Raw genomic sequence first — 144,179 nt, 5'->3', positions numbered from 1 at the left:
CTTTGTTTATGTCAATTTTGGAGCATGCCTACCCTGTATTGGATTCGGTTTGTGGTGCGGATAATGATATCAATAAAAAATGCACTCTGTGGTGGCAAGGTTCTTCCTGCAGCGACACGACCGCTTTCCAAATGTAACAACAATGAAAATGAACTCGGTTTTATCTCTATGACTGAATGACAACGCAGGTTACCCTTTCTCAGGCTGTTTTATTGAATTTTCCGTACTCATAATGGAATCTTCTGGTCAGACCATCGGGTGCTGCAATATGTTTTCTCACATTAAGACAATCCGCCTAATTATGGTTAGGCGATACCTTTCCAGCACGGATTTCTTTGAATATCTTTTTCTTTCTTTCGCGAACGATGGCCGCGTTAAATTCCCCACTTGAAGATGTGGTGCACCGCAAGAATGCTTTACGTGGTATACCCCTCCCCCCCCCCCCCGCAGTTATGCTGTAATGGCGCTGCGATTGAAGCATGAATAACTTATAAGAACAAAAAAGACAGGTTTTTAATAGCTAAGTAACATCACTTTTCATCATTGTGTAAAGTTAAACTTTAAAATAAAATTTCAGTGCCCTCTTTGTTATATAAAAATGCATCAAACTTTCTAAAACTCGGCGATTATTTAAAGATGAATCGCCGGAAACTGATGAAAACGCATCGGTAAGGACGACGGTTTTCTGACAGAGCATCTCAACTTAATAATAATATGAATAATAATTCGATATAACAACTATCAACTTCAGGTGCTCTAAAACAACACTACAAGTACTTCATAACAACGCACAGGTAAAAAAGAAAGGCGTTTCCACCAAAGGCGTAATTACATAAGACAAGGTTAACGTTCATGGTATATGTATTTCTACGTGCTAAAATTCGGGCACTAAAGGTAATGCAGCGTTGAATAATTGCACGAAATTGAGGCGAAAGCTTGAAGTGGCCCGTTGCAATGGCTCATACACGCGAAACACGTCGTCGAGTCGAATGGTAAAAAAAAAAAAATATCCTCATCAGTCATCGCTCATACCCCCGTGAGCAAGAAAAGATGCAATGACTCACACTCCCTTAAGGCAGATGCTACAAGCGCACAGCAAATTGAACTGAACAGTGCATACATTCATTGAAATCAGCCATACAAAACACACAGAACAGCATACGTTTCAATGAAGAACAAGCTCAAAACGAGCATACGAACCATCAATAAAGCATTGCATAACCCCCTCAGAAATACGTTACTGCTGAGGATGCTCGCCAAGCGAGAAACGAGGTGCGACGTGCGACGCAGCGGGAGCAAGGCGTTCGATCCCGAGTGCATGCTTTCCCCTGTTGAGCGGATGCAAAGCAAAGTTGAACAGAAACGTCGTTGGCGCGATTCTGACCCCGCTCTACGAGCGCGCGAAGCCGCAGCTAGGCGCCGAAAACGAGCCATTAATGAAAACACTTTGATATTTGTTTGAAAGATAATTCCTAAGGAGTACCAAAAGCGGGCCAGTAATGCCAGAGCTTTCTAACTTGGGAAACAGAATTTGATGGCTGATATTGAGAAAGGCTTTTTTTAAGTAAATGAAGACTGACCCTGCAATTAATCCCTTGTCCATCTGTGTTCTAATCCAGGCAATAAAGCTGATGACTGTGTGTTCTGTTGAAAGACCCGCGCGAAAGCCGAACTGTGACGGAGATAGTATGTTAAATATTGCTTTGTAGCCAGAAATCCGAATTTCAACTAATTTGCAACTTTTTTGCTCAGAAATGGGAGTGCAGAAATTGGTTTAGAATTCTCCACCAATGCGGGGTCGCTCTTCTTCACAATAAGAGTTACTTTGTCTATTTTAGTTGATTGGGAAATATTTCTATGGTAAAATTCAGGCTCACTATATTGCAGACAGCTTCAGCTACGATATATTTGACTGATTAAGTATGCATTGAGTTCATATTGTGCAGGCCAGCTCCTGTATTTTTTTAATGCTTATGGTAGTTAGCAGTTCTTCAGCTGAATAAAACCGTAGGAAGCAAGATTGTGGCTACCTTTCCAGCTGTGGCACTTTAGGACACAAGTTGATTTCTGAAGAGAAAAAATAAAACTTACGAAACACATTACTTATCTCTTCAAGGTTTTGTACGACCTTGTTTTTGATAGTGATAGCTTTAACGATAGTTGTGTTTCGAGTTATGAAGTCATTAATGGCCCTTCATTTCTGTTCAACGTTTCTGTGTGCATCGATTTTGTGTTCAAAATATAGTTTTTTCTCTCTTGCTTCAGAGCACTGCTTAACTGCGCGGAAAGTGTCTCGTAATGCGCTTTAAGTCGTGTTTTAAACCGTCGCTTTTTCATTTTTCGATACAGAATATCTTTCTTGCGCAGTGAATGTAAGAGACCTGTAGATGCCGACGGGCAACGTGGTGCATGTTACTTCTTGATAGAAAATTCATCTTTCGTGCTAGCTTTAATCGCATTTTTAATTTTGAAGGAGAATTCGCGTAACGCTAGTTCGGGATCATAAAAGGACAGAATGTTAGGATAGTTTCTCATCGTGATTGGACAGATTGAATTTCGTCCTGTGTAATGTTCTTTTTTGGGAAGACTACTAGGTAAATAAAGATTAATAAATCTTTGCTAATGATCTGTATCATCGGCTTGTTGAATTCGTGTGTGCGGGAATGTATCGAGATTGGAAAGTATGTTATCGATTAATGATTTAGAATTTTGTATTGAACATCCAGTTGGACCATTAATATATCCTTCAAAGCCGAAACCCACAAAACAGCCGTTGAAGTCTACTTAACGACGGTAATAATTGTCGAATAAGTTAATCGTAAAAACCTAAAATAAATGCATTCTTTTTTATCGCGAAATTTTCTTTAACCTTGCTGATAATCCGTCACAGAATTCTTTAATTGAGGAAGACGGTGAGCGGTAAACCGTGCCAATGATCGTATTTTCTTTCCTGTAATGTGAGGAAAGAAGTTTTCTGATTCGAGCCCCCCCCCCCCCATATGGATTACCATTTCTACAATATTTTAGGGGGCAAAAATGGGATATAATAGGGCTCAGCGAAGTTAGGAGGCCAAAAGAAGCATATACCGTACTAAAAAGCCGGCACGTCCTGTGCTACCGGGGCTTAGCGGAGAGCCGAGAACTAGGAGTCGGATTCCTGATTAATAAGAATATAGCTGGTAACGTACAGGAATTCTATAGCATTAACTACAGGGTGGCTGGTCTTGTTGTGAAACTTAATAAGAGGTACAAAATGAAGGTTGTACAGGTATACGCCCCTACATCCAGTCATGATGACCAGGAAGTCGAAAGCTTCTATGAAGACGTGCAATCGGCGATGGGTAAAGTGAAAACAAAATACACTATACTGATGGGCGACTTCAATGCCAAGGTAGGCAAAAAGCAGGCTGGAGACAAGGCAGTGGAGGAATATGGCATAGGCACTAGGAATAGCACGGGAGAGTTATTAGTAGAGTTTGCGGAGCAGAATAATATGCGGATAATGAATACCTTCTTCCGCAAGCGGGATAGCCGAAAGTGGACGTGGAGGAGCCCGAACGGCGAGACTAGAAATGAAATAGACTTTATACTCTGCGCTAACCCTGACATCATACAAAATGTGGATATGCTCAGCAAGGTGCGCTGCAGTGACCATAGGATGGTAAGAACTCGAATTAGCCTAGACCTGAGGAGGGAACGGAAGAAACTGGTACATAAGGAGGCGATCAATGAGTTAGCGGTAAGAGGGCAAATAGAGGAATTCCAGATCAAGCTACAGAACAGGTATTCGGCTTTAACTAAGGAAGAGGACCTTAGTGTTGAAGCAATGAACGACAATCTTGGGGGCATCATTAAGGAGTGTGCAATGGAAGTCGGTGGTCACTCCGTTAGGCAGGATACCAGTAAACTATCGCAGGACACGAAAGATCTGATCAAGAAATGCCAATGTATGAAAGCCTCTAACCCTACAGCTAGAATAGAACTGGCAGAACTTTCGAAGTTAATCAAGAAGGGTAAGACAGCCGACATAAGGAACTATAATATGGATAGAATTGAACATGCTCTCAGGAACGGAGGAAGCCTAAAAGCAGTGAAGAAGAAACTAGGAATTGGCAAGAATCATATGTATGGGTTAAGAGACAAAGCCGGCAATATCATTACTAATATGAATGGGATCGTTCAAGTGGCTGAGGAGTTCTATAGAGATTTATACAGCACCAGTGGCACCCACGACGATAATGGAAGAGAGAATAGTCTAGAGGAATTCGAAATCCCACAGGTAACGCCGGAAGAAGTAAAGAAAGCCTTGGGAGCTATGCAAAGGGGGAAGGCAGCTGAAGAGGATCAGGTAACAGCAGATTTGTTGAAGGATTGGGGGCAGATTGTTCTAGAGAAACTGGACACACTGTATACGCAATGTCTCATGACCTGGAGCGTACCGAAATCTTGGAAGAACGCTAGCATAATCCGAATCCATAAGAAAGGGGACGCCAAAGACTTGAAGAATTATAGACCGATCAGCTTACTGTCAGTTGCCTACAAACTATTTACTAAGGTAATCGCAAATATAATCAGGAGCACCTTAGACTTCTGTCAAGCAAAGGACCAGGCAGGATTCCGTAAAGGCTACTCCGCAATAGACCGTATTCACACTATCAATCAGGTGATAGAGAAATGTGCGGAATATAACCAACCCCTATATATGGCTTTCATTGATTAGGAGAAAGCGTTTGATTCTGTCGAAACCTCAGCAGCCATGGAGGCATTACGGAATCAGGGTGTAGACGAGCCGTATGTAAAAATACTGAAAGATATCTATAGCGGCTCCAGAGCCACCTAGTCCTCCATAAAGAAAGCAACAAAATCCCAATAAAGAAAGGCGTCAGGCAGAGAGATACCATCTCTCCAATGCTATTCACAACGTGTTTACAGGAGGTATCCAGAGACCTGGATTGGGAAGAATTGGGGATAGAAGTTAATGGAGAATACCTTAGTAACTTGCGATTCACTGATGATATTGCCTTGCTTAGTAACTCAGGGGACCAATTTCAATGCATGCTCACTTACCTGGAGAGGCAAAGCAGAAGAGTGGGTCTAAAAATTAATCTGCAGAAAACTAAAGTAATGTTTAACAGCCTCGGAAGAGAACAGCAATTTACAATAGGTAGCGAGGAACTGGAAGTGGTAAGGGAATACATCTACTTAGGGAAGGAGGTGTCGGCGGATCCTGATCATGAGACGTAAATAATCAGAAGAATAAGAATGTGCTGGGGTGCGTTTGGCAGGCATTCTCAAGTCATGAACAGCAGGTTGCCATTATCGCTCAAGAGAAAAGTGTATAATAGCTGTGTCTTACCAGTACTCACCTACGGGGCAGAAACCTGGAGGCTTACGAAAGGGTTCTACTTAAATTGAGGACGACGCAACGAGCTATGGAAAGAGGAATGATGGGTGTAACGTAAAGGGATAAGGAAAAAGCAGATTGGGTGAGGGAACAAACGCGAGTTAATGACTTCTTAGTTGAAATAAAAAAAAATGAAGGGGGGGGGGCATGTGCACGACATGTAATGAGGAGGGAAGATAACCGATGGTCACTAAGGGTTCGGACTGGATTCCAAGGGAAAGGAAGCGTAGCGGGTGCGGCAGAATGTTAGGTGGGCGGATGAGATGAAGAAGTTTCAGGGATGACATGGCCACAATTGGTACATGACATGGCTTGTTGGAGTAGTATGGGAGAGGCCTTTGCCCCGCAGTGGGCGTAACCAGCCATGCGGGCTATCAGCCTGGTGACAGTATTCTGACAAGTGTTGTAGAAAAGAATACAATGTTTCGTCCCCAGCCGAAAAGCAAGTTTCGGTTACGCAAGTGAGTTTGAAATGATGATCAGTGCTATGTTGCAATACATTAAAATCCTCAAAATGTTTTCTTAAGCTTCGGGCAATAGCAGGAATGGCAGAAGAGAGTTCAGGTGAACCTATTTGATTAGATAACTCTTGTGAAGAGAAATCTTCCATGATGCACTTGTTCAATTGGCATGGATGATCTGCAAATCACCTTCGCAAACGATTGGAAAGACCCTGCCTTCTGATTTTTGCTTAGCTCTAATTACGCACTTTTCGGTGCGCAGGTAACTTCACCCCTTTTTTTTTGTTTTGCTCCAGTGCCATAGCAAACAGGTTGTTGCTTGATGTCGTCAAGTGTTCGTTGACATATATTGCTGTGTCCGTACTGCCAGAGAAACCAAGGCTCCCTTTTGTTTCGCGCTTTTCCCATGAAGGCTGTTCGTTTAGCACGAAAGCTAAAGCGCAGGACAAGGCTTCTCTTTCCAGCATGTCGCGTAGGAACACGGCGAACAATATCTGTCCCCTCCAGTTTCACATAACTACCATGCCTGCCTCCAATTTTTTTTTATTATTTGGAAGCAGCCTTCGCCTTGAGTTTGACGGACGCCTCTAATCTAGAGGTTGTTCAGACGGGCATACTGGTCCCATTCCTGTACTTGACGAGAAAGTAGCTCATTTTTCTTTGGTAGTTATTTGTTTTTGGTGACAAGGGTGGTATGGAGCTGATTTGATGTCATCGAATAAATTGATGATGACAGGCATGCCCTTTTTGAGGCTGTAAAGCTCTTTCTGTGGCGTTTTAAAAATGTGTTTTATTTTCTACCGTCAGTTCTTTCTTTTTCGAATAAGTAATAGCTATCAGCTCTTTAGTTATTTTTTTATTTTTGATTCAAATGTACTGCTCAAAGTTTCTATGTTATTTGCAAGGGAACCAACCGTTGGAGCCTTACAGCACAAGTGATCGGTAGACGAGCAGGAATTATACAAAGAGTCAAATAGTACTTGAATGTAGAAGCAGTCGTTGCCAGGAGCAGGGTGCTGTATCAGATCGCCCGCGCAGTAATGGTTCGTAGATTTGCGCCTCGGTGGGTTATAGGGAAAGTTCATTCACAGGCGTCGCTGCAGCTGGTCCTCAGGGCGCAGGCGAACACGACAACGTCATTTGCGCTTGCGCCATACTCGCATGTAGCACATGTATGTGCATAAGCTTCGTGTTTGTGGCTTGAAACGGCGTTCTTACCCACTGTATATTTTCAACTAAACAGTGTTACAAGTGCGACAATTCTGAATAATTCTAGATCTGCGCAAATATAATTGCCTCCGGCGTTGAGAAAATACAATCGCTTTGAACTTGAGGCCAGTAGGGATAAATAAAACGATAGAGCCACACGAACGTCTGAACCAACAAGCTAGAAGATGAGATACGCTCATGTGCAATTCCCATTCCCATTCCCACGGTAATTTAACCATCGTGGCCCGAGTGTTGATACTCGTACTTGCCATAGGAAACTCGGTGGCACGAAAAACAAATTCTTTAACCAATTCGTCATCCGAACAGACGCCGTCCCCGGATCACTGGGCCACCAATGCGCTAACGTCAGTAGCTCGATCACTGTGCGATTTGCTGATGAGAAAAGCTAAGGACCTCAGTTCCGCTACCACATGGGGAACTTTTCTCATTGCAGGTGTCGGACCTCCCGTCTGGCAGCGAGTTCGTGCTGGTGGTTTACGCAGCCAACGGAAAGGGTCGCAGTCCTCCAGTGCTGCTCACGGCGGCCACGCTCCCGGCTGCGGCCGAAAGTCTTCTGCACCAAGGACCTGGTGAGACACCGGATGCACGATTCCCCATTGCACGGCGTTCACAGTATTCATTCAGGAATCGCCGTTGCACTGTGTTAATACCGTTCGTTCGTTCATTACACTTCAATTTCATTCTACGTCCGGGTGCTTACTCAGGGCTAGGGTGCATGTTCAGCTGCTTAACAGAAAGGCCGGTTCGATTCGTCGCCACGATGGTTACTTTTGATAGGGGCGAACGCGAACGCTCTGATGCACTTCCATTTGAGAGGATAAGAAAGGGCCCCTCACTAGAGGTGTAAGGAATAAAAAAACAGGAAATGTAGCAAAAACGTTTTCCTTCTACTCATTTTTTCGTTCCTAGGTCGTAAAAGAAGCAAAACAAAAGTGCGTGTTTGTCAAGGACAGTAAAGTGCATTGCTGGGCCAGCATCAACGCACGCATTCTTTGAATCAGCGCGGAATATGACGGAAACACGATAGGGACAGACACAGAACCAACGCTGTCTAACAAATGAAGCAACTTAAGAACAAGAGTGAGAGAGAAATGGAATAGTAGGAGGTTAGGCAATGCAGTTTACTAAATTTCTTCTATGTAATAAACAAGGCACACATTGAAGATGTCATCTGCGTGCGCATTCTATTGAGTCATGCAAAATATCACCAAGGATTTGTTTCTCGATCTAACAGAGATACACTATACCTCTGCAGTATAATTTCGCTGATTGAATCAACATATATGGTATCGCTCTTCTGTTCGGGAAGTTGCCGCAAGACATGTCGAGAAAAAAAGGAAAGTCAAATAGAAGCTTCCAGCTCTGCAATGTGCGGGAACTATAGCAGTGTCTGTGCAAATTTATTGTGGCTACGAAAATTTTACGTCAGGAGATTGGAACAATATCATGTTGGAATAGTTTTACCTTATATTGCTCTAGTTCGTATCGACGTGGTGGCGCGCATGTCACTACATAGGTCTTTCTTCTTTTTACGATATCCACTGACTCTACGTGGCGCCAACGGATCATTGAAGAGCCGCACGCACCCTTTGGAACGTACCTGTTGCTGCCAGTGGCACAATCCTCTGGATCAGCTCACGCTAACAGTCATATGCAGGACGAAAAACTGGGTTTACTCGAACCTCTTTGATTTACTCAGACAAGAATGCTTTCTTTTAAAGAAATTAGCATGAGAGCTCACATCCCTATTCCACCTAGCCCGGCATTGTCGACGTTGTTATGAAAAGTTGTCAAGTGCGACGCATCGCTAACGTTATGGATAGCACGGAGGACGACTGTACAGGAGCATGCAGCTGAACCGACGCTGTGCGGCAACGACAGTCGTCGTGTTAATGACTAGATGGACACTAAGTGCGTGATGCGCTCGCTGAAAAAAAAAAAAATGCCAAAGCAGGCCAATGTTGGCTATTTTGTTACTTAGTATCGCAAGAGTAACGCACGGCCTGCAAAAGTAAATTCGAACAGCCTCACCTTGTGTGTGTTCTACCACTTGTGAAGAAAAAAAAATGATATGCTTCTTTTACATCAGTTCATACGGTACACAATATGAGGACGTGACCTTGCTTTTCCGTTGCTATAATCAAAGCATCACATTTATGATATCTTGTCAAAAAGAAATTCTATTATAGCAAGAAAAGCATTGTCAGTGTAGCCTCCATCCTCCAGGGCTCTTGTACAGGCTTAAAGAAAGAAAAGGAAAACGCCAATCAGATATAAACTCGATTTTTTCAAAACATTGAAGAACGACAACTTAACGATACCTTTATTTACTAGTTTTGATGGACTGATTTGCAATGCAACGAGGGCTTATTAGCACGTGGCTCGTATGCCCAGCATGCCCGGTCATAATGTAAAAACATTATCACATTGAGAAAGCGAATGCTTCCATCAATAGGCATCTCATGCCTTACATCGCGTGGCGCTAAGCCCCTCTGGAAAGTAATATGTTCAAGCAACCACACATCTCTGTGTAGGGTTGATTTAAAAACACGTCGCTGAGAAACGGTACCAAACAACGATTAATGCACACTCCTTGTTTTTGCACATTTAGCCTACCCTCCCACTCCGTAGCAGCTTTCAATCGGCGAAAGATTAATATTGGAAAAAGCTTTTGTGCGAAATTCATGTCGTGCTTCGAAGGCCAACCCAATGACATTTACCGACACATCCTTCAACATTTGCCAAGAGCCCAGTGGGAACCAGTAATATAAGTCGTTCACACCAACTTAGAACTATTTTAATATAACGTTATCGTGGAGATTCAGAAAAGCTAATTCTATTTCTTCTGTGAGTGAATGGCATGTGTTGAAGAATGGAGTGGTTGGTTTGGCGACGTTAGCTTTATTAGCACAGCCAAAATTTCGAATGATAGCTTTTCCAGCTGCTGTGGTCGTACTCATGCTTTCTTTTTTATCTGGAGAGCTGGCGTGTTGATCATAATTTGACCTGACCTCTTACACCTGACCACGCAATCGAATAAAAGATACACCTGGGCTTCTCACAACTACTTTCTCAGCACATAGCTGCTACAATTAAGCGCTGAATGATACCAGGATCAAACATGTCTACATTAAAAGAAATGCTTGACAAATAGATAATAGTTTTTGCAGGTAGTTTGGCAGATGAAGAAAACAGTGTTAACTTGCTAACTCACTGAAGAAAATAAAAAAAGCACGAGGTTGTTTACACTGCGAGACAGCTGAGATTTATACTGCCGCCAACGCACTACTTCACTTACCGTACAGGTTGACAGAAGCATTGTTTTTGTTACCGGGTGCATGCACACGTATGCTATGTGCTCAATGTGGTTCCACTGCCATCAAAAAAAGCTCTTGGCAGGTTGCCTTGCTACCATTCTGCCCTTATAGCACATGAGCCTCTTTGCGTAGCTTCTGCAAATGTTGTCATTGTGACAGAATGTGCTATTAGCATCTCCGTATTCACAATACACACAAGTAAAAAAATATGGACAATAGGGACAGGAGTATGCATTGGTGTTAGCATTCGCGTGCATCTTTGATCATAAACGCATCAACTGATCATAAACAATCTCGTTTTTTTTTCTTTTCACAGATGCCTCGTGGCAGATCAAGTTCAGCCCCGTGCTGGCAGTGCTTATGGCACTGGTGCTGGGCTTCGCGCTACTCGCCTTCGTGGTGGTGGCTGCCGTGCGCCTTTGGAGCAGGCACAGCTTCCACAAAGACGCTAACGGTGAAAAAGCCGCAGCCTCCTTTTCCTTCTTTCTGTTTATTAGCACAGATACCGCCACAGTTTTGGGTATGAAGGTCAAGCTGAAATCCGCCAGTGCTGCATTTCTACGCACATTTTTTTATTTCATTTTATTTCAAATACTGTTGGCCGTCTCGGCCGTAACAGGGTGGGTACAGCAAATTTGCACATAGCGTAAAAATTGTAAACACCTTACAAACGTAAATAGCACATGAAGCAATGAATGTTGGAAATACAATGCAAAGAAATAACCAAATACATATACAATCTTCTGGCTAAGAAATACATGTAACATTGTGACTGTGAAATAGGAAACTGCATAAAAGAAAGACTACTGTATGTACTTCTAGAATAGTGTGACACCGTTTGCACGACACTACTAAAAATCAATTTCATAAATGGTTTTTAACGCGTTCCTCATAGATTTTAATGCTGCTCGACGGCAAAACAGACGCCGGTAAACTGTTCCATTCCTTAATTGTTCGAAGAAAAAATGAATAAGCGTACATGTCCAGATATGCTTTTGAAATTAAGAATATGCAATGATTGCTTGACTTGACGTTTCTAGCCTGCCTGGGCGCAAGATAGCAAGAGCAAGAAAGTGCAGAGACCCTCTGGCCTAAGTAACGCCTGATATGTAAGGACATAACTAAAGTGCTCCGAGTGCCAACGTCAAGCTGCTGATTCGGCGCTTCCCCGGGATAATCACACGTCTAGCGCATCGTGTGATATGACGTCGTCGCGGAGTGCTTCCAGCGTATGCATTTGAAGCAAGCTGTTGGCAATGGCTCGCGTTCCAATCGTTCTCACAAAACTTGAACTTCAGTGGCAATAGCGGCCGTTGTAGACAACCAGGGGTGCGCTTACATAAAGGCCGGGGCGTTCGTTAACGAGCTTCGGATGGAATTTTGAGGACATACGACTACGAACTATGCCACTATGTCGCCAGCGGTCTCCGTTGGGTACGTAAAATCTGGAACTATTGGGACGCAGTAACATCGAGCTTCCAGAGTTTAGGTACCCAGAAGTTCCGACAGCGTAGTAGTAGTGAAAACTTTATTGAAAATGTCCGGCGATTTGGGCGGTGTGGGGCCATAAGCACCCCAGCCTAGGTGACGGCCTCGAGTCCTTGGACTCGGGCGGCTTCCTCGGCGTGTCGGACGGCCCACAGTTGATCGGCGAGGTCGTGGCTGAGCAGGGCCGCCTCCCAACGCGCCCCTCGGTTCGAGACTGCCATTTCTATCCCGTTCGTCGGGAACTCCGGCTGCTGGCTACCGGCGCATGCCCACAGCATGTGCTGCAGCGTCGCTCTGGCTCCGCACGCTTTACAGTCGCCGGACGGATAAATGTCGGGGTAGCAGAGCCGATAGCGTAAGTAACATTTTATTCTTGCTCATTCTCTCTTTTGTCGATTCGATGCTTCGATCGTCTCAACGTTTTATTTTAATCTTACGGCTTAAATGAGGAACAATAAAATACAGTAGATGTCATCTCACGATGGACTGTCGACGGTAATTCAATTGCAATCGACTACATATAAGTCCCGTTCGTATAAAAAAGTCACCGCCCAAGCACTCCGTACAGATGGTTAGCCAGCGAAGCTGAACCGTGCGGCGCCATTGTTTATCATCGGGTTAATCCCGACGGTTTATTAAACGACGGCTTGGTAGGCTGCCGTACCCTCGCTGCGCATTTGCTGCTTGCTCTCGGCTGCACGGGCCTGTTCTTGTGCCGAGCTGTAGCATCGGCACAGCGTAGACGAGCTCGTTCCCGGTTCTGCACGCGGAGTAGCTGATGGAAAGCTGCCTGCTCCTCAGGAGTGCATATGACGCGTGGCCTACCTATTTCAGAGCCGGAGAGCAACGACGTCTCTACTGGCGCAGCCAATCACGCGCCTCTCTATCTTTTTTTTTCGCGCATGTGCATGGGCCTGCTCGGGAGGAGTTTTTGACGTACAGGCGACGGACGGACGGACGAATCGGCTAGCCATATACAGCTTCGCTGTAATACGCGTAGTGTGTATTCTGAGACTTCCGTTGCGCATACTCAGATATCATCCAACTTAGCTCACTGGTCAAGGTCTCCCAGGGCATGGATGCATGACGAAGAAGGAATGATATCGATCGCACGGCAAAGGCGCAAGTCGGCGACTGAATGGCGACAATGAGAAGTTGATTTTCAAGTTACAATGGTATAACGACGACAGCGTGACTGCGAAAACATGAGGGCAACGAGATAAGAACGAATATAAGATAAGAAGAACGATAAGAACGAACGAACACGACCACAACGTCAAGGCAACGGATGCATGATAGCATCTGTGTGGCGATGACTCAATCACGACGATGGCATGACAACCGTGGCATAATCATGATTTAGTGACAAAAGCATGATTACGATAGAATAACGCACAAAGAATGACGTCGATGGATCGTCTGAGGTGGTATGACGACGACGGCATGAAGACATTGGGATGACTTTATTGAAATGATAACGATGGTGAAACGCCAGGTTGACGACGACGGCATGGCGAGAGTCATATGTCCAAGTTACATTGATGCCGACGGAACTACCGAGAAGCCGTCGTGACGATGTCATTACAACGGAATGAGGACGGAAGGATGACCACGGGTATATGAATATAATGCCTGGCATGATAATTACTGTATCACGAAGCGTTATGACGTCGATGGCGTGACGACGACATCCTGGCGAGAGTTGGTTGAAGAAGCTTGATGTGACAATGATTTATGACCATAATGGCATTACGATGGTGGTCTGACAATGGTAGCGCGATAGCGATCGTCTGAAGATGACAGCATAACAAGGGTGGTATAGTGACAATAGAATCATGACAGCATGATTGCAATGTAATGGCGATGAAATATTGACGTGAATGAAACGACGAAATTGGTATGGCTTCCACCGCATGACGACAATGCGTTGGCGTTACTGAAGTCATGACAATGATAAACTGACATCGTGACGACGATGGCATGATGACGACTGTGTGACGACGATGGCGTCATGAGAATGGCGTGGCGAGAGCCCGATGACATAGCTAGAATGACGAGAGTGCAACGACCACGCTGACCTCACGGCCCCGAACACACAAGTAGTAGTCCATGCTATTATACAGTTAGGACCACTGGATTGGAGTAGATGGCGTGGTGACAACAGCATCACGAGTTAAATCACGAAGCTGAAATGACGAACATTGAGCGACCACCACAGCATCGCTATGGCGGTGTGCCAAAGAATGCATGGCGACGGTATGGCGATAATGATGCGGCAATGACGGCATGACGAGTGTCGGATTAAGAAGCTGGAATGACGGCGACGTAGCGACCATGACTGCATCAAGACCACAATGTCATTCTTGGTGGCCCAGGCTGGGAGCGTAGCAGGGTTTCAGTACGGGCTAGTTGATATTCCATTGCAAACGTCGCTTACAGCGCGTACATAGAGTTTATGTACGCGCTACGTACGTGCTGTAAGTTATGGGAGCGTAGATAAGAACAGGCTCAAGGAGTCCCGACTATTTTTAGTTCACAGCAAAATTTTTAAATGACGTGAGAAATTCCCTTTTTAAAAAGGAGTCAACATTCGTTTTGCGAGGCAGCACGGATTTCTTGAAAAATATTTGAAAGGCGGAAGCGTCTTTTTTAACGATTTGAAGATTCTACAAATTCGAAGGCCTCTCACTCTAAAATTAACGCATTGTAACCTGCAAAATTTTGTTCAGTCAATCTACACCATTAGTACTATTGCCTAAGGGGAAGCAAGATTTAGGTCGCCAAAACTATGTTCTTGAAAATTTGCTAAACTTTGGCTTTTCAGCAAATTCATTTGTCTGAGCCCGAAGTCATGGTTTATTTTGCTTTATTTCAGCTGAGAGGATGAAGCTGAAAAATATTTGTGACAAATTTTCAAACGGTTTATTGTATACTCAATATAGAAGTATGCGACCAGACTGCGTCTTTATTTCGCTATAAAATCCTAAACATGCTAAAACTAAAAATAGCGAAAATTGGAACCGTTTTGTAAACGTTTAAAAAATATTCATAGCTGATCTTTATGAAAATTTTATAAAATACCCACCCAGGAGTGGTAAATGTATTACTGCAAAAACATGTATTATTTTTCTTCAGGTCAGAAAATTGAGCCTACCTGAAGAGGAATGTACGGTCATTAAAGCTATGTGTGTGGTTCAAATAATAAAGTAAAAATCACACTAATGCGTTAAGGCGTGCAATGGGTCAATTTTAAAGGGTTATTACACCTTCGAATTTGTGAAATCGGCAATTCATTAAAACGTTCTTTTACACTTTCAGTGAAACAAGAATACTTTTCCAGAAATCCGTGATAAGTTTCGCAAAAAGAAGGTTGATACCTTTCTACAGAGGCATTTTACCACCTCAAAAATATTTCGCTGAAATATAAAAGGATGCGGGACTACCGCTAGTCTGTCCGCTAGCCTGCAGCTAGCTATTACACGACTTGGGCGACTGGGCCGGGGTACGGCGGCCTGACCAGAGTAAGATCACGAAGGTGGAATGAAGAAAATGGAGCGAGCATGCGGGCATGAATACCGGGAGACATACTTATATTGGCCCTAACAAGTAGGCAACTTTGTCCATTCGGTCGGCGGAAGAGGCTAGATGTATATATAAAGACAGACAGACAGACAGACAGACAGACAGACAGACAGACAGACAGACAGACAGACAGATAGATAGATAGATAGATAGATAGATAGATAGATAGATAGATAGAGATAGATAGATAGATAGATAGATAGATAGATAGATAGATAGATAGATAGATAGATAGATAGATAGATAGATAGATAGGCTCAAAACAACTGATGTATGCAAATAATGATAGGGCGGTTAATAATTATGGGCACAACTTTAGGTTGAATTGGTAATCGGTCACTTCCTTCTGAAAGCATACATTAATCGTAGAAACGCAGCACGGGCGATAGAGTGTCACCGAAAGAGCCAACCGCACAATGCTAACACTGGCCATTTGGTCGTGGCCATGCACTGTAAATTAGAACAGTCCCTTATGCTTCACCACGGCATTCTGTGAACTGACGCTCGCGCGGCACAATACTGGTACTTACTTTTCCCCAGAGATTGAATGTCATGGCTCGAAAAATTCACAACACACAGGCAGATTTGTCTATTTGAAATAAATTGGAAATATTGACATCTATTGCATCACAGGCTTCTTTTCCAATGATGCTTAAACATTCCATATGGGGAAAATAAAACAGCATAGAGACACATACTCAGTGCTAAAAATTGATGAAAAAAGTTTGATGGTCATCATTCATTGATTCTGCGAAAGACTCGGTTTCGTGTCGCATTTAATTTTACTATAATCAGTCACCATCACTTAATCTACATATAAACAATAGTAACATTACAACATCTTTGTGAAGCAGAACATCAGAGCTCAATAAACAGCTTATTCAATGAATAAATGAGTCATTCAAGCAGTCAGTCAATGAATGAATACATAAATAGGACTATTCAGTAAATAAATAAGTCAGTCAATCAATCAGTATTTGTCACCAAGCGTTTAAAACGGTGAAAGTTGGATGACTGCCGTGTTGCGCGAAGGGCCTCACATAAATATTATAAACAACGCCAAAAAGGGCTATAAAAAGTTGGAGACATCGCTGCTTTCGCAAAAAAGTAATATAGGACGTATCATTATTTCAAGCTGAGTGCAAGAATAAAAACACTATGGAATAACGGCCCTAATAAAGAAGATTTTAAATTAATTTCGTGAGGAGGTATACGGACTGTTCTCATTCGGTTCTAAATTAATAAATGATTTCTTCCTTGTTATGTATTTTGGTAGTGAGCTCCACAGTTTAAAAGCGCTATATAATAGTAAAATTTTCTGTAGTTTGTTTGAATAGCTGGGGCTTCAAATTTCATTCATATGAACTCCCTGAGCTGTTTTAAGATCCCGTCTGAGCTAGGCGCACTTAAGGCGTTTAATCAAAAAACGTCACACGTCCTTCCGGGCAGAGCACGTATGATTTTGCCTTTTCGCATTAGATACGCGACAGTAAGTAGTTAATGAATGATTTCGCACGCAAGATGTGGCCTACATGTTAACGGTGTGCTCAAAGACTGTGTACTCTGTACACAAAAACTGAATAAAATCGGATTAGTTAACTAACTCTCTTGGTGACACCATCGTATTCGGAACCAGAACCAGAACCGGAACCAGAACTGTGGCGATTGTTACGTAGGTGATCCGTGCCCCGGAGGTATGAATGTAGGTGCGGTTTGGCTTGCAGGGAGCAAGATGCCCAGTCCGGATGAAAGGTAAGAGTCTCTGAGGTACAAAAGCATTACTGCACCAGCTCGAGGTAAGGCGTTCATGAATTGAGCATTTTCTCTGCACTAGGTCCTGGATTCCTCCCGCACCTGATGTGGTTGACAGGATACAGGTTTCGCCAAAAAATGAAACCACGGAAATGGACAGTAAGTGCGGCCGAAGGCTTTATTTCTTCCTCTATACAACGAGATAATTAAAGAAATTTAAATACTCGCACGGGAATCACAAGTAATCAACCTTGGCGCGTTGTTAACGGTCCCTGTGCCTTAACGGCAACAACCGGAACAATTTGATCCGATTTAGCCGATTCGGTCTAATGCAAAGGCGACTGCTATATCATTGCGATATCAAATATGTGGAGACTCCAGGTGCATTTCTGCTGTCGCCGTGAGGTTCCGTATGACGTCCAAGGGCGATAAAATTGTCGCCGTGCACCGTATGCTCTACGTGCGCGTAAAAGCGCGCGAAGGTGAGCCGGCGATCGCGCATCAATCTCGCGCTCGCAAGGGAGGAAAGCGCGGAGCAAATCGCGTCGTCTTCCGTCGCGGGCAAGACTCCGGGGGCCAGGTAGGGAGGGGGGCGCATTCTACTTCGGGCGACCTGCGCCGCTGTATGTGGACAGCCATCTGCGATGGGGACAGAGTCCGCCGTGCGCTGTGTCTCCGCGGTTTCATTCACGTTGATGCGAGACGGTCAATTCGCTCGCTGCTGCTACCATACTTCCTCGCAGCAGCGTTTTGACAGCGAGTTTCCGCGGTCATCGAGTCAGATGTGTTCATGTTAGCTTGTGCGCGCGTGACACTAAGCTTACTAATTTAGCTAATATGCCGCCTGTATTTAAAAGTTTATACGGCCGATAAAATCAATTTCCTTACTTGGTGTACCTGTCCACTAATTTGCTATCGCAATTCATGCTTCGCCTTCCCGGGAGAAACTACGACTTTTTTTTTTCAATTTCGACGAGGCCACTGACATATTAACTGGCTTAAAAACAATGCAACCCATACATCACGTATCCGCCAAAGGGACGCACATTATTTCAAAATAAGGGCATTTTCTAGGGGAGGAATACTGGAAGAGAAAATGCAGATATATAAAGGCCGAGAATAGAACTACTGGTCTGTGGTCTATAATAGAAAAAAGCAGAAATAATCTAGAAAGTAAATTGCTGAAACCGAAAGGATGCCCTATATTTGCGCTGGTGATTTTAGTTTTTCAATACCTTTTCTTTCTGGCATTTAAAATTGAACAATACGATTATAAGCAACGCCATAGTGGGGGACTCCACAATAATTTTGACCACTTCGGTTTCCATAACGTGACCCCAACGCATGGTACACGGGCGCTTTTGCATTTGGCCGCCATCGTAATGCGTCCGCAGCGACGCGCGATTTGATGCTGCGGCCTCGGCCTTAGGTGCGTAACGCCGAAGCCACCACGCCACCAAGGCGCGTCTAATTCTTTCTACCCAGTACGTTTCAGGTCGTGCGGAATATGTGCATAAAGCTTGCATTGAGTCGTCCAGAACTCATAACTTCGTCAACAAGTGTAAACCACGTACATCGAAAAAAATAGGGCGACTGTCCTTCCCTCCAAGCGGCTTAAATTCAAGACTATGAGTTTTCTACGAGTGCAGTAACTGCAGTGTTTTAAGTGTTCTTGTACACTATGTATCTATTACTATATCATGGGATCGATTTCTTTTGATCTCATACTGTTTAATGCATGAACAATGTTTTCTTACTAATTTACCGTATTATTATAGCCGCTAATATTGCGTTAAATGGAACCGCATTGCTTTGTAATTCTTGTATCTCTTACCACTCCACTCCGCAACGTCTTCTTGGTGCCGAGAGTTGGTGTCGGGAGCTCAACAAGAGATCGTGGAATCGAATGCTGACCGTGGCAGCCGCATTTTGATGAGGTCGAAATACAAAAAACAGCCGTGTGCACTGGGTGCACGTTAAAGAACTCCAGGTGGCCAAATTTTTCATTTCATTTCATTTATTTCATTTATGAAAGTGATCCAGAACAGCTTTCCATCTTTGAAACAGCTTTGAAATTAATCCAGAGTGCCCAACTACGGCGTGCCTCATAAGGAGGTAGGGGTTTTGGCACATAAAATCCCTGAATTCATATTTTTTGGTCCTCGGAGCAAATAAACATATGAATAAAATATGATTCATGATTACTTTTTACCCACCGTGGTTGCTCAGTGGCTATGGTGTTGGGCTGCTGAGCACGAGGTGGCGGGATCAAATCGCGGCCACGGCGGACGCATTTCGACGGGGGCGAAATGCGAAAACACCCGTGTACTTAGATTTAGGTGCACGTTAAAGAACCCCAGGTGGTCGAAATTTCCGGAGTCTCACGCTACGGCGTGTCCCATAATCAGAAAGTGATTTTGGCGCGTAAAAACCCATAATTTATTTTATGATTGCTTTTTCGCGTCGGAGTCAAGCGAAAACGAGCGCATATAGAAGCATTCAGCAGCGGCTGGCATTGAGTGAACTGAAGTTCTTTATTTTTTATTAGACGCATTTACATCATCGCATTGCTTCTGGTGCATCGCATCGCTTCTGTCGTGTGTATGTAAACGGCAATAACGCGCTACGAAGTGAACGCCGCGCTTACGTTGCTTTGCGTCGCGAACGGTAGCTGTTACGTCGAGAGGAATCTTATTCACCGGATTCAGAACCCACCAGGACGAGAGATCTGACAGACCTCGATAGAACAAATGCATAGGTTATGATATATCAACAAACACTTGTACGACGACGAATAGCATCTCATCTTTTGCGAAGCGTGCCTGTTGACGCTAGTATTCTTTGGCTCTTTCGTTTATTATGGTGCAGAGTACAGAGTAAATAACAGGTCGCGAAATGCGTCTTTGTTTGTTGTTTGTCTTTATGTGGTTCATTTTAAAACTCAATAATCGCCCTCAACGCGATTTTGTATAAATGAGTTTCTCACTTGACCTACGAGTTTTGCGTTTTGCTATTACGTGTTCTCGTGAAATATTTTGCTCGATTTAGTGTGCTTGTGTCTAAAGAGAGACCGTTCTTTGTTCTAATCAGTGGTTAAAACAAAAAAGTATCCCGCACTTCGCGCTTCCAAACAGCACGAAACCGCGATTTCTTCTCTGTTTTCCTTTTGAGAAGAGACACCGGAAATTTCCTCTACTGCCGTTAGACAGGAAACGAGTAAGCTATCGCAGGAAACGAAAGATCTGATCAAGAAACGCCAATGTATGAAAGCCTCTAACCCTACAGCTAGAATAGAACTGGCAGAACTTTCTAAGTTAATCAACAAGCGTAAGACAGCGGACATAAGAAACTATAATATGGATAGAATTGAACAGGCTCTCAGGAACGGAGGAAGCCTAAAACCAGTGAAGAAGAAACTAGGAATAGGCAAGAATCAGATGTGTGCCAAGAGACAAAGCCGGCAATATCGTTACTAATATGGATGAGATAGCTCAAGTGGCTGAGGAGTTCTATGGAGATTTATACAGTACCAGTGGCACCCACGACGATAGTGGAAGAGAGAATAGCCTAGAGGAATTCGAAATCCCACAGGTAACGCCAGAAGAAGTAAAGAAAGCCTTAGGAGCTATGCAAAGAGGGAAGGCAGCTGGGGAGGATCAGGTAACAGCAGATTTGTTGAAGGATGGTGGTCAGATTGTTCTAGAGAAACTGGCCGCCCTGTATACGCAATGCCTCATAACCTCAAGCGTACCGGAATCTTGGAAGAACGCTAACATAATCCTAATCCATAAGAAAGGGGACGCCAAAGACTTGAAAAATTATAGACCGATCAGCTTACTGTCCGTTGCCTACAAAGTATTTACTAAGGTAATCGCAAATAGAATCAGGAACACCTTAGACTTCTGTCAACCAAAGGACCAGGCAGGATTCCGTAAAGGCTACTCAACAATAGACCATATTCACACTATCAATCAAGTGATAGAGAAATGTGCAGAATATAACCAACCCTTATATATAGCTTTCATTTTGATTCAGTCGAAACCTCAGCAGTCATGGAGGCATTACGGAATCAGGGTGTAGATGAGCCATATGTAAAGATACTGGAAGATATCTATAGCGGCTCCACAGCCACCGTAGTCCTCCACAAAGAAAGCAACAAAATCCCTATAAAGAAAGGCGTCAGACAGGGAGATACGATATCTCCAATGCTATTCACAGCATGTTTACAGGAGGTATTCAGAGGCCTGGAGCGGGAAGAATTGGGGATAAAAGTTGATGGAGAATACCTTAGCAACTTGCGATTCGCTGATGATATTGCCTTGCTTAGTAACTCAGGAGACCAATTGCAATGCATGCTGACTGACCTGGAGAGGCAAAGCAGAAGGGTGGGTCTGAAAATTAATCTGCAGAAAACTAAAGTATTGTTTAACAGTCTCGGAAGAGAACAGCAGTTTACGATAGGTATTGAAGCACTGGAAGTGGTAAGGGAATAGATCTACTTAGGGCAGGTAGTGACCACGGATCCGGATCATGAGACTGAAATAACCAGAAGAATAAGAATGGGCTGGGGTGCGTTTGGCAGGCATTCTCAAATCATGAACAGCAGGTTGCCACTATCCCTCAAAAGGAAAGTGTATAACAGCTGTGTGTTACCAGTACTCACATATGGGGCAGAAACCTGGAGGCTTACGAAAAGGGTTCTGCTGAAATTGAGGACGACGCAACGAGCTATGGAAAGAAGAATGATGGGTGTAACGTTAAGGGATAAGAAAAGAGCAGATTGGGTGAGGCAACAAATGCGGGTAAACGACATCTTAGTTGAAATCAAGAAAAAGAAATGGGCATGGGCCGGACATGTAATGAGGAGGAAAGATAACCGATGGTCACTAAGGGTTACGGCCTGGATTCCAAGGGAAGGGATGCGTAGCAGGGGGCGGCAGAAAGTTAGGTGGGCGGATGACATTAAGACGTTTGCAGGGACAACATGGCCACAATTAGTACATGACCGGGGTAGTTGGAGAAGTATGGGAGAGGCCTTTGCCCTGCAGTGGGCGTAACTAGGCTGATGATGATGAAGATGACTGGAAATATACCCGCCAAATTAAAGATATATATATATATATATATATATATATATATATATATATATATATATATATATATATATATATATATATATATATATATAGCCGGCACACGAAGTGCCCTTTTGTTTGTCTATGCTTTCCAGAAAAGGCTAGCGTCCACTGTTCCGGTGTCTGGAACTTGTGTCTCCTGCCAACGTAATAATCTGCAGAAGGATCGTCGCCTTTTACCTTGCAATCGTTCCAGATCAGATATCACATGAGCAAGGCTGTCTGTTCAATGAGTTCTCTTCATCAAGGGGCATTTCATTATTCAAATTTTTTTAGGCCAAATAGATTGCTGGTAGCACCATCAGCCGTGGCAACTTATATCGCTAACCCAAGTAGCTGCTTTTTAAAGCAAGACTAACGGGAAAAGCACCTTTAGTTGTATTGCTTAATAACGGTTCTACAATGACAGGAGCCAGCAAGAAAATACGCAGTAAAAATAAACGGTTTGCAATGCCACTTTGATTTTAAATATACCACACAGGGTCGCCGTCATGGCAATAATGCTGATGGCACCTATTCGAGCCTATTTATCGGTTCGCCTTTCAATATGGACTACATTACGTTCTGAAGGGACCACAAATTGAACCTAAAGAGTTTTAAGGGCATGGGCTGCCCCACAATGGTCTAAACACGAAACAGTATGATTTTAAACGCACGACGTCATGCTGACGTATCGGCAATGTATTTCTGGCACCAAATACACACAAAAAAATAAAAGGTTGCTTCCTCCATTTTTGTTCATTTTCGTAATGAACCTGTTACCGCTAAACTAACAAAAATATAGCTTGCAAAGAACCTAGTTGCTATGGCTATGCACTGCAAAGCTTGAGGACGGAAGTTTGGTCCCGGCGGCGGAGTCTGCATTTCGGGGGGCGGGGGGGGGGGGGGGGGGGCAAGACGCTGCTAAGCACAGTTGAAAGAACCCCACGTGCTCAATATTTGTTCGGAGTCCCTGGAACACTAAGGTGTCTCTCATAATCACCTCGCGCTTTTGGCAAGTAGAATCTCACAATTTTATTTAGGTTTTCAGTATGACCACTTTGGCAATTACAACACAGTGGATGATATAACAAAGTTTTGTTTTTGAAGTAGGACTCTGTGGCCTTTGATGGGGTTATGGTTACGGAAAACAGGGCTATTTAACCAATCCGTTTCTGCGTTATTTCCAAACTTTTGTGGTTGTTTTCTTTTGTACAAGTTACGATAAATTGCTTAACAGACGCATAACAGCAAGCAGAATTTAAAACGACAGAGAGCTGAGCTAGTTGGTAAGAATTCATAATGCAAAGAAGGGGTAAGGCGTGCAGACACGGATAAAAGAGAAGTGGACTTTAAGGATTTAAAACCTGGTTGTTGCGAAATATTTCGTTGGTTTCAGTTGTTCCCAGAGACCGAATATTTCATTTTCGAATACGAATAGCTAGTGAATGACATGTGATTCGTATTCGAAACTTCGAATACAAGCCCACCACTAGTGTTGACACATCTTCCGTATTGGTGAGTGTAAGCATGGCCACTCGTAAACGGTATCCAGTATGCCACATTAGTTCGGCGTCTCCCAGATCTTCGTTTAATTCCACAGCCCCGCTTATTTCCTTGCCGGGGTAACTCAGCACTATTTCGCACTGTTTGGCCTGGGCTATTAGGGGCGCTGTGCGCTACACCAATGCCAAAGCAGCTTGCAACGTTCTTCGAACTATGCGAGAAACGGTGAACGCATATAATGTCAAAGCATGGAACTTCCGCATACTGGCTTCGTACCTGCTTGTTTTTCTTGCGCCTTTTAATTCGCTTGCTCACTTTTGCAGCAGATGCGCTTAGGTTCTTTTGATGGAAGCCAGCCACAGTCAACCTTTCAGTTTTTGGCATGGTGTATCGGCACGATTTAAGCACTACCGTATTAAGAGACGGTGCAACAGTGCCATTTTTCTACTGTCTTTAAGTGACCGCATCTATAATTCAAAAGATGCTTAGCCGACTTCGATCTATAAATGTAGCATACGCAAATTGTAGAATTGTTCGATTTGGACTGGCTGGTTTACGGTTTTTGCAGAAACAGCGCATACTGTAACGTCTTGTTCTTTTCAGCTGTTTCTGCTCAACGCCAGCATATGTTATCCCTCCGTAACCGCAGAGTCAAGCCAGGAATATTTATTTTGCTTTTTTCTAGGCACGTGATGACTTCAGTTAGCTTCTATAGCTTTCAATGATCTCCTTGCTCAAAGCTTCTCACGCAGCTAATCTCCAGACAAAAATTAAAGATATTGTCGAAGACGCCTTCACGCGCTGGTTCCTCTCGCGTCCCACCTGCAGCGTTCGTGTCGGCCAAGGGGCTTTGCATGGCGACGCTAGACCAGGACCAGAGCGTCATCAACACCTTCATGCAGCGGTGATCTACGACCGGGCCGCGTTGCGAGCGCCCCACTCTCTCACCTGTACAGCAGTGGTGCTCGCGACCGGCTGCATTCCTCGTGCAAAAGCATGCCGTCATCGCAAGGCAATGTTCACACTGGTAAGAGGAAAGACATTGCCAAGTTGTACTCACGTTATTTAAAAAGAAAATGAATACAGACAGTGGCAGCTGCTTTTCTGTCATTTTTTAAAATTTTTGGACACTTACAACACTGACTCACCGATAAAAAAACGAGATGTTAACAGAAATAATGAAACAGCTAATAGAACATTCGCGGTGTTTACAGCCTAGCCGCGCGCGTCACAGTTTGCATGAAGTCGCAAGTTTGTATACAAATGCGACTTCCATAAATGAGTTAGTGCAAGGTTGACGCAAACGTGCGGAGCTGTCGAGCCGTCTTAATCATCGTAACCTTAAGTATTCAATAGCATACTTAGAAAGTTGGCTGTGCTAAGGCTAGCTAATTTTTCTTCATGTCGAACCTTTCTTTGTGTAAGATGCAGAAGCGTTTTTAGTAAGGCAAGGGCTGTATAACGTAAAACTATTCCCAAATGTTCTTATTCCAATCTCCTGGCGTCAAATTTCCGTAACTGCCGACGCAAGCATCGGGCGGTCTCCCGCAGGGTTGTCTGAGCCGACCAATTAAACGCTCTCCTCGTTCTTAGGAGGTCACTTTTGTTTGCTCCAAAACGAATAACATTCCCTACGTTGAGCGGCTTGTCGTATATAATTGGCTGACAAGAGGCGAGGAACACGCTCAAGTGGAGAGGGATTGAATGGGTCCGAGCCACTGCACTGAAAATCGATAGCCGGACGAAGAGGATGGTGCCGCCGTCTGTGATTGGTCCGCTTTCCCTTATTTAACTCGCGGTGGATGGTCTAATATCGCGGCGGCATGCAACGGAAGCTTAAAAATGACGCTAAAATGTATCCTCAGCAGAATTGACAGAACGAGGTCGTAAACGTGCCGAAAGTGCTCGAAAACGTTACGCGGCCACGGAAAAGGTTTTAATGTACACTAATAAACCCATGCTTTCCGGTAGGTGCGAGTAGCCAGTTCCTGGGCGATAGGCGGCAGCCATCATTTATTCCTTTCGCAACGGGGCAGCCTGCGGCTATTCAGAAGAAAACTCAGTTTTGTTCGGCATATTAATGCATCTTTAACGCGTACACACCACTTTGACGCGGTGAGTTTTTGTAGTTTTGTGACCTTGCGTGACAGGTAGGTAACGTGGGCGCAGCCCGAAGACTTTTGACCAATAGACGACGGCTAATGGCGATGAGGCGTCGAATCAGAAAGAACTATTTTTCTTTTGTTCGGTCAAATCACGCATAATCCGTGTGTACACGTTATATCAGATGGGGAGCTACCGTGGTTTTCGTGACGTCGCGTGACAGACAGGTGAAGTGGGGGGTTCCACAAAAGCTTTTGACCAATCACGTAGGGCTGATTGCAGAATTGGAATAAAAAAGTTTGGAATAGTTTTACGTTATAGCGCCCCAAGATCTGCTGATGACAGGTTAGCGATAACCAAGGTTACCCTGAACTTTGCGAGAGAAAGCGGAAGATTAGTCATGAATAAACAGGCCTGTCTATTAGATAGCGCCGAATTGGGGGTGGTGCTTGCAAGCGAATACGAGGCTCTAGAACAAGAAAAGTTCGAGGGTGCTTTCGCTTCGCCTTTAAGAGTGGAACGCGGTGGCATTCAAAGATCCCCGACTAGTTTTCACGCCTCCCGGCAACCGCAGCTCATGTAACAGCAATGTTTGCAGGGAAACGCTGGAGGCAAACGCTATGTAAGAAGGCCGAGGTTCCATCGTACCATCGGGCCCGTGATGTATTATTTCTTCTCTTTTTAAGCGTCAGCCTTCCGGCAGGATAGCAACGAAACCCAGCAGCACCCAGTAGCCACTTTAAATAACGTTCTTGATGATTCGCAATGAAATATTAGCACTAAAAACGGGGTAATGCCACCGGCAATTTCGATGATACATGGGAAGGGATGTAGGGGGAATTAGCTACTGAATTGTACAGGGCATAAAATCACAACGTATTTTTTGTCATACTTAACTTCAAATAAAACAAGAACAGCGCGAATTTCGGTATGTAGCTAAATGCTAGTTTATTAAAGGGATTAAAACGTGGATTAAGTTGCAGGAGCAAAAGAATCTATCTCACAGTGTGTGGTGGCGAGGAAGCGTGCCACTCTTTATACTCACTCAATGGCATTTTAATACTATTTTGCCAATAACATTAAATATGCAAACATAATTTCAATCCACAATATTCAAGGCGCTTAATGTATCAGAAATGGAAGGCCCGCAAACTTTCTTGGCGTATTGTGAAAAAAAAATAATTTACTAATATATGTAGAATCACGAGGGCCACTTGACTTCTATGAATTCAGCAATAACATGGCTTTAAGAATAAATTTCTAATGACGAGTCGCTGTTCGTCATCACTCAGGTAATTGGAAATATCGGTAATATAAATAACCAATAATTCCTGCGAAGATGATGAAAACGCATTCAATTCTGTGAGTGATACCACCAGGGATGGCGTCATTGTGATGTTATTGAGTAGAAGATGACTCGCCTGTGCTAATGACACTGGTGCGTATTTTTTCGGGCTATCTAAGAGGTGTTTGCCGTGCCCCCCTAAAAAGACACAGCTTCATATGAGCTAAAGGTTCGGAAAAGGTGAAATACCAATCCGGTGTGCATTCCCATGTCGTCCTCCCTTACCATCGAATTCCTAAACGCTACTTTCATACACATCTAGTGACGCCACACAATTGAGAGCTCTAGTCTGGGAAAAGAATTTAGAAAAAGGGAAAGAAATACATGGATCTACATAAAAGTCAGACATTGAAATTGAACTACTGCAACGTGTTTGTTGTTGAAGACTCCTTTTAGTTCACTCTGACAATAACTTAGCCTTGTAGCTTACATACAGTGACCTTGACAAAGGGGTTTCTATCATGTAACGGGAACCATTTACCAACACTTGGGAAATGCGGTCAGGTGGTCTGCATTCAGTTTATGCTTTGCTGCTTTCGCAAGAAAAATTGAGCTGAAGAGAGTCAAAGAAGACTTCGCCGAAAATGGCTATCCCGACCAACTTATAACGACGGAAGAAAGGCGTGCTGCTCAATGGCATACTTCACCGCCGCCCCTTCCACTTTGACAGTGAAAGAGAAAGGGGGATGCAAGCGCCCCCACTGGTTCCTCCTGTAAATCGCCTATGGCATTGCCCGTAAAGAATGGCGCCAGTGAACTATATCAATTTATTATTGCGAGCTCTATTATTGTTTTCTTCTTTGTAATCGTCTGTGAAGACCTAAGACAAGGGACACGCACTGTAAATAAAATTGTTGATGACTTTCTTTTGAGCGATCACGTTCCTGAAGGTTGTAAGGTATAATGCGGTGAATAATGTAGACCTCCCTTGAACAACTTTGGCAGTTTAATAGTGTATCATGGAGCTTGCATATATGACATAGGCATATAACATACATACAATACGTAGTGGCGATCGTATAGATAAATATATACGGAACATCACAGTGACGCCGGCGGCAAAACTTTGCTTGGCGCGTCCTTATATTTGTTATAACAATAAAATAGGGACAAATACTAAGCTAATAAATATGTGCTACTCGTGTAAATCAATTAAAACATTGCAATGTAGATTTCATCATATTATTGGGATAAAGATCCAGTCCTTATTTTCACGTTGTCTGTCATTCAATATTCATGCAACATTAGTTGCCTTATCGCGTTCTATATGCTTAGTTTATTTGCCTGTTGCTGTGTGAACCAGAAAAAACTCATTTGTATGCCGGAATGCTGAACCTTGTTTCATTTTCCTTCAATTTAGTGCTTCTTGCTCTTGCATCCAGAAGTTTTAGCTTTATATTGTTGGCTATTTGCCGGTTGGATTCGAGTCGGTAGTTCAAGTGTGCCAAAAAATTAGCTCATTTCGGATGTATCGACGGAGCGAAAGCGTCGCACCATTAGCGTCGCCAGAAAAATAAAGTTTTCTCGCTTTCTTTGCAGCCTCATTTCGTCGCGGGAATGTCTCAACAATTGTGGTGCTGTTTTTAGTGTATGAGACCACGTGTGACTGCGTGTGAGGACGTTCGCAAGGTGCAAGAGATGAAGACGGCGCTACAAAAAACGTCATCGTGGACTCACGCGCGCGGTGTGACACGCAGGAACACAAACACTCTTGGAGGTCACTCGAGATTTGGGAACGCTCACCTCGTGCAAGTTTCGTGTCGACTTGCTAGCCGGCTTGGCTCCGTGGACGGTGTCTTGGAACACTGAATGCAGTACTTTGGAGTGTTTCGGTTGTGTAGCGACCGTGCCCTCGCACCGACCGGGGCGAATTGTTTCACGCGTCATCGCTCTGTCGTAACCGCGAAGGATGTGATCTCCCACAAGTGGCCGTAAGTTCTGTGCTTCGGGGAACTTGCAGCTGCCTAGTCAAGTGTTAGTCGAATTAAAGTACCGACAGAAAAAAAATACGCCTGGGCGCTTCTGCGATGCTGCGAAAGTTTTTTGATTATGACATTGAAATTTTGGATCTATCAGGGACGTCTTTGTTTTCCGAGCTTTCTCAGGTCTTCCTGATTCTTCTCGATAGTTTTCTGAAAATTCCATAGATTAATTGGAAGCTCCTTGGATTCTGTGAAATAACAGTAATTGTTTCTGGGATGTCTTTAATGGATTCGCAAAGAATAGGTACTCGTAAGGTCTGACCTGAACCACTCGATTGCTCACATTTATAATGTAGTTCATCGAAACGTGTATTAAACTGTTGAATGGCACATGAGCCGTGTGTTGACAACAATTTGAATTGGCTTGTGGAAAATGCCCTATGTGCTTTATTTATAACGTGTGTAAGCATCTCGATTAGTTTGATTCTGGGGACATAATTTGTGTTGTTTCGTAAATTTCTTCAAGCGAATATTCTCGATCAAAGTGAGCTCTTCGAGCTTTATGATGTAATGGAATGACATTTACACTTCCATAACATGAGGCAAAAAAGAAGAGAAAGTGGCAGAACACGTCATCAAAAATTTTCTGTATCGTACAGGTAAGTTTTCTTTTTGTCTGTGTGATGTGTAAATTTCTGTCGTAGAGATTGAATGAACATGCTTTGAAATGTTCCGGCACTTTTTAATATCAGGCTGCTCGCGTTCCCGCGATGCAAGTATTGTCCATTTTCGAAGTTCCGTGTGTAGTGTTGCGCAGTTAGTGCTCGAAGTGGTGCTTTCTGAGTTGTTGTCGGTTGTTTTGTTGATGTTTGAACTCTCGTTTCAATAAAAGCAGCAGGCTCCTTGAAACAAGCCACGGCATAGGCCACGTGTTTGCAGTAACAGAAAGCATCTAACTAGCGTTTTGCGAAGGCTACAAGCCTGTTAATTTACGAAAGTCTGTTCGTTATGCTCACAGAGGTTGTTTGGCTGGCTACACAAGTAATGGAACATTGACGTGCGCACGTGCGGCAATAACACGGTGACTAAGCGATTTTTTAGCCTCTTTGCAACGTAGCACGATGTCTAGTAAAATAATTCAAGGGGCCTGCTTAAGATGCATTTTTCATTGAATGGAAATTCCACGCTGAAATATTGCGGTCATTGGCCAGTTGAATCAAGAATAACAATTAACGGCTTCAGTTGTGCGATGGCTCTATTTCGATCAGTTGCCGTTTGAATTCCACTGCAAAAGATGACTAAGATATATAGCAGTGTAAATAATGTGAATAAAAGGATCATGAAAACCCGAACACTGTGTGCGATATCAGTGGCGTCCAAAAGCTAGAGGCACCGCAATTCCTGCTGAAGTCTCGCGTTAGGGGCGGGTGCAGAAATGGCATAAATGTTTTCATTATTGCTGTAATGTAATTTAAAATTATCACTGCCAGGCGATACAGCTGACAACAAGTGCATATACTTTAAATCGTCAGCACGTGCAACTACGCCCATAAAACGAACTATCGAGGCGATAGCTGCACCAGTAAAAGCCTCGGGGGTATGGGAAACTCATTATAGAGGCAGCATTAAGAGGAAGCTTTAGCTCGCGCCCAACTACGACGCGGCCTATTCAAATACATGTAAAACGCAAAAACGCTTTTGTGAGATAACCCCTGGACCGATTTTATGGTATTTATTGAATTTCAGAGAGAAAGTTAAATTCTAGTGACTGTTAGAAGCGTAATTTCGACTTAGGCCCTCAATTTTACTAAAATTTCCAAAAATATGAAAGTTCGAATAAAATAAAAGCATGAAGTTTATACAGTAATAGCTCTGCTTTAAGAACAGATATCGCAGTTCTGTACACGGCATTCATTAGATCATTCAAAGCGGACAAATTCAATATGCCATTGTATATCTTACGTCAATTTGTTACGTTATGTACAAGGGTTCTGCAAAAACTGTACTTTCGTATTACTAAACTTTTTGTTTAGATTCAAGTCTAACTTATCAATTTTGTCCGCTTTAGATGTACTATTAGATGCAGTTTACAGAATTGTGATATCATTTGTCATTGCTGTGTTACAGAGTTATAAACGTGATAAATTCGTTACCTGAAAATTTTCGATTTTTGGAATTTTTTGCTAAAACATTGACGACCTAAATCAAAAATTCGAAACAAAGAGTCACTATATTTTAGCTTTTTCTTTTAGATACAATGAACATCGTCAAATTTGGTGCTGTGGTTTCCGAAAAAAACGAATTCTCCTTTTACATATATTCGGATAGGATCACCCGAGCTAAAGCTTCCTCTTAAGTTCAGAAAATAAATTTGCTCTTGGTACGGGCACACACACAAAAAAGCAGCTCAAAAGCTTCAGTTATTGGCCGAGGAAATAAGCAGGAATTCCGTGTATTTGTTGCCGATGGTTCACAAGTAAAGATAACGTAGAATACGGGACAACAAATGTGCAACCCTGTTTTCATAATCAGTGCGACTTTCTTTTTTCTGTTCAGATGTTAGGCGCACGTACATTTTAATTAAAGATGACTGAACTAAACTTCGAAAGAGCATACTGGGCCATGATATACAACTGAACTTTAGAAAAATTATTTATTGTTCAATTTACTATACGCACTGAGCAAGAACGGCAGATTGGGCGAGTTGAAGGTTTTCCATGTTGTTTTAACACAGCGCTAAGAACGTACACCGGACAGCAAAAGCGAGGATTAGACACACACGGCACTGTTGGCCTGCTCTCTGTTCTCTCTAGCCTCTCTTCTGTTATCCTGTGTATGTTTGTGCGCTGCTTTTAAACAGTATGTCTATATGCAGTTCTCTTGTAGGTGTCTTTTTTTTTTAACCCGCCCAAAAATCATAGTCTTCCTATAAGACACTAGGCCGAACAGCTGAACGTGACCCATATGTCTAACGTATGACCGATTACTTCATGTTTTTTTTTTTTTGAGCTGTTCTTGCTCAAGCCGCCCACATTTGATTTTTGCGTGTATATATCATTCCGAGCATTTACCTTCCTTCACAAGCGGCCAATTCTGAGCGGACGCTTACTATCTGCTCGGCGTCTTGTCAGTCCGAAACAATAGTTCCCAGGACGCCGTCCTTGAATGCAACCCGCCTGGCCAAGGTCGGAGCACCGGCAACGGCCGATCGAAAAGCATGGCGACGCATTAATCAAAACCGACAACAGAACCCAGTAGCGGGAGTCAGCCCGCGGTAATTCACTTAGGACCGAAAGCATTTACCTCTGCCGCAAGAGACAAGCACGTGAATGGGAGCTCATATCCCCCCGGGCTCAGTGCACGCGCAGCGATGTCACTAATCAAGGATCGCTTATTCAGGGCACGGCGGGCAGCGTGACGCCGCTAGTTTCTCTGGTGTGTCGGTAATGAAACGGTGTACGGACAACAAGCGCATCGTCTTCGCCCCGGGCTCGCCGGCAGTTGCAACATGGCCCTTTTTTGGACAGCAGTGCTATGCGCGCTCCTGCAAGTGCACGCTTCTCAGGTGAGTGTGCCGAGTTTTGCGCTTACAAGGCTGCAATTGGGGCGAGTTGGTTTTATATTGTGCAGTAAAAAGTGCGCCTTTTTCTTGATTTTTTTTTTGCGAACTGGCCCAGACAGTGTAGACCTTGAAAGGGACACGCAGCACACAGAGGGCGTATGCTATGTGCTGCAAGACAGCAGGAATAATTTCCATAAACAATCCTCTGCAATTTTTTTCTGCCGAATAATTATGACTGCAATATTTACGCGTACCTATCAAGAATTACTTTCGGGAAGCTTAGGCTCGCTTTTCTCATTTGTTGTCGTTCAGACAAAGCTCGCTAAAAGAAGTGTGTTGACTGCGCAGAGCCTGTCCTTTATCTTGTGCTTGGTTTCACGTAGGCTGAACAGATACATGCGTCAAAAAAGTATCGCAGCCACGTCTGAAAGAATAGCATTGGCTTTCTAGATCTCCCCCACAAAAAGTCCTGCTGTCCGCAAGATCATAGTTCACAAGAATTTTCTGAAGTTCTAAACGGCTAATGAAAGAGGTTATGGAAGCAAATTTGACAGCTTATTTTGATTGCATTTCCCATCGATCTTTCTAACAGAAAAGCATCTGATGTTTCCGAGACAACTATGAGTGGATGCTTTGAGCGTGCTCTGGCGAGTCTTCTATTCTACGTTTATTTAAATTTAAGAGCAAGTAGTTAAATGTTAACCGCACGCGTGCACACATTACTGTTTTCTTTTCTGTCACCCTAGAAACCACTGCACTAGTGAAGGTTGCGTGGGTTACAGGTCGCATAAGTGCCGCCGAAACAAATGTACAATTCGTGCTTTCTAGTGAATTGTTAGAAAAATATGCAGGAGTTCCTTAAAGCTAGCTCAAGTTTGTGGAATCTACGCGAAGTCTTGTTGTTGCGGTTCCACGTAGTTCAGATGGAGGAAGAAGTCGAAGAGAAGGATAAAGGCGGTGCATACCTGTGGGTTGGAAAGTTTGCGCGTTTCAAAGGACTGTGTGGCATTATTTGCAAGCACACAAAATTTCGCTGCTTCACCTCTTCTTGTCAGCGGAATAGATTCCTGCATGTTCTCTTCTGATCAGGTCAAGCAGCTTCATCGGTATGTCTGTTCCACGTTGCGCCAAAGTGGCTTTGAACTATTCAACCTTGACCTGCTCGATTACATGAAAGGAGAGATGTCGATTGACAGTCCCACGGTAAACGAAACTGAAGTAACGTGCCAAGCGACTCACTTTTGACGACGATGCTTTTCAGCCGAATTTATAGCAGTCTCACATAATCTCTATCTGCAGCCCGGCTCACTTCGTTTTTTTTTACCGTAGGTATGCCGATGTTATTTATCAAATTCCATCGGCGTAATTGGTTATTACCTTACGCCTTCTACGCAGACGCATCGCCGCTGTGCTACCAATCGCCTAGACAGTTTCACGACGGTTCATAAGGCCGATGACGTTATTTATGGGGCATTAACGATAGTTTAATCAGCACCGACATCCTAGACAAATATCAATGTCCACGATGATTAAATCGGTGGCAAAACCCGCACCACCAAACGTGAAGATTTCCGTGTTAGCGCTCCATGCAACATGGCTCATCGATGCGGTTTCTTGCATTACGTAAATCTCTCCGCATGCAAATATGTGCGCGTTCCTTGCTGCTACTCTCTGTGGCACGCCACCAACAAATGAGAAGAGCACGTGTTCGACGATTACGCGAGCATGGACGACACGTCAGGGGCGATCCAACGTACGCGGGCTAGCTCTCCCCTATAGCCAAGTTCCCAGCTGCCGTGTTGTATACGGGACATGAGGGGCCACCGTATGAAAAAAAAAACATACTCGCATAAGCGACTCCTCCAGTTTTGGAACGGTGGCCCGGTTCCCTGCTCCATAAAACCTTGACGCAGTTAGATGCATAGTTCTCTTCCGTCTGCTGGGTATTCGCATTTGTTCACTGGTCATTACTTTTTTCTGCTGCGTCTCAAATTGGCTGACATTTCTCGTGTGTCGTGCTCAAATAGATGGACGGACGCACAGATCGCGGAGCTGCAGGTAACTTCAGAAGGGGAAGGGGTGCGGCCACGTCAGCTTTGCGGCGTGGTCCTGGGCCTCTATTCAGCCAACTCGACCTCGCTGTCCATGTGGAGCTCGTCGGCCAATGCCTATGTGTTTCTCAAGTTGCCGTCAATTGACTTCGTTTGTCAAAAAACCGCAATCTCATCAAGCAGCCCAAGTTACTGTCACGGAAAGCGATCTCACTGAGAAGACATTGAAAGAGCCGAGGGCCGTCAATACAGAGAGATGTGGGTGCTTCTGTGGAATATTTGAGCCGCTAAACGTTTGCCTCCTCTCTCTGGAACAGTGATATCAATTTCTGCCAGCTGTGTTTGTCCTTTCCACTTGGTCCTCCGTGAACGAAAGCGTATGTGTAGTCGTGCTCTCTCGCCATGAAGGCGGGATCCACGCGTCTTGTACTATCAAATTGTCGGCTGGTGAGGTCATTGGTTTTCCTTGGTACCGGTATCTGCGGATGATAGACGGTATTTAGGCGGTAATATCGGTGTACCTGAGTTCGCCCTGAGAGCATGTAAGGTGCTTTCATCCCCATGTAGCTGTGCGATTTAATGCCTACCATACAAATGTAAACGAATGCGTATTTGTAACTTCAATTTTACAATATTTACGAGCAAGCAGTTCTCGCCGATTAAAACAAAAGATAGTGCGAGTCCGCTTTGATGACTTAGTGTGGCGCCCCAGTAGCGCAAGCTAGCGACCACGTTTTAGAACGTCTGTCGGCGTGAGCAAACGAGCCCTTGAAGTGACGCCAGACTTCGAAACACGAACCCAGAATCAGATCCCTAACAGGGCCTCCGAATTCCGCTACAGCCAAATGAAGATTTGCCTGGCTTTTGTGCTTTTCGCGTGGCACAAGAACATTGCCGGGCTAACTTATGGAATTGGTGAAGGGACCTTTCTGCAAATTAATCATGGCCATTCAGTTTTCAAGTTGTTTGTGTGCATAAATGCGATTCGGTCGTGCTCGGTCGGAAAGCGGAAATCATTTCACGTGCGGCAGCCGGAGCCTCCCATGTGTACAGCTGCGGCCACTGCTAGCGGGAACACGGGAGCCCGTGGCATGCTCAGCGGAGCGCGCCACGACCGGTCCCTCGTAAAGTCTTGCGACGCAACCGCAATCAGATTGATTGCAGAAAAGCCCGGTGGGTAGTCGTCCACTAAGGCGGGTTGTCTGGTGCGAGTCGCCAGTGGTGCAGCTCTGCGGAGCGCTGCCGCCGGTTCCCGTGCTCCCGTTGGCAGCGGCCTTGCCTGTACATCGCATGAAACGAGTGTAGCATCAAGAAAAATCATGAGCCATTCCACTCTGTGAAGGTGGATGACCAGCGAATCTGTTTACCACACGACGCAGAGGTGACCCATAGTTTTGAACAAAGGTACACACTCAGTTAGTCTTAATCGGTGGCCATCGTAACTACATCTGCGCGCACATTTATATACATGTGCGTGAACGACTGTATATATATATATATATATATATATATATATATATATATATATATATATATATATATATATATATATATATATAAACGAGAAGAAACGTGGGTCCCGATTTTTATTAGTCATATCATAAGAAGCCAACTAAGACTGACACCTAGGACAGGAGGAAAGAACTTTATTGGGACGGGAAGCCCGTGAGCCTCCGCCCTTTCGTGAGCCCTCTGGACGGCCCGGAGCTGGGTCTGGTGGTCGTTGCTTCGTAGGGCTTCCATCCAGTATTCTTCTTTGCTGAACACGGTGCCGCTTAACGCGGAGCATTGCCAAAGCACGTGCGATAGCGAGCAGTACGATTCGCCGCAATCCGGACATTGCGGCTCTACGTCCGGTGAATAAAGGCTCATTCTGCCTCTCGAGGGGAACGACCTTGTTTGCAGCATTCTGAATATAGATGACTGTGGTCTAGTAAGTTTAGCGTGGAGGAGCGGGAAGGTCCTCCTCGACAGCTGATAATGCGTTGTTATTTCGTTGAAGTTGAGCAGTGTGTCTCGGTGCTCCCCTCCCTCCCCACCACTTCGCTCGCCACGATCGCCGCGGTGCGTGAGTCCTCGCGCGCGTCCGTGTGCCAGCTCGTTGGCGTTGGGAAAGTCGGGGTGCACGTCGGCCCCCATGTGGGCTGGAAACCATTTGAGGATGTGATGACCCGCGGCTCCCTCACTGCCGAGGACGGCCGCCGCTTTCCGCGATATCGAGCCCGAGGCGAATGCTCTGTCCGCCGATCGCGAAACTGTGTATACGTAAGGACGTTCGGGGTCCCTCATTGCCATGGCTATTGCCACCTGTTCGGCCACCTCGGACGTTATCCCCTTGACCGATGCTGCGTTAATGATCGTACCATCCCAGCGTATCGAGAGGGCCGCGTACCGGTCGTTGCGCCCGTACTGGGCCGCGTCTACAAATGCCGCCAGTCCTGGACAGCTGGCGGTCGATTTCAGCAGTGCTCGGGCCCTCGCCTTTCGGCGCCCCTCGTTGAATTGCGGGCGGACGTTTCTCGGAAGCGGCTCTACCTTGAAAGTGCCCCTGACCACCGCGCTGAGCGCGACGCTGCGTGTGTTGCACTCTGCCTCTGCATTTATCCCTGCTTCTTCTAGGATGCGTCTGCCGGCCCTGGTGGTCGACAGCCGCACGACCTGTGCCTTGGTCTGTGCTTCGATTATTTCTGCTAGCGAATTGTGGACCCCTAGCCGATCGAGCCGCTCCGTGCTTGTACTGATCGGAAGACCTAGCACCCTCTTGATGCTCTTGCGCATCAGTGTGTCTATCTTAGCCGCGTCTCTCTTGGTCCATTTTAGCGCCGAGGCTACGTAATTTACGTGACTCATGAGGAAGGCGTGGTAAAGTCTGATGACATTGCTCTTGCTGAGCCCTCCCCTGCGGTTGGTCACCCTGAGGATCAGCCGGAGCATGTTCTCCGTTTTGGACGTGAGTCTCATGACCGTTTGCGTGTTACCGCCTTTAGCCTCAAATAGCAGCCCCAGGATTCTTATAGTGTCCACTCTGGGGATCGGCTGGCCATCACTCGTGTGTAATTTCATTGGTATTTGATCCATCGGCGTCAAATTCCTAATGCCTTGTTTCGAGGGCCTGTAGAGAAACAGTTCTGATTTGCTGGGTGACAGACGGAGTCCCGTTTCCTTCAGGTACTCTTCCGTTGTGTCCAACGCCTCTTGAAGAGCCCGCTCGACTTCTGCGTCGGACCCTCCCGGGCACCACACCATAATATCGTCTGCGTACAGGGCGTGATTGACGTTGGTCACTCTCGTCAGCCTGTCCGAGAGCCCTTTCAATGCTAGATTGAATAATAGCGGGGAGAGCACCGCCCCATAGGAAGGAGCCTATGTAAGAGTGGAATTTCCGGCCGAGCCCCATCACTGAGATCGTTTCCATTAGAAATCTGTGTTTCACCGTGTCGAACGCTTTCGTTAGGTCCAGGGCCAGTATGCCCCTGGTGTCTCTGGTTATGCCGTCGATTATGTGCTTTTTGAGTTGTAACATTACGTCCTGTGTGGAGAGGCCCGGTCTGAAGCCCACCATGTTATGTGGGAAGAGGCCCTCTCTCTCTATGTACCGCGAAACTCGATTATGTATGGCATGTTCCGCCGTCTTGCCTACGCACGAGGTCAGCGATATTGGCCGCATGTTCTCCGCCGCAAGGGGTTTACCGGCTTTCGGTATTAGTATGACCGAGGCCTCTTTCCAGACCTCTGGTACTTGTCCCGTTTCCCACGCTCTGTTGATTTCTTCGGTGAGCTTCTCGACCGACTTTCCGTCTAGGTTTCTTAACAGTTTATTCGAGACCCCGTCAGGGCCCGTCGCGGAGCGTCCGTTGAGGCCTTGTAAGGCATCCCAAATTTCCGATTCCGTGAAGGGCGCGTCTAGTTCTTCGACCTCTGTGCCGGCGCATTGTGGATAGTCGCTATCGCCTGACGGGCCCAGTGGCAGATACGTCTGCGCCAGCTCCTTTAGGAACTCGCTCTCCGTTTTGCCCTGCTCCTTTTATTTGTGTAAAATCCTATCAATTGCCAATCTCTAATTGCCTTTGGATTGCTTGTAGTCTGACAGTTTCTTAAGTAGGTTGCATTTGCGTCCGGTTCTCATTTGTCCGTCTACCGACGCGCACACCTCGTTCCACTGTTGCTTGGAAAGCTCGATCGAGTGCGCTTCGATTTCCCGGTTTAGTGCCGCTACTTTCTTTCGCAGTCTGCGATTTAGTCTTTGCGTTTTCCACCTGGCCGTGATGGAATTTTTTGCCTCTAATAGGTGTGCCAATCTCGCGTCCATCCTTTCCACGTTTAGTTCAGTTTGGACAACCCTCGTCGCGGTGCAAACGTCCTCTTTGAGCCTTCTAAAAAGGCTGTCTAGGTCCGCATATTCGCTTTTGTCTTCCTTCCTTATTTTGCGGAAGGCGTCCCAGTCGGTGACCTTAAATTCTCTCGGTGGTGTTGCCTTGACGGGGATCGTCATCGCCAGTATGCAGTGGTCGCTGCCGAGGTTCTCGTGCAGGTTGCGCCACTTGGCCCCTCGCACGTTCTTGACGAAGGTCAGGTCGGGCGTCGTGTCCCGCGCCACCGACGTGCCTAGTCGAGTCGGATAGCGGGGGTTGGTCACCAGCTCTAGCGAGCACATAGTGACTGCCTCCAATAGCCGTTCTCCCTTAGGCATTGGCCTTGCATAACCCCAGGCTCCGTGGGGCGCGTTAAAATCTCCTGCCACTATTAGCGGGGCCCCCCTGGCCATTGAGGCCGCCTTCGTTATTATCGACGTGAACGATTGTCTGCGGTCAGACGGCGGGCTGTACACGTTCACTACGAATACGCTGTTTTTCAGCCAACTGTTCGGTATGATTTCGATCGCGGTTACCTCCGCTTTCGCGTTGCCTAATTTGAAATCTCGTTCCTGGAAAGAGCATTTGTTCGCGACGAGCGTTGCCACTCCGCGCTTACACTGTTCGAATTTCGACGAGGCGATCCGGTAGCCGGGCAAGGTCGCCTCGCTACCCAAAGTTTCTTGTAAGATTATGACGTGCGGTTTGTCCGCCTGTGAGGCAACGAACTGTAGCAGCGGAGCCTTGCGCTTTTTGATACTAGCGCAATTCCACTGCCACACGACCAGCTCTCTAGTTGGGTTGTTCGCCATGATTGATACCTTGGATTTGTTGAGCACCTGCAGGCGCCATGTGTGCTTCGATGCGCGTCACGCTTGCCGCGAGCGCTACTATGCTTTCCGCTAGTTGCTGGACCATTAGCTGCAAAGAGCTAACCGACTGCTTAATTCCCAATAGGATGCTGCTGGACTCGTGTTCCGCCAGGTTTCCCTCCTCCGTCAGGGGAGGGGCCCTGCGTTTGACCGAGCGAACCGACTGCTCCCCTTGCGGGGTAGGTGTACTTTGCGCCACCTGCTGCTGCTGTTGTTCGGCTAGCTGAGAAGTGGAACCTTGTTTCCGAAACGATTCGAAATCCGCCCTCATTTTCTTAATCTCCTCTTTGAGGCGCGCGTTTTCTTCCGCTAGCTGAGCTATTCTAGGGTCTTCCTTGGTATGCTTTGGCAATGCTACCTGCGTTACCTTTGATTGTGATTTCGGTTGCGCCTTTGGCCTGACCCGGTCCTACCCAGGTCGGCCCCTCTTGAATGCGCACTTGGGAGCGGGAGCGCCGCCTGGAGAGCGAACGGCCTCTCGATCGGCTGCGCTGTCGTAGTGTCGGCGTTGTCGAACGTCCCCGTCTGGGGGCGCTTGCCACGCTGGAATCGCGTGATCTACCTTCCACCTGTTGCGGCTGGCTTTGCAGCCGCGATTTCTTGGCATTTCTGCGTCGGCGCCTCCTGCGCCGCACGACGGAAGGGATTTGGTATCGTTGCTTGCACTTGTTGTCCGCCGTCCGGTGTTGGCCCCCGCAGAGGGCGCACTTGGGCGAGCACTGGTGGTCTTCAGCCGGGTCGTTGACTCTGCAGCCGCGGCACCTCTTCTTGTAAGGATTTGGACACATGTCGACTCTGTGGCCCAAGTCACCACACCCGTAGCACACGTCGTTTTGCTGCTTGTATAGCGTGCAGCGTATTAGGCTTACGCCACACATGATATAGTTCGGCACTTTCATGTCGTCGAAGAGCACTACCACCGTCGAGGTGTTTTTGATCCGCTTGGCTTCCAAGGCCTTGGGATTTCTTTGGTTCACGATCATGGCCTGAAGCTGGGCCTCGTTGATTTTGGGGTCCACTCCTCTGATGACCCCCTTGCACGCGTTGTCCGGCGCCGCAATGTATGCGGCCACATTGTATGCGCCTTCTCTTAGGTGAAGCTTGTGAATTCCGGCGTATGCGTTGGCGTTCTTCTCAGTCGGCGTGGACACGACGAGAATGTTCTGGGTTGCGTTCGGACAAACGATGTCTTCCTCGGTCTCGTTCGGCGGGAGTGAGGCCGCCATTGCTAGCACTTGCGCCAGGCGAATCTGACTCACTTTGTTCACGTCGAGGCCGTCTCTCGGCCTCACTATGATGCGAATGTGGTCCCTCGGTAGCCGGGGGAGCCTCGATGCGGCGACGAGGCGCTTGATCGCGCTCTGCGGGCCAGCCGTGCGGCGGGCGCCCTTCGTCTCTGCTCGTCCCTCGTTGCCTCGGTCCGGAACGGTCGGTCCCGGTTTGGCCTTCTTGTTTCTGCCCATAGCCGTCGTCCAGCCTGGGCGATTCGCTTCTTCTTGGGACATGTCCTCTCCCTCGACGACGGTCTCCATAGCGGCCATCCTGCCGCGCACACGTACGAGCGAGGCCTGGGCCTGCTCGCTCCTGGCCCCGGCGATAGGCCTAGTCGGGTAGGGCTAGCTGAGCCGCAGCGTGGTCTGAACTAAAAAGTCTCGGAAATTGAAAAGAGTTCACTGACCGGAAGAAAAATCGGACATCGGCGTGTTCCTTAGAAGAAAGTGCGTCGAATAGTGCACCTAGGACAACATAGGGGAAATTACTTGTGCTTAATAAATAAAATAAAGAAACCATACATTAACGGAAATCAAAGTGGGTGAAAAAACAACCTGCCGCAGGTTGGGAATGATCCCACAGTGGAAGGGGAAACGGCACCGCGGTAGCTCAATTGGTAGACCATCGCATGCGAAATGCGAAGGTTGCGGGATCATTCCTCACCTGCGGCAAGTTGTTTTTTCATCTACTTTCAGTTCCATTACTTTATCGTTTATTTATTTCATTTATTAAGCACAAGTAATTTTCCCTATGTTGTCTTGGTGTAGGTGTTTGTTGGCTTCTTATGCTATATATATATATATATATATATATATATATATATATATATATATATATATATATATATATATATATATATATATATATATATATATATATATGTATATATATATACGCGATGAAATCAGAGAACACAAGGTTCGGCGACAACAGACAGCCGAGTAGAAGCATCGATAACTCTCTAGAAACTTCGGATACATGCAGGCGCGTCCCGCGCTGTGCGCTTACATTTCAGGCGGCGAAACGTGGTCGCCCGATAACGATAAGTACACGTGTCAAAATATATATATATAGACTGCGTTGCGAGAGGAATTTGTTTATTTATTTATTGCAATAGCCTCATGGCCAGAGGGCATTACAGAGGGGAGTGGGCACATTTGATAAAGTGAAGAAAGAAAGAGCAGTAAATCTGTATAAAACTAGAAATCAAATGAAAGCGTTACCTCAATACATTAAAAGAAATTACCAATATATAGAGCACAGTACAAGGTGAAAGAAACACCGCTGAGCGTACAAAGCATAAAGCTACCTTATCAACAGACAGAAAACAAAAGAACTGATGCTCTCTACAGTAATAGATGCCTACAAAACAAACTTTGGCGGCATCAAAAAAGGGGAAAATATGGGCTAAGCAAGAATAAAAAGGATGTGAATGCTACAATTTCTTATGTTTACCGCAACAGCAGGTTAGTTAAAGCAGCTTTCAACTTAGAATTATCAGTTGTTTTTACGACAGATCGAGAAAGGGGATTCAAACTTGCTGACGTACTGAGGATGACTGAATTGAAGAAATGGTTAATGAGGCATGAAGGAACACCAACCTTATGACGGTGGTCGACGCGAGCTGAAATGTAACGGATGTTTCTCGATTTATTCTCAAGAATGGGGCTGTCATAATATATCTTATGCAACTAGTAAAAGCGGAATATTTTCCTACGTTGTGATAGCAATGGTAACGATATGCTTGCTTTCATAGTACTGATGCTGAAATTACGGTGATAATTAGGAAGAATACAGCGAGCCGCTCGGTTCTGGGCAGGTTCAAGCTAACAGATGAGCGTCTTTTCACTAGAGTCCCAGACAGATGCAGCATATTGAAGTTTAGCACGAACTAACCATTTACAAAGAAATAGTTTTGCGGAACTAAAGAAAGATAAAAACTGTGGCGTATGTAGCCCAGCGTGCGATTAGTGTTGTTGGTTATATGGTCTACATGCATCTTCCAAGAAATATTCATCTACAAAGATGAGAAATTGCGTCTTTTGCAACTGCAAATTGTAGTGGGGTATGAATCATTCTTTGATGATAGTTTTTGTTGACGCAGAACAAAAATACATGGAAACCCAGCCATAAACAGAGAGAGAAAACAAGGAAAGACAGGTAGGTCAACCAGAAGAGCATACGGTTTGCTACCCTACAGTGGAGGTGGCGGAAAGGGAAAATGTAAGAGGAAAACAGGGAGAGAGTAAGCACTGAGTGCGTGTGGGAGGGACACTATACACAGAGACACTATAAACTGTCTCTTAAGCCGGTGCACTTCAAGTATTGCACTAGTGCACGAATCGCTTTTCGGACCATTGACGGGTGTGGCCATGGTCCGAGTATCTTTGACTTGGTGAACGGGCTCGAGTCCAGTCGGTGTAAAGTTGCCCGCAGAGAGAGGCGTTAGACATCGAAGGGAGGGCAGGTACACAATAGGTGATCGATAGTTTCCTCGCACCCACAGGAGTTGCACATCGGGCTCTCGGCCATTCCCAAACGATAGGAGTTCGCGTTCGTGAACGTCACTCCCAGCCACAAGCGGCACAACAAGGTTCTTTCGCCGCGGGAAGGGCGAGATGGCAGTCCTAGCCGTAGCGTGGGGTCCAATTTATGTAAATGGCAATTGAAGGCACTTGAACTTCAGAGATCTTGGGACTTCTTGCGTGCAAGTAGGCGAAGTTTTTTGGCAGCGTCCGACCGCGCCAAAGTTGTTGGACGCGTCTGCGTATCTTCGAGGGCAGACCGAGCAGCCTTGTCGGCTAGGTTGTTGCCGGCGATGCCACAGTGAACAGGAATCCGTTGAAATATAATGTAGTGCCCTCTTTTCAGAGCATGGTGTTGCACTTCCCTGATGTCAGATATCATCTGCTCGTAAGTTCTGTGATGTAATGCAGACTTCATACTGTGAAGAACTGTCTTAGAATCACAAAATACGACCCACTTCTAAGGTCGGTCGACCCACTTCTAAGGTAAGGTCGAACCATCGGTATATACATGAATGTGGTCATGATGCGTCTGGTGCGGTAATAGAATCGTAAGTTGCTTCAGAGACGGCGATGATGATCGGACTTTTTTTTAATTCCAGGAATAGCAAAATTCATTTGATGCTGTCGCAGGCACCACAGGGGAGATGAAGGCTTCGCCGCCGGTGTAAAAGATATCGGTATGCACTCTTGATGAGCGCTAATCATTCGTGAAAAGTCGCTTAATGTCTCTCGGCTGGTAGGGAGGCCAAATGTTGGTCGGGGATCCTTCACAGAAGGCGAATATGCGCTCTGAGAGAGTCGACAGCTACATGTGTCTGGATTATATGGTCTCCCGCCATGGCAATTGTTGCTGCTGTTGAGGTGCACCGAGGCGACTCTAAACACATGCGTAGGGCTTGACCTTGCACGCTCTCCAAAGCGCGAAAGTTCGTCTTGCATGCATTTCACAAGACTCGTAGACTGTAACGTAGGAGACCGAGAAACAATACCCTATACAGCTGCATCATAGAATAGACTGGTGTACCCCAGTTTTTCCCGCAGAGAAATTTGAAGACCTGAGCAATGGCAACTAACTTCTTCAGATAGACGCAGTGAGGGCTCCCCGAGAGGCTGCGGTCAATGAGGACGCCCAGAAAGCGATGCGTCTTAACATAGTATACAGCTTGACCATTGATTAAAACAGGATACAATGACATTTATTTGTGCGGGAAACCAACCAATGCGCACTTTTCAGTAGACACACTGAGGCCTTGTTCTCGGGCATAAGACGCCGTCATCGTTGCCGCCCGCTGAAGCCTGGTTCGTACCAGAGGGCGAGTCACCGCAGAGGCCCAGATGCAAATGTAGGCGTATATTGAGATATGAACTGTCGGCGGTAAGTACTCCGCTAGTTCTACCAGGACGAGGTTGAACATAGTAGGGCTCAACACTCCATCCTGCGGCACACTACGGCAGATGTAATGGTCTGAAGTTGGGCCGTCTTCTGTCTGTAAGAAAAAGCACCTCTCAGTCAAATAGTCCCGAATTCATTGATACATCCGGCCACCAACTCCAATAACCTCAAGTGAGTTCAGTATGGCCTCATGGGCGATGTTGACCTATGCTTCTTTCATATCTAGAAAAAGTGCCACTGATACAAGCTAGTTTATTAAAATTCCAATACAACTTGACTTCTCAGTGCAATACAAAAGGAAACATTTCACGGCAGAACACCATAGTAGTTACAGAAAATTTCACGACAGTATTCGCAGCGTTTAGGCACTGCTATGTTAAATTGCACGAGGGCTTCTCACTTTGTACATTATAATATACACTAGTGATATAACGTACGGCTATTTTGTAGTACGTCTACATTACTAATGTTAGACAGTTTACTATTTCCCGAGACCAAGAGACGATAGTTGATCTGAGATAAGAACGCTGTCTGATAGCTCGTTAATTTTACTGATATAAGACGGTATGCGCTCAACTTTGCTTGTATGCCAACGCACTTGGCTAAAAAAGCCATAACGATTTTAGTACTGCAATTTTGGAACTTTATCATGGGTTCGAGTATAAAAATGAGCCCTGACACACATCGCAGAGCGCAGCATCTTTTTTTTAACTTAACAAACAGCTCGGTGCGATTGAGACAGTGAGCATGAAACTAAGATGATGGAAAAGGTAATGAGAGGCTTTTGCCATGGACATACAAAATACTCTTCTGTTTGCAACTGATATTTGTTATATAATTAACATGCGAAGTAAACAACAAGGGCTCTAGAGTTCTTTGAGCGACCGCTGAGGTGACATCTTCACTGCTAGAAACCTGCTTTCGTATATCTGCAGACTAGCAACGAAATTCAACGAAATTTCAGGTTAGTTTTCTGGAGAAGCAGAGCGATTCCGCAAGTGCCATGTAATTCGAAACATTCCAGCAGTGTTATGCGGTTTATGTCGACAAATGTTTTGAATAATGTAGAAGTACATCAATACAGATTTCGTTGTTTTTCAAGGCCTCTAGAAATATTATTGAGATGAACATTCTTTGCTGACTTCAGTCGTTTTGAAGCTACCTATTGTTCTACCTATCCGGGCCACTCACGCCTACCGAGTGGTACTAGTTGTCTACCAGCTTAGGCCACTATTGGTATGGGGTCATGGTCGTTGTGCTCATGCTGTAGTTTCATCGTCTTCATTCCATTGTCTAGATTTGACTGTCGTCATGCCGTCGATGTCACGCCTACTCAGGGCCCAAATTGTCTAATACCTTGGGGCACATGTTCTAGCTCGCGGTGTGATCCCGTCACGGTCGTTGCATCGTCGTCATTCCTCTTTCGCCATCTGACTCGTCATGCCGTCATCGTCTCACTGTCGTCGTCATACAGTCGTGTCATGCATTCGCTGCCAGACCGCCGTTTCATCGTTGCCGCTTCAGCATCCTCATCAGCGATTCGTCATATCATCTTCGTGACGCCATCTTCTTCGTGAAACCTTCGCGAAACAGTATTCGTTACGTCATTTTCGTGATAGCTCGTTGTCATGCCATTTTCCTCCTACCGTGGACGTGCAATCGTGTTCATTGTGTCATCGTCATACAGTCGCTGTTATGCGCTCGTAGTCATACCGTTATTGCGATGACTTCGTAGTCGCTCTATTGTCACATAAATTTGACATTCAACTCTCGTCAAGCCGTTGTCGGCCCGCCACTGTCATTTTCATGCCGTCGTCGTCATACCGCCTTCGTCGTTCGATCGACTTCAGCCCTTTTTCGTCGTGCTATCGTAATCAATCTGTTTTCATTAAATTTGCGATTATGCAGCCTTTGTAATGTCATCGTCGTCACTGCGTCGATGTCAGAGGGTCGCTATTATGGATTCGTTGTCGTACTGTCGTCGTCATGCCATAGGGGTAGTGAAATCGCCATCATCCAGATTCATCGCCCATCTTCATCATACAGGCTTCGCAATACAGTCTTCCTTACGTCATTGCCCTAATGCACTCGTCGACGTCTCACTGTCTTCATACCGTCGTCATATCATCGTCATACAGTTGTCTTTATGAATTCGTCGTAATACTGTCATCGTGATGTCATCGCGGTCGGTCCACCGTTGAAATTATTATTTCGACGGCCTATTTTCGTCATGCCATCGTCGTCACGTTATAGTTGTTACACAGTCATCATTGCTCCAGTAGATGAAGGGAAAAATCATATGCGTAGCCCTGACCAAATAGGATACAAACACGCAGTGGTGTCATACGTCCACAAACTTTCCCGCATCTTGAAGAAAGCCGCTAGAATGTTTGGTGTGCCAGCTGTTTTCTCGGTGCCACGCAAGTTGGCTGGACTGTGTCCGTGCATAAGCAGCATTGATAAAGAGTCAGGATGCCAGGGAAAGCACAGTAGACCGTACGTGAAATCTTCGAAGGGCGTTATGCGGAAGATATCGCTGAAATGTGGGAAATCCTACGTGAGACAAATGAGGAGATCTCATACCGTTTTTTGTTTGTTGAGTTATTGTGCTAGTTCAAATTTATATATACGATGGCCTTCAACAAATATTATACGTCATTACCGGGGAGAATGGTGTATGATAAAGCAATCAGCTGACTATATTGCGCATCTGTAGACTGCCCTTACGATAATTTTTACTAGATTGGTCGTGCAGCAAGCAGTGTTTTAAATTTTCAATTGATAATTTATTTATAAGTGTTCAATTTATAGAAAATTCTGTAGCTTGTTCGTCTAGCTTCGTGTATGCATGTGTATATGTATGTATGTATGTATGTATGTATGTATGTATGTATGTATGTATGTATGTATGTATGTATGTATGTTTATTGTGAAATTTAAGATCGTCTGAGGATGAAGTAAGCTTACTGAACACTCCTGCTTCTTTTTTTTTATAATTCGTAAGGATTCACTGCGAAACTATGGCTCCCGACTATTGTTGCTGGTTCGTGAATTTTTTTCCCGGACAATACTCAAAATAAGCGGATTTGAACACAGAAATGAAGGCCTCATACGCGCTGTTTGCCCATTAAAAATGAAAGCCGTTTCCTAGTTTCTTTTTGAAGGCACGTGTAAAAGGTATCTAAAGTTGCGGACGTGATATTCTGCACCGTTCTTGCAACAATGATTTGAGGGTGCGTCAGTTTATCTTCACCTTTCACAGAATGTAGCTGAACTGGTAAAATTGTCGCTGAAATCACAGTAAAAGACACTGGCTATTATGTTATGAGATAAAACATATTTATTACAAATATAATAGCAATTAAAAATCCAGATCAGCGGCTCTGCATGATTCATAACGCGCCTTTGTTCCTCTGTGTTTAGATTACCGACCAACTTCTTCGTTGCTGGTCCAGGCTCCTTCGGCACCGCGTAGGAGTACTGCTGCGGCGGGTCGTCGTCATTGTCGCTAGACGACGCGGACGGGTCGTACGCATAATTATGCCTGTATCATGTGTGGTCGTTCAGCAGGCCGCTCATTAAAGGCCTAATCTCCGCTCATGCCATCATTTCTCATTAGAACATACCATTGTGCGTGAGGAAACGCAGGGAAAACATAACAGCGCACAAGCCGGTCAGTTCGCCCAGTCGCTACTAAAGGTATATATATATGTAACATCAGATCCGCTGGTTTGCAGTCGAAAGCGCGTTGTGTGTTACCCAGTGGCTGCTCCCAGAGCGTAAAAAATAAGGGCACGTGCTCAAACATAACCCAAATAATGACTTTATACAAGAGCATGAGCATACAAGAGTATGTTATGTTCCTTTTTTCTTCCTTTCTTTTCTTTTTCTTTTAATGTATTTTCCTTCCTTTTATCACTGTACGGAAACCCTCCTAAAAAAAAATTATATATCCTCAATTATGTGTGGCCACACATGTGCAGGTCATAAATACCAGGTTCTCTCTAGCCGAGTGCCATCCATGCGGTATAACCGAGGTCAGATTGGTCCACCTTGACTGATCAAATAGGGCACCACTGTAGGTTAAATGAGGCGTACAACTCCTGCGGGACCCGCCGTGGTTGCTCAGTGGTCATGGTGTTAGACTGCTGAGCACGAGGTCGCGGGATCGGACCCCGGCCACGGCGGCCGCATTTCGATGGGAGCGAAATGCGAAAACACCCGTGTACTTAGAATTAGGTGCACGTTAAAGAACCCCAGGTGGTCGAAATTTTCGGAGTCCTCCACTACGGCGTGCATAATCAGAAAGTGGTTTTGTCACGCAAAACACCATAATTCAATTTTTAATTTAACTCCTGCGGGGACGGTAGAGTATCCGTCTCCAGTGCAAGAGGACCGTGATACAAATCCCGGTGCCGCGCAATTCTCCACCGGGAAATACAAAAAAAAAACCGTGTGTTGAGAAAATTGCACAAACAGGCCTGGAGTGCGGCCTGATCCCGGTGACCAGAACCGGTAACGCACTCTCTCACCAGAGCAGGATTGGCCACCCTGGTGCAGTACTTGGCCACAACCTCCTATATGAATACAACAATCAAACCCCGGCCCTCAGTCACCAGCAGCCGCGAAGCAACTGACCACGGCGGCGGTCAGATCTGTAACGCTGCAGAGGGTGCTAAGAATACCTGGCTCCGGACAGGCCGCCATTGGAATCTGAACCTGGCAACGTTTAACGTTAGAACGCTATCTAGTGAGGCGAGTCTAGCAGTGTTATTGGAGGAATTAGAGGGTAGTAAATGGGATATAATAGGGCTCAGTGAGGTTAGGAGGACAAAAGAAGCATATACAGTGCTAAAAAGCGGGCATGTACTGTGTTACAGGGGCTTAGCGGAGAGACGAGAACTAGGAGTCGGATTCCTGATTAATAAGGAAATAGCTGGGAACATACAGGAATTCTATAGCATTAACGAGAGGGTGGCAGGTCTTGTTGTGAAACTTAATAAGAGGTACAAATTGAAGGTGGTACAAGTCTATGCCCCTACATGCAGTCATGATGACCAGGAAGTCGAAAGCTTTTATGAAGACGTGGAATCGGCGATGGGTAAAGTCAAAACAAAATACACTATACTGATGGGCGACTTCAATGCCAGGGTAGGCAAGAAGCAGGCTGGAGACAAGTCAGTGGGGGAATATGGCATAGGCTCTAGGAATAGCAGAGGAGAATTATTAGTAGAGTTTGCAGAACAGAATAATATGCGGATAATGAACACCTTTTTCCGCAAGCGGGTTAGTCGAAAGTGGACGTGGAGGAGCCCGAATGGTGAGACTAGAAATGAAATCGACTTCATTCTCTGCGCGAACCCTGGCATCATACAAGATGTAGACGTACTCGGCAAGGTACGCTGCAGTGACCATAGGATGGTAAGAACTCGAATTAGCCTAGACTTGAGGAGGGAACGGAAGAAACTGGTACACAAGAAGCCAATCAATGAGTTAGCGGTAGGAGGGAAACTAGAGGAATTCCGGATCAAGCTACAGAACAGGTATTCGGCTTTAACTCAGGAAGAGGACCTTAGTGTTGAAGCAATGAACGACTATCTCATGGGAACCATTAAGGAGTGCGCAATAGAAGTCGGTGGTAACTCCGTTAGACAGGAAACCAGTAAGCTATCGCAGGAGACGAAAGATCTGATCAAGAAACGCCAATGTATGAAAGCCTCTAACCCTACAGCTAGAATAGAACTGGCAGAACTTTCTAAGTTAATCAACAAGCGTAAGACAGCGGACATCAGGAACTATAATATGGATAGAATTGAACAGGCTCTCAGGAACGGAGGAAGCCTAAAAACAGTGAAGAAGAAACTAGGAATAGGCAAGAATCAGATGTGTGCGTTAAGAGACAAAGCCGGCAATATCGTTACTAATATGGATGAGATAGTTCAAGTGGCTGAGGAGTTCTATAGAGATTTATATAGTACCAGTGGCACCCACGACGATAGTGGAAGAGAGAATAGCCTAGAGGAATTCGAAATCCCACAGGTAACGCCAGAAGAAGTAAAGAAAGCCTTAGGAGATATGCACAGGGGGAAGGCAGCTGGGGAGGATCAGGTAACAGCAGATTTGTTGAAGGATGGTGGTCAGATTGTTCTAGAGAAACTGGCCACCCTGTATACGCAATGCCTCATAACCTCGAGCGTACCGGAATCTTGGAAGACCGCTAACATAATCCTAATCCATAAGAAAGGGGACGCCAAAGACTTGAAAAATTATAGACCGATCAGCTTACTGTCCGTTGCCTACAAAGTATTTACTAAGGTAATCGCAAATAGAATCAGGAACACCTTAGACTTCTGTCAACCAAAGGACCAGGCAGAATTCCGTAAAGGCTACTCAACAATAGACCATATTCACACTATCAATCAAGTGATAGAGAAATGTGCAGAATATAACCAACCGTTATATATAGCTTTCATTGATTACGAGAGAGCGTTTGATTCAGTCGAAACCTCAGCAGTCATAGAGGCATTACGGAATCAGGGTGTAGATGAGCCATATGTAAAGATACTGGAAGATATCTATAGCGGCTCCACAGCCACCGTAGTCCTCCACAAAGAAAGCAACAAAATCCCTATAAAGAAAGGCGTCAGACAGGGAGATACGATATCTCCAATGCTATTCACAGCATGTTTACAGGAGGTATTCAGAGGCCTGGAAGAGGAAGAATTGGGGATAAAAGTTGATGGAGAATACCTTAGCAACTTGCGATTCGCTGATGATATTGCCTTGCTTAGTAACTCAGGAGACCAATTGCAATGCATGCTCACTGACCTGGAGAGGCAAAGCAGAAGGGTGGGTCTGAAAATTAATCTGCAGAAAACTAAAGTAATGTTTAACAGGCTCGGAAGAGAACAGCAGTTTACGATAGGTAGCGAAGCACTGGAAGGGGTAAGGGACTACATCTACTTAGGGCAGGTAGTGACCACGGATCCGGATCATGAGACTGAAATAACCAGAAGAATAAGAATGGGCTGGGGTGCGTTTGGCAGGCATTCTCAAATCATGAACAGCAGGATGCCACTATCCCTCAAAAGGAAAGTGTATAACAGCTGTGTGTTACCAGTACTCACATATGGGGCAGAAACCTGGAGACTTACGAAAAGGGTTCTGCTGAAATTGAGGACGACGCAACGAGCTATGGAAAGAAGAATGATGGGTGTGACATTAAGGGATAAGAAAAGAGCAGATTGGGTGAGGCAACAAACGCGGGTAAACGACATCTTAGTTGAAATCAAGAAAAAGAAATGGGCATGGGCCGGACATGTAATGAGGAGGGAAGATAACCGATGGTCACTAAGGGTTACGGACTGGATTCCAAGGGAAGGGATGCGTAGCAGGGGGCGGCAGAAAGTTAGGTGGGCGGATGACATTAAGACGTTTGCAGGGACAACATGGCCACAATTAGTACATGACCGGGGTAGTTGGAGAAGTATGGGAGAGGCCTTTGCCCTGCAGTGGGCGTAACTAGGCTGATGATGATGATGATGATGATGATGATGATGATGATGATGATGATGATGATGATGATGATGATGATACAAGAGCAATCGTATCTTAGCAATGCGGTTGCGGTGCTTTCTAAATATTCTTGGATTTTAATTCTGTATCCATTTAAGCGCGCTCCGAACTTTTTTCTGACCGTCCATAAACATTTTACGAACGTTAAACTAAATAGACAGTTTTGGTATAGCGCTTACAACGAAATGCAAACATATTACGCACGTAAAGACATAGCGTCGACCTGACTACGCGTGCTCCGAACTTCATAGGGATTGCCGGGTTTACGTGCGCTATAATAACGTACATCATTCGGCGAGTTTAACGTTCGTGACCTTTACGGACGCTAAGAAATAGTCCTGTCGAACCCATGGCTCCCGCTTCAGCTTGAATTCGAATGATGGCTACGCTCTCACTCGCGTCGATCACCAGCAACTATATAAATGAGCTTTTGCTTTCTCTAAACTCACCTGAAATGTTAAGTTATCAACGCATCTCATATCAGAGATCGTTCGCCGATTCCGGATTCCGTAGGCCTAACGAGACGCGTCCGCATAGCAACAACAGGGAATGGCTCCTTTACTAGAGGGCAGCCGCGTCTCTCGTTTTCCCATTGTATCGGCGGTCGATTTAGCTCTGCATAGATGCCGTACGGCGGCGCTAGTTGCCATTTCAACTAACGGTGGTGAGGGCGTCAATAGCGCTGATACGTGGGGGCGTCTGCTAACGAGTGTTCGCGCGGGCCACCGAGACAGATGTGGTGATCTCAGAAATCGCAGCAGGCGATCTAGGTTGCCGGCATGCGCCATAGGCGGCCTTCGTTGCTTTTTCTCGTAGACAAGAAAAGGGAGAGGGCTCGGATCCGTGTTCGTCGGACCACGCGACAGGCATCTATAGTAAAGGAGGCAGTGCAACACGATCATTGCTAATGAATTGTCTTAAATACGTTCGGCACGAGGCACCAGACGATGCCCTACTTTTTAACGCCTTCTTTGCGTTTGCCTTCTCATAAGGTAAACTAAAAGTCTGAAAGGGTCGCTCATCGTAGCGTACCGCAACGTTGGTTACGGCTAACGTACGTAAGGCGATAACCGCTATTCTAAATCTGCCTAATATCGTATTGACACGTGTACTTATCTTTATCGGGCGATCACGTTTCGCCGCCTAACAAATGTTATCCCACAGCGCGGGACGCCCCTGCATGTATCGAAGTTTATGGAATGTTGTCGATGCTTCTATCCGCTGTCTGTTGTCGCGGAACCTTATGTTATCTGATCTCATCGCCTGACGCGAATGGTGTAGAACTTTGTGGAAGGCACGCGGGTCCCAACGGTTAGTCTGGAACATTCGACGACTACTGTATAAAAGTCGACGCGCTTGACCCGCTGATCAGATTTTCGACGATCGCCGAGCGTGTTCGCCGCTATCGTTGTGCTATAAATGTAGCCTGTTTCGTGGGCACAGGTTCGCCCAATAAAAGTTAGTTTTGTCGTTCACAGTATTGCTACTGTGTTATTCAACGTCACCACCACGTGACAGTATGTTATCAGAGCGCACGTAAGCCACAGAAAGCCAAGAACGTTCGGAGCAAACGCAGTGAGGACTACGCTATTAGTTTACGTACGTAATGCGATTTCCTTTAGTTGCAAACACTATTATAAAAGTACCTACTAAGAGCATTGGTAAACGTATCGACGCTCTATTTTTGAGGATAAACTAGTAAGGTAAGACTCTCACATAATTGGCCCCGGTGCCGTGACGCTGACGGGACGTGGTGTTTCACGGCTTTGTAATCAGGCTTTTCTGTCTTCACTATCAACCCAAGGTGCGCACATGATAGGCATAAAGTGGAACGCTCGAACCGCGAACTTGCGTCGAGACCCCCAGGCAGCAAGCTGGTTTGGCAGTTTCGCTTTCATGTATAGATTTGTGCTGCCCAATTCCACTACAGTAAAAAAGAAAAAAAAAATGTGGTGAAAATTCTTTTCGATTCTTGCTTTGTTGTTTCGTTGTTCTCTTTCTTTCTTGCTTTTTTTGTGGCTCTGGCACATCTTTCCTTCCTTTTCGCTCGTTCATCTGCTCGGTGTCTTCATCGTGCATTTCAGTTACATCACCGGTGATGACCTTCTCCAAGAATTTATCGCTGTCATGTGAAAATTATCAATCACTGCAGTATTCGTTTCCTCGCAGCTTTGCCTCAGGCGTCAGCAGCTTCGTCCGCACCTTGCCGGACACTTTCTTCATGTTCGAAATTTCAGTCAAAATCGGATGAACGGAGGCATTTTGCAACATTTGATAAATTTCCTCACTATTCTTGCCGACTTTCAGAAGGAATTTGGTATCGGTCGCGTTTCCCGTCTGTTCATCGATCTCCAGTTCGACAGGCTAAAGATTGGTTGCACAAAAAAAAGATTGACTCGCCATCCCAGCCTTGCGAAGCTGGTTGTCCAGCGAAGCTGTTGAAAACGAACACTACAACTGCTGAAGGGGTATGCAATACTTTATGCTTGCAGTAATGGTAGTATTGGTATTTTAGAGTAATGGTGGGAATGGGAGTAATGATAATTCGACAACACGCCACCACCCATAGCGGTGCTGCAACAGCATGGAAATAAGTTGCTAGTAGATCTGGTTAGTTTATATACGAAAGGCTAGAGACGTCGCTCCCCACGTCGCAAGCTGTCGTCGCCGCAGCAGCTGGCACAAAAGTAATTTTTACTGGGAAACGCGTGCGGTGAACGCTACGGAATTGGCATTGTTATCAGGAGTTTCATATAATCTGTTATGTGGTTTGGACGCTTGTTTTGAGCTTGTTTTTGAAGTGTACACGCTGTTCTGTATGTTGCATGCGCGATTCGAAAGAATCTAGGCACTGTTCCCTTCACTCTGCCGGGTGCTTGTAACCTCTGCCTTGCTGGGGTACGATCGGTTGCACTTATGCTTACTTACTAGGTTATGAGCCATTGATGAATCACTGCTTGTAGCGACTGCCGTAAGTTGGTATGAGCCATTACTCTGCCCGGCATGGATGCCGGGATCAGCCCACCATGGTTTTCAGTCGCCGTTACGCCTCGAAGAAATCGGGGAATCCTACCCATAGAAAGCATGGCTGTAAAATGTACACGCATAAACTTCTACCACGTCATACCGAAAAATTATCATAACCGGCTCGTACCAACCAGGTTCTTTGGAGCCGAGAGAGTAGGTCCGCTTCTGCCTCTGCCCTATCTCACAGCATGAGCCGTGAGATAGCCGTTTCGGTTGGCGACGTTGTCCGCCGCCGCCAGGTGGCCGTCGCAGCCATCGCCAGGCTCTTACGCAGTATGGCAGATTGGCCAAGAAATAGTTTGATTGTTTTGAAGAGGAAGAAGAAGATAAATGAGATGTAGGCCTCTAAGAAATGGTATGGTATGGTATGATGAACTTTATTTAATGTCCTGAAGATCAACACTTCGGTTGACGCAGGCGGCTCCCACGTCGCGACAGTAAGGTTTAACCTTACCGCTGTATCCTGGGCCTTCTTGACGGCCAACACTCGATCGAAAAGAACTCCACTGTGTAGGAGTCGCCGCCACCAGTCTCTCTCCTTGTCACAGTCTGTGAAAGCCACAGGACACTGCCAAAGCACGTGATCCAGAGTAATGATGCCATTACACGTCTCGCAATTGATTGGTATCTCTCTTTCAGGATATATCTTGTGTATAAAGTTTGGACTTGGATAAGTTCTTGTTTGCAACAATGTCAGAGTCACCGCTTGAGCTCTATTGGGCTTATCGTGTGGCACTAGGAATGCCCTTCTGTTCATGTAGTAATGCCTCGTGATTTCATTATATATAAGTAATTGGTCCCTGTTCTCCTCCTGTATATTATTAAGGTCCTGGTCGCGTAGTGCACGGATAGTAAGTCCTCGTGCAGCTGCGTTAGCCATCTCGTTTAAATTCTTCCGAGATGGATCGACAGACCCCATGTGCGCAGGAAACCAACGGATTTCGATCTCTTGGCTGTCCAACTCACCGATCAGCTGGGCAGCCCTTTCGGTTACAAAGCCATTGGTAAAGTGTCTAATAACCATCTTAGAGTCGCTGTAAATCTTCGTCCACTTATTATTCCTTAAAGCCAACGCTATCGCTATTTGTTCCGCGGCTGTCGTGTCTTTAGTGATGATTGTAATAGCATCCCGAGTGAGACCATCTGCATCTACTACTACTGCCTTAAAGTCTTTCTTTCCTCTGACCCACGCAGCATCTACAAAAGCCGCATGTTCTCTGTCGTGTTCTATCTCTTGCAGGAGAGCTGTGGCCCTTGCCTTTCGTCTTTCGAGGTTGTGCACCGGGTGCATATTTCTGGGGAAAGGAGTCGTCTTGATTATCTCTCTTATGCTATCTTTTAGTTCTACTGTGCCTTCACCTGAAATTTACGATTCGGTTGGGCACCACCCTACCTCTTCTAGTATTGCTCTACCTGGTCTTGTTCCAGAGAGCCTCTCTCTGTGGGCAATTTACTGAGCTTCAATTATCTCGGCTATTGTGTTGTGGAGCCCCAGTTTCATTAATTTGTTATCCGACGTGTTAATAGGCAACCTCACTGTTGTTTTGACTAGCCTTTTAAGTAATCTATTCAACTTGTTTAGCTCTGCCTGTGTCCAACTGAGTATCCCAGCTACATATAAGACGTAACACAAGGCGAAAGCGTGGACCAGTCTCATGGTGCTCTCCTCTCCCAGCCCTCTGTGTCTGTTAGTGATTCTCCTTAGCAGTCTTATTACCTCCACAGATTTGCTTGTAATGTGTCGTATTGTTCTTCCGTTTGCCCCGTTTGCCTCCAGGAATAACCCTAAGACTCCAATGGATTCTACTTGCTTAATAGATTCGCCTGCCGTCGTGGTTAGTACTAACCTGGGTTTTTCCTCTGGATTTTATCCCCTCGGTTTTCTACCCCTTCTTCTTTTCTGGAGTACATGGAGTTCAGACTTATTAGCACAGCATTTGAGTCCCATGTCTTCTAAAATAGGCTCTACCTCATAAATGCTCTTCTGAAGTCTGCTTTCCGCATGTCCCATGCTTCCTTCAGTGGTCCATATAGTCACATCGTCTGCATAAATGGTAAAGTGAATGCCTTCTATCCCTTTTAATCCCTTTGCCACTTTTGACATGGCCAGGTTGAAAAGCATAGGTGACAAGACCGACCCTTCTGGCGGCCCTCTGTCACCGAGATCCATCTTCTTTGATTTAATATCCCCGAATCTAAGGTGAGCTGAACGATTGCCAAGAAAGGTTTTGACCACTTCATAGAGTTTTCTCCCGAATACCCGTTCGGAAATCACTTCAAGTATTGCTCTATGCTTAATTCTGTCAAAAGCTTTTTCGACATCCAACCCCAAGAGAGCTCGAGTGTTTTTTGGTTTAGCTAATAGCAGTTGATGCTTGATTAACAACATTGCACCTTGTGTGCACAAGCCTGATCTGAAACCAATCAGATTGTACGGTAGGATGTCATTGTCCTCCACATATTTCGTTAACCCGTTCAATATGACATGGTCCATTGTCTTCCCTAGACATGATGTTAACAAAATTGGCCTCAGATTATCCAAGTTGAGTTGCTTGCCCGGCTTTGGCACTAAGACAGTACTGGGCCGTCCTCCATCCTTCTGGATATACCCCATCTTTCCATAGTTCATTAATGTATGTGGTGAGATATTCTATTGGTTCGTCGTCCAAATTCTTAAGCTATCTGTTAGAGAAGCCATCCGGGCCAGCTGCCGACCTACTATTCAGATCATACAGTGCCGTGCGTACCTCACTTTCGGTGAATTCCTGATCCATATATTTGCATTCTACCCCTAAGTAATTGGGATAACTCACATCCTGATCCTCTTTCCTGAGAGGCAAGTATTTAGGAGCCAATCGCTCCCTTATGCTTTCTGCGCTTGCAGTCTGACTTTGCTGGTGTACCAGTTTCGCCACTGCAGTACATCTATTCGATTTAGTGCCTTTTTCGTTGAGCAGCTACCTGAGCAGACTCCAATTGCCTCCACGTTTTATACTTCCGTCTACACATTTACACACCTCATCCCATTTTTGTTTCTGCAAATATCGTGCGTGTTCCTCTATGTTCTTATTGAGCTCAGCAATTCGTTTCCTAAGTCTCCTGTTTAAGCGTTGTGATTTCCATCTTTGTAAAATCGATTGCTTGGCTTCGATCAAATCCGCGAATCTACTATCAATTTGTTCGACCTCTTCCTCTGTCTCTATAGCCTTAGTTGCTGCATTCAAGTCGTCCCTTAGCCGAGCCACCCACTCTTGTAGTCTGATGCGCCCCTTTCTATCTGTGTCTGGTCTGTCATTTCTGATTTTTCTAAAGTGATCCCAGTATATGTAAGTGAAATGCTTTACCTCCGCCCCCGTCGTTTCCACCATTATGTGTAGTATATAATGGTCGCTTCCTAGGTCCGTACCAGAGTTAATCAAGTCTGCCCTGGGTAAGTTATAAGTGAAGGATAAGTCCGGGGTAGTGTCCCTACACGTGGAACTGCCACACCTGGTAGGAAAGGCTGGCTCCGTGATAAGAGAAAGGCCTAAATCCGTGGCGAGATACCAGATTCCTTCCCCTTTCTTACTACTCCAGCGGTAACCCCAAGATTGGTGTAGGGCATTGAAGTCCTCTCCTATTATGAGTGGCGCAGTTCTGGCTACCCTCATGGCCTTATTAAAATTGCTCTGAAGTTCTGCCTCATCTCTCTGGGAGTGCTATATACGTTGAGGCAGAACAAGCTTTGCGCTTTACCTCTGTGCCTTTTTAGGACCATTTCTATCAGTATGTATTCAATTTTATTTACTCGCCCCTGATTTTAGATCGTGCTCTATTTAGGGAATTTTCTTGTCAATTAGGGTGGCAATTCATCTGCCTGGTTATTTGCCTTTGCAGACCGAGTTTAAGCCGGACAGCCCGATCTCCTCCGCTAGAGTTTCCCGCAGCATTATTAATTTCGGCCTATTGTCAACCGTTTTGATTATCTCTGCTAGTGACGCCCTTTTTTGCTGAAATCCTCTACAGTTACACTGCCGCAGGCTAAGTCTATTTTTGTTATCAATTATTATTGTCGTTGCCCCCTGACTTGCTACCCCCTGTCACTGTTCGCTTGACTGTACCACCTACCGCTCCTGGGGGTGTTCTAGCGCTTTCGGCTTCCGAGGGCATATATTCTTCATCCTCTCCTTGGGCCTCTAGCTTTTTCAACCTTTCTCGGCTATTAACTTCCACTTCCATGTTTTATCCACCTTAAGGTTAACGCTGTCTACCGTGTCCTTTAGGTCCTTGATCGCATTCCTAATCTCCTCCAGAACCGAGCACATCGATTCTGCCTCCGGAACTACAGCTCTCTTTTTGGCCACCGGTGTGTCTTCTTCTTCCTGGCTGTTACTTCTACACACCGGCTTACCTATTGCCACACTGCCGCTTTCTCTCCTCAACCCTTTCTTCATTTCCTGTATCTGCTGCTTAAGTTCTTCATTTGCTTTCTTTAGTGATATAACCTCTCTGATCAGCTGTTCTACTCTGGCCTCATTGCTTTGTTCCTGCGAGGCTAGCGCACCTGTGACTTTCACAGTACCTTTGACATTCTCGGCCCAGGTCGCTCCTGGCTCCTTTTTCTTGTTTGTCTTCAGCTCCTGCTCCTCGAAGCGCACCTGCGCCTCCCGAGACCTGGAACGGTTTCTTCCCCTGGATGTTGAGCGCTGTCTTGATCTTGATGTGCTTCTCGAGCGTGAGCGCCTTCCGGCGCCTGGAAGGGTTTCCTTTGTCGGTTGGGCCGATTCCATTTGGGTCTCCGCTTTGGAGCGTTGTCTTCTTCTTACTACATATGGTATTTGGTACCGCTGCTCGCAAGCCCTGTCGCCTGTGGGGTGATCTTCACCGAAGAACTTGCATCTGGGAGAGCAGATATGAGCCTCCCCTGGGTCTTGCATACCACATCTCCTGCACTGCACAACATCAGGTGTTGGACAGACGTCTGATCTGTGTCCGATTCTTCCACATGCGTAACATACGTCAAATTGCTTTCTGTACAGATAGCACCTCACCAGGTTTGACCCATATTTGATGTAGTTGGGCACCCTGAATCCGTCGAAAAGCACAATAACCGAGCCCGCAGCTTTGATACGTTGTGTAGCCGTTGGGTTGTATTCATGCACAATCTTTTTCGTGATCACACTCTGACTGTCATTGAGGTTCACTATTCTAATAACCCCCTTGCACGTAGAGTGGGGGGCTGTTTCATAAGCGCTCACTTGATATTCTGCCTCCATGATCGTAATGGACTCGATTCTCACATACCTTTCAGCACGAGAGGAGTCCGGTGTACTAACCACCACGATATTCTGTGTGAAGTTGGGGCAGACAAAGTCTTCCTTCTCTTGCTCTGCTGTAAGTCCGGCTGCCTCGACGATCGCTTCTCCAATAGCTGTGCTGACCTTGTTCAGGTTGAGGCCTCCCCGAGGACTAACGATGATTTTCCTGTGCTCCTGCGGCAGTCGCGGCATTCTTGACGCCTTCACAATCCGGCGCTTCAGCTTGTCTGCCCCGGCAGCACCTTTGTTGGCGATCTCCTTTTCTTGTGATTCTTGGATCAAGTTGGCGGCTCCACCAGCTAGCTCCCCAGGTCTTTTTCGCAGATCGCGATCTTCGGTTGGTGACCACCTGCCAACCCATTCTTTCCTCGCCGTCTTCCGTCTCCGAGGAGAGTTCGTCGTACATGCGTATATCGGCCGTGACGACTTGTCGGGCTCGCTAGACTTACGTGGCGTTAGGCCTAGCGTGGCGCCCACGTGCGATGCACAGAAAAGAGGCTATAGAAGTCCAAAAAATGCTGGCCCACCTTGTCCAAAGGTATCCACCGATTCGGGTTAACCTCACGAATCCAATGATGAGCTTCAATGCGTGGTCCTGCCAAAAGTGCCTGCAGAATCATTCAAAAAGACGGAACCGATGCGGGGCACGTCCGCTTTCTTCTGCTTCTTCTTCTTCCTCCGCCTGTAAGAAATGCTAGAAATAATAACCGGTAGATCCTAAGCCCTGTGGGAACCAATGTTATGCGAAGCAGTGTGCGGGGAGCTTACCAAGTTAACGAAACGACCCTGAGAGCACCAAGACACAGGCGACTGTTTCATGACCTACATGACACACATATTATGATATTCATGTCACGACCAATTGTTTATGTTCGTCATACACACTTGCCATACTATGCCAATTTTGTACATACCGAATTAACGAAACTACCATGAGAGCACGAAAACGTAGGCGGCTGTTTCAGGACCTACATGACACACATGCCATGCTATTCATGTCATGACCAATCATTTACGTTCGTCATACACACTTGTCATGCTATGACAATTTTGGTACGTAGCAAGTTAACAAAACGACCATGAGAGCACCAAGACGTGGGCGGCTGTATCATGACCTACATGCCACGCATGTCAAGACCCATCATTTATGTTTGTCGTACAGTCTTGTCATACTATGCCAATTTTGGAACATCCCAAGTTAACGAAACGACCATGAGAGCACCAAGACCTCGGTGGCTGTTTCATGACTTACATGACACAAATGTCGAGATATTCATGTCATGACCAACTATTTATGTTCCTCATACTATGCAAATTCTTGTACCTACCAATTTAAGGAAACGACCACGAGAGCACCAAAACATAGGCAAGAGTGTTTGCCATACACTCTGTCATAGTAAGCAAATTTTGGCACATAGCAAGTTACCGAAACGATCATGAGAGCACCAAGACGCAGTCGGCTAGGTAGATACTGTCGATATGGCAAACGGTATTCAAGAAATGCTTCGCATATAATTACATGTATGGCATAGATGATTAAATCAAAGAGGCTAGGTGACTGTTTGTCACAGCTCCGTTTCAAAGGTGATGCCAATGGGCCAACATCATGATTAGCATCCTATAGTGCCACTTCTCACGCAAAATGATATGCGCACCGCGTAGCGCCGATGCGCTCACCCTTCGAGGTGCAGTTGTATATTATTATACCAAGTGGCAGCTGCATAGGTAGTACGAGGTAGTTTTTGTTTACCAACAAGTATGTGGCTTTCACTCACTATGGGGGATTGGCCAAGAAGTTCATGGATTGTCTTGAGGATGAAAATAATTCGCAATTGCGCCCGAAAGGCGAAGCCCCGATTGCGATAGAAAATTAGTAGGTAGCTGTACAAAATTACGATAGTAGTTTTATCGGCCGTATAAGGTTGTAAGCATTCGCTTACTAATTGAGTTAACAGTGATAGAATGTGTAAGCGTGACTCAATGAGAACGTCGAAAGAAACAGACACACGGACACAGCACTGTCTTTCTGTGTCTGCTTCTTTCTACGTCCTTGTTCAGTCGCGCTTACACATTCTATCATGCATTCAAACCAACTAGCCCGTCAACGTGCCTTAACTAAATTAACCAGCACGGTGTCACGCGCGCTCAAGTAAACATGATCACACATCGCTCAATGACAGCGAACCTCTCTATGAAAGCGATGGAGTTAGGAATCGCGGCAGCAGCCGCGAGCCAATTCACCTCCGTGCATCCGTCCCTTACACGCGTACGAAACGTCGAAAGCACAGTGCATACGAAGCTACCCGTACTACGCGCAATCTGCAAGCACCGCAGATCGTTTTCAAGATGAGGCCCACACGGGCGCGCAGTTTAGCCAAGTCACAGACCGCTTTTAATACACACGAGTGCCGGCAACGCGGCTCTACGCTGTGCGCCAAAGGCGTCTACTACGGCATCCGTGATGCGCGTGAGCAGCGCCGTTGCAAACGCCGCGGTTGTGTCCACTGCGTTCGGAGCGGCGGGCAAGGAGGACATAGAGGCACAGTAGCAGCCGCGGCAGAAGAATGCCCCTCCTCCCTCGCCCCACCGCCATGCCTTGAGCGTCACAGAAAAGAGCACGCATCCGGGCCGCGTTGCTTGGTCGCGCGCGTGAGATTGAACCGCGTTTGCCGGCTCACCCTCACAAGCTATCACTCAAGCAGAACATCATGGCGACAGGGACGGCGACGACAAAAATGTGCCTGGGGTGTCTATATAATTGCTATCGCAATAAAGAGAAATTAAGGATATGTATACAAAAATGCTAGAAGGAAAAAGGCGTATTGTACGCCTGAATACATCAAGCAGACTAGGTGACTGTTTGCCGAAGCCTTGTTTTACAGTGCATCCCAATAAATCATCATCACCAGCCGCATCATCAGCATCGAATCGTGCCACTTGTCACGTGATGTGACGTGCACGCCGCGTAGCGTCGATGCGTGCAGATTATGTATTACAGTTGCGTTGCACTTCACCAGGTATCTCGACATGTAGCAGTTGCACGTTGCATGTAGCTGGACCTGGTTAACTCAAGCAGGGTGGTGACAGTTTGTCAGCGTCCGCCATCAAAGGAGATATCAATAAATCATGATCGTCATCAGCAGCATCGTATCGTGCCACGAGTCAAGGGACATGACATGCTGGCCGAATTGTCCCGATACCTGTGTTTACACTTCAGCAGAGTTTGTGGCGCCTCCTCCCAAGGTACGAACCGCTGCGGAATAAGAGAATCGTCGAGCTAAGCGTGCGGCTGCAACCGTGCAACGTCGGGCTCAGCAGGCCGTTGTGCAGCGATTAGTACAAGCTGTAGCTTGCTATCGACGCCAAGCTGACAGCTAAAACTGTTCTCGCGAAAACGACGCAAGGAGACTTCGCCACGAAGTGCGTGCTGCCGGAAATGGAGCTCCTGTAGAGCCGCTTGTCCAGCTTACGCTGTGACTGTGCTTGGTGTGCGGCGCAGGCCTGTGACTTTTTGCTTACATAGCTAGAACTTTTGGGACAAACCTTTTATATGTGACTGAAGTGCTGTGGTGGATTGAGAAGGCATGCCTGCAAAAATGATATGTCCGATCCACGTGACCGCTGCCCTGCGCCTTTAATTTGTAGCCGACCTGTCACTTCTCATGGATGCATGTTGGCTCAAGCACTCAAATTCATCTAATTGCTTACATCAATTATATTTTTCAATGGATCCTTCACAGTGCGTCGCATACTTGTTCATAAAAAGTATCTACAGGTATTTCTTTTATGAAGTAAGACTTTTATCTAAATGCACATAATTGCTATTAATCTTTTTCGTAAAGCTTCCATTTGCAGTCAAAATCATGACCTTTCAAACTCACGACAATGTTCAAGTTCCTTGTTTTTTGTTTCTTAATTTCCTGCCTTTTTTACCTTGCTGCCGCTGCTGCCATCAAGTGTCTTTTTTCCCTTTTTCAGTCTTTCTTTTCTCACTCACTACATAAACTTTCGAGATCGGATTCGTACATCGATCCGCATCACGTAACAGTAAAAATAAACTGTCTTTCAATCAATTACATTCATGAGGCAACCTAGAATAATGTAATCTGGCGGCAAGGATCAAAGAAGAATGTAGCTAAAGAAATCCCGGAACAGCCCCATCTCAAGAAAAATGCCGTTACAGTGGTTACTATGACGACGATGCGTTGCAACCGCCGAAACGCATCATCTATGAAGCCTGTATGCAGAAGAGATGCTCTTTAAGTCATTATCACCGCGACAGTGAAGCCCCTGCTTGGTGATTTTGTGAAATATCTATAAAGACAAGATTGCCTGAATATTTATGATGTGGGTTCGACTCCGCCCACCACCGTATAAAAAAAAAGGTTGCGTTTGGCATATTTAAGGTACTTTACGCACTTTTCGGCCACTGACTGTCTATGTCTCTAATCGTTCTCGCGCCAACCTGGGTCATAGGTAAGTTCCTGGTCGGAGTGGCAGCACGTCGGACTGCTATGCAGAGGAAACAGGACTGAAAACTAACCGCCTGAACAAATTTACTCACAGGGGTGTAGCTATATGCCGATCTTGAACACCTGTTGAGCGCCTTCATGAGTCACTAGGGATTCGGCACTGCATGTGACACTGGGTATGTACGCAGCTGTTCAGTGAACTGGCCGCTGGGAATTTGCCAGCGGGTGTATGCCGCTCTTTAACGTCTTTGACAGCAGCTTGGGTAACGAGGTATGTGTGCCACTGGGAATATGCTGCTCTACAATGACGCAAAAGATCCCTCAAATTTTTCCGACGCTGAGCGGAATTGAATCCACGCCACAAGGGTTCCTCAAGGGCAGCAAGCCGATGCATTAGCAGGCTGCGCCGCAAATACATTAGGTGTGCGCCACTTTCCACAGATGCCTTTCGAGCCAACATTTTAGCGAGCTTCGCCGTTAATGTACTGCATAGGTTCCGCTCTTCAATGAAGCTCTCGCCAACTTGAGTCACTGGTTATATGCCACTCTGTGTGCAGAAAGCGAGGCAACACGTCTCAGCGTTCGCCAGACAGCGCGCCACGCTTCTCGTCTCGCAGGCCATGCGTGGACTTAGCGGTAGCGCTATCAGATGGCGCAGCGTGTCCAGGAAGAAAGGCGAGAGTGGCGCCGGTGGCCGCATGTCACGTTTAGCAATGTTCGCACGCACGTACGCGCCATGCATTTTGTAGCTTATGCGCATGCCTCGTGGCTGTTCCGATAGATGGCGCCGAGTGTCTTTAAGCAAGCGAGAAACAGAACTCCCGTCGTAGTACAGGCCTCAAACATAACTTGTTTCGATGGGAACAATACGTTGTTGGGCTATATTAATTCGATGCTAACACGTTGCTGTCGATAGTCATTGTGAGATGGACTCCACTGATGTTTTTAATTAAATGCCCATAGGGTATTCGTATGCTACAAATACATATCCGCAGGCGACGGTGACCACGGTGGTACCTTCAGCGCGGTGGGCCGTCTCAGAGCACCGGCGCGGCCGTGCCTTGCTACAAGGCGCAGACACCGTTGACGGTATCGAGAGTGTGACGTGGTGCTTCGCCGCTTGCCTCAAGGTGCCCACGTGTCGCGCCTTCAACTACGGCAAGGCGGGCTGTCAGATGCTGCAGCAGGAGCTCTGCCACCAGGCAGGACTCAAGCTCACCGCGGAGCCCCGTCTTAACTACTACGACTTGCACGAGCGTGCACTGGACGAGGTGAGACGCCCACGACGCTTCATTAAATATATATAGTTACAATTTATTTATTTATTTATTTGTATTATGATTAGCTCGCGGCAAAAAAGTATACCGGTCAGCAGTTCGCGTTTTTTTAAGCATTGTTATAGCAGAGACTATCCTTTGGCTAGACTACTGAAAACATGCCGCAGGTATTGTGCGTTTATTCACATATGTCAGAGTTCATTTCCTGTATATTGTGTATACGCAGATAAATAGTTTTGATGATTAACCGGCTTTTACGCACGCCTCCTCGTTTTTAGTTTCCCTGTTTGCTTTTCTATCTCACATTGTTCAGTCTACTGCATTTCTCTTGTCTTGTACAATTTTTCTCGCGAATTACTGTTTAAGTGCGTGACTACGAAGCCTCCAAAGCTGTTCCTGAGCACTATAATGAACATTTCACTGATTGATCGATTCTTGTTATTAGTATTGTGTTCGCATATACAAAAGAGTCATCTAAAGAGAAAGTGAGGTAGTTGGCAACTGTTACCAGGAGGGGCACAATGTCTGCTGGCTCTAGAAGCGAATAAGCTCGCATAAAACGAATAGAAAGTGAGGAACAGCAGACAGTAAGGGGGAGCGGCATCGAGATTGAGGGAGCAGAAGAACAGACTAAAAAAATCATAAGCCATTACACTCTAGGAAGGTGGATGACCAGCGAAGATGTTTAGCGCGTTAGACAGAGGTGACACATCATTTTCAACAAAGGCACGAACATATTTATTGTCCTGATCTGCGGTCATCATGAAGGTATAGGTACGCACACACATTCCCTTGTCACCTTTGTTACTAAATATGTCCGCCACTTCAGCCAATTGCTCATACCGCCTTAAGTAATGGCTCATAGCCCCGTAAACACGGCCTCCTCATTACGACGACAGAAGAGTGTGTGTGTGTGATAACTTTATTTAGAATCCGGCGATTGGGAGGCCCGGGCCTGGGGCCGCCTAGATGGCCACTGGGAGCTGCTGCTCCCGTGCGGCTTCCTCGGCTCGCTGGACGGCCCAAAGTTGGTCTTGGAGTTCTGAGCTGAGCAGCACGGCCGACCACCGCGCCCGTAGATTTTCTGGGGAGACTGCCATTTTATTTTGGTATATTTCACATCCCCACAACATGTGTTGAAGGGTGGCTCTAACAGACTTGCATAGCTTGCACATATCGCTCTCGTATATATCGGTGGAATGATGGGCGGCAACGAAACCAGCTATAGAAAAAGACGACGTCGAAAGGGTAAGCATTGGCATGAGCACGTTCGCGCGATTGCACTGAGGAGCGCCAAGAAGCCAGCTGTGGAAGAAGATGGCGACGCTCGAAACATTTTTGGTGATGATAGTTTTACAGCGAAGCTGTATACTTCTATCGTCCAAGGAAGTGCAATGCCGGGCCAACCTGCGACGGAGGTGAAGCAGGCGTTAAGCACTCCCCAAACGTGGACGGATCCCGAAGCTAGTGCAATGCCGCGCCGATCCGCAGTGGAGGTGAAGCAGGCGTTAAGCACTCCCCATTCGTGGGCCCATCCCGAAGATAGCGCAATCCCGAACCGAGCCGCGGCGGAAGTACAGTTAGCCATTAAGGGGCCCACATTAAACAGCTTCATTGGTCATCCTTCTTCACAGAGTGGAAGGGCACTGAGATATTTTTTTGTTCAACGGAGCCAGCTGGGGAAGATTGAACTTATCCACTTTGACCTCTTGACGCCGAAGACGCTTCGTGCCATTCTCTGACTCACGGCATCGTTCGACGGTTCTCACTAGTCGCTTACGTGCCGTGTGGCGGGCACCCTCGTCGGCCGCCGCATTAGTGTCCGCACGCTACCGAATATCACACTTTCTTCTCTGCTCCTTAGTTCCTCTTCCTACGCATGCTTCGCTGCAGCCATGACGACGAGCGGCCCAGCCATTGCAACGACAGAACGAAACTGAGATCAGTTACCTCGTTCACCTATAGAGCCGTTACGTCAGCCGCACTCGAAAGAGCCATTAGTGATTATTATTGTTCTATATACAACGAAGCCAGCTGATGAAGAAGACAGCGAGAACAGACTAGCGAGCAGTGGCACGAGCGCATTCGCACGATTGTGCCGAGGGGTGCCAACGAAGAAGACGACGACGCTTGAGCCATCGCTGCTGATGATAAATTCTGCTCTCAGACGCCACGAAACCTCGAACCTGAGCCCTCCCTCCACCCCCCCCCCCCCATATACAACTTCGCTGTAGAAAGAAAAAAAGTGGTCAAGAACATGCGGGAGGCAGCATAAAAAGGTAGTCGCTGTGGCCACGGTTTATTTGGGCCAGCCAGCCCTAGTGCCGTGGCATCTCGGGAGCGGCAGGTACCGTGGCCGCTCAGGTCGAGCACACTAGTGTGTTCTCTTCTCGCGCTACATGCATGTGAGCTGTCTTCTTCTCCAGCTCTGGGGACGATAGTAGCGGTGCTACAGAGCCACCCTTTTAGCGCGATTGAAATATGCGCAAAAGGCTCGCGCATAGAAAAAAGAGCGACCGCAAGCCTATAATCATGCGTCGCAGTTCGTAGCGACCGTTAAGAAGTCGAGGAAAAATGCGTGTTGGGGCAGTGGACACTACTGATTAGGTGTATTTGCGGGTTCGTGGCGCGTGCCGTGAGTTGAGGACGTTGAGGGGAACAACGTATCTTAGAAGAATTTGTTGTTGGGCGAGGGAAACAACGTCGCAGACGGTGTCGTCGAACAACGTGCGACTGTGGCAGTGGCGGAGAATTGCGAATGTCTATTTGCATTGTAGCCCTTGCTGATTCATGCAGCGTCACCATTTCAGGTGCTGGTATGGCTGTGTAGCGCGGCGTATTGTGACGACCACTAAAGCTTTGGTCTTGAGATGGCGTGGTCAATCGGGCTGCTGCTCATTCGGTGCGTAATTTGGCAGGACTTTCGTCAAAGGGGCTACAAAGCAGATGCTGTCGTCATTGTAGTGTCGGATTCACATAATCAAACAGAGATGTACCAAGCAGCACCCGCAGCGTGAGTTGTGAACAAGGCGCAGCCACTGCCATGCCGTAATGCGAAATCACCACCTGCTGCAGGTTCTAGTAGATGCCCGGGCCTGGTAGAAATCGGAGCTTCGAGAGAAGAACGTCTTTCAGCTCGCGACTTGCGTGGATATAGAACAAGTGTTGGTAGCTCACGTTGTTCACGTAGTAGTGATTCTCGAGCTGAAAGAAACCAGATGGCAAAGCCGCTCCTGCAATACTTTGGTAGGCCATGCTTTAGTGGAAAGTATGTGTACAGAACATCGCAAGGCTCACCTACTGCTACTTGCGGCGAAATCTCGAATACCGATAGCGTCAGGATTGCTGTAGTAGCTGAAAGCATTGCGAAGAGTGAGGCGCCCGGAACAGAAAGCAGATAACTTGAGGGAACGGACAAGGAAGGATAACGGCTGGCCGAAGAGTAACCGAAAGCGCTTGCGTTTGGCTCAGTAAATTATCTGGAAGGAGTCGTCGCGCGGCTGCCTTTTTTCATTCAATTTCCCTATAAACCCATTAGGGAATTACATAGGAGTGATCAGTGATACATACAATAAACGTATTATACCAGATAATGCATATTAAAATTAAAAAAGGACACAAGTGGAAAAACAAAGAAGAAAAAAATAGCACTACAACGGCACATCCTAATCGTTGAAGACACCTACAGCCATTAAAATGGATTTTACACGAAATGAAGCTTCCTTGGTTACTTGATACAAGGAAAATGCCTGCTAAAATTGCATGTTTCTATTCTTTTCAGTGTGTAGGAATGTATGTTTTCCCTCCTGCTTTTGCCAAGCATTGGCCTGCAGTATTTTGAAGTAAATAAATAAATAAAATGGGTACACATATCAGCAGATACTACATGTAACAATGAAAGAACACAACCAGAAAAGGTTTCATGCAGTACAAGAAACTCGGTGCTAACCTAAAACAAAGCCATTTGCAAATAAACATCAAGATATGGCGAGGAAAAAAAATAAAATAAGAAAAAGGGCACGAGAGCACACAGATCTGCAGAACGAATGACCAAGAGATGCCTACGGGGTGTATACGCTAACATAGTGTTTTCGTCTAGCTAGAAAATCAGCATGGTATAGAGCGGATACGATTTTATTTGGTAACGTAATTCCATAATATGGTTATGGGGAGAAATACAGAAAAGCAGATTATTGACACTGTGTGCAAGGAGACCAAAAATGGTGCAGCCACAACATAGATGGCGGGCGATGATGATGATGATGATTATCATGATGACGACGACGACGACGACGACGATATGGTGGCCTCATATTATGGCTCATACCCACACTGGGGAATTGACCAAGAAGACCTCATTTCGTGTTTCGCCCCCCCTCCCCCCGTCCTTTCCGCTCTGCACTTCAACATCTACGTCTGCAGCGCAATTGGCTCATAACATTACCCTCCGGCAGCGAAAGCATCAACTCGGTGCAGGGGAACAAAGCTGCATGAAAGAACTAGCACACAAAGTATTAAGGGGTGTCCGGGGCATGATAGGGGTTGAGACGGACAATGTGGACAATGTCCGTTCGGGCATGAGCAGGTGATGAAGAAGGCAGCATTGGAGCGATTTCATAAGTGACATATGCAAAATTGGCGTGACTCTTGGCGAATGCCTGTGTGTGGGTATGCGTGAAACATATCAAAGTCGTCGTCGTCGTCATCTTCAAGTGACATCGGTCGTTTGGCGGCGCACGCGATGCCCGGATTGGTGTACTGAAAAAGTAGTTTTTCAAATAGTCCGACAGGTCGTGCTAGGAACGCAGGAGGACGAGCGGTCTGTGGACAAAGTGGGCGGTCCTGGGGTGGCTATTGTAGCGATACTGCTGGTGGATGTGTGACTCGGAAAATCGAGTGCGAACAACTTGACATGCATGGTTGGCACGAACATATTCATTGGGTTGGCACCCAGAAGAAGGCATCAGGGTGCCCATGGGTTATGTAGGGCTGCGACCGAAAAAACGGCGAATAACCAGCTGTCTGATGCCTGGAAGGGTTGTACGCGAATGCCACAAAGGGTGATGTAGGGTCGCAATCCTTGTGGTCTTCAGGCACATACATCGCCAACATGTCGGCAAGTTTTCGGTTGAGGTGTTCTGTTTAACCATTCGTCTGTGGTTGGTAGGTCGTACTCATTTTATGTTGCGTCGCTATGGATTTGAGATTGTCATCAACCACCTTTGACAGCAACTGCCTGCCCCGGTTTTTATCAGTTGCTGAGGAGCCCCGTACTGCGGTATTTGGTTATGCAGCAAGAAGTCTGCAACATCGGCGGCACAGCTAGTGGGAAGTGCATGCGTAATGACAAACCGCGTCACATAATCTGTTGCAAAGACGACCCACTTGTTTTCAGAGGCGGATAAGGAAAACGACCAAGTAAACTGAAGGCGACGAGGTGAAATGGCTCGTACAGAATGTCCAGAAGCTGCAGATAGCTTGCAAGCGACAGTGTCGACCTTTTCCGGTGCTGGCGAAGTTCACACGAGCCAATGTAACGGCGCACGGAGCGGGACATCCAAGTCCAATAGAAACGGCGGCGTGCGCGGTCGTATGCCTGTGACACACCAAGATGGCCCGCCGTTGGTGTATTGTGCATCTGAGCCAGGAGAGTGCAACGGAGGTGAGTCGGGACGACAAGCAACGGGTCAGGACCGGCAAACAGTAAACTTCGACTGTATAACCTGTGATTTTAGAGTACAAGAAGGCGAAGAGAAGATCGGGAGCGTGGGAGGGTAAATTCTCGATCATCTTGCGTAGAGCCATATCAAGGCGGTGTTCGGCAGCGATGTTGAAGAGTTGAACGATGGAAAGAACACGAGGGTTGGAGTCGCTCACGGCAGTGTCCGGTGGATCTACGGGGTATCTGGAGAGGTAGTCGGCGTCGTGGTGCAAGCGGCCAGATTTGTAAACGACGGTATATGAATACTTTTCAAGTCGCAATGCCCAACGGTCAATGCAACCAGTGGGATTTTTCAGAGAGGACAGACAGTAGAGAGCATGGTGATAAGTAATTATGGCGAAGGTATCAGCGCAAACGTAAGGGCAAAATGAGGCGACGGCCCAAACAAGAGCGAGACACTCACTCTCTTATCCAATAGTTTCGCTCAGAAGGAGAAACAAGGCGACTGGCATAAGCAACATCGCAGTCCTGACCATGCTGGCGTTGGGCACGAACTGCGCCGATGCCGTGGCCACTGACGTCGCTACGGATTTCCGTAGCCTCAGATTCGTCAACCTGAGCCAACACCGGTAGTGGTGCTAGTAGTACAATCAAATGTGAGAACGCGGCCTCTTGTTCAGAACCTCAGTCACGTCGTTCTTATTGGTGGCTAGGAGTCGTGCTATTTCTGCAAAAACTTTCAAAAACCGCCCAGCATAAGAATAAAGGCGAAAGAAGGAACGGATGGCCTAAGCAGAACGTGGTCTCGCAAAGTTGGTAACTGCACTAACTTTGGCAGCGTCAGGCCGTATACATGTAGCAATGACAAGATGACCAAGTGCAGTGGTCTCTCGGCGGCCGAAGCGGCATTTGGCCGAGTTGAGTTGAATACCTGCATTGCGAAGGACGTGCAGAAAAGCCTAGAGTCCATGTAGATGACGGGAAACGTAGGCTACATAGTGACGACGTCATCGAGATAGCACAGACAACTGGACCACTTGGAACCTCGAATAAGGGGTCCATCATTGGTTTGAACGTTGCTGGGTCATTGCACATGACAAATGGCATAACTTTACACTGGTAGAACCCATCCGGTGTTATAAAGACGGTCTTCTCCCTTGGCCAGTAGCCTGATCAAATGTCTATAGAAGAAAAGTACTGTGCGCCATGCAGAGAGTCGATGGCTTCGTCAATCCGCAGCAAAGGGTACACGTCTTTTTCAGTAGTGTCGTTTAGATGCTGATAGTCGCCGCAGAAGCGCCAGGTGTTGTCTTTTCGCAGCGAAGTTGTATATGGCTAGCCGATTCATCCGTCCCTCTATCCGTCTGTCGGTCGCCTACACGCCAAAAACTGCTTCGGTGCAACCCCATGAGCATGCGCGAAAAAAGAAGAGGATCAGGGCCCCTGATTACCCGATCAGATGTGCCAGTACTGACATCGTTGCTCTCCGTCGCGGCGGAGCGCGCCACAACAGTTTCTCTCCAGCTTCGAAATGGGTAGGCCACGCGTAGCTTTTGACAAGCAGCGCCGCGAGGAGAAGCACGACCAAGTTTGTCTACGCCGTGCCGATGCTGCAGCCCGGCCCCGCGAACTGTCTCGTGCAGCTGAACACAAGGAGCAACAGCGTACCGAGGATCCCGCAGCCTACCACGCCGTCGTTTTATGAATCGTCGGGATTGACCCAGTGATAAAAACAGGGCCGTGCGTTTCAGCTTCGCTGGTTAGCCAGCGAAGCTGAAAAAACACCGCCCAGTACAGAGTGCTTGGACGGTGATTTTGCTTTTTTTTTTCACAAGCACCACAGGGGACGCCCAAGGTCTCGTAGATGCTTCGATGTTGACCTTGGTAAGCATTTCCTCGACGTCTGTTTGGATTACGCGGCGTTCAGTCGCATACACTAGGTAAGGACGCCTATGGCTGGGGCAATCCCAGTGTCAATGTGATGTGTCACAACTGTTGTCTGGCTCAGATGGGGTGAACGAAAATCGGAAACATCGCTGTAAGCGGTTAGCAAGCGACAACGATCGTCAGAGTGAGTATCCAAAAGGTCTGGGGAAATCTTTGCGTAAAAACTGGCGTCAAATAAAGTGATAGTGTGGGCTTACAGAAGAGTGTGGAACATAATTAATAGGGGTCAGAGGGTCGTGCGCATATAAAGGTGCGATGCTGCCCAGGGTAATACCTTCGGGAAGCAGTTGTGGTGTACGTCCAAAGTTAAGAATGGAAATGTATGCCTGGTTTTCAGAAGCAGTCTCAACAGTGTGAGGGAGGGGTACGCGCCTTGTCGAAAGAGCGTCGAGGGAAGGAGAGATCACGTAGCACAGAAAGAAGTTCCAAATGTAGAAAGCAAGAATTGTAGTCGATGAGGACAGAATGGGTACTCAAATAGCCATAGCCGAGAATGAATTCATGAGGACACTGGTGCAGAACGGCGAATAGAACTAAGGTGGTCGGGTAGCTAGCCAAGTTCACAGGCGCAGCACACATGCCAACGACGCTAGATGTATCGCTGTCGGCAACATGCACTACACGCGGTGCCGCAGGCGTCAGAACCTCGCGGAGACGACGAGAAAAGCGAGCGCTCGTAGCCTATAATTGCGTCCCCATGTCTATGAGCGCCGAAACAGGCACGCGGTATGTCCAAAAGATTTTGTCGGGCGGCCAGGGTCAACAGAGGATTTCCGGGTCGGTTGGCCAACGCAGCATCACGTCCGGGAGCTGCACTGGTCAGTTTTCCGTAGAGGTACGGCGAGGGTATGGCGACGGCGAGCGACGGGCAAGCGGTGAGTGAGAACGCTGGTTCTGCGGGTACGGCGACCGCTGGTCGTAGCGTGGAGTCGGAGCAGCAACGTTATAGTGCAGCGGGTCATTGCGGGCGGAAAGCTTTCCCCGGGGCGGTATGTGCACGGAGGACGATGAGATGGAAGCAAACCATAGCGACAATGGCGGAAAATATGGCCTATCCCATAGCAGTTAAAACATATTGACCTGTCATGTGTCGCCACTGGTTTGGGTCGCGGTATCGGAGATAGGCCGACTGTGGTCGGGGAGGTCCAAAGTAACTGCTGACAGGTAGGCTACTTATAGCACAGATGGGACGGATGCCTGCGTTCGCCAACTCTTCGTGTACGACAGCTTGAACCAAAGATACTGCCGGACAGCACTCGTCGTAAGAACGAACATGAGGAACCGGCGGGTACGGAGCCTCAATCTCGCGCCGGAGAAGACGCAGCGAGGTTCCGGCACCAGCTGGCGCGACGTCGTCACACGATGAGGTAGGGGTGGCATTAGGGAGCTGAACGAATTGTTCCGAGACACGACAGCTCTTTGCTTCTTCAAAGCGTCGGCACTCTCTTATGATGTCGTCGATGGTTGAGCACCTTACACACCAGTAAATTAAAGGCGGCGTCGTCGACCCGCCGACTGAGAGCTAATACATCTTGTATGTACACAACGAACGGTTCAATAGATATCTGCGTCCGGCACGAAAGTGTCTTCTTGGCGGCTCGCTGGCGCCCAACTGGCTTCCCGAAGAGTTTGTGCAGCTTATGCTTGCAGGTGCCCAAATGGTCGATTCCTCCTCGTGGGTTTGCAAGCAAACACATTTCGTTGAGGTATTAGATGATGGTAGCCAGCATTATAGTTGGTCCCACGGGTTGTCAGTGCTAGCTCGTTCGTATTCAATTAGCCAGTGTTCGACGTCCATGGTGTCAGTGCCGGACAAGCAGCCAAGATCTCGGAGATGCGTCAAGACAATCGTTGTTGTGGTTCGCGAAGCCAAAGCAGCGGGCCTCTCAGTCGACATGGCCGAATGTCGCACAAGATGTCCGCTGCTTAGTCCCGTGATGGGATCGGGATTTACATCACACCTTCACCAAGATGTTACGGGGAGATCTGCAGAAAATGGGGTAATTTGCACTACGCTCTTAAGCACGTGTACACCCTCTGGGGTGTATATAACAGAATCAAAAGAAACATGGAACCACACGTAAGCACTTTTTTGACTGATAAATTTATATTTCATATTTCACATGTTCACATATTCATTTTTACTGAAATTTTACACACGTTATATGACGTTTCGAGGGTGTATATATAGCGACGAGAACTCGAAATAAATCTATTGTTGAAAGTTAGTGCTGTGCGTGTCAGATGTGCCTTTCTGTTGTCCTTGTTCAGCTTGCGCTAGAACAAAATAATACAAATGCGAACGTGTATGCATTTCTCCCGGAAAGTTAGGGATTTAATATCTCGAAACTAGTGTCCTTTTGAGAATTTGTTCCAAGTGGAACCGCCTTGCGAACTCCATGGCTGGAATTTGTAGATTGCAATATGGGACATAAGGTAATTAGCTGGAAATTTAATTATTGAATTTTAGTAATTACTGAATTATGCATACCAATTTCTTTACAAGTAATGTTCTCCTGTTCTAGTAGACCGGCTCACTGACTAGAATTGTGCTATCTGTCACAGGGAGCCTTTGAGAGGGAGAGAGAAACAACTTCATGTAGTCGCCTGCAGAACGACACCATGACTAAATGGCGCCGTGACTTTAAAATTCCCGAAAATGTTTACTGAAGCATTCGGCATATATATATATACTCGCCCACACAAACGTACAAAAATAAATGTCTGTGCGTACGTTTCGTCATGATCAACACCGATCAAGACCATGTGTTAGCACATTTGTTCAAAATTCTGTGTCACCTCTGTGTCGTGTTCGAACAGCTGCGCTGGCCATCCGCCTTCACAGAGTGGAATGGCTCATAATATTATTTTTTTATTGTTCAATTTTTGCTATTTTTGCCTGCGACCTTACTGGCTCAGCTTTCTGGTCAACCTGAGTTTGAGCTTCGAGCAACGGCTGCAGTTTGAGCTCTGGCTTAATGCTTCACAGCGGCGGCTTCTTCCTTCCTACAACAGCTCTCCTGCACATACTTTTTCGGAGCCTGGGCACACGTTCAGTGCTTCAACAAATGCTAGAGCAGATCCGTCCGCTCTAGCCCCACGATGACATTGAGAGCTTTCAAGGATTTAGCAACACAACCATCAACACTAACAGTCACTGACATTTCTTGAGTGACTATGACACATTTTTCCATAACTAGCGTGCGTCGCTTTGTATTTGTCGCATAAAAAACAACAAAACTACCGCTATCAACACAGTCGACAATTTTGCACCAACTCGTAGATGTCAAGCAAGCATTACAGTATCCTTTAAAGCGAGCATAATGCTTTCACCAAATCAAGTCAAAATTTCCTGCACGATCTTGAGGCTCACAGCTTTACTGATCTGTTTTCTAAGGTCTCTCTATCATAATTCTGTCCCGCTTTGGCGTCTTTCCTTTTTTTTTCTTTGTTGCATTTGAAAGATACGACGGTAGGTTGTGGAAAACTTTGGACACACTCTTTTATACGAGACTTCCCTTACGCCTAGCGATTTCAACAATTTTTCCTCGTAGACAACTTGGGTATACGTTTGCAAGATGTCCTGGCTGTGAAAATGCACATCGCAGACTCGCGATTCGTCTGAAAGCATTTTGCCCGGTGGGGGAAGAGCACGATCCCACGCAGCTTAGAGAAACGGATCACGCGGAGCCCAGAAGTGCCTCGATGGTTTGTTTGTCCTTGGGCATCCGGGCACACCAAATGTCGGCAATGCGACGTGCAAACGCCCACGCTCGATTGAAAACAGCATCACGTGTGCGCCTTCTGCCTGCAGACTACAAAAATCCCGATGACACGACGCATTCGCTCACGTATTTTCACGTGCCTGATGAAAGTTGCCGGGGCTTGATGGGACTACAGCGTCATTCAATGCCATCGTTTGTGGCGGTGCCGTGCGACAGCTTTCGAGTTTTCAAACTGTAGCAGGTTTTATAAACGTTGGGCTGAACCACTCCGCTTGTAGCTCCTATAGACACTATTCGCAGGGTTACTATAGTAATTATTGTATAAAACTATGTGATTTGGAATTTCCGCCAACGAGGTTCTATAAACGGGGATTTGGGCGGATGTGTGTCAGCATCTGGCAGCTTTCTGACAAATTCGCTTGGGGTCACAAGTAGGTGGCGGCAAGCGTACAAAAGTTTGTGTATTCACCTACTCAAACCTAGATGACGCTAGCCATTTTCAGGGCGTGTTTGTGTATTTACCTACTCAAACCTAGATGACGCTAGGAGTTTTCAGGTAAACGAAACTGGAAGGGCTAATGAAATGGAGGAGAAAATTACCAAGGGGCACCTCCCTGAATAAAGCTGCGCATTAAACATGCCGCCGTGACGCTCCAGTTTCGATCTCCCACAGTTCTCACAAACTCACAGCGATTACCTTTGAAATAAATACTGCGGTATGGGCACCACCTTGTAGTACAACCTTGGTGCATCGTGTAAAACATAGAGAGAGCACCAACCCATCAAAACTAATGGGTCAGCCTTTGGCTAAAGGAACCTCTCGGAATTAGCAGAGCAGTTTTATAGATTTAAAACAGATCATTATTGCAATGATTATTTCATACCAGGCTTCAGTGTAGTGTCCATTTAGCTAGGGCGCAAGTGAGTGCAGCTCGCCCTTTCTGCAGCATGGCCATTCGTTTGGCTGTAAACGCAATTTCGTCATGTCGTGGGGACCGATTCACCCGCCGCGGTGGCTTAGTGGCGATTGTTTTGCTGCTAAGCACGAGGTCGCGGTATCGAATCCCTGTCGCGGCGGCTGCATTCACATCTGGCGAAATACAATAACGCCCGTGTCCCCTGCATTGGGGGCACGTTAAAGATTCCCTGTTGACCAAAATTGATCCGGAATCCCCCACTACGCGGTGAGTCGTAATCAAATCGTGGGTTTGGCACGGAAAACGCCAGAATTCACTCTTAGAGGCCGATACAGACGAGTTTTATTTTTTTTTCTATTTAGTGGCACGACCATCGAGTGACACTCTTCTTTCTCGCGCAACACTTCCGGTATACCTCCTCAGACGATCGGATAGGAAATTCAAAATAAATCATAAAAAATGGGAAAAGTAGTACAGTACAAAATTCACATGTTTTATTATAGATATGATATCAGAGCATAAGTTTAGTTACAAGTTGAGTTACTGAAGTGTCTGGAATAATAAAAATTGGTTAGGAATCATTGAGACGACCGGGAACGAAATCAGAAATAAATAAGGAAAAATAGAGAAATATAGTGCAGTGCAAAATTCATGGGTTTCATTATAGATATTATATCACAGCATAAATTTATTTACAAGTTGAGTTACTTAAGCGTCTGGAATTATTAGAATTAGTTACAAATCACTGATTACCGCACACCAAAACACAGAATCGTATATACTCAGAGACCTGCCACGTGAGCATGACCTTGGAGAATTTTTGGAAACCTGGAAGTACAAAGCGGAAGTAATCACTTCAATATTGACGTCACATACAAGAAGGTGGCATGATATTTAACCAGCAAGTAATCTAAAACGGTTGTCTCCGAGCACGGTTCGTGCGTTGCGTTCGGCTTAAAGTAACCTAAAGAACACCGTCACCGAGGTACGAGTGCCAACCGAAGACGCATAAATCAAAGATTAGGATCACATGCCTTTTTTTTTTGTAGAGCACACGCATTGCGACTTCCTTGTAGTATCTGCTTATAGGACCTGTGGCACTGTGAATGACGCCGCCTTTTATGGCACTGTCAATACCTACTGTAAATGATTGGCCGAGAATCGAGAACTATCAATATCAAATTTAGAGCACATGTAACATGAGAAACATAAACGCAAGTCGAATATAAGAAGGCTATAGTGCAGAAAAAGAAATTATGCAGTAGTCATTATTCGGAATCACGAATAAAAGAAAAAGAAAGATAGAAAATGAGGAAAATTTAGGATTCTTAAGTGCCCTTAACGTAAACGGTAGAAATGCAGCGCTGACTAAAGGTTAATGTCACCATGCCCTCGAGCCTAGGCATTTAAATCGAGTCTAACGTACCCCTGTATTCACAAATGCATCGGAAGTTTAAGCACATGCTTGCCTTCATCTAAATGGCTCCCGTCGTGAACGCGCCGCAGGAAACACAATGACCGCCTTGGCCGCGTTGTTTACGCTAAGCATCATTTAGATCAATGCAAGCATGGGCTTCAACTTACGATGCATTCTTGAATAGAGGGTAAACCAACAATGCGCAGTAGTGGGAGTCTTTTGTAAGCGGTATCTCCATTAACATTTTGGCCACTTTCCATTGTCGTTGTTTTAGCAAACACGTTTTTAAACTGAAAACAGCTTACTAGTTGGGGTGCGTGCCTGTTTCGCACCGAGCGTTGGACGTAATGGTCGTGAGGCCTTAATAGCTTATAAAGATATTTGTGCTACCTTTTCAATATGCCAGCGACCGCCTGCATCCTTTACGGAATTGCGCAGTGAAACTATTAGCGGTGCCTCGATACTCTTACTGAAATAAGTATACTCCCCAAACAGCATAGTTCCTTTGATAAAGCCAAGATTCCTTAGCCTTCTATACCAAGTCATGGCGCGCCTGACTAATCGGTATCTCGCCGATTGATGGGGCTGTTCCCGGAAATGGTCCGCAGATGGTCCAGACAAAGGCGTAGCCAAGTGTTTGGATCGCGACACTGGAGCGATCGGATGGGAACTCGGCGCTGACGCCCGTGGTTGTACCTGGGTCGCAAGCCCCAAGGGTAGCGTTGGCCTGGCGGCCTGGGGTACAACTGCAAGCATCCGAAGGTCCCGGCAAAGCATGAGTCGACAGGTAACAACGAAACAACTTGTTTATTTTAACATCGCAAAGAGTTGGCGGTCAGGTTTGACCGAAGTAGAGAGACGGGAGAGCACTTCACTCAGCAGAAGAAATCGGAGCCCTCCTCTGGCGTCCGGGGGCAGCTGTTTTTATACTCTCGCAGTTGAGGGCAAGAAGGAACCCCTCAAAAGACGAGCACGTGAATGTACAATGGGCTAATGGTGACGCACACTGTCGTAGCGATGCCGTAGCACCATGTCGTGGCGCTGCGCACGATCTCGTAGCACCTGGTCGTGGCGCTGCGCAGCACACTGTCGTGGCGCTGCGCAGCATACTGTCGTGGCGCTGCGCAGCACACTGTCGTGGCGCTGCCGGTCGGACACAATGACTGTAACGAGAAGATGGTCCCTGCTTTGGCATCGCCTGTTTCGGGCACAATGACTGGAACGAGATCCCTGCTTTGGCATCGCCTGTTTCGGGCCCAATAACTGGAAGGAGATCCCTGCTTTGGCCTCGCCTGTTTCGGGCACAATGACTGGAACGAAATCCCTAGGCGGTCGCATCGCCGCAGACGCGCCTGGAAACACCTGGCGATGAGTGTTGCGGTGACGACGATCGGGCCAAAATGTCCGCCGCCCCGCCGCCGTCGCGCCGGCAAAACCACGTGTCGCAGGCGAAACGCAACAGACCGCCCCGCCGGGGAAAGGAGATCCCGATGGACAGGGGACTGCATCCGCTGTCCGGAGGGATGTCGCTCGATGATGCTCATAACCGAAGTCGGGCGTCCCTTGACGTTTCTTGAGCGCAGCGCACAGAGAAGGCCTCGTTCTCTCGTTCAGGTTCGCACGGGACACTGCAAAGTGACTTCGGGAGAGTTCACATTTTTGTTCTCGTTCCCGGCAAGCGTTAGAACTACGCTGAAAACTCAACCGCTCAGTCAGCAAGCACGGCACAACCCTCACTAAGCCCTGCCAGGCTCTTTCCCCTTTTTATACCACTGCCTAGTTCCTTACAGTAGTCTAGCATCACTCAGAACGCGTCCACAAATTGAAAAATTGCACTAGAAAGCATATCATCACTTTGAAACACTAAACAAAAGCAATATGTTAAAAAAAATCCTGCCTCAGGAAGAAAAACATCAGTAACAAACAATTTTGAGGCTGATTCCTACGTTAGGGGCTTCGACTTAAGCCATCGGCGTTACCGTTGAGACTCCCCTTTTTGTAACGCACCTCAAAGGAATATTGTTGTAAAGCGAGGCTCCAGCGCAGGAGGCGGCCATTTTTGGGAGAGATGGTCTGCAGCCATTGGAGAGGGCAGTGATCTGTCTCAATGATAAACCTCGAGCCGGCTAGATAGCATGACAATTTCTGAACGGCCCACACGAGACATGCACACTCTTTCTCGGTGGCGCTATACGCCTGCTCACGACTGGTCAGCTTACGACTAGCATACAGGACGGGGTGTTCTACTTCTCCATTTTCCCGTTGGCACAGTACAACGCCCATGCCTCGCTCACTAGCATCGCACTGAACAATGAACCCTTTTGTATAGTCTGGCGATCGTAGCACAGGCTGGCTTGTTAGGGCACTCTTTAGGGCGCTAAAAGCTCTTTCCTTTGTCTCGTCCCAGACGACTGTTTGAGGCTCTGTCTTTCTTAGAGCATCCGTCAGGGGAGCCGCGATATCAGAGTACCTAGGGATGTACCTCTGATAGTAGCCGGCGACACCTAAGAACGACCGAATATCGGTCTTTGTGCGCGGTTGCGGAAAGTCTCGCACAGCGGCCACTTTTATTTCAGAAGGGCGGCGACGACCCTGACCAATCACGTGACCGAGGTAGACAACCTCGGCCTGTGCTAACTGGCACTTAGGAGCCTTTACTGTCAAGCCTGCTTCGCGCAGGCGGGTTAGCACTGCCCGCAAGTGTGTCATATGCTCAGACCAGGATGCGGAGAATATCGCTACGTCGTCTAGATACGGTAAAGCGAATTCTTGCTGTCCCCGCAACACTTTATCCATGAGACTTGAAAAACAGTATGGCGCGTTCTTCAAACCAAAACTCAACACTTTAGGACGGAATGTTCCCATTGGTGAAATGAACGCCGCATACCTACTAGCCTCTTCTGTAAGTGGAACCTGCCAATAACCCCTGACAAGATCTAGGGTGGAAATAAACTGAGCGCCACTAACTTTCTCAAGGCGCTCCTCGATGTTAGGGATCGGATAAATTTGATCCTTAGTGATGGAATTAAGCCTGCGGTAGTCGACGCAAGGACGAGGTTCCTTGCCCGGTACCTCAACTAAAATCAAAGGGGAGGTATAATCACTCTCACCTGCCTCAATAACACCGAGCTGTAGCATTTTCTTTACCTCAGCCTCCATAATATCGCTCTGGCGGGGTGACACCCGATACGCCTTGGATCGTACTGGCTCTGTGGAGGTAAGTTCTATATCATGAGTAAGTACAGAAGTCCTACCAGGCCTCTCAGAGAACAGACCTTGAAACTCTTGTAATAGCTGGTGTAGTTCGGTTCTCTGCTCAGGCGACAGCGGTGCTTTACTGATAAGGTCACTAATGACTTGACCGGTGTCTTCCCTGTTCGTCACTGAGCCTAGTCCCGGAAGCTCGACCGGAAGCTCTTCAGGAACGTTTACCATCATGCACACCACTGCTTCCCTTTGTCTATAAGGTTTGAGCAGATTACAGTGGTAAACTTGCTGTGCTTTCCGCTTTCCTGGCAGACTTACCACGTAGTTAACGTCCGACAGTTTCTGAACAATTCGCGCTGGGCCCTCCCACTGCACGTCTAGTTTGTTGTTTAGCGATGTGCGCAATATCATGACCTCATCGCCAACCTCAAAACGACGGGCCCTGGCTGTCCGATCATAATAAACCTTGGCCCTCTGCTGGGCCTTTGTCATTGCTTCACCTGACAACTCCTGTGCCCTTCTTAAGCGTTCGAGGAGCTTAAGCACGTACTCCACCACGACTGGGTCGTCGCCCCTACCTTCCCATGATTCTCGAAGCATGCGAAGCGGAGATCGAAGCGAGCGACCGTACACCAGTTCAGCTGGCGAAAACCCCGTAGCCGCATGCGGCGCGGTCCTTAAAGCAAACATCACCCCAGGCAGACACAGCTCCCAGTCAGTTTGATGTTCAAAACACAAGGCTCTCAACACGCGCTTCATGACGGAGTGGAGCTTCTCAACGGAATTCGACTGTGGGTGGTACACTGAGCTGTGTAGCAGCTTTACCCCACACCTTTCGAGAAAAGTTGTCGTCAAAGCGCTAGTAAACACTGTGCCCTGATCTGATTGAATTTCTGCAGGAAAACCAACTCGCGCAAATATGGACAGTAGTGCATTAACTATCTCAACTGAGCTGAGTTCTTTAAGCGGCACTGCTTCAGGGAACTTTGTCGCTGGGCAGATCACAGTCAAAATGTGTCTGTACCCCGTGGCTGTTACCGGCAGAGGTCCCACTGTATCAATAACGAGCCGTCTAAAAGGCTCCGTAATGATAGGTACCAATTTCAACGGCGCCCTCGATTTGTCCCCTGGTTTGCCCACCCGCTGACAAGTGTCACATGTCCTCACGAAATGGTCTGCGTCCCGAAAACACCCTGGCCAATAGTACTCTTGCAAGAGACGGTCCTTAGTTTTCTTAACTCCTAGGTGTCCGGACCACGAACCCCCATGTGACAAGCGCAACAGATCCTGACGATAGCATTGAGGCACGACCAGCTGATCGAACTCCACTCCTCGGCGGTCTAGATACTTCCGGTACAGGACTCCACCTCTTTCCACAAAACGCGCAGTTTTCCTGGCGATACCTTCTTTGACATTGCAGCGCACGTTTTCCAGGCTGCCATCCTTTTTTTTGCTCGGCTATCAAAGCCGTCCGGCTGACTTTTAGCAACCTATCAAGTCCGTCTGACGTAGGCGCGATGAGCAAATCAGTAGATAGCTCTTCTAACTTTCCCGCGTCGGGATTTTCCTCTCCAGTATCTGGCGCCTTCAACGCTACAGACTCAATTTTATTCTGTTCGGGCGTGCTCTGAATATCAGCTTGCTGCGCCTCTGACCCTTTTTCGTTGTTTGATAACGTCGGCCCCGCAACTACCGCCTTTGCAGCGAGCTCCCGAACCTTCGATCTGGTTAAGGCCTGAACACTAGCTTCACCAAACAAAAGCCCCTTCTCGCGCAGGAGGTGATCGGACCTGTTTGAAAATAGGTACGGGTACTGGGGTGGCAGCATAGATGACACTGCCGCCTCCGTCTCAAGCGCTCCGAAAGGTCCTTCAATAAGCACTTTTGCTACCGGCAGACACACGCTATGAGCTTCCACGGCTTGCTTGATCCACGCGCACTCGCCCGTGAACATATGGGGTTCTACGTAAGACGGGTGAACTACATCCATCGTAGCTGCGGAATCGCGAAGCACTCGGCACTCTTTCCCGTTTACGAGGAGGTCTCGCATGTAAGGCTCAAGAAGCTTCATGTTCTCGTCAGTGCTGCCTATTGAAAAAAACACAACTTTTGGTGTTGTTTCCGGACACTGCGCCGAAAAGTGACCCGGCTTCTGGCACGTATAACAAACGCCCGCTCGCCTCATCTCGAACCGCTTTCTGCGTTCGGCTTCGGCTGCCGTCTCTTTACGTTTGGTCGGATTGCTTTCACTCGCATCCTCACTACGCGTGTCCCCCTTTAATCTCATGGGTGTGAACTTTGGCCTCACAAACTTCGAGCCAAATTCACCCTTTTGACCGTCCTTAGCTCCGCGAGCCCGACGCGTCACAAACTCCTCGGCTAGCTCAGCGGCTTTAGCCACCGTACAAACGTCTGGCCTATCCAAGACCCAGTATCGCACGTTCTCCGGTAACCGACTATAAAACTGTTCTAGCCCGAAACACTGCAGAACTTTATCGTGGTCACCAAACGCTTTCTCTTCTTTGAGCCACTCCTGCATGTTCGACATAAGCCTATACGCAAACTCTGTATATGACTCACTTTTGCCTTTCTCATTTTCCCGAAACTTCCGACGGAACGCTTCCGCAGACAGCCGGTACTTTTTTAGCAGACTCGATTTTACTTTGTCGAAATCCTCTGCTTCCTCTCTATCCAAGCGAGCGACTACGTCGGCCGCCTCGCCGGGTAACAAAGTGAGCAAGCGCTGTGGCCACGTTTCCCGAGAGAACCCCTGCTTCTCGCACGTTCGCTCAAAGTTAACCAGGAACAAACCAATGTCCTCTCCAAGCTTAAACGGCCGCATCAGGTCAGTCATTTTGAACAATACGCGTTCTCCTGCACCGTGTGCCTGACTTCCATTACGAGCGCGTTCCATCTCTACCTCGAGACGCTTCATTTCCAAAGCGTGTTCGCGCTCTTCTTTTTCTTTCTGCTCTTTAAGTTCGCGCTCCTGTCTTTTTGACCTCTCCTCAATAGTCTCAAGGCATTCCGACAGCTCGTCATCCTCAGCCTCTAACTCAAGAATAGCCGTTATCAGTTCCGGTTTTCTTAGTTTGTCTGAGACATCCAGACCCAACTCTCTTGCAAGCTCCAACAATTTCGGTTTGCGCAACGACTTCAAATCCATGGCTGCTCTGAATGCTGCTTTCTCTACTGCTTACTATTGTCTTGCCGCAAACTAACCCGGCAGCAACGACAACCACAATTACCAGCTCTGTTTCTAACACTAACAAAAGCCTGGCAAAGCTCAGAAGAAGAAAGTCCCGCACTCACCAAACCTCGCAGGCAGGAATTCCGCGCAGTCGTTCCGCTGCAGGCAACCAGTCGTCACACAGGGCTCGATGCACTGCTCCCGGATCGTCGTTGAGCTGCTCAGCATACTGTCAACTGCATCTCTTTGCTGCTGGCCTCCGTTGTCGCGATCTCGCCGCTGGCAGACCGTTGTTTGAAGTCGTAGGCGATCTCACCGCTGCCAACCAGATGTTTGGACCCGACTGCTGGTACGATCTGTTGGGAACTCGGCGCTGACGCCCGTGGTTGTACCTGGGTCGCAAGCCCCAAGGGTAGCGTTGGCCTGGCGGCCTGGGGTACAACTGCAAGCATCCGAAGGTCCCGGCAAAGCATGAGTCGACAGGTAACAACGAAACAACTTGTTTATTTTAACATCGCAAAGAGTTGGCGGTCAGGTTTGACCGAAGTAGAGAGACGGGAGAGCACTTCACTCAGCAGAAGAAATCGGAGCCCTCCTCTGGCGTCCGGGGGCAGCTGTTTTTATACTCTCGCAGTTGAGGGCAAGAAGGAACCCCTCAAAAGACGAGCACGTGAATGTACAATGGGCTAATGGTGACGCACACTGTCGTAGCGATGCCGTAGCACCATGTCGTGGCGCTGCGCACGATCTCGTAGCACCTGGTCGTGGCGCTGCGCAGCACACTGTCGTGGCGCTGCGCAGCATACTGTCGTGGCGCTGCGCAGCACACTGTCGTGGCGCTGCCGGTCGGACACAATGACTGTAACGAGAAGATGGTCCCTGCTTTGGCATCGCCTGTTTCGGGCACAATGACTGGAACGAGATCCCTGCTTTGGCATCGCCTGTTTCGGGCCCAATAACTGGAAGGAGATCCCTGCTTTGGCCTCGCCTGTTTCGGGCACAATGACTGGAACGAAATCCCTAGGCGGTCGCATCGCCGCAGACGCGCCTGGAAACACCTGGCGATGAGTGTTGCGGTGACGACGATCGGGCCAAAATGTCCGCCGCCCCGCCGCCGTCGCGCCGGCAAAACCACGTGTCGCAGGCGAAACGCAACACAAGGAAGAAGGAGGGCGGGACAGGGCATACACTATCAAGAAATGATTACTTTTAAAGTAGGGAAACAGCATGGCATGGGGAGGGGGGGCTTCATTCTTTTACGATATAAATGTAGTTCTTTAATAAGTTCGAGTAGATGTGATGAGTAAAGAAAGTACGATTGAATTTTATTGTAGTAACAATAAAATATTTAATTTTGTTAGCACTACTGGAAGAAGAAAGGGATGTTAACCTCACTGCGAAAAGACGAGCTCGCAGAGCTCGTATTATATGGTCCGCCCCTTTCAGATGTTTCGGTGTTTTGATCCTCCGTGCGGTTTTCAGAATTTCGGTGGCACGAATGTCGCGCTTGCTGAGCTCGATGTTTCCGAGGTGCGTTACATCGCGAGTCACCGTGTTCAATGTAAAGTTTTCACGTGAACTCAGTAAGGAACACCGGACAAGTGTAACCTTCAATGGTTTTCGCGCAGCTGCTTTGACCGACGGACTCGCACCTCGGGGGTACCTGAGGTTACCCTGGTCATGCAAGGGGTACGTACAGGCAACCAGTTGTCCCACAAGAGAGACTTCAGCTCCCTCATTTTGTCCTTCGCTCCGTATTTTCATTCCTCATTGTGACACATATGATTAATTTATTTGTCGCAGCTTTCTTGTTATATTGCACTGCAAAACTTTTGAACGGACAGCAAGTTGCGTGGTGTTCATCACGCCAGATACGTTACTAAGTTACCCCTCCGCCAGGATTATCGCGCATGCATTTTGCTGCGATCCGGAAAAACGGAGGAATATCACGTGTTTTAAGTTCTTCGAAGGAGACACCAACTCTTCTTGAAAAATTGTAAGTCAATCTTTCTTAATCAGAATTTACATCAACCCAAAACATATATCTAGATCATGCGTATGTGTTCATCAAAAATAAAAAGCATATATTTTTTTTACAAATGTGCAAGGCAAGAAATTATTTTTGAAGTTTGAGCAAAGTTTTCACTATGTTCTGGTTGGTGCAGCCAGTTACTCCATGTTCGTATGTTTTCTAGTCGCTCTTGTATTGAGTCTGCTCTGCATGAATATGTTGATTTCACATCTTGATTGTTGTGCGCAAGGTTTTTGGGAGCACATAGTGCTGATGCACATGTTTTCGTCTTGTTTTTTTGTGGCCACAGTTGGGGCGGACTGTGTTCCAGCCTGTATAATTCTTGTTTGAAAGCTGTCAGCCAATAAAACTCAACTATTGTCTGAAAGACGGGGATAAATTTGAGCTTTTTTTTTTCAACGCCACTCCATTAGCAATGTTGAGCCTTACACTAAGGTTATATTCCCCTAGATACCTGAGAAACTGTGGCATGATGGTAAAGCATGTGGCACGTGGCCGGTTGCGCTTAGCTGACTGTGAAAAACACAATAATCAAGGACCAAGGTAATGCCAAGATGACGAAGGCGCTCAGTAATAATTCTCGCAGAGGAAGCATGGCGGAACGGCAGCTTGTCTAAATTTAATTTACTTGCCGCTAGATATGAGTTCTCATTTGATAAGGCTCTATAAGTATAAAAGCAGCACCGACTTTGAGCACCCATCCATTGGAGCTTCAAATTCTCAATACCTAGTCTACAGCGGGCTCTTGTCAGGCTGCAGGATGTATAAAAATGGCGTCGTAATCGTAAACCAACAAAAATGAACAATAGAAGAAACCTTGCGCCAATAAATAAAAATAACTTCACTCTTTCTTGTCCAGACATGGCGCCACTTCTGCTTTGTGTAGTTTTCTTCCCGTAAGAGTGTCCTCTCCTCACAAATTGGCACTAAGCCTCATAAACCACTGATGAACCACCACTTCCTGAACGCATGTATGGAGGCGCCACTACCACCAAAGAACACGACACACACCGGCGTCACTACCAAAAATTTTATTCAAGGAAAGGCGTCGAATCGAACGAATATTTCTTTAACGCATGCTCAACACATCGACAATGAAGAAAGTCAATTTTAGTTTTTTTTTTGTTTTGTTTTGTTTTGTGTCGTTGCTTTGCCCAATACCCACAGTAAGGTATTTCGCACCGATGTGTTTTCGAGATGTGCTTTATTGGCACTAATGGCGCGTAATACAAAGTGAGTGAATGAGCTTTATTAGGGAGAACAAGCTGTTAATGCTTGTTCCAGGTAGCCCTATTCCAGGTAGCCGCGGCCCTGTGCTGATAGCCTAGACCTGTACGCCAGCCGTAGCTGGTCCTCAGGTTCCACGGGTCTTCTGTTGGTGCTTGAGTGGGCTTTGTCCACGTGTTGCTTTTGCATTCCCAGACCATGTGGTAAAGGGTGCGTGGCGTAGTGCCGAATTGCCTATCTCTTGTATATGTTGAGGGGTACATCGCGTGTAGTAGAGTGCCGTGGACGTAATTACCCGTCTGAAGTCGGCGTATTATGACGACTTCTTCTCTGTTAAGCTTGCACTGTGGTGGCAGATATTCCCGCCAGTTCTTCTTGTAATGTTGTAGAATGTTGCATTATTTGCTTTGTATCATTTTGTCTTGGTCTCGCCAAAGACGATGTCCTGGTTGGGTTGCCCGGCGTAAGTGTTCACGGAGAGCGGCGCGAGCCACTTGGTTTCTCACCAAGGATACAACAAAGAATTAAAAAGGAGTTCTGAGTTGCATATTTACTGATCGAAGTACTGTCCTCTTCATCTTCCAGCGCATGGGACCTCTGTGGAAGACTCCATTCTGCTCGGAAGATGGCTTCTGCTCACCTTCTTGTGAACCACGTAGGTTTATATCACTCGCCTACTGATTGCAGTATTGCAGTGGTAACGCATGATTCACAAAATGTTGTTACGTGGCTATGTCAATCTACGATTGGCTAGTCCTTTCTTTAACTTCGTGCCTAATATTCAGCTGACTTAACGCACTTATACTATGCATTCTGACATGTGAAGTACAAAATAACTTTAGAAAAAGAAAACGTGACTTGGACAACATCTTAAGAGGATGCTTTAGTTCGGGCCCCCAACTCCAACGCGGCCTATCAAAATACATGTAAAATGCAAAAACGTTTTTCTGAGATAACCCCAGGACCGATTTCAATTAATTTTGTTGCATTTGAGAGAAAATGTTAAATTCTAGGAACTTTGGAAGCGGAACTTCGATTTAGGGCTTGAATTTTGTCAAAAAAATTTTCATATATTTGGCCGTATGAAAAAAATAGAAAAACGAAGTTTACAAATTCATAGCTCTGCATCAAGAACAGATATCGCGGTACTGTAAACGGCATCCATTAGACCACGAAAAGCGGACAAATTCCGTATGTCATTTTACATCTTACGTGAATTTATTACGTTGGTTACAAGGGTTCTGCAAAAGCTGTATTTCCACATTACTAAAATTTTTTTATATTCATGCGTAACATAACAATGTTGTCCAATTTAGATGTACTATTAGATGCAATTCACAGAATTGTAGTATCGTTTTTCGTTGTTGAGTTACAGAGTTGTAAACTTGATAGTTTCGTTTATTGGAAATTTTCGATTTTGCCAATTTTTAATAAAATATTGACAACCTAACTGAAAAATTCGAAATCAACAGTCACTAGAGTTAAAGTTTTTCTTCTATATGAAACAAACCGCGTCACATTTGGTGCAGTGGTTGCCGAGAACAACGAATTCTCGTTTTACATGTATTTAGATAGGGGCACCCAAGCTAAAGCTTCCTCTTAATGTCGCGGCCTTTAAACACGCAGACGCAATGTTCCAATCATATCGGAGACACCTAATATATCTCTATTTCTTAGCTATGGACTTGCATTTAATATATTCACATTTCCATTCAGTTCAATAACATAGAAACAATAATTAAATGTATACGTGAATAAATGATGTCTCTTTCACGTAATTATTTAGCATAATGTTGTGCACACGTGTCCACGTGCAATTTTTTAGCATGAACAGTGCAATTCTCAGGATCATAAATACGCTGAATATTGACAGAGAGAGAGAGGGAAATAAATGGAAAGGCGGCAAGGTTGGTAACATAAAAAATATATGGTTTACTACTTGCGCTCGAGTCGGGGGAAACGAAGAGCAAAATATGCTAAGGAAGAAACAAGACAATCGCAGTGAGTACAACACAGGTGCAAGTGAAAAAAAAAGAAAAAAGAAACATTCGATGAAGTTTTTACGGCCACCCTCTGAGGCCAGCTCCGCAAATATAGAATCTATAGAAAGTTTACACTAATTTAGGTGCAACCGCGTTCCACGTAGAATCACAAAGTATAGGGGATAGCGTTCTTCCAAGTATTCAGGCTTGATACCTGCTAAATTAACACACCATTAAAATGAAATTATCCAGTGATATAGCCACTCTTATTTGGAACAGAATCCTGTAAAGCTTCACCTATTATCTGGAAAATTTGCCGACACAAAACTTACCGCAACTGTATTTCGGCCGGCCGGCCGGCATCCCGCATACGTGTTACGCTTACATACTTGTTATATGAATTGATATGGCAAAAAGTTAAAATGAGTAGAATATTATTCCATATATGACGTGATTTCACACAGCACAGCGTTCTAATTAGGCAAGTTGACATTATTTGCGAAGAAAAAGAAACTGTTATAGCTGCAACCTAAGTGGAACGAGAACAAAAATGTAAAAAAAAGGAAGTGATTATTCCTAGCGTCCGCGTACAATAGCAAAGCTACGTATTCGTATCTTTTAAAAGTGGTCGCGTGTCAGTATTTCTTACTGTTGATATATTAGGCACGGCGAAAGGTAAACAGGGTGTTCCTAACGAATCATGTATATCGCTGTTCAACCTCCACAGTTCTGCACATCCCACGCCTGAACGAGGCATGTGATCGAGACTTCGAGTGTCAGATGCGCACGGGGCCCATGGCGGTGTGCCGGAAGCGATTGTGCAAATGCGCCGAGGGCTACTTCATAGCGAGCAACACGACCTGCGAGAAACGTAAGTGCATGATCGTCGATTCTAGGAAAATTATTGCACTGGAAGTACGAAGAGTTCCACCAACGTTGCAGCTCCTTTCAGGCCTCGCTACTTTTGATAATCAAAACCGAAAATTTATGCAGCGTACTTCTAACAGCCACGTGCGAGCCCATATTTACATGTTGAATCACAATGCAATAATAATAACAATCACAATAATATTTTGAAACAGCTGTCCGGATTTATAGGTTTTGATCCCAAGGCTTGTCCACCTTGACGCATATGTAAATGGAAAATGCAGAAAATTTTCATACGTTTGCAGTATGAACTTTGAGGAGCCGCCCAAGACCCCTCGCTGTTTCATTCTCAGAATTCGCTCTAACGAATGAAGGTTCTTGCTTTAGTTTTTTTCTTAATGCAGACGTCTTTTATGATAGAGGCACATGTCGAAGCATTGATATATGTTTTTTTTTAATGTAAAAAGGTTAATACTACCACTAATGTCTATGTGGATCTTTAACGGCTATTGTATGTATTTGGAAGATATGACTGGGTCATAAAATTAGGCTGTAGTTATCACAGCGCTGGTGCACACTCCGATTATTCCTCTACCACTGATGCATTTTGACAGCATGTAGAAACGAATGAATGCGAAACTGAGCTTACGTCGGCGAAAGAAGTTAATTCAAGGGACAACATAAGCGCGAAATGAACGGGCGTGAAGATGAAAGGAGAGACGTGCTGCTATTTTCTCCTGTTTCATCAACACTTGCTCGGCACGGTACACGTTGAGCACAACGATACTTATCGGTTTCTATAAAAGTAATGACAGCCCATTTTCATGTATAATCGTGCATAATAATTGGTCATTTTACGAGTTAAGCCGCCTTCATCGCCAAATATTTTTCGTTCAGGCAGCACGCATTTTCCACGCTCATTTATAGCCTAGGTCGCCACGGTGTTTCTGGGTTACCTAAGCATGGCGAGAAATCGAGCCTCGCCTCGCTCGTTTGCCCAACAGTGATGCTATGCGTCGCTCGATAAGTGCTTTGCAAGCATCAGATGTTCATAGTGGGGCCTGTAAGCTGCAGGCGTCTGTGAGCAGCGCAAAAATTTCAGGCGGAGTAGATCGTGGACTTGATTGCCGACTTGATTTTAACAAAAGTAATTGTTCTTTCCTTGGCTGAAGTGCCATGCGAGGTGGGCGGTGAAGGACAATTGTCGGATTATCTAACAGTTTCAGAACGTTTTGCGTGCGAACAACTAATGATTACTGCCGGACAGTCAGCTGTCGATTTGAAACGATGGTTTCCGAAAACAAAAAAGAACTACTCAGCATCGGAGCGACCTGCGTGACTTGGTGTCAGCGGCCGTACTCGTGTAAGAGTTTTCGATCCCGTCGCCTACAAAGCACACCTGCTCGCAAACTCCTAGCCGCTTTCGGATACGAAATAGCAGCTGGTAAAACAATTCACTGAAAACAGCTGCCCCCGAATGAAATCGGTAGCTCATGCGCGAATGCACTGTTGATATCGACGGTCATGGTATTCTGTGACCATTAATATTGTCCTTCTGATACCGACCCGAAAGTAAAAAAAATAGGGAAGTACAATTTTTACCGCTCTAATTGGGTGGGATGTTCTAAGCGGGCTTTTTCTTCTTAATGGCACATTCTACAGGCTGTCCCAGCTAAGGTTAGCCAAGCTCTTAGAAATAAAATGCAGAATATACGAGGGTGAAACCAATGGTGTTTTAACAGCAGTGACGTGTTGCGCCAGGAGGATTTACTTTGTTAATGAAACCATCGATAATTAGAGGAGAATAATTAACGCATCTTCTACGTGATTACTGAATCGAGAGTGCGAATTTTGATAGAACAGCAATAATTGTGTTGTAAAACACGCAATTCAGTTGTTTTTGGTTGGCTCTGTCTCGTCTACTATTTTTGTCTTTAGCTTTATAAATGCAACGGGTGAAATTTGAAAACGGCCGCACCATTACGCGTCCGCGCTGGTGCGACACCAGCAGTCCCAGGTGTCACTAGGAAGAACTAACTCTGCGCAATGCCGGGCTCGGCGGCCATGGGAATATGGCGAGGCAATGGGGCCTAGGTCACCGCGAACTGCGGGGCTGCCATTCTGTGCGTGAAGCGCGAAGACAATGCAGTGCGCTGCGGCATTGAGGAGGACGGCAATGGCATTGCACTGCGCAGAGGTAATTCTTCGCATTAACGCCTGGAACTGCTGGCGGCGAGCCGCGCGTATGCGTAATCATGCGGCTATTATCATATTTCGCGTGTCTTCTTCGAGACGCAGAAAAAATAATCACGCGAGACATAGCCAATTAAATCATCTGAAACGGATGTTTCAAAACACAATTATTATTCTTCTCTATCAAAATTAGCGCCCTCTGTTCAGTAAGTAAGAGCTTCGTTAATTATTCGTATATAATTATCGATACTTCAATCATGAAAAAAAAATGATCCTCATGTTGCGGTACGTCAATGCTGGCAGATTACGATTGGTTCCGTCCTCGTATATATTCTATATTTTATTTCTAAGAGCTTGGCCAGCGATAGCTGGGACAGCCTGCATGCAAAATAAGCGGGTGAAGCTCTGGCAGCTGCTCGCACGTCATTGAATCAACGCGCAACCTAACTTGTGTACACCCTTTTCTAGCGACTATACGTTCAAAAACGTGTGTTCTTTAAACCTCAATTCTTTTTTTTTTTGTGACAGGTTGTCTCCTGGTCGTAATGCCCATTATTTGCGGGCTATTCCATAGACGACGGAGTCGTACCTGTTTCTAGAGGAGCGTTTTATCTCTCTCTCTCTCTCTCTCTCGCAGTTCCGGTGGAGGGCTACTCACTCTACCCGGGCGCACTGGAAGGCGGGTACTTCCGACTTGCCACAAACGAGGCCAATTTCAGCCGGGCCTCGTCCGAGTGCGCCCTCGACGCCGGCGCAGAACTCGCCTACGTGGCCGACGGAGACACCAACCGCTTCCTGCGCGAACTCATGCGGCGCGCGAAAGTGCGCTCGGCGTTCATTGGACTCACAGACGAGCAGCAGGTAAGGAATTTAAATAAATAAATTATTTATTTATTTACTTACAATGACTGGTAGCCTTTTCAGGATGTGACTGGGTGGTGTGAAACACCATAAACATATTCGAAAAAAAAATTTCTAGTCGCAGTTGAAATGTGTCTGCAGAATTGCAGTTAACAAACACAGAGATTCAAGACTGCTCCAGTCAACTACAGTTCGCGGCCAAAAAAAGAAGAAATGCGCACGTAAGGATACCGAATCTGCGATGGCATGCGCTGTCGGATCATAGACACACCGACGTGTGCATGGGAGCACAAGGTGTCGTTCGGTTGAAAGGTTGCCACATGGTTCGTGTACGCTTTTGTCGTTTACAAAGAGAAGACCTAGGCATTGCCCACGATTTATAGGACCGCAAACTTTACGGGCTCTCCACGTCAATACAGGTACTCGCTGATTACCACAAACATTCGGTTTCACCTATTCACGATACCCTAAACCAACACTAGCGTAATATGCAGGCGAATTTACACCTATATTTGATGAGTGCTTGTACTACAACGCCTCTTCTTTTTTATAGAGAACGTAGACACAGATATCTAGGTACAGCCATAGAGAAAACACGCTTTCATTTTGTCAAATTGGACTGTAAAGAAACCGTGTTTTATATTTATATAATGGCTCTAGCCCCATTTGGGAAAGCGGATACGAGAGAAGGGAGCTCAGTGTGGCTAGCTGATTGCGGGAGCTTAGCGCACGAAGCTTCATAGGGATCTTGGCTTTTTACATTAGCCCCTGGTTGGACCCAATCTTCAAACGACGTCATCTCCTTAGGCCGCTACGTTTCAGGAAATATCTTCAGTCCTTCGCGTTTCCAAAATTATCTGCGGCCTTAGTGGAGCATTGTTTTCTAAACCCTGATCAAGAAATCTCATCTCTCCCAACAAGTCAAAACAAAACAGTGTATGGGATAGGCACGAATTTGTGATTAGGTTAGTCTCTCATTGATACAATGTCCGGCACAAACAATACTTTAGGCTCTGGAAACCACATTTAATCTAGCTGGTGACCTACATAAAGGAAAGTTCCGTTTGTAACGTCGTATGGTTAAAATACAGAGCATAGATATGTTGTATATGAATTTTGTCCCTTATGAACAGGAAATCACAATCTCCGCAACAATCAATTTTATTCTTGCCTTTTCTGCCCTGAGATGCTGCCCTTATCAGAGTCCTGAAATACGCGATGCTGCAGCTGTCATTGCGTTTAAACGTTAACATACAAATTTGCAAACGTTTGTGCCGACAAGAATTATGACTTCTTGAATACAGGTTGGGAACCTGAAGCATTTCTACAAAAAATGTGAGGAATTACTGCGAATCAAAATGTGGTACATGTAGGACGCTAGACATAGATCCGGTAACTACAGTTTCGCTCTAAGGATGAAGCAATGACAGCTGTTGCAAGCACGTCAGGGCTGTGCTATTGCGCACCATCAACAGCACGCTGGATAATTCCAGGCGTCATGGGAACATCCGACCTGGCCATGAGTGCGTGTGTGGGGAACCTGCGTCGTTAGAGCCACGGTGGCATCGCGCATGCGCGACCATTCACCTGTTTAAAGGTCAGCCACCCAATGGTGACGGTTGTCGGGGGACCACCTTCGAAGAAACGCCTGCAAAACGCTAGGAATGCTGTCACCTACAGACGCTGAGTGAGTGAGACCACAGGACACATTTAAAGAATGCCATCTTTCCTACTGATACAAATGTCTAAGCTGCCGGTCTCCTACGAAATTACACAGTGATAGAAAAAATATACCTAAATATCGCTCAATACAACAAATATACGTCATCAAGAACACTATTCATTAACTAAACATTTCTCACCTTTCTAGGCTTACTTCACATGCGGCTGTACAAAACTGCAAAGTATTGCCATGCCACGAATTTGCGCAAGCATCATTGCTTGACGTACGTAAATAGAGTAGAGAGAAAGAGAGAGAGGATAGAAAGGCAGGGAGGTTAACCAAAGGCAGTTCCGGTTGGATTCTTGCGACAGCCTAGCAGAGAACACTTTCGTGTCGAAGAGAATTCATACTTAAAAAACAACAAACCATGTTATATGACAGCTAATACGTTGTTTTACACCTTTTCACTTTTCGTTGTTTTCCTTTCCGGGTTTCTCAGTCCAGCGTTGTGACGGGAGCCTTCAGGGTATGTTCACACGGCTTGCGCGAGCTGGGAAATTTAAGCTTCTGGTACACGAAACGCGCGCAGTGTTAATTCTGATCAGCGAGCTTTTTGCATAGCTGTCACGGCGGTCCGCACTAGGTAGGACACAGAGTTTACTACTTCAGAAGGGTGTTTAAGCTCCCTTATGCAGCTTAGTTGTGTGTGACGTATCAGTTGTCAGAATGGCAGGCATCTGTGAACAAGTTTTTTTTTTATATTTGAGTACCACCAACGCCGCCTAGAATACGTAGACTGCGCTCGCTTTTGTTACGTAGCAGGAATCTGCAGCATCGGCCTGGCATGCGGCAATGCTTCCTTTATTGGCATTGACGTGGTATTTTCTTTTCTTTTTCGGCATCAGCTCATTAGTGCATGCAGCAAGATTAAGTAAAACAGACAACACAATGTTTGAAATTTTTTGGAGTGATGCCGCGCTCAGCTAATTTATTAGTCGTAATTTGCAGCCTCGTCTTTTGTTGTCTTCATGTCCAGATCTGAAACTTCACTTTGTTGTTCAGGTGCCACCAAAACTGAAGTTCAACGTCTGTGATGCAACAGAACACATATTTCAACACAACTTCACTTCTAAGTCGAGCTTCGCAGATTTTGAATTCTGAAAGGACCTCGTTGCTGAGCACACGGACTGCAAGCTCTGTGGCCAGCTGGTGTTGGGTTTTAGCCTTTAAAAAATTTGGCTCCTACGGAAGCTAATGGGCCACACTATGATTGTCTGCGATGGCGTTCAGAGCTGACAAAACAGGATAGCGTAACTACCTTTGCTCAACGTGTCTCACTATGTTCTAGAGGCGTTGTTAAGTTGAAACTGAGCCATTCGTCCCCAGTCAAGACTTCCTTACATTTTCCACACTTCAGCCTCCTTGAAGTGTCTTGTCCTGAGTGTACCACGAAATGATCAATTAGTGATATTGTGTCTTTCAGCATTGAGGATGCCTGTTCAGACGTAACAATGTTACACATTGTGCGAGGCAACTTTGCTTGCGTTTCGACGTCTTCGCATTTTTCACTTAGGACATCTGCGGAAAACCGCAAGAGATATGTACTTCAAAGCGTGTCTAGTGATTTGGCTACACTATATGCATTACTCGCTTGCAGAAGGGCATCGTGCGTCTTATCAGTTGGCTTGATGGACATACCTATCCTATCGAATGATGTCTTTCTTGTGACTCTTGAATACTTCATGAAATGAGCATGTCTCACAAAAACATAATCACTCTAATATTCTGCCTTACCAAGCAACACGAGTAGCTTTTACTAACGAAGAAACATACGCCCGCTCTGATGCCGCACGACGAAACGATAGCGCTATTACAATGACATAGTGCACAATTGCTTACTATGGAGCTTTTGGACAGAACCAGGTTTTGTTGTGAGATAGCACCGATGTACGTTGTTCTTGCCTTCAATTCAATTCAGTTTATTTTTAATAATAGTAATTTGTACAAAAGAACTGTTGGGCCAGTAGCCGAAGGCTAGTGTAGGCCCATAGTCATATATGTAGCAGTAGCAACAAAGTCAAGCGCATATCTAGTTATTAGTGATACAATCTAATGCAGTTAAGTGGATACATAGAACTAAAACCAATAAAAAAAGAAAATTGTGCATATCAGTCACTAGTAATAAAACAGAACTGTTAGGAGAACACATACACACACAAAAAGAAACAAAGAAGAAATACCATGCACTTCAGGCGAGAGAAGATGTGGGCCTTTTGCACTGACTTACCATTTCCATTGCAATCCGGGCGACAATACGTAGCCGGCAATTCGCCGGTGGTTGCACATCTGCCCGGCGCTGCTCAGCACACGCCCTTCGTGGCGAGAAGACGCAACAAACTTGAGAAAGGGTCTCCCTCCTTCAGGCAGCCTCACATCAATACACAGCACACCTACGTGTCACGCAATACAGACGCAGTTAAAAGCACAGATGCGCAGTGCCATGGCGGTTGTAGCGACTGCGTACTGAAGAGGCAGTCAAGCCACGCGGTGCCTCTACACGTCCCATGGAACGCGCGTTGCGTTTGAAAGTGGCTATCAGAATAAAAGCAGTGAAGAAGAAACTAGGAATTGGCAAGAATCAGATGTATGCGTTAAGAGACAAAGCCGGCAATATCATTACTAATATGGATGAGATAGTTCAACCGCCGGAGGGGTTCTATAGCGATTTATACAGTACCAGTGGCACCCACGACGATAATGGAAGACAGAATAGTCTAGAGGAATTCGAAATCCCACAGGTATCGCTGGAAGAAATAAAGAAAGCCTTGGGAGCTATGCAAACGGGAAGACAGCTGGGGATAATCAGTTAACAGCATATTTGTTGAAGGGCAGATTGATATTTGATGGTGGGCAGATTGTTCTAGAGAAACTGGCTACCGTGTGTACGCAATGCCTCATGACCTCGAGCGTACCGGAATCTTGGAAGAACGCTAACATAATCCTAATCCATACAAAGGGGACGCCAAAGACTTGAAAAATTATAGACCGTTCAGCTTACTGTCCGTTGCATGCAAAGTATTTACTAAGGTAATCGCAAATAGAATCAGGAACACCTCAGACTTCTGTCAAGCAAAGGACCAGGCAGGATTCGGTAAGGGCTACTCAACAATAGACCATATTCACACACTATCAATCAGGTGATAGAGAAATGTGCGGAATATAACCAACCCTTATATATAGCTTTCATTGATTGCGCGAAAGTGTTTGATTCTGTCGAAACCTCAGCAGTCATGGAAGCATTACGGAATCAGGGTGTAGACGAGCCGTATGTAAAAATACTGAAAGATATCTATAGCGGCTCCACAGCCACCGTAGTCCTCCATAAAGACAGCAATAAAATCCCAATAAAGAATGGCGTCGGGCAGGGAGATACGATCTCTCCAATGCTATTCACAGCGTGTTTACAGGAGGTATTCAGAGACCTGGATTGGGAAGAATTGGGGATAAAAGTTAATGGAGAATACCTTAGTAACTTGCGATTCACAGATGACATTGCCTTGTTTAGTAACTCAGGGGACCAATTACAAAGCATGCTTACTGACCTGGAGAGGCAAAGCAGAAGAGTGGGTCTAAAAATTAATCTGAAGAAAACTAAAGTAATGTTTAACAGTCTCAGAAAAGAACATCAATTTACAACATGCAGCGAGGCACTGGAAGTGGTAAGGGTATACATCTAGTTAGGGCAGGTAGAGACGGCGGATCCGGATCATGAGACGGAAATAATCAGAAGAATAAGAATAGGCTGGGGTGCGTTGGGTAGGCATTCTCAGCAGATGAACAGCAGGTTGTCGTTATCCCTCAAGAGAAAAGTGTATAATAGCTGTGTCTTACCAGTACTCACCTGCGGGGCAGAAACCTGGAGGCTTACGAAAAGGGTTCTATTCAAATTAAGGACGACGCAACGAGCTATGGAAAGGAGAATGATGGGTGTAACATTAATGGATAAGAAAAGAGAAGATTGGGTGAGGGAAGAAACGCGAGTTAAAGACATCTTAGTTGAAATCACGAAAAAGAAATGGGGGGGGAGCTTGGGCAGGACATGTAATGAGGAGGGAGAATAACCGATGGTCATTAAGGGTTACGGACTGGATTCCAAGGGAAGGGAAGCGTAGCAGGGGGCTGCAGAGAGTTAGGCGGGCGGATGAGATTAAGTAGTTTGCAGGGACGGCATGGCCACAATTAGTACATTACCGGGGTTGTTGGAGATGAATGGGAAAGGCCTTTGCCCTGCAGTGGGCGTAACCAGGCGGCGGCGGCGGCGGCGGCGGCGGCGGCGGCGGCGGCGGCGGCGGCGGCGGCTGCTGCTGCTGCTGCTGCTGCTGCTGCTGCTGCTGCTGCTGCTGCTGCTGCTGCTGCTGCTGCTGCTGCTGCTGCTGCTGCTGCTGCTGCTGCTGCTGCTGCTGCTGCTGCTGCTGCTGCTGCTGCTGCTGCTGCTGCTGCTGCTGCTGCTGCTGCTGCTGCTGCTGCTGCTGCTGCTGCTGCTGCTGCTGCTGCTGCTGCTGCTGCTGCTGCTGCTGCTGCTGCTGCTGCTGCTGCTGCTGCTGCTGCTGCTGCTGCTGCTGCTGCTGCTGCTGCTGCTGCTGCTGCTGCTGCTGCTGCTGCTGCTGCTGCTGCTGCTGCTGCTGCTGCTGCTGCTGCTGCTGCTGCTGCTGCTGCTGCTGCTGCTGCTGCTGCTGCTGCTGCTGCTGCTGCTGCTGCTGCTGCTGCTGCTGCTGCTGCTGCTGCTGCTGCTGCTGCTGCTGCTGCTGCTGCTGCTGCTGCTGCTGCTGCTGCTGCTGCTGCTGCTGCTGCTGCTGCTGCTGCTGCTGCTGCTGCTGCTGCTGCTGCTGCTGCTGCTGCTGCTGCTGCTGCTGCTGCTGCTGCTGCTGCTGCTGCTGCTGCTGCTGCTGCTGCTGCTGCTGCTGCTGCTGCTGCTGCTGCTGCTGCTGCTGCTGCTGCTGCTGCTGCTGCTGCTGCTGCTGCTGCTGCTGCTGCTGCTGCTGCTGCTGCTGCTGCTGCTGCTGCTGCTGCTGCTGCTGCTGCTGCTGCTGCTGCTGCTGCTGCTGCTGCTGCTGCTGCTGCTGCTGCTGCTGCTGCTGCTGCTGCTGCTGCTGCTGCTGCTGCTGCTGCTGCTGCTGCTGCTGCTGCTGCTGCTGCTGCTGCTGCTGCTGCTGCTGCTGCTGCTGCTGCTGCTGCTGCTGCTGCTGCTGCTGCTGCTGCTGCTGCTGCTGCTGCTGCTGCTGCTGCTGCTGCTGCTGCTGCTGCTGCTGCTGCTGCTGCTGCTGCTGCTGCTGCTGCTGCTGCTGCTGCTGCTGCTGCTGCTGCTGCTGCTGCTGCTGCTGCTGCTGCTGCTGCTGCTGCTGCTGCTGCTGCTGCTGCTGCTGCTGCTGCTGCTGCTGCTGCTGCTGCTGCTGCTGCTGCTGCTGCTGCTGCTGCTGCTGCTGCTGCTGCTGCTGCTGCTGCTGCTGCTGCTGCTGCTGCTGCTGCTGCTGCTGCTGCTGCTGCTGCTGCTGCTGCTGCTGCTGCTGCTGCTGCTGCTGCTGCTGCTGCTGCTGCTGCTGCTGCTGCTGCTGCTGCTGCTGCTGCTGCTGCTGCTGCTGCTGCTGCTGCTGCTGCTGCTGCTGCTGCTGCTGCTGCTGCTGCTGCTGCTGCTGCTGCTGCTGCTGCTGCTGCTGCTGCTGCTGCTGCTGCTGCTGCTGCTGCTGCTGCTGCTGCTGCTGCTGCTGCTGCTGCTGCTGCTGCTGCTGCTGCTGCTGCTGCTGCTGCTGCTGCTGCTGCTGCTGCTGCTGCTGCTGCTGCTGCTGCTGCTGCTGCTGCTGCTGCTGCTGCTGCTGCTGCTGCTGCTGCTGCTGCTGCTGCTGCTGCTGCTGCTGCTGCTGCTGCTGCTGCTGCTGCTGCTGCTGCTGCTGCTGCTGCTGCTGCTGCTGCTGCTGCTGCTGCTGCTGCTGCTGCTGCTGCTGCTGCTGCTGCTGCTGCTGCTGCTGCTGCTGCTGCTGCTGCTGCTGCTGCTGCTGCTGCTGCTGCTGCTGCTGCTGCTGCTGCTGCTGCTGCTGCTGCTGCTGCTGCTGCTGCTGCTGCTGCTGCTGCTGCTGCTGCTGCTGCTGCTGCTGCTGCTGCTGCTGCTGCTGCTGCTGCTGCTGCTGCTGCTGCTGCTGCTGCTGCTGCTGCTGCTGCTGCTGCTGCTGCTGCTGCTGCTGCTGCTGCTGCTGCTGCTGCTGCTGCTGCTGCTGCTGCTGCTGCTGCTGCTGCTGCTGCTGCTGCTGCTGCTGCTGCTGCTGCTGCTGCTGCTGCTGCTGCTGCTGCTGCTGCTGCTGCTGCTGCTGCTGCTGCTGCTGCTGCTGCTGCTGCTGCTGCTGCTGCTGCTGCTGCTGCTGCTGCTGCTGCTGCTGCTGCTGCTGCTGCTGCTGCTGCTGCTGCTGCTGCTGCTGCTGCTGCTGCTGCTGCTGCTGCTGCTGCTGCTGCTGCTGCTGCTGCTGCTGCTGCTGCTGCTGCTGCTGCTGCTGCTGCTGCTGCTGCTGCTGCTGCTGCTGCTGCTGCTGCTGCTGCTGCTGCTGCTGCTGCTGCTGCTGCTGCTGCTGCTGCTGCTGCTGCTGCTGCTGCTGCTGCTGCTGCTGCTGCTGCTGCTGCTGCTGCTGCTGCTGCTGCTGCTGCTGCTGCTGCTGCTGCTGCTGCTGCTGCTGCTGCTGCTGCTGCTGCTGCTGCTGCTGCTGCTGCTGCTGCTGCTGCTGCTGCTGCTGCTGCTGCTGCTGCTGCTGCTGCTGCTGCTGCTGCTGCTGCTGCTGCTGCTGCTGCTGCTGCTGCTGCTGCTGCTGCTGCTGCTGCTGCTGCTGCTGCTGCTGCTGCTGCTGCTGCTGCTGCTGCTGCTGCTGCTGCTGCTGCTGCTGCTGCTGCTGCTGCTGCTGCTGCTGCTGCTGCTGCTGCTGCTGCTGCTGCTGCTGCTGCTGCTGCTGCTGCTGCTGCTGCTGCTGCTGCTGCTGCTGCTGCTGCTGCTGCTGCTGCTGCTGCTGCTGCTGCTGCTGCTGCTGCTGCTGCTGCTGCTGCTGCTGCTGCTGCTGCTGCTGCTGCTGCTGCTGCTGCTGCTGCTGCTGCTGCTGCTGCTGCTGCTGCTGCTGCTGCTGCTGCTGCTGCTGCTGCTGCTGCTGCTGCTGCTGCTGCTGCTGCTGCTGCTGCTGCTGCTGCTGCTGCTGCTGCTGCTGCTGCTGCTGCTGCTGCTGCTGCTGCTGCTGCTGCTGCTGCTGCTGCTGCTGCTGCTGCTGCTGCTGCTGCTGCTGCTGCTGCTGCTGCTGCTGCTGCTGCTGCTGCTGCTGCTGCTGCTGCTGCTGCTGCTGCTGCTGCTGCTGCTGCTGCTGCTGCTGCTGCTGCTGCTGCTGCTGCTGCTGCTGCTGCTGCTGCTGCTGCTGCTGCTGCTGCTGCTGCTGCTGCTGCTGCTGCTGCTGCTGCTGCTGCTGCTGCTGCTGCTGCTGCTGCTGCTGCTGCTGCTGCTGCTGCTGCTGCTGCTGCTGCTGCTGCTGCTGCTGCTGCTGCTGCTGCTGCTGCTGCTGCTGCTGCTGCTGCTGCTGCTGCTGCTGCTGCTGCTGCTGCTGCTGCTGCTGCTGCTGCTGCTGCTGCTGCTGCTGCTGCTGCTGCTGCTGCTGCTGCTGCTGCTGCTGCTGCTGCTGCTGCTGCTGCTGCTGCTGCTGCTGCTGCTGCTGCTGCTGCTGCTGCTGCTGCTGCTGCTGCTGCTGCTGCTGCTGCTGCTGCTGCTGCTGCTGCTGCTGCTGCTGCTGCTGCTGCTGCTGCTGCTGCTGCTGCTGCTGCTGCTGCTGCTGCTGCTGCTGCTGCTGCTGCTGCTGCTGCTGCTGCTGCTGCTGCTGCTGCTGCTGCTGCTGCTGCTGCTGCTGCTGCTGCTGCTGCTGCTGCTGCTGCTGCTGCTGCTGCTGCTGCTGCTGCTGCTGCTGCTGCTGCTGCTGCTGCTGCTGCTGCTGCTGCTGCTGCTGCTGCTGCTGCTGCTGCTGCTGCTGCTGCTGCTGCTGCTGCTGCTGCTGCTGCTGCTGCTGCTGCTGCTGCTGCTGCTGCTGCTGCTGCTGCTGCTGCTGCTGCTGCTGCTGCTGCTGCTGCTGCTGCTGCTGCTGCTGCTGCTGCTGCTGCTGCTGCTGCTGCTGCTGCTGCTGCTGCTGCTGCTGCTGCTGCTGCTGCTGCTGCTGCTGCTGCTGCTGCTGCTGCTGCTGCTGCTGCTGCTGCTGCTGCTGCTGCTGCTGCTGCTGCTGCTGCTGCTGCTGCTGCTGCTGCTGCTGCTGCTGCTGCTGCTGCTGCTGCTGCTGCTGCTGCTGCTGCTGCTGCTGCTGCTGCTGCTGCTGCTGCTGCTGCTGCTGCTGCTGCTGCTGCTGCTGCTGCTGCTGCTGCTGCTGCTGCTGCTGCTGCTGCTGCTGCTGCTGCTGCTGCTGCTGCTGCTGCTGCTGCTGCTGCTGCTGCTGCTGCTGCTGCTGCTGCTGCTGCTGCTGCTGCTGCTGCTGCTGCTGCTGCTGCTGCTGCTGCTGCTGCTGCTGCTGCTGCTGCTGCTGCTGCTGCTGCTGCTGCTGCTGCTGCTGCTGCTGCTGCTGCTGCTGCTGCTGCTGCTGCTGCTGCTGCTGCTGCTGCTGCTGCTGCTGCTGCTGCTGCTGCTGCTGCTGCTGCTGCTGCTGCTGCTGCTGCTGCTGCTGCTGCTGCTGCTGCTGCTGCTGCTGCTGCTGCTGCTGCTGCTGCTGCTGCTGCTGCTGCTGCTGCTGCTGCTGCTGCTGCTGCTGCTGCTGCTGCTGCTGCTGCTGCTGCTGCTGCTGCTGCTGCTGCTGCTGCTGCTGCTGCTGCTGCTGCTGCTGCTGCTGCTGCTGCTGCTGCTGCTGCTGCTGCTGCTGCTGCTGCTGCTGCTGCTGCTGCTGCTGCTGCTGCTGCTGCTGCTGCTGCTGCTGCTGCTGCTGCTGCTGCTGCTGCTGCTGCTGCTGCTGCTGCTGCTGCTGCTGCTGCTGCTGCTGCTGCTGCTGCTGCTGCTGCTGCTGCTGCTGCTGCTGCTGCTGCTGCTGCTGCTGCTGCTGCTGCTGCTGCTGCTGCTGCTGCTGCTGCTGCTGCTGCTGCTGCTGCTGCTGCTGCTGCTGCTGCTGCTGCTGCTGCTGCTGCTGCTGCTGCTGCTGCTGCTGCTGCTGCTGCTGCTGCTGCTGCTGCTGCTGCTGCTGCTGCTGCTGCTGCTGCTGCTGCTGCTGCTGCTGCTGCTGCTGCTGCTGCTGCTGCTGCTGCTGCTGCTGCTGCTGCTGCTGCTGCTGCTGCTGCTGCTGCTGCTGCTGCTGCTGCTGCTGCTGCTGCTGCTGCTGCTGCTGCTGCTGCTGCTGCTGCTGCTGCTGCTGCTGCTGCTGCTGCTGCTGCTGCTGCTGCTGCTGCTGCTGCTGCTGCTGCTGCTGCTGCTGCTGCTGCTGCTGCTGCTGCTGCTGCTGCTGCTGCTGCTGCTGCTGCTGCTGCTGCTGCTGCTGCTGCTGCTGCTGCTGCTGCTGCTGCTGCTGCTGCTGCTGCTGCTGCTGCTGCTGCTGCTGCTGCTGCTGCTGCTGCTGCTGCTGCTGCTGCTGCTGCTGCTGCTGCTGCTGCTGCTGCTGCTGCTGCTGCTGCTGCTGCTGCTGCTGCTGCTGCTGCTGTGCTGCTGCTGCTGCTGTGCTGCTGCTGCTGCTGTGCTGCTGCTGCTGCTGCTGCTGCTGCTGCTGCTGCTGTGCTGCTGCTGCTGCTGCTGCTGCTGCTGCTGCTGCTGCTGCTGCTGCTGCTGCTGCTGCTGCTGCTGCTGCTGCTGCTGCTGCTGCTGCTGCTCATCATCATCATCATCATCATCATCATCATCATCATCATCATCATCATCATCATCATCATCATCTACTGTGCACACTCTTTCCGTAGAGGCTCTACCGGCGCGATAATTGCTGGCGTAGCTGAGCTAGTGCCCTGGCTAGAGTGTACAAGAACCCTAGGCTGGTAGAACCAGGGTAACACCCTCTGGCGCGAGCTTTCAACGTAAGCGCGTTTTCACGGAACTACGTGCCGTCGATTGTCGTCGACATTGTTGTGCTTTAATTAAAGCACAACGATGTCGCGGTGTTCACTTATTCGAATGACACTATAAGCCAAACCTAGAAGTATAAATTTGATGCTAACTTACCATTTTATTAGTTCTGTTTGACAAGTATTAAAGGAATGCTTTTGCAAAAATATGCAGATATTCCTTGAGTAACATATGTGGTTTTGAAAGAGATTTTGTATAGCAGGCCTCTGTATGACGTTGCTTTAAAGTTTGTGCTACGCTCTCATTATAGGTGACACAGCATGCTCTGTCCTTGGCACATCCATTTTCTCGAACCTTGCACTAATACGAGGCGCATTTGAATACACAGTGCAATGAAAAAGAGGTTGCAGGTGGATATATATAATTATATCAGGCAAAAGTCTTTGACCGCCCAGAACATATCTTTTCGAAATATTACACATGGAGAACTTCCCAGGAGGCGACATTAAAATATTGAAATATATATGCACTGATTTATAAAGTAATGTAATAGTAGATATTGAAACACTCAAAAGCTTTCATGTCTGTAGGGAAGTACTCCAAGTATGTGTGTGTCATATTTTATTTGTTTTATTAATTGACCCACTCCTTAGTAGGATGAAAGAGGCAACAAAAGTTCAAGGCATCCCCTTACTTCCGCAAAGTACAGCTGAAGTAGCAAATTATGTAGACGACGTTTCCATATTTATAAGAAAGGGATGAAGCTTTAGTTACTTCATTGAAATGTCTACCGAATACGTGTCAATGTGTACTGCACAATTAAATTAAAACCTCCTTACAAAAGAGTGGTTTTATTTTATCCTCTCCGTATGTCACCAAATGAGAAATGCCCGAAATGCTCAAAAGAACAAAGAGATAGAGGTGCATTCTTCGAACGCAGCTCTGCCCGTTCACTATGGAAGATAGTGTAGCATGCACTTAAGGTAAACTCCGATACTGAATACTAATGTAAACGTGGTTTTTTAACGATTAGTTTTAGTAATTAAAATGTTTGTTATTTGGAAAAGAATGAACTTAGCAGCAGTAAGGAAAAGGTCGTGAAGAGTAGGGTTCACCACCATGAAACAAATTAAAGATGTCTTCAAATGGGCTGGTTGATTCATCATTGGAATAAAACACAAACAGCGCGACACAGGATGAGCGAGTAAAGAGCACAGGACGGAGCGCTGACTTGCGTGTCACCTTCCATGATGTCTTTATAAGCTGCTTCTGCAAATAATACATTTGGTCGCCAGTCAGCGCTGTTCTGCGCGCTTTACTCGCTCATCCTATGTCACGCTGTTTCTGTTTTATTCAAAACAAATGCGACTTTTCATACGAGGGTTTCTGTCAAATGAACTATAGAAATAAGGGAAGGGGTCCTTTTTGAACGCTGGCAAACAAGAATTTTCAAAATAAGGTAATGCAAACTTGAAGTGCCAGCGATACAATACTCAACAAAATAGAAGCAGCCATGCGCACAGAAAAAGATGTGATAATAAAAAAAAGAGAGAGAAGTGCGATTTACCAAAACTACGGTATAAATAAATCTTGTATAATTGTATGATTTTGTATGCGAACGGCATACGGTTAACGTATTGGCAAAAAGAACCACTTTATTAAGTGTCCGCTAGAAAGTTGTCATCTGGTAGAATGTGTTAGAATGTGTAATTAGAATAGAAGATAGATTGTGTTATTATAGCACTGACGAAACGTCAGAAGGAATTAGGTCTACGCAGGTTGTAAACATGATACATCATTCCATATGCGTCCCCTTTTAGCAACGGTTTAATAAAATAGCGAGCGCCGGTGGACGTTCCTGCATGATACAAGTTCGGGGTGTTCACATCTTCACGCCATAGCGTTGCAGGCCCCTTCGAAGGCTTGAGGATTTCATGTTGTCCCGCGGGGAGTAACAGGAAATCATCGTCGGCGCGAAAGAAACAACAGCTGGCGCGCGCATCTCGATAGGAAGCCAACTGTGTTCAGCCTCCGCCACCCGATGAAAACACTAGTTCAATACATGGGTAGCCTGAACTTCCAAGTCACTTCCAACTTTAAGAAGTTGGCTTTTATGACTATAATCGTCAATGCCGGTTGTCATCATTTGGGAGTGTTTTCCTTTTGTTCCCGCCGGTAACACACGTCGCCAGCTAAAGAAAGCAAATGTGCTGTGGTTGCATTCACGCGCGAATCCGTCTACCGCTACCCGATCTCCATTAACGGTGTCATAATACCTTATGTCTCCCACCACAGATTCTTGGGCATTATCATCGACCGCGGTTTGTCATGGACGAGGCACGTTAATATGTTGAAGCAAAAACTTAATCTGTTTTGCCATGTTCTTCGCTTCGCAGCAGGCATGAAATGGGGCCCCACGGAAGGCTCAATACTAAGACTTTATCAGTCTTTTTTCGTAGGCTACATTCGATACAGCCTTCCGATACTCTCAAACTTGAGCATTTCCTACTTACGGACATTAGAGAGCGTTCAAGCGCAGGCACTCAAAATACGCACCGGGTTGCCACGGTGTGCCTCCAACAAAGGCACAATTGAGGAAGCCCACGTATACCCATTATCGATATACCTGTCCCAGGAACCACTTCGTGTATATTTACGCTTACTGACAACACACCATTGCCATCCATTGACGTTCGTTCTACATGAGCGGCCGGACAGCCGTTTCACAAGTGCAATCCGCTGCCATCTACCCCACATAACATCAGGCTATGCCCGTCCATATCACCCCGTCAAACTACCGTGGGTGATCGTTCAACCTTCCGTATGCGTACATGTCCCCGGCATACTAGAGAAATCATTGGTTCCCGTCAGTGCACTACAACAACTTGCCCTCGCGTACATCTGGTCAGGATACCAGACATATGTTCATGTTTACACAGACGGCTCTGCGTCACCAAAGGCATCAACAGCAGCTGTGGTGATGCCAGCCCAACAGATGACTCGAGGTTTCATACCAGACCATAATTCTACATCAACCGCTGAAGAGCTTGTGGCTCTTCGGGGACCGATTCGCCACATCTGCAGGGAAAGACGTCAAGAGTGGTGCATTTTCACGGACTCAAAACCCGCGCTGCAAATTTTGGGATGCTTCCTGCGCCACACCGCATATCAGGTTCTGGCACTGCAGATCACCGAGCTACTTTCATGCGCTCAAGAAAAACACCACCGCATGCAAGGCGCGCCCTCAGCAATGGCCTGCGAACTATAGTGCCATTCTCCGGACCGGACATCACATGTCTCTTGTCGGAATTAATGAGGAGTGCGACGAAAAGATACTGGACCCAGCCAGACGCTCGTCACGTCCGCCTTAAAATGCTGGATCCCGATATGAAATTTCCTATTCTGCGTGGAATTTCACGCCCTCATACATGCCTGATACACAGACTGCGATTAGGCGTCGCCTTCACGCGCAAATATTTGCACATCATTGGACGGACAGACCCCCCGGACTGTTCAGTGTGTGGTGCTGTAGAGACTATAGAACATGTGCTCGTGGTGTGCCCGGAGTATGCGCGTGAAAGACTGACAATGGCAGATAACTTGAGGCATTTACTCAATGGACCACTGTCGGAGGACTTCTTGCTTGGCGTATGGCCACAGAGTTGGCAGACGACAGAGACAATGCATGCTCTTTCACGTTTCCTAGGTGACAAGAACCTGGACTCACGCCTGTGATACCAGTTGTGTAATGTGTCCTTCACCTCGTTCCTCCCATTATCATCCCCCATTGTGACCCTTTTTCTTCTTCTCTTCCCCTTCCCTTGCGTAAAGTAGCAGGCCAGATGCTCCATTATCCGGCCGACCTCTCTACATTTTCCAGTCATTAAAATACTTCTTCGTCTTTCGACCGTATTCTTGGGGGTTGGCAGCCGGCGTTATTATGCGCGACCGAGTTGCCGGGCGAATTCATCGCCGAACGCCAACCAGCTCTTTGAGACGCACGAGTGGTCGCACGAGAGGGTTTTGGCGCCTGTAAGTTTAGATACTATAGAATTATATAATCCATGGTGGTGCCGAGTCACGCTTCTACATTGCATAGGCTGGCGGCTCCTGAGTGTGTTCGCCACCGAAGGACGCTGCGCCTCTTTCGTAGAGATGCGCTATTTATTTCGTTTTGCCGTCTCCAAGCATCTTCGCTTGGACAGGCTCCTATAGTGCGTAGGATGAGCATAATGTCTTCATTTTTGCTATGTAGAAGATGTACAGCATTCTAGAACCTTTACAATTGGCCCAGGCCGAACAGGCCTTGGCGTTTCCAGGCCCGAGTAGAAATGACATCCATGTTTTAAAATATACGACATGACATAGACATAAGTATGTACGATTGTATAACACGTAGTCCCAGATGGCTTCACGCACGCAAACACGCCCGATGCATGATGCTTGATATCCAGCTATATCGCACAGCATCTATTGCCCCGGTGCTTGGAATCTGCATTTATTTCTCAAAGAAGCGAAGATGTCTGTGGAAATATGGCAGAGCTAGTTCACCCTCCTAAAATTCGTCACACACTGCACACAGTAAGAACTGTTGTGTTGCTGCAAGATCAAGTTGATCAAGTGAACACTTTTTGAAACTATAAAGGTTTCTTTAACGATTGGTTTGTTACCTTACATCGACTTCTATATGGGTATGAAATCTTTGCAGCAGCAAAGCTAAGACGTTTGCTTGCAACAAAATGCATAAAATTTCTCTGTTCTTTGTCTGTCCGAACGAAGGATATCGAAGGTTCTGATGGTTATTTGGAAAATGCCTTTATCGCCGTCGGCACACAGATCATCTTTAGATTTCAGAAGCTTGTGCCGGATAGGGCAAATTCCACTTAATCTACATTTGACAGGTGAAACACTTCGCAAGCGCAAACATATCGCCCCCAAGCAAGTATCAACAACTGTGGTTACCATAAGTATGACAATTGCTGATAGCGTTCCAAAGCAACTACAACCTTAAACTTTCACCAGAGAGATTCCCCAGTGTAGACTCTATTTATGGCTTGCCTTATTTCAGTATGCTTTGCAATTAGAAAAATGCGAAATCACCCATTCCTCAGGCAACTTTGAGCATAGCATGAACGTAAATTTTGATTATGTTGTACAAGGTCCGCATAGTACTCACATTTTAATATCTCTCGAACGTAATTCCCAGTGGTAATATATTTTTTTCAGGCTTTATGTTCATCAGCGTCATAGTTCTAGAACAACACCTTCTTGAATGCTATGTATCATTGTACACAGCATATGTACAAATTCAATGCATCATGAAGAGTTATCAAATAGAGGCACAGAACAAAAATTTCGTATTTTTTCTAAGACAGCCTTTTCGTGCTGCGGGCGTGTGAGTTTGGCAATAAATCAACCTTGGCATTTGGCGAATATGACATTTCTGCTGCATTGCGCCAGATTCAGTCCATCTGTCTACTCATTTTTGCCAAAATTTGAACTAGACGTCTTCTACCAGCGTTCTGTGTCGGTGCTTTTTTATTGCAGATGGTCGCTTGTTAAGTTGATTTAGGTCATCGGTGTCAGCCTAACCAGAGTGCTCACATGATGTGCGGGTATGCGCTATCGTACACAGGTTTCGGTCCACGTGAAAGAACCCTTTACGCCCTCCTTTATAATTGGGAACAATCAGCTTCGTACGATACCTACAGTGTACTACTGCTAATACAACTGGTGATCCTAATGAGGGTGGCTTCTTGCATCTGCCGACTTATTGGCTTTTCTGTTCTTTTTTTGTCTCGCCTGGCAGGAGGGCGTGTGGGTATGGGTGGCCAACGGCCAGAAGCTGCGTACCACACAGTTCTGGCGCCCTGGTGCTCCGGACAACGCGAACGATGGCGAACACTGTGCCCAGCTGAGCAACGAGATCGACTTCGGCTGGGACGACGTGACCTGCTCGACGGAGGCGCGCTACTTTTGCCAGCTCCCGCACCCAAACTGACATCTTGGTTGTGATGGGCGCCGCCTTTAAAATATTAGCCTTCCATATCACCCACGAGCGCTACACGACGTTGTCTTATAATATTTATTTATTTTCAATACTGTAAGCCGAGTCCGGCTCCCACACGAGGAAACAAATAGATTATAACCTTCGTGCAGTGCAATGTTCACTATAATTGCATACGCAGTGCTTTACATCACAAAAAGAGTGACTAAATATTTTATTCTAAGCATTATACTCAATATGAATTGTTTAGTGAAGGCCAGAATAAACAGTGGTAGTCCAGAGATTGACGAAAATTCGCCTGGTGAGTGTGGTGACTTCGTCGAAATAACAAAAGCACTCGCCTATGGTTCGAACGACAAATGAAACAAACACGTAGTAAAGCTCCGGGGCCACTCCGGATCCTTCTTTCGCAATGAATTTTTATTCTTTAAACCAAAGTTAATTGGGAACACAGGATTAGTAGCTGGATAAAAGCCTCTATGTGTGTTTGTTTTCTTTGACCTTTAGGCGAGGGCTTGTTTTGTTTCGACCAATAAATAGTACCATTCACTGTGTAATTGGTTCCGCCAGGTACTTTATATCGATTTCCAGTTCTTTATCTCTTAGGTTCACAGCATGGTTAAACACGGTAACGCAATGTCGTAGGCGATGACACATGTAAATTTATAGTTATCACTTGAAGTATTAGTTCTGTCAAATAAAAAGGTTAAGTAGAATCCATCGGAGGATGGTTGCCTATGTCACGAGACAGCTTCGTGGTTTGAACATGCTGAGGTATCCTCTTATTTGTAATGTGAGCGTGGGTGGTAACAAGACCACGGTGTCAAGGACGGCACAACGACGGTAGAAATGACCATGATGGCACAGAAAAGACGCCCTGATGGCAACAGCGTGACGACGACCTTGAAAGTGCTTCCAGGCACCAGACCTTAGTCAACCTGCATTGATGAATCAGTCATTCATGCTTTTGGATCACTCAGTCGTCGCCGAATATTGCGTACTTTCTTGCAAATCACCTCTGCTTTTGCATTCTCTCTGTGCTAGCTATTTATGGAATTCACCTTCACCAAATTTGGAAAGCAAGGATAAAAAGCTCTCGCTTAAAGTAATTCTTGTCCCTTGTTTTGAAATTAAATTCACACTCATATACCCTATCAGATACATTTGCGAAGCAATAAAACGAAAAGTGGCACCTCTTCGTCAAATTAGTAAATTTGTGTATTCTTGTTTCTACACAACCAACTTGGTATGCGAACGCTGCTCCGGCTATGACAATGTCAATACATTGCGTCACTGGTACCAACATTCACTTAAGTAAATCGTGTCATTTATTAATACATGAATTTCTTCCCCTTGTAAAAAAGTTAGACTAGCATTTGGCAAAGGCCAGGTAATCATCAGCACAGCAGCAGCAGCCTGTTTTTGATGTCCACTGCAGGACGAAGGCCTTTCTCAGTGATCTCCAGTGAACCCCTGTCTTGCGCTAGCTGATTCTCACGTGCGCTTTCAAATTTCCTGATTTAATCACGCCACCTAATTTTCGGACGTACTCAACTGCGCTTATCTTCCCTTGGCTTCTTTTGGCTTCCCTTCCATTTTGTAACTCTAATGGTCCATGCTGTCACCACCTGTCACCAGTTGTCACCATCTATTGCAGCAGGCAGGGCGTAGTTTATTGTTTTAATAATAATATTTTATTTTATTTATGATACCCAACACAATTTTTATGTCACCATCTATTCGACGATCACGCGCATTGCTGTTGCTATGTTAGTTCAAGCTTCTTTGTTTAGACCGCTCCAGGGGCCAGGAAAGCGACGCTGTTCATAGCCACCTGGTCTGTATGCTCATGGAACGAGTTGTGGCCAGAGAAAACGCGAGTTGCGTTTAACTTTTCCTTTTGCTCCATTATTTCCTCGACTGACGGCTCGCCGTGATGCTGGCAGATCCTCGGAACCATATATCCACGATATGGTTTAGATAAGGTGGCAAATAAAATATTGCGAAGCAGCGTTTACCATAAAACCCTGCAGTGACCCTAATTGTGCAGCACTTTTCGTGCAAAATTGGCAACTGTAGATAAGAGTCGCAAGGAGATGAGAAATTAAGCGATCTACTAAGGGAGAAAGCCAAGGCAACAGCCAAACAGGGAGGACAAGCGAAAACGGTTTGTGAAAATATTTATGAATCAACATCTTTTCATTTAAAAAGGAAGTAGAGAAAACGCCGCGGGAAGTGGATAATAATTCCGTGTAATTTGAATGACTCTTCTACAGTTATCAATCGAGCCGCCTGACGTAGCTACTTTCCTGCTGTGCGAACAGGGGTGTTTTTCTAACCTTCCTCGGTGGGCGCAGTATGTCTACAACCGCAGCGTCCTGCGCTTTACGCCGTTGTACGGGACTGGTGACCACGCATCGTTACGCAACTTCCCAAATAACGACACGAGTCGGTTTTGGCGCTTGGTAGAGCCGTATAGGAGGGATCCAAAAGAACCAAAAGAACTGTGATTGTTCCGCAAATATACATTTCTCTATAATTCTTCCAGAGCTAATTCAAAAAACGCTACTAGAAATCATTATTTTGCACTTTCGCTGCTTAACTTGGTCTTAGCATAGTTCTTCCTGCACATCATTCATGCGCAAGTCCATTCAATCTGGTTCTTTTGCGAAGTAAAGAAGAGGTGTACCTCACAGGCGTACCTGTGAGATACACGTTATTTCAATTCTCTTTTGCGGATTTACGTGGCTTTATAGCGAATTGTAGGCATTTTTCACATTTGTACTAGTAAAAGTACCCTGCCCCTCATTTGCATAGAAAAGTTACTTTGAGTTCGCCCCCCCCCCCCCGTAAAAAAAATACTGCGTAGGTGCCTGCTTGTAACCATAAAAAAGGCATCGCAATTGCCGGAAACTTGCAAGAAATGTAGAGGCCTGACCATTCAAGAAAATTTGAAACATTGCAGTAATAAATGGGAATATTTCTTATAGCTATACGAACTACACAGCTTCAGGTCGCGAGTTCAATCCCGGCCACGGCAGCGGCATTTCGATGCCAGTGAAATGCAAAAACGCTCGTGTGCCATGCTTTGGGTGCACCTTAAAGAAACCTCGGTGATCAAAATTATTATCAAGTCCCCCATAAGGCATTCCTCAAAATCGGATCGTGGTTTTGCACGCAAAGCCCGGGAATGGCCTTTTCCCGTCGAGTAAAGTTGGACTAAAAGGTTGACATTGGCATCCTTGCTTGACTAAATTGGTAGCCCTAATATCTAGGCCGGCGAACCTTTCGATTGCTTTCATTTTGCGCATTATTCATTTGCCTAGTCGTTATAGACACGCCTAAGCCCTAAGAATACATACTTTCGATTCCTTCCTGAAGTCTTTGTTCGCACTATTGTCTCTTGTTTTTGAAACGTGGCAAGCTTTCCCACTTTATCGCTTATTTATGAGAGTAAGGGTTCCAAGCCTGTAAAACAGTATGTTGTCACCAAAGTTCTTCTCTCATGACAAAACAAATATTTTCTCTTGTCTACAAGACAACCCATAACTACTTGCTTTATCATATGAAATACAATTATTGCTCACCTCCTTGAACAACCCGAATGCCTTTCCCGTTCACAACAACACAGTACGCTGCAAAACCGCAACCAGACACCTTGATACTTCTTGTGTGCTGATTTCAACAGTGAAAATCGTCAAAATAACCTGTTTATTCCCTATGTTCCTGCGTGTTGCGGGACGAGCTGCTGCCCTCTACACTTCGAGAAAGGGATAACAGAAACTCTAGCCAGAGTTACAGTGCAGTTGCTAGTTATATTGCTACTAGGCCTGACACAAAATTGTGGTGATAATGCCAAATTTTTATTTTTATGAGTTAAGTTTACAGGAATTCTTCTCCGTCTAACATATATGATACTTTCTTGCGCAAGGGGGGACGCTGCTTGAAAACCCAAAGCCTGTTTCTGAGTGCGACAATGACGTCAATAGCTGCACGTGGTGAACTGTTCGTCTAAAACGCTTTGTCTGTTTGTTTTCTTTTCTTTCTGAAGTGCATTTCAAGCAATACAATGTCTTCGACTAGTATTTTTCTCTGCGTTGTGCTTTAGGATGGTCCTCTTAAAATCCGATTTTTCAGAGGCTCCGGTACATTTGAGCTGCCAGCTGATCAAATGACTGTGAACACTCCAAGTAGCACTTGTAATACTCTAGTAAATGAAGAAGCGCGTGCACAAAATATATGGTTCTAGGCTACGCTTTAGGAGACAGTCTTTCACAGCAGCTGAATCGTTTTTGATATCGGTCAAACTCTTCATCCTATAACTGCTTCAAGTTCACTCGCTAAAACACTTTACCAAGATTCGTATGCTCCTCAAATTTGTACAAATTCACGTCTGCGGCGGGAACATTATCTTGTTAGGACCACTTCTCTATCGCACAAGTCAACAACAGAGAAAATGCCGTTTGGTAACACGATTTCTCTGCTGCTCGTATAGCGCGACGTGACCTGGAATCAGCAAGAAAGCTTCATTTTGCTGTTAGCAGCGTCTATACACGTGGACTCGGTCACTTTTTCGCAGCCTGCGTAACAATAGAATTGAAAAACGTGAAATCACCAGCCTTGAGGGCTTTGAACTGTCAGATGCATGTATCAGAATTTGGGTAAGTGGCTCATCTGTGGAACAGCTCAAGTGTTAAGCAAGAGGTATTCTAGTGCATCAGAGCACTCAAACAGGGAACGGTTTTCAGCTTGTAACTGAAAGCAGAACTTTGAAGATTGTTTTGCCCGGTTTCCTCCAATGCAGGCAGAATTTGTATTATACAAAAACGGAGAGGTCGGTCTGAACCAGTGTGTTCAAGTCATCTATAAGAAGCGTTGAGGGAAGAGGAAATGAGAATGAGATAAAAGGACCGAAATGACAATTTCAGCCTTAAAGAAATTTTAATAGTTTTGGCTGTGTCGGAGACGCAGCCGCACTGAATTTCGTGAAACGTCTTGTGCGCGATGCTGAAGGTGTATAGGCACTCGGGTACAGAAGTACCGTAACGAACAACACAAGTGGCATTAATTCACGCATTACAAAGCTTACATGCTTACGTTAAGATACAGGTAGCGGGGGTCATAGGTCCTAATTTTGCAATCGCGCTCACTATGAGGAAAGGTAGTGGGCACGAATCGCCACCCTCTGCCTTGTTGACCGATTTTTGCACGCTATTCCTGGATCCCACGTGTCAAACCCGGCAGCGCCAGAGCCGAGCAAGCTTGAATTTTTTGCAAGAAATTTAACACTTGTCGACCCTATCACTAGTGATTGTATTCCGAATATACCTCATGAATACTCGGACTATATCTACAATGATTGAGTGAGCTCTCTCAAAGGATACTGCTTCCACTCAGATAGAAAGGCGTACTACGAGCCATGGCTCTTTTGACGCCGAGCGAGAGGCTCAATTTAGACCCGACAGCGTCATGCGTAGCGTGTCACAGCGTCATCTGTGCACGCAACCTATACTTGATCGACTAATAGCTTCTTTCCTAAACGCACTGATATCAAATTAAAGTGCGTAATACTACTGCAAAATATAAGCAATAATATCATCCTGATCATCATCAGCCTATTTTATGTCCACTGCAGGATGAAGGCCTCTTCGGTGCCATCTCCAATTAGCCTTATCCTGCAGCGACCGATTCCAACTAGCGCTTGAATATTTCTTAAATTCATCCCCACACCTAGTCTCCTGCCGTCCTCTAGTGCGCTTCCCTTCTCTTGGCACCCATTCTGTAACCGTAATGCTTCAGCTGTTATCTAACCTACGCATTATATGACCTGCCCAACTCCATTTCTTTCTCTTAATGTCAGTTAGTATATCGGCTATCCCTGTTAGCTCTCTGATTGACACCTTTCTTTTCTTGTCTCTTAACTTTATGCCTAACATTCTTCATTCCATCGTTCTTTGCGCGGTCCTTAAATTGTTTCCGAGCTTCTTTCTCAGTCTCCAAGTCTCTGCCCCATATGTCAGCAATGGTAAAATGCACTGCTTGTACGCCTTCGTTTTTAATGATAATGGTGAGCTTGCAGTCAGGAGCTGACAATCTCTGCCGTATGCGATCCAACCCATTTTTATTCTTCTATGAATTTGCTTCTCATGGATCAAGGTTCCCTGTGAATTATTGACCTCAGTAAACGTAGCCATACAAAGACTCCAGAGGCTGACTGGTGATCTTGAACTCTACTTTGCCTCTGTGGGACTTACATGTTTTCACCATGTGTCGGTTGCGTTCGTTGTCTCCGGACATACGGATGCACCTCCCGCCTGGGTTACCACGACGTGAGCAGACCATGCTCTACCGTCTGTGGCTAGGCGTTGCCTTTACGAATTCACATGCTTTCCTCATTGAAGTGGCCAACAGCTCCACGTGCGACACATGCAACATCGACGAGACGCTCAAACATATTATCTGTGTCTGCCCGCGATATAGTGCTCAGAGACAAGTGATGTGCAGAGTACTGGACCAGTTGGACAATCGTCCACTATCAGAACTAAAAGCTTTAGGCCAATGCTCCGAAGGAACATCCGCGTTGAAGGCCTTACTCGCGTTTAAGGTTCCTGCGGTCTACGGGGCTTCACGACAGACTCTAAGAATGCCGCCCCCTACGGCTTTGTAGTGTACACGCTTTTTTCGTACTTGTCTCCCCTTCTTTCTACCTTCATCTTCCACTCTGTCTCTATTTTCATCCCCCTTAACCCTCCCTTCCCCCTGCGCAGGGTAGCCAACCGGAACTACCTCTGGTTAACCTCCCTGCCTTTCTCTGCATTATTTTCTCTCTCTCTTGTCCTTTTCCCGGTTATTCATCATTATCTTTGTCTTCTGCATATTAATCGTCAATCCCAGTCTTACACTCTTTGTTAAGGTCCTCAATCATTTATTGTAACTCGTCTGCATTGCTGCTGAATAGAACAATGTCATTGGCAAACCGAAGGTTGCTGAGATATTAGCCGTCGATCCTTACTCCTAAGCCTTCCGTGTTTAATAGCTTGAATATTTTAAAGCACGCAGTGAGTAGCATTGGAGAGATTATGTCTCCTTGTCTGAACTTGAAAAAGGGGGGTACCAGCATAACACAAAGGACGCGCACACGAGGAAAAGGCGTTAGACACGGACGGACGCTGGACTTTCAACTGTACTTTACCGAAATTTACATTGCCACACATAACCTCCGACAAATGCGTATCTTCAACTCCTCCCAAGACATGTGCTTGGATAACACCTCGAATATGCATTACCGTGCTAAAACAGCCGACGCATGCGCAAGTTCTACTCCTCCCAAGACCTGTGCATAAATGTCAATTCTTTATTAATCATATTTTACCTACTCGATAGGTAAGCAGGTTCTTTGTTTGTGAAACATAAAGACATATCACTGACGCAAATTTATTTCTCATTTAATATGTGAAAAACTTCTAAGGTTTCGCGTTCGTATCTATTATTGCCCTTCCCTAAAATCGTCACACGACCGAACAATGGCATAGCTTTTGCACTCATTGCAGCGGCGGTAATGAACCTCCAAATTGCTTCCCTGGTCCCCGCTTGAGGACATGTTATGTTCTTCCAAGCGCTTATTAGTGCACCTACCTGTCTGGCCTATATAGACTTTACCACAAGCCAACGAAATGTCGTAAACGCCAGTGTTGCAATTGATAAAGCCTGTCACGTGTTTCCAATCCTCCTGCACAAGCTAGCCAATTTGCAAGGTGCAGAAAACAAAATGCTTACACCTTGCCTTACCGCCACCTTCTAAACGCGGTGGGAAATTTTATGAATGTGTGGTATTACTTCTAGTTGCTTTCTTCGCTCTGATGTCGGTGACTTCTGACCTTCTGGACCCCTTACTTTCCCTAAACCGGCTTCAGCAACAGCCTTAATGACTGGGAGAGGGAAACCTGCTGCACGCAACCTCTCAAGCTGGTGTTTCAGGCTATACGCCATGCGATGGCAGCAGCTCTTCTGCACTGCGTCCAGAAGACGTCTAACCGCTACACCCCTTTTCACCAGTTTAGACTGATTAGAATCATACGGCATTACCGATTTTTTTAGTCCGGGGGGAAAACATCCAGCGGACATGGTCATTGTCATGAAAGGTAAGTTGTAAGTCGAGGAACCTAATTGCTTTGCCATCAGGCAGTTCGTAGGTGAAATTTAAACCGCCAGAACATTCCTTAAAACCAGATAAGATACCCTGTGTTATACTATCTAGTATGTCCCCTGGTCTTTGTCTGACATTTTTCTTTATAGGCATCTTCCTTCTTTTACTGCAGAGAATAAAGGTAGCTGTGGAATCTCTGTAGATACTTTCTAAGATATTTACGTAAGCGTCCTGAACTGATTTCTTACGTATGGCCTCTATAACTGCGGGCATAGGCGAAAGATATTGATTGTTCTTGGGGGGGGAGGGAGGGGGAGGGCGAGCGGATCGGCTGAGGCCCGACCAGCTTTGCGAAACCCATATCTATATATATATATATATATAATTTATTCTTTTTTGTTGCACTTGAGAAGAAGCTTTAGCTCGGGTGCTCCTATCCAAATACATGTAAAAGGAGAATTCGTTTTTGTCCGTGACCACTGTCCCAAATTTGACTGGGTTTATTGCATTTAACAGAAAAACTTTAAAATCTAGTGACTGTTGGTTTCAAATTTTTGAGTTAGGTCGTCCTTTTTTTATTAAAAATTGGCAAACAACGAACATTTTCAAGAGACGAAACTATCAAGTTTACAACTCCGTAACTCAACAAACGAAAAATGATAACACAATTCTGTGAATTGCATCTAATAGTACACCTAAAGCGGACAAATTTGATATGTTAGCATGAACTCACAAAAATAAGTAATATGTAAATACAGCTCTTGCAGAACCCTTGTAACCAACGTAACAAATTCACGTAAGATCTAAAATGAAATATCGAATTTGTCCGCTTTGAATTATCTAGTGGGTGCCATTTACAGAACCGCGATATCTGTTCTTGATGCAGAGATATGAATTTGCAAACTTCATGCTTCTATTTTTTTCATACAGTCGAATATTTGAAAATCTTGTTAACAAAATTCAAGCCCTAAATCAAAATTCCGCTTCCAACAGTCTCTAGAATGTAACTTTCTGTCTCAAATGCAACAAATTTCATTAAAATCGGTACAGGGGTGATCTCAGAAAAACGTATTTGCGTTGTACACGTATTTGAATAGGCCGCGTCGGAGTTGGGCCCGATAAAGCTTCCTCTTAAGGAACTTCCTGTGACCTCGAAGAACTGTTCACTGAAGTGACGGCCTTATATGAGAATTTACGTTACCTCATAGTAGGAGACTTCCATTTCATTGTTTGAGTTCTCTCCAACCACCAAGAATTTGGCATCTCTCGGTGGTGTAATGTATACTTTCGCGTAATTGTCCTGTACTTCGCTATCAGTAATACTGCTTGGCTTTTCCGGCGGAACTGCACCCTCTCTCTCTTCTTTTTTTCTATGAGTCCAAGTATAAGCGCTCCTGCGCAAGACTGCTGTTGATTCTGATTACGAGTGAATCCGGTTTGGCCTCATTTCGGTTACTCAGTGAATTAAACAGATTGCCCCAACTATCAGCACCAAGAGTTAACCAAAGAGCATTTGGGTTACTCAAAGAAAACCTAGTGCATATTGTTGCCAGTGCAGTGGAGTAGCCGCCACTAATTCTTTCCTTCCTGAAATTTAATTCGACGATTGGAACTTTTTATCTGATTCTAGAAGTACTGTTTTAATTATCAAAGTGTCAGTGAGACATTTGTAGGCACCCGCAGGCACCACCAAATGACGTTGAACTGCTTTATTTCCAGCGACGTACATGCGTGCAATTTTTCCGACTGGCAAACAAACCCCACTAAATATGAAAAATACCACGTGACTGCACTCCCACCCGCATCATAAAGCAGAGCCCTCAAACAAGCTGATTGAAAGCAACTGCACTGCCTGTCCCACACCCGAAGAGGCAGCGCATCACCTTGATGATGGTACGGAAGGAGCACCAACAGGAGGCTTCGTGGCTTTGCAGGTATTCTTTCCTCTCTACGTCACACCTATGATCCGACTCTCAACGCCGACTGATCTAACTGATAACAAAAGCCACTCGATAACGCGGCCGAAACACTGCTCTGATCATGCAAGAAACGCGAAAAGCAGCGTAATAGGCATATCATGTTCCAACTCCCGGCTTTGTTACAGCACCGCATCGACAGAGTGCGTGCGCAGCTATATTTCCGAAGCGAGACAGAAACTTGCTTCTGAGCAAAGCCAAATTAAAGTGACGGTTTTGTTTTGCATGAGAGCGTACACCTGCTGCCAGAACAGGTTCATGTCATAAAATAAAAGTTAAATAAACAGATGGGGAAGCGACCCACGTTTGAGTAAAGGCATAACGGAAGCATTCCAGAAAGTAAATAACTACTTCTGAATGCGCCAAATGGGCAATCAGGACACCTGCAGAAAAAAGTAATACATCAGACTTCAGTGTGCCTTTATTATCTTTGAATTCGGAAGCGCCGTTGAACACCAGCTGCTGCCTAGAGGACGTGTTCGAATAGGTGTCCTTCCACAGCTACGCGTTACTGAGTTCGCTTTATCATATCTTCAGTGCCTTTCTGAATGACCGATGCTCGAATTCAACGGCAGATATCTGTTATCCTTGTCTTCAGCTAATCTGGCGTCTATCTCCATCATGCGAGCACGATCTTTCATATAACCCCTAAGAAAGAAATCGAGTGGAGAGAGATTAGGTGACCTAGCCAGCTAATTTATACGCTCATGCCTTCCACTGTAATGTGTATGAAATGTCGCAACCAGGTACTTTCGTGCTCAGTTGTGGCTGTGTGTGCTTGTGCTTCATCTTGCTGATACCACATACGCGGAAGAAGTGATAGCGGGACTTCGCTGAGAAACTCACCCACCGTCGTACAAGGATTTCGTCCACGTAACGCTGTCCAGTCACTGTGGGATAGAAGAAGAGGGGACTCATTATAGCAATGTCGTAAATTCTGCACCCCACATTGAACGAGCACTGATGCTGGTACCGATTGCGCTTTACTCAGGGTGCATTATAGTCACTCCGATAGCGTGCATTATTCAAATTTGCCTGGGCATTTTCGTGAAAATTGGCTTCATCAGCGCACGTGGTGTTACTCAATAAGTCCAGTTTATCATTGGCTTTTGTGAGGATACAATTCCTTAAAGCTAGACGATTCTACAGGTCCTTATCTTCAAAGCATTTGTGCTGGTTAAGGTGGTACGGGTGAAACGCTTTCATTTAGAATGCTCCAAGCTGATCACTTGGAAATTGGCACCTGGACGGCCACGCCCCGCACACTAGCATGAGCGTTTGAAGCCATAAACTCTAGAACACCTGTGCCTACCCTAGGACTCAGAGATGGAGTCCTACGTCACTGTTTCTTGAAGCTGCCGCTTATTCTCAGGTTTTTATCATTTCTGATGATAGTCGACGCGTTTAGTCTACCGCCACACTTCTATGACTGATATATATTTTCGGCCTACCTCTTGTTGTCATTTAAAGTTCCCAAGACAAGGAGCATTTTCACTTTCTGCTCATTTAAGAAAGACATGGAGACTGGTATGAAACAAAACACACTTTTAAACATTTGCACTAACTTTGTCAATTCGCTTTTGTGGTGATATGTCTTGTGGCCAAAAGAAGAAATAGAATCATCCATGCACTTCATCTACGCTAAGACAACAGCCATCCCAGTTTCTTTCTAACACCAAACCCGACCTGTTACTTCAGCCGAGGCGCGGCAGATAAGGAACTAGCTCGATCAGGATGTTTTCCTTTCTTTCCTTTATTTGGGTCTGGCTAATCTAGAGGGAGTTTTTTAGAGGGCGCTGCTTTATTGACGCGTGTACTTATATTTAACGGGCGACCACGTTTCGCCGCCTAACAAATGTTATCGCACAGCGCGGGACGCGCCTGCATGTATCCGAAGTTTCTGGAAAGTTATCGATGCTTCTATCCGTTGTCTGTTGTCGCCGAACCTTGTGTTATCTGATTTCATCGCGTGACTCGAATGTTGTAGAACTTTGTGGAAGGCATGCGGGTCCCAACGATTAGTCTGGAACATTCGACGACTGCTGTATAAAAGCCGACGCACTTGACCCGCTGATCAGATTTTCGCCGATCGCCGACCGTGTTCGCCGCTATCGTTGTGTTATAAGTGTAGCCTGTTTTTGTGGGCACAGGTTCGCCCAATAAATTTAGTTTTGTCTTTCACAGTATTTGCTACTGTGTTCTTCAACGTCACCACCACGTGACATCTGGTGGAGGTGCTTTTCGTTCATGTACCGGATGCCCCCGACAAGCCGTGATCCAAGCCCGGACTGCAAAGTGAACACCAACGTAGTCCCAGAGCATCGAGCAAGCCGCCGTCTTCAACAGCTGCCCCTGGAGCACGGACTTCTACCTGAGAAGACCAAGAAGATTGTGGACAAGGCAACCCCAATGCCAGCCCCAGCGTCCCCCATCGTGCTGCAGCAGCCCAGGGAACCTCTGACGTTCCGCGGATCAACATTCGAGGACCCGGAAACCTGGCTCGAGACGTATGAGAGGGTCGCTACGTTTAACAGTTGGGACAGCGACGACAAGCTGGTGACGTTGAAGAACACAGTAGCAAATACTGTGAAAGACAAAACTAACTTTTATTGGCCGAACCTGTGCCCACAAAAACAGGCTACACTTATAACACAACGATAGCGGCGAACACGGTCGGCGATCGTCGAAAATCTGATCAGCGGGTCAAGTGCGTCGGCTTTTATACAGCAGTCATCGAATGTTCCAGACTAATCGTTGGGACCCGCATACCTTCCAGACTGTTCTACAACATTCGAGTCACGCGATGAAATCAGATAACACAAGGTTCGGCGACAACAGACAGCGGATAGAAGCATCGATAACTTTCCAGAAACTTCGGATATATGCATACGCGTCCCGCGCTGTGCGATAACATTTGTTAGGCGGCGAAACGTGGTCGCCCGTTAAATATAAGTACACGTGTCATTATAATGCGGGTGGGAGCGCACGCACGTTGTATTTTTCATGCTTCGGGGGCCTTATTAATCGTCGGAAGAAATTAGTACGTAATTAGCACGTCGCTGAACATACCACAATAATATCTCCCTTGGTTGTGCCTACAAATGCCTCACTGATACGTTGATAATTAGAATATTACGTCTTGAGTTGGAAAATAATTACAATTACGTAAATACATCTCAGTAATGCAAAAATTTCTGGCAGGTACTCTACTGTACAGGAAAGAATATGCACTAGGTTTTGTTCGAGTAATGCTATTGCTCTTGTTTTTAAATTAAGTGCATAATAGTTAACTCGGACACCCTGAATATTTATGAAATCTGCGTGCAAGTGACGATGTTTCCATTCCTAATAAATGTTGTAAATTATGAGAACTTTTTTTTCATCAGTCATATAGTATTGCATAATGGAAAGAGAAGCACTACTGATACATTTTTGGCGTGCATTTCACGCGCCGTTGATAAAAGACTCTGCCGAATGGGTCACTGAAGTCTGCAGGTTCTTTTCAGAATAAAAAAAGAACAGGAAACTATATGCACTAGGTTTTGTTCGAGTAATGCTATTGCTCTTGTTTTAAAAAAATACAAGAATAAGGAAGTACAGGAAACAATATGCACTAGGTTTTGTTCGAGTAATGCTATTGCTCTTGTTTTTAAATTAAGTGCATAATAGTTAACTCGGAGACCCTGAATATTTATGATATCTGCGTGCAAGTGACGATTTTTCCATTCCTAATAGATGTTGTAAATTAAGAGAACTTTTTTTTCGTGAGTCATATAGTATTGCATAATGGAAAGAGAAGCACTACTGATACATTTTTCGCGTGCATTTCACGCGCCGTTGATAAAAGACTCTGCCAAATGGGTCACAGAAATCTCCAGGTTCTTTTCAGAATAAGAAAAGCACACAAAGCAATTTGAAGCGAGGTGAACACACACCAACATATTCATCCTCTAAGCATAGGCTATCCACACCTTAAGAACTAATTTTTGTTTGGATAGCTCTCTTCTGTATAAAAAAATATAACAAACTTCCTCCTGTGTGTATATATATATACACTGTATGTCGTATAACGGGACATTGCTCTAGCGCGTAAAAAATGACACGGACAGGAACATGAAAAAAGACACCCCGAACGCTAGACATCATCTGGCTATATTCTCAGGAGGACACAAATATATATATAAATATTTATATATATATATATATATATTTATATATATATATATATATATATATATATATATATATATATATATATATATATATATATATATATATATATATCCCCTTATACGAATAACCACCAACTAGCCCAGCTTTCTGCCTTAAATAAACTGTGTCTGTGCATGGTGTTTACAGTGCAAATTTAAAACAATGCATGTTGAAGGGAGAAAATACGGATGAGGCAGGCGCCGCTGGTCCTTCTAATGCGCTTGTTCTATTCTCAGGATTTGCAGAAATCAAGGAAAGTGTGAATTAAAATTCGTGCACGTCGGCGCCAACAATTATCCATTCAGTTATTAACGACAATAAGACATTAGGTGAGAACGTCGAGGCAAGTTAAAAGAAACCTCGAATGATGTGGGTGACAAACCTCTGGCAATGACAGGCAGGGCGGGAGGGGAGGGCTTCAGCATCATCAGGGGCTCAGTCCCCCCCCCCTCGGGCAGTCATATAAGGCGACCTAACATTTTTGTCATGTAAAAGCTTAAGTACCAGGAGACAGACGAAAAATACAACCCACTGCATTTCAAAACACGCTTAAGAAGGCTGCAGTGCATCTAAGAATTGTGCACATAATTGCGCTACGGTAAGCTAACGCATTACATACAGCTTGATACAACTGCATTAAATCAAAACATATAGGCATGCAAGCTCTACGTTTTTGGGCTAAGAAGGACGAAGCTAGAGAACTAAGTTATGCAGGCTGCTGAATCATTTGAGAATCTCAATAAAAATACAGCATTTCTCTTCAGTAAAACAATCGCAGAAAGATCAGAAGTTCTACTCTCAAATGAACTCAGCAGTTTTCAGCAATGCGCATCAATGCAAACAAATTAAATTAAATAATTATATCATATAAGTTCAGATATCAGAAGTTATTTATGATGCACCATGATTAGTAAACGTGTGCTTGAATTAAACGTGTTTGCAAATGCACCTTGGGCAGCAAAAAAATTTAAGAATTCGCAGGGATGCTACTACGGAAGTCACCATGAGGCTTGCGGTGAGTTCACTTTCGTCTTTCGTGCTCCCAATCACATCAATGCAAAATTTGCCGAACAGTTTAGATATGTTAGCCACATTAAGTTACCAGAGCCTTTCTTGAGGCCACATTTAGTAATTACACTAACACGAGCTATGCGAATGGTGTCATAACTATATTAGGCATTAACGATATTACTTTAGACTAGTTCAGTGGTCATATATTGACACAGACACCAGCTCTTTTATCAACCATTCAAATAGCGAATGCGCTCTTTATCCATAACAAATTCTGTGAAAGGTCACCAGAGCAAGCATTGACATTATCGTGTAGTGGCGAGACCACTTCAGTTGAGCTGACCCGCCGTGGTTGCTCAGTGGCTATGGTGTTGGGCTGCATAGCACGAGGTTGCGGGATCGAATCCCGGCCACGGCGGCCGTCCCCATGCGGCGGCCGCATGGGGGCGAAATGCATAAGCGCCCGTGTGCTTAGATTTAGGTGCACGTTAAAGAACCCCAGGTGGTCGAAATTTCCGGAGTGCTTCACTACGGCGTGCCTCATAATCAGAAAGTGGTTTTGACACGTAAAACCCCATAATTTATTTGAAGTTGAGCTAATATTTTTCAGATGCACCTCAGCCAGTAGAGGAATTTTAAAAGCCCTCTGCAATGACAGGGGAACACAGGAAGTTAATAGGAGGCCTTCTGCAGGGTGGCTTCACTTCAGGGGTCGCAGGCACGTCAATGCAGTATATGCTGCAGAGTTCACAGGTGTCTTAGCCATGATGGAAGCCTACTCCCGCGTGCCTGCTACAGTGGTGGCATACTGTAAAATTACTAAAGATTTGATAGATACACTGGGCAATAATAAATTTACTAAATGATCAATTACGCACTTGCACGCACAAACATTGCTGCAGAATTCATAGGTACAAAAGAAGCTATCAAGACACTTGCTTCAGCGCAAAACTAAACTGAATTCACAGGTACTAGAAGTTACAAGATACTTGCTGTGACCACTCAGGTATTCACAGGCTCGAAGGTATCTAAGCAAGTAAACAGAAGCTGAATGTGATCTCTCCGTGCTCGTAGCAAAATATTTCTGAAGCCGTCACAGGTACCTTGGCGACTACAGAATAACAACAGCCTTGCAGCATGCTCGCTTGAGCAGTGATAGATAGAAAAGTGCATAGTATTAGTTTACCAGTACCAAAAGTTAACGAAAGATTTGTGTGGGCTTGCTTGAAAGGTCACACACAAACACAAGTTAAATCATGGGGTTTTATGTGCTAAAATCACTTTCTCATTATGAGGCACGCCGTAGTGGAAGACTCCGGAAATTTGGACCGCCTGGGGTTCTTCAACGTGCACCTAAATCTAAGTACGCAGGTGTTTTCGCCCCCATCAAAATGCGGCTCCCGTGGCCGGGATTCGATGCCGTGACCTCGTGCTCAGCAGCCCAACGCCATAGCCACTGAGCAACCATGGTGGGTGCAAACACAAGTTCATCCTGAAAATTCATGGGTATTGGACAGCCTCGATGGAATTTACCAGAGGCAGAGCGTGGCTATTCTTTCATGGTAGCAGTTAGAGATACTTCTGAAAAGAAACTTACCCTCTCTAGCCTCACACCGTAGAATAGCACATCTTGACCATTTCACCCGCCGTGGTTGCTCAGTGGCTATGGTGTTGGGCTGCTGAGCACGAGGTCGCGGGATCGAATCCCGGCCACGGTGGCCGCATTTCGATGGGGGCGAAATGCGAAAACACCCGTGTGCTTATATTTAGGTGCACGTTAAAGAACCCCAGGAGGTCAAAATTGCCGGAGTCCTCCACTACGGCGTGCCTCATAATCAGAAAGTGGTTTTGGCACGTAAAACCCCAAATATTATTATCGGGACCATTTCATGAATTTTTCCATTCTTTGCCTTTTGACAACCCGTACATAGAAAGAGCACATCGCGTTGCCCGCGCCCGTCACTCTAACACAGTATATCGCTCACAAGCCCATACGGTGACTTTTCAGCAATCATTTTTTCTGCGTACAACACGAGACTGGAATGGCCTGCCCACCGAAGTTGCCACTATCATCGACCCACTTGCATTCAAGCGGCTCATTGAGAATATCCTTTTATAATTTGTAGTATCGTTCTTTGTCGCTAACCCCCCACCCCCCACTCCCTCATGTAATGTCTCAACAAAAGACCTTTGAGGAAATAAATAAATAAATAAAAAGATCACAAATATCTTGGTGACTGAATATTTTACTAAGGCTTCCTACAGGCTGGCTTCAGCGGTCGCATACAGTTACATTGCAGTTCACTTCTACTCAGAAAATCAGTGGGGAATTTCTGTGGACTTTTTTCAACAGTCACAGATACAAAACTCAACCCAGAGTTTACAGGTACGTCGGCCCCCAAAGATGTTACCACTCGCCAGGTGCAGCCCTTCATGCATGGTTGCAGATTCGGAAAAGAAGAGATCACGGGTACGCTACACAATTCACTAGTCACTCTGCAGGATCTGTTTCAGTGGCTGCAAACACGAAAATTCATTGTTAAAATGAGAGGTACTAAGAAAGTTAGCCGATTTCTGTGGGCTTGTTTTTGTGCTAGTCATCAACGAAGAATGACGTAGAACCAAACTTCACCATGCTGATGTCAGGAACACAGCATGGCTTTAAAGTATGCAACAAAAACGCGTTAGAAATATATACGAAAATCACTATCCGCCATGTGCATGTTAACAACATTAACTTTTAACAGCAATCTGCTGGTTCTGACGGCAACTTTGCTTCCTTGTGACTTTATAGAAGCTTGCTGAACTACATTCCTGTGCGAACTCTATCCAAAGATAAGAGGAATTTTCCTAGTCTCTACGTCAGCATATCTTGGCCAAACGAGCTGAAAACAATAAAAAAATATGGCAATTTCGCCAGAAATGCGAAGCAGTGATTGCGACAGCAAATTACCAGAGAGCTATAGTTAAGCAGCTCTAAGTATCATTGCCAGTGTGTATTACAATAAACCTTCACTTCCTCGTCAAATTAACAAACTTGGTGTCGCACGCAAAGCCAAACATGAACACATATCATTGACGGTAAACTCACTGGAGGAACGCTGGCGTCATGAAGCAAAGCAGCAGCGAAAAGTGATCGCTTCTTGTGTGCTTCCTGCCACAATGTGTTTCCAGAGCCAAGTTTGCGTTACCTGCGACACTACAGCTGCCCTGGAACAGCCACTCACGAAGCCACAGCCTACTGCAGCGCACTTTCGCATCAGCAGAATTTCGTCAGGAGTGTCTCTACAAGTTTTATCGCAATATTTAAAAAAAAATCAGGCGAATGTCAACATACAGTTTCACTAACAATGCAATAGTGATATGGGGATGCAACACTCGTAACCTTGTCCAGCGCGTCGCGCACACACGTCCGCACATACGCTTGCCCAAATGAAAGAAAATGCGAGAGGAAAGAAGAGTCAAGCGGCACGATTGGCCAGCGGCCCTGTGTGAGAGGTGCGGCAAATAAAATACGAATGCCTACAATAGTTCCGTTATTTGGCATTTCCACGGTTTTACACTAGCTCTTGCGATCACGATTACGCAAAGAAAAGTGGACCAGTAGTCGAAGCTTAAGCGACACGGTAAATCACCTGACAGAAATTTAATTAACAGTTACCAGAGACAAACGTTCCCCCATTACTACAAAAAATAAATTATTGGGTTTTATGTGCCAAAAACGCGGTCTGATTATGAGACACACCATAGTGCGGGACTGCAGAATAATTTGGGCCTCCTATAGGGTTCTTAACGTCCACCAACATCCAAGCACACGGGCGTTTTCGCATTTCGCGCCCATCGAAATGCGGGCGCCGCGGCCGGGACTCCATTGCGATAGATACAACTGCGAAGCAACGATAGTGAAATGAGCGTAAACGTTTCGATTGGTACGAAAAGCTAAGAAGTAAGCTTGACCTCAACATCATACTAGCATGCAACCGAGAACAAGTAAATAAGCAGCATTTTCACAATCGCCCAAAAGTTTCGTTATCTCCAGAAAAGCAAGTGTACGCCAATGTTTGGCCTGAGAAATATACCGGCCTAGTAGCAGCGTCAGAATTCAGCAACTTGGCCGCGCAACCATCACGTGCAGAAAGTTCCCGGATCGTGATACAATATGTACAAAAGTTTAGTTATAGCAACGTCACGTTGTTTTACGATTGCTCTCGCAAACGCGTTGTCGCGCAAAGGAAACTGAAACGCCAGACGAAGCTTAAGCAACACGCCTAACTAGCGAAGTCGCGTGATAAAAATTTAACTAACAGTCAAGAGAGGCAAACGTCCCCCATTGATAAATATATGAGAGCATGAGAACGAGTAATTGTCTAATAAGTAGCGTAAACGCTTCGGTCGTAACAGACAACTTAGACGCAAAAGCTTGACCCGACAATCATACTAGCATGCGCACTACATCGTGTAAATAAACTTCCGTTCATAAGTTGTCCAATAGTTTCGTTATTTCCAGAAACGAACGTGCACCGCAATGTTTCACACAAACGCGCGGGGAAAATTCAATAGCGCCGCCAGCCAACCATCACGTGCAACAAGTGCTGCGATCGCGATACAAATGCCGACAAATGTTTAGTTATTTCAACCGTACGCCATTGTGCAATCGCTCTCGCAATCGCGGTTACGCAAAGAAAGCTCAAAGGGCAGACGAAGCTCAAAAGATACGGTTAATCAGTGAGGGCGGGCGCGTGACACAAATTTAGCAGTAAACAAAGAGGCTAACGTTCCCCATTACTAATACTAAACAATACGACCACGTGCGAACGAGCTGTAGTCTAAGTAGCGTAAATATTTCGGTAGCTACAGAAAGCTGAGATCTAACCTTGCTCTTATTACCATCAAAATAGCATGCACCTGACCACATGCAAATAGGCAGCAGCACAACAAGCTGCCCAAAAGTTTCGTTATTTTGAAAAATGTGCGTGGCACATTTGGCACGACTATACCAGCCTTAAAGATAAGGATGGTAAAGTTCAGCAGTGCGGCCAGCCAATTAACCATCACGTGCAATAAGTGCTCCGATCGTGATACAGATGCCTACATCTGTATTCCACGTCTCGAGTTCACGCACAAGCATACGCGCTTATTCCTTCATTCCAAGGACAGCGACTAGCTGTTCCATCACGCTTCAAAACCCCGATTTCCCCTTATTGTATGTATCGGCCTTCTTGTAACGTCCCACGTGACATTTTATCATTATCAGCCTGGTTACGCCCACTGCAGGGCAAAGGCCTCTCCCATACTTCTCCAACAACCCCGGTCATGTACTAATTGTGGCCATGTCGTCCCTGCAAACTTCTTAATTTCATCCGCCCACCTAACTTTCTGCCGCCCCCTGCTACGCTTCCCTTCCCTTGGAATCCAGTCCGTAACCCTTAATGACCATCGGTTATCTTCCCTCCTCATTACATCTCCTGCCCATGCCTCCCCCCCCCATTTCTTCTTCTTGATTTCAACTAAGATGTCATTAACTCGCGTTTGTTTCCTCACCCAATCTCTTCTTTCCTTATCCCTAATTAATGTTACACCCATCATTCTTCTTTCCATAGCTCGTTGCGTCATCCTCAATTTCAGTAGAACACTTTTCGTAACCCTTTTCGCGACATTTAGATTATTGAAATAAATAAATAAAGGAAATTCAGTTAATACATCCTTACGCAGTTTTTACGATCGCTATCGCGATCATTACACAAACGTAACGCCACTGGCAGACGATGCTTAAGCGGCACTCTTAATCACTACGAGCGCGCGACAGAGTCAACTCTGACAAACTTTCCCAATAAAAAGAAATGTGACCACGTGCGAACGAGCTGATCGGCGCACACGTTTCGTCGTTACAAAGCTGTGACGTGAAGTTGACCTTAGCACCATACTAGGATGCATTCGTTCGCGTGTAAATAAGCAGAAGTGTAACAAGTCGCCCAAAGTTTTCGTCTTTACGACAAGGGGCACGACACTGTTAAGCCAAAAAAAAAAAAATACCAGCCCGAAATAAACACGTGCTTAAATTCAACAGCGCGACCGGCCATTACGGGCAGCAAATTTTGAGATCGCGATGCAAACGCCTAGAAAAGTTGTTATTCCAAACGTACGCACTTTTACGATTACTTTGGCAATCGCGGTTACGCAAACAAAACGTCAACAGCAGACGTACCGAAGTTTAAGCGACATGGTTAACACTACGAACGCGTCAAAGAAACAGTCAAATGAGAAAAGCTTTGACTGTTACGTACTAAAACATACGACTACGTTCGAACGAGCAATTAAGGCGGCGCAAACGTTTCGTTCGTCACACACAGCTGAGGTGTAAACTTCAGTTGATGTCACCGCCACACTAGCATCCGATCACGTGTAAGCAAGTAGAAGTCTAAGAAGTCGCCCAAAAGTTTCGTTATTTCAAGAAATTCGCATGACACTGTATGGCAAGAACAATATAGCAGCCGTAAAGAGAGGCGTGTTACAGTGCAGCAGCGCTGCTGGCCATAATATGCAGCAAGTGCCCCAACCGCAATACAAACGCGTACAAAATTTCAGCTATTCCTACCTTACACAGTTGTACGATTGCTCTTGCAATCACGGTTACGTAAACAAAACGCAAACGAAGCTCAAACAAGGCTATTCCAGACAGTGAGTGTCGAGCATGGTAATTAATATTAATATCAATTTTGTTGTTATTCACAACTGTTCAGGAGAGACACAACTATAACTGTCTTCTTGGCAAATCCTGTGGGCTACATGGGAGATAACGGTAAACGCAGGTTTAAGCCAATTTTCGGAAACGCAATCAATTTTTTAAGAATTATCTATTTGGAAAATGAGCAGCAGCCATGGCAAAGAAAGTTCGTGATGGTTCGCAAAGAAAGGTCGGCTTTACTACAAAGAGATTGGCGTTTCTGGCCTGATGAGCGGATCATTTTCGCAAGATCCAAAGCTCTTCAGAAAGCGGCCAGTGGACAACACGCGTCAAAGCTACCGTACTCACTGGATGCCTCGCTATTGAGTACAGTTGCAGTGCTATTCCGGACATTGTCAAGTTCCGCTTTTTTTTTAATGGTGGCATTATTAGCCAACCAGAGAGGTCATAGCCGCCCTCTGGGCCAACCAGATTTGACCAGATAGCAACTTAGACAATATCATGGAATTTAACAATGTCCTGAATAGCACCCGGGAACGCTCGAAACACCTCATGAGTCGTCATAGCACGCTTCAGTGGTTGTATAGCCGATAATTGCAGTCATTCGTAAAGGCGAAGACAAGCCTCACATTGTGCACTGTAGCTACTAGGATGTTATATGGTGTGCGCAATCATTTGTGTCGCTTAAGTAAGTGGAGTCGCCGACGAGACATATGCGGAAGAATCCAGTAACTTGCTGTAGACACGCGCATAATGATACGCCATGTTTGATTCTGCTGATGCTCTTATCTTTCTTTGCCTCTTATCCTGGCTTTCCGGGTGCTGCTGCTGTGGTCTTGCTCGCGCGTACCGCTGGTTTTTTTGCAACACCACCAGATGGCGCTCGCCTCCGGACATCCTTACCGGCACCGCCTCGGAAGTATTGCACATTTTGTGCGTTGGTACGTGCTGCGCTTGCTTTCCTGCGACAAAAATGTAGGCGCTGGGCTGTGGAGGTCGCGTACTGGGCCGTGATAGTTTAAACACTACAGTCGCCCGTAGCCTGAAGAGAGCGCTTGGAGCTGGCGTCCCAACAGCTTGCTGGCCACGTGTGCAGATGGACCAGGTAAACACGCGCCAGCAGTATCTTCTCTACGTAACGAAACGTGGTGCAGACCGCGAATGTATGTATACAATGAGCTGAAGTCTGCCGTGAGAAAGATGGGCGGGAAAATTGGGTTGAAAAAATAAGCACGTCATCTAAGTAGCACATTCACGTGCTACTTAGATCGACGCTGCAAATGTCGAAAGGCATGATGCAAAACTCATATATGCCATCTGGTATGGCAAAGGCTGTTTTAGGTTGGTCGTCTGGTGTCACAGTAACTTGCCTATAGCCGCTGCGTTAATCGATATAGGAGGACAACTCGGCGCCTTTGAGGCAGTCAAGGCCATTTTCAATTCTCTGCTAATGCTAAACATCTTTGCGAGTTATTTTATGAAGTCGACAATAATTGACACAGATATTGATTGTTCTAACAATCTTTTTGGCAAAAACAACTGGGGCCGACCAGGGGCTATTCGAAGGGTGTATGACGCCGCGCTTGAGCATATCAGCTGCTTGGTCATCGATAACACGGCGCTTTGTCACGGACACATGATATGGTATTTGTCGCAGTGGTGAATTGGTACCCGTGTAGATGCGGTGACAAACAGATCACGTGCGACCCAAGGAAACATGCTGGCACTGCAAAAAATAACTGAATTTGGGAAGAACGCATAGAAGCTGGGCGCGTTGGGAAACAGTCAAAGTGCCGGCGATGGAGCTATTTAGAACATTGGTCGAAGTCGGTTTTTGCGCGGGCTTACAGGTCACTCCGCTGACCTCATGAGTGGTGACGGAACCAGCCTTATTAGCGGAAAGAGTGGCTCAGCCCAAAATAAGATCGTGAGAACAAGAATACAGGAATATTCGACGACATAAAGGAGGCCATTCATCACAACACGGAAAGTACATGCAGCCGCCGGTGTGATGCGGTCTTCGTTGGCAGTACGAAGTGATACAATCGAGAGCCTTCTCAATTACCCATTTACTAGAGAGAGAGAGAGAAGAAGCTTTATTATAAAGTGAAAGGAATTATGTGGTTGGGGCCCTCAGTCCAGGTTGTCACTACCGCTGGTGCTCGTCGTGATCGCCTCCCACTGCGCATAGGTTGGTTGGGGGGATTGTAGAACAGGGATAGCCTTAGGTAGTTTTTGGCACTCAATCGTGACGTGGAACGTCATCCGTGGTGCACCGCAGCCTGGGCAGGTGGTGGGCTATAAGTTTGGGGAGAACTTCTTGAGAAGGAGGAGGTTCGGATATGAGTTGGTGGATATTAGTTGGTTTGAAGTCCCTGAGGGATACGGCTTCATTACGGGAGAAAGATTTGGGTGAAGCTTGCGATATTACACTCCATTAACTAGAGGACAGCCTCAGTTGTGCCTACCTTTAAAAAGCCAGACTGCCTCTGACTTATAAATTACCAGCCAATTTCATTACTTCGTTTTATTGTAAAATAATTTAACATTACGTAGCTACTAGATTAAAGAAATTCTTGAATGAGAATTTCATACTAAGTTTGAATATGCATTTAGGGACGGATATTCCAGCGTGGCACCACTTGTTAGTTTGTTCCATTCTCCTGCATTAAGTATCAAGAAATATGGCCAGATCGATATGCTTCTTTTTTATTTCCGAAACGCCTTTGACAAAGTTAGTCCGGATTATTTAAATTAGAAACTTAAATCAAAGGTGTTCCACAATATATCTTTTTCTATTTCAGCTTACTCAAGTAATCGAAGCAATGTGTAGATGTCCGCGATAAACATTCGGACTTTTCTCTTGCCACATCCGGTGTACAACAGAGCAGTGCGCTTGCTTTTTTATATTTCATTTTTATAATACCTCAATCAGGGAATTTTAGAAAAGGGGCACCCAAGCGTAGGGCGCATTGGGGGCTGAGCTGGGCAAAATTATATCCCTAAATTTTCTAGGATTACATTTCATTAGATCTCGTAATGTTCCCGTGATGCACAAGGCTTTTGATGACTTATTTTTCAGGCGTGGTCCTCCTTGGCTACGTTAAATGCGGCGGCTTGAAGCGGCGTCACTACTTTGTTCTAAACGCCTTAACTCAGCAATGCGACGCGACAGCTGAAGCATCTCACGTGAAATCTAGGGAAGACAAGAATTTTTCTTGCTTGTGTACAGAAAAACCAATTGCTGGATGCACCTTGTCACAATCTTTTCAAAAGAAACCACCGAAAAATTCATATCATTATATTCGCTGTGGAGATCGAAATCATCAAAATAATCACATAAAAGGCTGTAACAGATGCGCCCTCGGCGTGTGAAAAATCAAAGAATCAGATGGCCACACATACCGGGGTGTTAAAATCGCCAAGTGAGAAGAATCTTGAAGAAGACAAAGTACGCTTGTGTATGAATGTCGTTAAAGCGAGTAGCTGAGCTATGTTCGATGACGGCGGGCTGCAGATAACGCCAAATATTATAGAAAAGTTTCCTAAACGTACCTTTTACCAAACTCACTCGATGTCAGGTGGACTGGAGAGTATAGAGTATAGACCGCAAAAATAATGCAACGCCACCTCCTCTCCCATGCCGTCTATCAGTTCTAAGAACTGTAAAATCTCGAGGTGTCACATATATTACCATGCAACCATGTTTCTGTTATACTAGCAATATGTCGTGAATGGGCGGAAATGAGCGAAAGAAAATTTTGAAACTTTTTAATTAAGCTTCTGCCATTAGCATTTAGGACGCGTAGGAGTTGTTGTGGTTGGTTATTAAGGCGTCAGGGGCTAATAGTAGCGGCGTTGGAAGGAGCTTTTCTTGAGCGAGAAAAAGAATCTTAGTGAGGGTGTTCGCATCATCGTCCCAATTGTACCTAACTTTGTCAATAAATGCGTGGTCAAAGCTTAAGTGAACGATGAAGCCATATCGCCAAAGGGCTTAGATGCTTCCCATGTCTTTTGTCTTTTGTCTGATTGGCACATTGAAAAATACTGAAAAATGCGAAATTTGGAACCTTTAGGTTTGTGACCGTTCTTGAGGACGTTTGCCTTTTCGCGATAGTCGGGCAGTTTTATGATAATAGGGCGTGGACGATCGGCATGCCTTCGACCAATCCTGTGGTACCTTTCAGTGCTGCGGCATACAACTTGAAGTTTGAAGCATACAACTTCAACTACGCGGAAATCTTAGACAGCAGAAGATTTTGGGTTTCATCAGGTCTCTCAGTGAAGGCATGCAGCAGCAACTCGTTACAGAGAGATCGGTTTTCTAAATCATAATTGCGCAAAGCAAGTTGGTTGACTTTGTAGCTGCTCTTGTTCGCAATTCACTTTTGCATTGCTTGCGGTAGAAGGAAGTGTGGCTGGGAGTGATTTCAATGCGGACACAGGCATCTCTAAGGCATCAAGCTTTGAATTAACAACCTGATAGAAGTCCTTGATGTCTGGTATGCCTTGTAATATACGTTTCTCACCCTTAGTTGGTTCGGCCAGCATTAAGCCATTGAAGACAAATCAAGATTCTTGTCATCTGTGCCATCGGTTTCATCGGTAGTAGAGCTTCGCAAAAGAATATCAGGCTTGCCGGACTTGCTGATCAGGTAAGGGGCCAGGATGACGTCATCAAAGCTGATGGCACGCACACTATCGGCTGTCGAGGCGATGAACCGGCCAGGGCTATCTACAGTGAAGTAGATTTGGCCACCCATGTCCCCACTACCCGATTTATCCACGTTCTGAAGCGTAGTCGAAGATGGGTTGCCGGTGTCATTCGTATCGAGGCGAAGAAATCCGATCAGCACGGGGACGGGATCGACAAAGCAGGCCAAAGGCTGTGGAAAAAGCAGAAAGCGGTTTGGCGTCCCACTAGAGCTGCTGTGAACACGCCCACTGAAGGAGGGAGCTGTCGAAGACGTTTTTATATGTTCTGCTGGGGAAGTCACCTTGCTAGACTTGCTGACGATTGGAGGAGCCAGGATGACGACAGCGAAGATGATGGCACGCAGACTGTCGAGGTGTTGAACAGACCAGGACTATCCTCAGAGAAGTAGATAGCGCCGTCCACGTCGCCGCTTGCCGAGTTATCCTCGTGCTGAAACGTAGTCGAAGAAGGGTAACGAGGCGAAGAAATCCGTCGGGCCGGCGACAGGATCGGCAAAGCAGGCTAAAAACTGCCTAAAAAGCAGAAATTGGTTCAGCATCCCACTGGAACACCTGGGAACTCGCCCATGGGGGTTAGTGCATTAAACAGACAAGCTCAAGTATTGAAGGACAGCTTTCAATCTCATTGAAAATAAGACGACAATATTCAACGCATTCAGTCGTACGTGGTGTCCAGAGTCACTCACCAGAGGGGGCTCGTTGAGTCACAGAAACCTATCTCGAACGTTGTGTTTCTGCCAATAGCTTGCACCGGAAGTGATTGTTGAAGCATGGACACGTCATGAACGCCATCCTCTTCGCCGCGTCGTCTTCGTTACAGAACATGCATATTTCAAATATTTGTCATGCTTCACTTAAGCTATCCGAAAACTCACGTGGGCATTTTGGAGAACCGCCCGTTATCAGAAAATGGTGTTTGAAACTGCCGGTTCCAACGTACGTGCGCATGGCTTGATTTAAATTATTGTTCCGCTTCTCAAGAGAACGTATGAGCTACGTCTAACTCCGAATTCCATAATCTAATACGCTATGCTATCAGTCTGAATAGAATCTGTTGCATTTTTGCGTTCCAGCGATGCTAGGAAACAGAATTTTGATTTAAGGCAGCGAACTTTTGTATAAAATATTCCTACAGTAGGTAGGTTTCAAAAAATTGAACCACGGAGTTTGCAAGCCTGGAGCTTACCAGCAAAACGAAAAATCGCGGTTATGTAACCTGCAGAAGTTTAGACCACTTGAAGCGGACAAAGTATGGATTTAACGCTCGCGGGAAATTGTTGCGATGGTTACAAGATCTTTGCAAGTGTCCTACTTCAAAGCAGTGCATTGTCCCTTATTTTTATGTTCGCTTTAAATATATTATTAGGAAGAGTTGAAAGAATTGTGATATCGTGTTTTGCTGCTGAGATACATCGTAGAGAACTTGGGGCTAGAGTTCGTTTTTTTTTCAACAATGGCTCCTGAGAAACGGTGTCCTAAATATAAAAAAAAGACATTTCCTACCAGCCAAGGCTATACATATTTTATTTAAACGCAACAAAGTTCATCAACAACGGCACTCTGGTTGCTACGAAAAACGATTTATTCAAGGAGCTCACGAGCGAAAGCGTCCTTTTAAAGACAACTAGAACATCTAAAAGAAAGTGTGTCATTGATCTTAACGCCCATGCCTACATTAGCCTTTTTTCCTTCCGCTCCCGTCAGGTGGCACAAAACTGAAATTCCTCTTGATGAGCCTGTCTGAGTTTTCATGCTGTGTTCGGATATATCATTATAACGTTGCTGCTGTACTTCTCTAATTTACTCTATCACAAACTCTTATACTTTTTTACTATTACCAAGTGCGTGGGAAAGGGGCCCTGTAAGAAAAGGAAATATGAAGACATTTTAACTGTAGAGTTCATGAAAGAGGTTATATGGCTTTTTCGCATGTCGCTTCTCCACCACCCGAAAATCTTTATCACGGGTCTTCACAAAAAGAAAGGCAGTAAGCTACTCAATGACGTCAAACTATACTCGAATGTTCCAGTCAGGATACAATTATTCAACCTGAATCCTATTGCCCCACCTCATTACTCGTTCGTTCCCTGTTTACCCCAACCGAGTCACAATTGGTTTCGCACTGGCCTGTCCGTGATGATTGTTTGCTGTATAGAGGCGGCATCCGTTGCGCGTGCCAGGATTCATTAGGGAGCAAAGCGGGCGGACCTCGTCCTTGCGACAGCGAACTGCACGAATGGTGACACAGTCAGCCAGGGACAAGCGTGCGCCCGTGACGGACCCGGCCGGGCATCAGTCATGCGTGCGCCTAATTTCTGTGCCCGCGGCCCGTTGTTGTTGCGCGGCATTCCTTTTTCTTGTCCGACAAAATATCCGCGCTCGTTTGTCGAGAGATTCCCTGGGTAATCATCACGCACATGTCATGCGCGCGCGCTTGCGGTGTGTGTCACAACGCGACGACAGGGCTCGTTCGCGTGGAAGACCCTTGCAGCATTTTGTCGGCTCTATGAAAGCGCTTTCTTTGAGTGAGAGTTGCGTTTGTGAATGTTAATCTCTTGCTCATATGATTACGTGTACACTGAAACTCGCCACTGTCATGTCGTGTCCACTGGGCAAAAGGCAGCTACGACGCTTTCGGGGATGATGTCAAGGCTTTTTTTCTATGTCGAAACGAATTCAGACACGAAGTAAGATGCTGTGAGCCTTCGTATTTTATAGACGTATAGAGACACGCGACCGCGTGACCAACAACACTGACGGCACCCTGTTGTTGACGTTGTCGTACGTTTCAATGACGTGTGCGAGCTGGGCTTGTCTCGATTTTCTTCCTTGATTGTTGAAATTTCGCTTGTAGTTAGGCTGCCTGCCGTCGCACGCGACATCTGGACATTAAGATATCCTTTAGGCTATTATCAAGTGTACAGTGCAGAAATGCCAGTCATCTACAAAGCCTTAAGTTGCGAATGCCGCTTTCATGTCATTACGTGCGACTGATTTTAGCGACGCCCTGTGTCCGTAGACTCTAAGCTTTGTTATGTCCCAGATCGACAAAGCATGCACTACGTGACCGCTCTCATTAAATGTAAAATATACAGGGCTACACCGATGCTCTCACCTGTCTTGACAGCCAACCGCTTCGAGAGGGCGTTTTATTGGGTCTTCGGCCATACATGGGCCTGGTCTTAAGGATATGGGTAGCCTCGCCCACTGTGTTTTGCCTCTTCACTCTGTGGTTGTCGTCACAATCTTGTTCTTTCTCTTACTATATTCTCCCTCCCCCCCTCCCCCCCACAGCGTAGATTAGCTGGTTGCAAAGATCACTCTCAGGCCAACTGCTATGCCTTTCTGCTCATTAAAGAGGTCTCTCTGTCTTTCTATCTGTATCTTTATTGCAGTTAACACATGAACATACAACTAAGGCTGTACAAGGCATCATTGACATGCGTTAACAACTACGCAACCTGCACTCGTAACGTGAAAGTTGACAGCAGTGACGGGCAGCAAGCTGCGTTTTTTTCCCGCTTTGTTTCATACGCAGTCTGCCTCTAGTGCTAGTCTTTGTCGTCGTAGCAGCCACCGACACCACAATCGGCAATGCGTGGTC

General features: G+C 46.6%; 2 protein-coding genes across 3 annotated transcripts in view; both read left to right on the top strand.

Annotated features, from left to right (window-relative positions):
* LOC142583305 (nephrin-like) overlaps positions 1 to 30,570 on the top strand; it is a 386,962-nt gene extending 356,392 nt beyond the window's left edge. Inside the window, exons 11-16 of one of the 2 annotated variants that reach the window (XM_075693724.1) lie at positions 7,529 to 7,664; positions 10,729 to 10,866; positions 17,207 to 17,234; positions 17,317 to 17,393; positions 24,683 to 24,881; positions 28,842 to 30,570. In XM_075693724.1, the coding sequence (XP_075549839.1) occupies positions 7,529 to 7,664; positions 10,729 to 10,866; positions 17,207 to 17,234; positions 17,317 to 17,393; positions 24,683 to 24,762 (459 nt within the window). In that variant the 3' untranslated portion in view covers positions 24,763 to 24,881; positions 28,842 to 30,570. Of the gene's footprint in view, positions 1 to 7,528; positions 7,665 to 10,728; positions 10,867 to 17,158; positions 17,235 to 17,316; positions 17,394 to 24,682; positions 24,882 to 28,841 lie in introns of both variants that reach the window. The other variant, XM_075693723.1, reaches the window with a different exon arrangement.
* Positions 30,571 to 32,731: 2,161 nt separating this feature from the next.
* Positions 32,732 to 114,122, top strand: LOC142582021 (uncharacterized). The gene is made up of 6 exons (XM_075691444.1): positions 32,732 to 32,789; positions 66,621 to 66,896; positions 90,812 to 90,881; positions 92,936 to 93,079; positions 95,906 to 96,129; positions 113,632 to 114,122. Exons 1-6 carry the CDS (start codon positions 32,733 to 32,735, stop codon positions 113,821 to 113,823), a joined length of 963 nt encoding a protein of 320 aa, XP_075547559.1. The 5' UTR covers position 32,732; the 3' UTR covers positions 113,824 to 114,122.
* Positions 114,123 to 144,179: the final 30,057 nt, after the last annotated feature.

Source organism: Dermacentor variabilis, chromosome 5, assembly GCF_050947875.1.
Source record: "Dermacentor variabilis isolate Ectoservices chromosome 5, ASM5094787v1, whole genome shotgun sequence".
Lineage (NCBI taxonomy): Eukaryota > Metazoa > Arthropoda > Arachnida > Ixodida > Ixodidae > Dermacentor > Dermacentor variabilis.
This window is presented reverse-complemented; position numbering and strand designations above follow the sequence as displayed.

What these genes read in the sequence shown, in the direction of transcription:
- LOC142582021 (XM_075691444.1), top strand. Translation starts at nt 32,733, where the DNA reads ATGGCCCTTTTTTGGACAGCAGTGCTATGCGCGCTCCTGCAAGTGCAC. An exon ending in CTCACCTTCTTGTGAACCAC is followed by an intron (nt 90,882 to 92,935) that starts GTAGGTTTATAT and finishes CAACCTCCACAG; the next exon opens with TTCTGCACATCCCACGCCTG. An exon ending in GACTCACAGACGAGCAGCAG is followed by an intron (nt 96,130 to 113,631) that starts GTAAGGAATTTA and finishes CTCGCCTGGCAG; the next exon opens with GAGGGCGTGTGGGTATGGGT.